The sequence below is a fragment of the Tenrec ecaudatus genome, chromosome 6 (assembly GCF_050624435.1).
Source record: "Tenrec ecaudatus isolate mTenEca1 chromosome 6, mTenEca1.hap1, whole genome shotgun sequence".
NCBI classification, from domain to species: Eukaryota; Metazoa; Chordata; class Mammalia; order Afrosoricida; family Tenrecidae; genus Tenrec; species Tenrec ecaudatus.
Genome location: NC_134535.1, coordinates 8,432,178 through 8,548,450, shown reverse-complemented (window position 1 = coordinate 8,548,450; position 116,273 = coordinate 8,432,178). Strand labels below are relative to the sequence as shown.

Genomic DNA, 116,273 nt, shown 5'->3' with positions numbered 1-116,273 from the left:
TTATTAGGAGCTAATCTAGACCTCACACCGTTCCGTAGTTCAAGCATATCAAGCAGTGTTGTACAATTGCCATCACAATTAATTTCAAAACATCCTCTTCCTTCTTGAACTCCTTGATATCAGCTCCCCCCTGACCTTCCCCACTTTCTCCAACATACACCCCCCCCCAGGAACCCTTATTCTAGTTATTGGTTCTATCGATTCACCTATCCTGGGTTTCATATACTGAAAAACATAGGAGAATACATAACCGAGACTCAAGAAGGCTACCAACAATGACAAAATACAACAAAGACAAACCCCAAAATGAAAGGAAAACACACAAAAAACTACAGAACATATTAAAAACCAGATCAAGCACAAATTATATCAAAAAGGAGGTGAAGTGACAAGGTTTTAACTGTTCAAGTCAGATTTAGCATTTGAATCCACGACAGTCATCTTTCCAACACTGTCTGATAAACAGGCCATTCCCATCCCTCACTTGTGGTCAGAGGGAAACCACTGGAGGTTTATTCCCTGTGTGGATCCTGCAAATACATTTTGAGCTACAGAACTCTTCTCAATGTTTAAAGGATGGAACTACGTGACACGTGAATTCTATGTCAATAAAACCATTACATAAATAAATGAGCGTTAAACATTAAGGGAGCTACTAGTAGCATCTACCAGAAAGAATTTTCTTCCAGAAAGAGTTCAAGTTCAGAATGGGTCATCTGACACTTGATAGACGAACACAACATGTGCTTCCTTCCATAGGGCTTTACGCAGAAAAGATATTCTCAGAATTAAGTGTTTCTCGAAATAAACAAGGAAATTCTACAGTCTCATCTTAGAGGAAAGTCCCTGTCTTTCCTGACCACAGGGTAGAGTCTAGGTTTGAATTCTGGGTCCACTTCTCAGGAGCTAAGGAGCCCTGGTGATGTAGTGGTTATGCATTAGGTTGGTAACCTCAACATCAGCAGTTCAAAAACCACTAGCTGCTCCAAGAGAGAAAGATGAGGCTTTGTATTCCCATCAAGAGTTAGTCGCAGAAACCCACAGGCGAAATTCTACCCTGTCCCACAGTAGCTGTGAGTCGATAATGACTCGCTCAGAGGTGCCTACCTCGCATATAAGTTGATTCTGACTCACAGGGATGCTATAGGGCTACTGCCGTGGGTTTCTGAGGCTGTAAATCTCTAGGAAGCAGACAGCTTCTTTCTTCTGAAGTAATTCTGTGCTGGCTAGTTCATTCCGTGGAAGTGCCCACTTGGTTTACCAGGCTGACCTAACAATAGGAGATTGTTAAGTGTCTCTCTCTGCTGGAGCTTTTGGGTGGGTTCGAACCACCGACTTGTTGGTTAGCAGCTGAACTTAACCACTGTGGACCTGCCTTGGAGGATCCAAATGACCCAAAGTCAGACCCACTGGTGCCAAATGGATTCTGACACATTGAGACCCGATAGAAAGGGTAAAGTGCTGCATAGGGCTTCCAAGACTGTAAATCTTTACAGGAGCAGCCAGCCTCCTTTGTCCCCAAGAGGCCAGTTGTTCTGAATAACTGAGTTTGCAGTCAGCAATCTAAGCACTTAACCCACTGCCTCACCAAGGCTCCTTCCGCTGTAGGGTTTCCGAGGCTGTAAACCTTTACGGGAGCAGAGTCTCATTTTTCTCCCGTAAGGTTGTCAGTGGGTTTGAACTGCCAGCCGTGTGGTTACTGAGCAGATCAAAACTCACTGTGTCACCGAGGGAATTTCAACTCCTAATGACCCTACTACAAGACAGATTAAGAACTTGCCCCTGTGGGTTTCAGAAGCTGGAAATCTTTTTTTTTTCAATTAAAAGATCATTCTATTGGGGGTTCTTACAACTCATAACCATCTATACATCAATTATATCAAGCATATTTGTACATACATTGCCATCATTTTCTTCTAGATATTTACTTTCTATTGAGCCCTTGGTATCAGCTCTTCTTCCCCCCCCCCATGACCCCTTAATAAATTATAAATTACTCTTAGTGTCATATCTTACACCATTGTGATAGGTCCTCCCTTCCAAAAGCTGGAAATCATAACAGGCGTAGACACACGCATCCCAGCAGGAGATCTTGAACCGCCAACCTTGGGGTTAACAGCTCAGTGCTTAAACCACTCCACCACTGAAGACAAAATAGCTGTGAGCAAATCACTTAATAAAGAGCTTAACAAACAGTGCTCGCTGCACGGCAAACCCTCACGAACCACGCTTATGTAAACAAATGCACTTGTAACGCTTTGGTGGGCTTACAAGTTTCAAAATCTTGAAAGGATTCCAAAGTTGTCCGAATCTGAGCCGTAAGGGAGGCACACAAGCATATGAACAAAAACCACAAAAAGGCAGCGGGACGGTAATGACAATTTGCTCTGATGCCTTCTACAAGGGAAGAGAGCGAGAGAAATTAAGCCCAGGGGAGACCGTGGAGTCCGAACACGATGCACTCCAGCAAGCGGAAAAAGCTGTGGTCACCCTCGTGCCACCAAGGGAGAGCAAGAGGTTAAGGTCTCGGCAGAGAACTGACACCCGACACCCGAGAGCCGAAGCGGGGCTTTAAGCTCCGCCTGAAATACGACCCGGGTGAGGCTGTGAGGGCGGCCGTGGGGAATTTACCTAGACACCGTCTCCCAATTAGGTGCTTTGAAATCACCTAGTGTTACATGATGGAGGTGGCGCTCATAAGCGCGAGACCGAAGTGCGACTCGATGAACAGAAAAGCAATGTCCTCTGTTACGCTTTCCTCCAAATCACGACCCCCCCAAATTAAGATGTGCTGTTTTTAGCTTCGTGACCTGCGGGGTAGATAAACACGAACTGCCCACAGAGGCACAGCGACGCCAGGTTCCTGAAAGAACTTCTGTGGCGGAAGGTCGGCCCAGAGCTCGGGGAGGCGGGGACTGGGCTTCACTGGGCGGTCCCGCGGCGGGGCGGGGCACGGGCGGGGGACGGAGCCGCGCCCGGGAGCAGCACCCCGGCGACACCTGCGGCTCCCGGCGGCCGGCTCCCGGGCGACCCGCTCGTTTCCGCACGCGCCTCGCCCGCCGGCCCCGGGCAGACGCGCGGCGGCTCGCGGCCCAGACGCCGGCGCCGCTGACGTCAAGCTGACGTCAGACGTGACGCGACGGCGGGGCGGGAGCGGGGCCGCGGCCGGAGGGCGTTTCCGGAGCACGCGCCCGGCGAGGGCCGCCGACGTCGGGCTCAGGTGCGCGCGCGCGCGCCCGCCCGCCCGCCCGCCCGCCCGCGCGCGCGGCCCAGGTGGCGGCCGGCAGCTCCAGGTGGCGGCGGCCAGTAGAGGTGAGGGGGCGGCCATGGGCCGTCGGTGAGGGGTCGTGGCGGCGTGGGGGGCCGGGCTGGGGCGCGGCAGGAGGGCGCCTCGCCGTGCACTCACGTGACGGGTGGGGAGCCGGGTGGGGGTGGCCAGCGGGGGGCCTGTCCCGCGAGCCCCGGGCGGAGGGCCCGGCCCCACCCCTCGCGGGCCTGCCCACCGCTGCGCGGGGACCGGAGCCGCCACGCCGCTTCCCTCCGGGGCCAGTTTCCCGGGGCTGACCCGACCGTCTCCTCCTAGGGCCGCGGTGCGAGGTGAGTCCCCGCTTTCCGACGGAGCTGCCCGGGCGAGATGGAGCGCTGCCCGCGAGGCCCGAGCGCCGCCCGCGACCCCGCGCTGGCCGGCCCTCGCTAACCGCTCGGGTCGGCCCGGGATCCCCCCCGCCGAGGCCTGTCGCCTAGGCCTGCGGTGTTGCTGGAAAGAAGTGGGAGACAAGGAGCGATGTGACGGATCCCGCGGGGTCCGCTGGCATTGAGGCCTGGTTGGCATTTGCAGAGAGGAAAACAGCGAGAGAATCGTGGGTTTTGGAGAAGAGGGCAGTGGGAAGGGAGAGTGAGAAAAGAGAAACAAGAGTTTTAGGCTTTCTGTTAAGTGTGTATGTGTGTGTGTGGTGTAGGGCGTAGGGTGTGGGGTGGGATTGGTAAACTGCATTTTGGCTCTGGGAGCCAAAGAAGCGAATCCCAGGGTTATTTTTCTATTGAGAAGAAAGAAGTGGATTATTACAACACCCCCCCCACCCCCGTTTGATTCCAACCTTTTTTCTCAGTGACAAAGCATAAGTCACGGACACCAGAGAATAAGGTGGACCCCAGGCACCCCCTTCTCCCCGAAAAGGCTGAGGAGATTCCATTCTTCCTGGGGAGGGGAGAGCGGGTGTTGTCGACCCTCTCTGGCACTGAGAGCTGCACACCATGAGTTGTGTGCCTTGGAAAGGAGACAAGGCGAAATGGGAGTCGGTGGAGCTGCCTCAGGCAGCGCCCCCCCAGATCTACCATGAGAAGCAGCGCCGAGAGCTGTGTGCCCTCCATGCCCTTAACAACGTCTTCCAGGACGGCGCCGCCTTCACCCGGGAAACGCTGCAGGAGATTTTCCAGAGGTAGGTGGCCAGAGGCTCTGCACCTTGGCGGAGCTTTAATACTTCAGATCTTGGCATTTCTGCCTGCGGGGGATAGGGTCGGGGGTGGGTGCAAATCAGCTCAGCTGCAAGGACCTGCAAACCACAGCTTATCATTAGGCAGAAGCCTTCAGCACTGGAGGGGGCACTGGGGAACACCGGCTAGAGGTGGCTAGGGATGCATCTCACATGATCCCTCAGGCTTGTACTTAACATTTTATTGATAAAGCCCAGCCTCAGAGAAGTAAGCAATCTGCCCAAGGGGATGTAGTGAGGAATGGGTGTGTGCGCATGTGTGTACGTGTGTGTGTATGTGTGTTTCTTTGGGTTTCTAGCTGAGCCATTGGCCACTGTGCTATGAGACTTCTGGCATGGCCCTGATATGCCCCCATAGGAGTTTACAGATGAGAAGAAAGACAAGGTGTGAATTCAGTCACCTTACCCAAAGGTGGGATGTGGTGGGTACCCCCAGCAAAGTGTGTGTACACTCAGTGATGGCCTGGGTGTCTGAGTGTATTTCTTTCCGTGCTTGGTGCAGCCCATCCCTGAATCCCCAGCACCAGCTCTAGTTTAGGTTCTGTAGGAACAGGCAGAAAGGTCTGCTCTGTTGGCCAAAGGGCTTTCAAGTAGCAAAGCCAGGATTTCTAGCCAGGCATCAGGCTTGCCTCCCTGGGCTTTGATTTTTCTCTGGAACTCTTTATCAAAGGGTTTGAGAATTAGCCCAAAGTTTCTCTTGGAGCCTGCTGGCACAGTGTGGGGCAGCACTGGCTGTGAGCCTGTCTGATCCTTCCAGGTCAAAGGGCTGGGCCTGCTCAGCCCTGTGGGCAGAGAAAGCTAGAGAGGACTTCCCTCCCACCCCCCAAACACCTTCCAGAAGCCTCTGTCCCGAGAGGCTTTTCACTGGGAGTTGAGCTGATGGCCCCCCATCGAGACCTGCTGGTCAGTGGGAAGCTACTTGAAGCGCTGGTGGCCATTACCCTACAGGATGTGAACAACGGGGTGCGGACAGAACAGTGCCAGTGGTGACCAGAATGATCGATTGCCCTCACGGGACCAGTGTGTCAGTGGCCACTGCCAGGCAGGAAACAGTGCACTCCTCTCTGGCGTCGGGCCCCTGAGAGTTAAGGGACTATGTCTCGTGTCATTGAAAAGGGTAGGAAGGAGGACCCAGGCCATCAGCAGGCTGCCATTTGCTCAGCCGCTATCCTCCTCCTATTCCTCACCGACTGTTGGCAAAGGATTTCCTAACCGCAGACAAGGGAGAAGACCGTGGGGCGCTTGGGCCTTGGTGCTGTAGTGCTGGCGCACAGCGGCTCCATCCCCACGGTGCTTCTATGGCAACGAGGGACTTGGTTTCTGGAGGTGTCCAGTTTGATTAGTAAAGAATCAAGAGTCGAGGTTCAGCTTGTCCAGATCTGTCCCATTGAAAAGTAGTCACATCCCCGAATCTGGCCCCTGCCCTGACAACGGGGCACAAAACTTGGCATTCACACGACTGTGGGCTTCTTGGCCGAGCACTGCCCTGAGTTCTTACCTGGTGCTCGTTCAAGCCTCACGCCGCTCTTGGCAGGTTTCTCCCGGTAGTGCCCATTTTCCAGATGAGAAAACGGGGGCACAAAGTGTCCACAGAGCTGTCATCGGCGTGACCTGGGCCTAAGCTTTGTGACTCCAGGAACCCTGGTGGCCTAGTGGGTTATGTGTTGGGCAGTTTAAACCACTAGATGAGGCTTTCCACCCCCAGGAAGAGTGACAGTCTCAGAACCCCACAGAGGCAGTTCTACCCTGTTCTGTAGAGTCACTGTGAGTCGGTATCGACTCGATGGCAGTGAGTTCCGTTTGGCTTTGGTTATGTGATGATTCCTGGGCCTGTCCCGCAAATGGTTCTGCAGCTCCCTGAGGATTCGGCAGAGCCAGTTGGCTGTGAGTCTCTGTTCCCCCTGCTCATCATAGTACATGGGGTGCAGGACTGAGGATCTGGGCTGTTTGTGGACAGTGACAGGACCCTGCCCACCACGTTTCCCTGCTTGAAAGAATGCTAACTGTTAGCTGGGCACTCCCATGGAGCCAGGGTTTCCAGTCCGGCTTCTAAAAGCTTGAGCTAAAAAAAGAAAGATTATGCTCAAGGTGAAAGTTTACAGGGCCAATCGGGTTCCATCTGATAGTTTATTCACAAAATTCCCCAAGACACCAGTGACATTCCCCACCATGTGTCAGGCTCTCCTGCCTTCCCGCTTTGCTCTGGGGGCAGCAGCAGCAGTGGTCCTTTGGATCTAGTCTAATTGATTGTGCTAAGAAGCACCTTTCTCTGGGGCCTCCTTTGCACATTGTCTTGTGTTTCTCAATTGCTGATCCACAAACTATAATATATCCTCCCCAACCCAACCCCCCCCCCACACACACACACCACAAGGACAAGCGAACAAATCTCTCAGAGATACACACTGCAACTCCAGAGGTGGGACTCTGTAGCCTGGATTCGATGGACAGCTAGGTGAGAAGAGTGGAGAGAAGGGAGCCAGGGGGAGGAGAGGTAGGGGGAGGCAATGGAATCTTTTAAACAAACATTTGCTAGCTGCCTGCAGTGTGCCAGGCACCATTGGTCTCTGCAGGGAAACCCGGCTGAACCAGCAGCCAGCCCCTGAGACGTACCTCGGGCTGGGCCCGGAGAATGGATTTCAGGGATGTTGGGACCACGGAATTTGGAGCAGTTTTTTAAATGCTAGGAACCACCTTCCGGATGATGGGTTGGCATCTGAAGAGAAAGCAGCGTGCCTTTGGCAGGTTTCACTAGGTAACTTGAGATCCTCAGAGCAAATATGTTGCATGGGTTTGTGAAGAGGAGACTGTTAACGTGCCGGGAAGGAGAGAAAGACATTGGTTTTTCTGCTATTGGTCGAGAGGAAGGTCATTTTGGCCACTGAATTTTGGCCAGATGAAAAGAATTTTTTTCTTTTTTATTGCCAGGAGAAATAACAAAAGCAGGGCGGAGTTCCAGTCCAGTCGTGGAAATAACGGTGACTGGAAGTGAGTCGTAACTTCGAAAGCAGCGCATGGGCTTGGCAGCAGCTCAGAGAGCACAGTCAGATGTGCCGGAGGCTTTGAAGCCGATGTCACATCACCAGTGACAGCCAAAAGGGCATTGGTTTGGGAGGGATCGATTTACAGCAGCGGTGAAATCGAAGAACGGAGCAGAGGACCTGGGTCCGTATTGGTTTGCGTGTGTACACTCGTTGCCAGTCAGTTCCAACTCACTGTAAGGTTCCCAGGGCTGTAGTCTTACAGACACAGCCTGCCTCATCTTTCTCCCGTGGGGCAGCAGAGGGGTTCGAACTTCGGTGTGTAGATGGGCTATTTGGTCTCATGCACTTTATCCTGTGAGCATGTGTCTTATCAAGGAGCCCTCGTGGTGCAGTGGGTATGCTCTAGACTGCCACCTGAAAGGGCAGCGGTTCGAACCCCTCAGCTGCTCCACGTGAGAAAGATGTACCAGTCTGCTTCTGGCAAGATCACAGCTGTGGGACCCTGTGGGTCGGTTCTCTCCCTTTGACAGGGTCCCTGGACAAAGGAATCTGCTTGACAGCCGTGGGTTGAGTAGGGTTCTCGGTCCAGCTTCTGCAAATGACCAGTCCTCAGAGGGCAGATTACCATGCCGTAGCAACTCTGTTGGGCTATGTCGGAGCTCCTCAGGCCCCAAACATTTTCACAACCGCACGCATCCCAAGTGCTCAGTGATCAAGTGTTCTCGCAGCCAAGGACGGGTTCCTCCCGCCAAAAAAAAAGACCCAAACCAAACTTTGCCGCCATCAAGCTGAATCCTCCTTATGGCCACCCTGTGGGACAGGGTGGAACTGCCCCCGTGGGTTTCTGAGACTGCCACTCTTTACAAGAGTAGAGAGTCCCGTCTTTCCCCCACGAGCCGTTGGTGGTTTTGAACTGCTGACCGTGTGGTTAGTGACTCACCCTGAAACCATGATGCCACTACTGCTCCTCTCCCAAATGAAACAGCTACTAGACTAATGAGAAGAAAATTAGCTTGATTTGGGGGTGGGGATCTAATTCGTGTGGGAAGGAACAGATGTACTGGATGCTTGGAAACAGCTAGCAGTCTGTCTATACTCCAGCCTATCCATTTAAAGGTCCTGGGCAGGTAGCTGGGCAGTGCCAACTCTGGGATAGAATTCTCACGGTCCAGGGGAGGGGTGAGTTGGAGTCCTGGAAATTGCACCCCATGCCCAGCCACCACCCCTACCCCTACCCGTTTGGGGAGCCCTGTGTGTGGCTATGGTGCTAAACAGGTTTCAGCAGAGCTTCTGGACTATGATAGACAAGGGGGGAAAGCCTGGCCATCTACCTCTGAAACTCATCCTGTCACCCCTGGGATCCCAACTGACTCATTGGCAACTCATCTTGGGGGTAGCGCAAGCGAGGCTGTGTTTCACGCCACTGCGTAGGGCCACAGTGATTCCGGCTGACAGGACAGCTCACAGCACAACAATGAGCCGGCAGAAGGGTCAGATAGAAAGGTGTAGTGGTTGTCAGCAGAGCTGGAGATGGGAGTGTTCTCAAGGGTAGTGGTGATAGAGAAGGTGACGGTGACGGAGCTGACCCACACTGACATCTTGTGAGCTCTGCTTTGTGTGGGTGGACCAGGGCTTCAAATTCATCCCGTCCAGGCCCCCTGCTGAGAATGCCTTTCTGGCCAAGATATTTGCAAATGACTCTAGTTTCACAAGCTTCCCAGGTGATTTGGGTGCATAGCTCATTGGGATCTTCTTAACTTGTGGATTCTGAGGCCCTATGTCTGGTGTAAAAAAGGCAGATTCTTAGCAGGAGCCTTGTCTTGGGGTGAGTTCTCTAGAGAATTAAAACAGATGAAATATACATCTATATGTATGTGTATATGTATACAAAGAGATTTATATATCATGAACATGGCTCCCACATTTCTGTATAGAAAGGCAGATTCTCAGCAGGGAGTTTGTGTTAGGCTGGGTTCTCGAGAGAAGTGAAACCAATGACATGTAGCTCTATGTGTATCTGTATGTGTCTGTATAGAGACAGAGAGCATGCTCATGCAGGGAGTGAGACATTCACACCAAGAAGATGGCGCGCACAGTTGTGGAAGTGAACAAGCAGGTTTCAAGTCCACGGATCAGGTGTTAAGCTGAAAACTTGTCCTAACTCATGCAGTTTTGGGGGGCTGATGAACCCAAGGTCCGCAGGTCAGATGGCAGGCCAGTGATGGCTCCAGTGTTGAGTGAGCCAGAATCAAAATCCAGACCCACCAAAACGCCAACACAAGCATTCCCCACAGCATTCACTTACATAGGAAAGAGACACCCCCATCCCAAGGAAGCGCCCTTGCATCCAGGCTGTGACCCGAGCATCCCTCCCTGGTCTTCCTGTACAGATTGGTGGCTGCAGCAGAGCCGTTTGGGGGTGGATGACATTGTAACTGTGAGGTCACATCGCAGGGGGGTGTGGTTGCTCTGGGGTGCCATCCAGTCCGTCCTGATCGGTCCCGACCACGTGCCCATGGAAGGACGGACGCGCTGCCCAGTCCACGCTGCGCCATCTCACAGTGGTTCCTGTGCTGGAGCCCGTGCTTGCAGCTGCTGTGTCGGTCTCCTGTTGAAGGCCCGCCTACTTTAGGTGTGGCATTGGGGGGTTAACAGGCCTGCACTGCCAATCCACTGAAGAACAGACCAGTTCAAAGCCCTGATCTTTTTTTTTTTCTTCAAAGTCCTGATCTTAACTCATTTTAAAACCCCTCCAGAAGATCTAAGGCATATTTCTATATATTTTTAATGTCATAGTTTCTTCAGGCCCAATAAAAGACGATGAAAATTAAGCGGGGGGAGGACCTTGATGAAATGTTTCCCCTTCTCTGTTTGCCTTGAAATCCCAAGCCATTGCCTTGGCCAGGAACAGTGGGAACCCCTGAGAGGACCCGGACCTGACTGAGGGATGAGGTTGTGGTATGAGTTGGGGGTGCCAGCCCCCCACCACTAATCTCGGGTTCAGTAAGCACAATTGTGCGGTTGAGATATATAAATATTATATTAAAGTCATCGAGAGCATGAGAGATAAAGAGATATTGCAGTAATGGAGTCAGACACATTTCATGGTAGCATGCTCACCTCAGCCCCGCTTGGTGGTCCACGTGGAGAAAGGGGGAAGGGAAGGAGGATAGGGAAAGTGGGGGGAGAGGGTACGGAGGAGAGAAGGGGGGAGAGACCAGCCAGAGACCTCTATTGCTAACCCAGACTTCTACCTTTGGGGACATGAAAGCCCATTAATCACAGGTAAAGACATACGCACAGGAAGGGGTTGCACTGTAGGTTACACAGCAGTGAGAGGGGGTGGTCTAGGGACATACATGCAATAGGAAGAGGGGGTTGGGGGTATGCATGTGACAAGAATCGTAAATTTAGGATGGCAGCTCAACTTTGACCTGTTCTCTGGATCTCCATAGGAACCACTACAGTATGGTGTAAACCCCACCTACAGGAACCAAATCAATGACTGCAGGCGTCCATTGTCCTTAACAGCAGGGAGTGGGCCTACTGTAGTGGAAACCAGTCGCCCTCAGGGAGGATGCCTGTGAGCATCTGACCTCCCCCCACACAAGGTAGCAGGGGAGTCTGACAGGGAACCTCGCTTTCCCTTTAAAGCCTTGTGGTTCTGAACTCTGGCTGTAAGGAGAGCAATAAAAGGCTCCTTCCCACAACCTGCCAACCCGCTGCCACCCTGTCAACAGCTGGCTCACAGTGACCCTGTAGGACAGGGTAGAACTGCCCCTGTGAGTTTCTGAGACTTAACATTTTCCGGGAGTAGAATCTTTCTCCCGTGAAACCCCCGATGGGCTTGAACTGCTGGCCCTTCAATTAGCATTGAATGTGTAGCCCACTTGGCCACCAGGGCTCCGTGAGCGGGTCCTTACAGCTCAGGTTTGGGGGAAAGGATAAAGGCAACCCAGAACAGGAGTTTGTCAAGGAGTCTCTGGAAAGCCTTCCATTTGGGTTCATTGGGATCCCATGAGACTCAGGGTACCCGTCAGAGTGTGGAAACCTCCAAGAAGCTGCCTGGTTTGGTCTCGCCTGCCGTGTGGCACACTTGCTGCCATTCCTTATTTACATGACGGGACGAGGAGCCGGGGCAAGACTGCTGGGAGGAGTAAGTGGTCAAGCCTAGAAGAGAAGCTCACCAATGGGTACCTGATACATATTTAAGTATCAGCAAGTTCTGGGGAGATGGGAGGGAGCCCTGGTGGTGTAGTTGGTGACATGTTGGGTTGGTAACTACAAAGTCAGCAGTTCGAAACCACCAGCAGGTTCATGGGAGAAAGATGGGACTTTCTATAATTTTAAACAGTTACAGTCTCAGAAACTCACGGGCAGTTCTACCCTGTCTTACAGGGTCACTATGAATTGTCATCAACTCAGTGGCAGTGTTTTTATTTTTGTTTTCGTCTGGAGTAGTGGGTGCACTGGATGGAATCCCCTGTGATTCAGTGATGGTTCAGCTTGCCTTCGATTGATCACAAAATGCCATGGGTTGGCCAAACCCAAACCAAACCAAATCTCTAGCTGTTCAGTCAATTCCAAACCCTCTATAGGGTTTCCCAGTCCAGAAATCTTTAGGGGAACAGATAGTCTCATCTTTCTCTCAGGGTACAGCTGGTGGGTTTGAACTTCTGACCTTGCAGTTAGGAGGCCAGAATGTTCCCCCCATCACCCCCTGGCTCCTTGAGTTTGACTGACAAGCGTTTATTGGGTTGGCAGTGCCTGGCTGTGAGGGTTCCAGTTAGAAGAGCCGTCCTTGTGCTTGGGGTTTTACTTTCTGGGTGGGCACATAAGTTACCGAGCCCCTCAATGGCCCTCAGGAGCCCTGGTGTGGCTTGGGCTGCCCAGTTCTCGCTGAGTCAGCAGTGACTCAATGACTGAGGATGGGAGCGTCCAGAGGCTCTGCCAGGGAGGACGCGTTCCTGTTTTCTAGCTGGGTAGCAGGCTCACAGTCAGTACTGGTGGTGCTTGGACTTGAATTCCGATCTGTGCAATGTCCAGTTCTCTTTCTTCCGGTATATAGAGAGGCTGGGCATGAGACCATGGGAGAACTAGTACAGGAGGCTGGGCTTGAAGAAGCTAACGGGGATGGCTTGGAATGGGACAGGGTATGAAAGGAGGAGAAAGGCTGGAATGCCAAGGGCCGGAGGTCTAGGGGTGACCCGCCAGGCAGCAGCTCCAGCATCAGTTCCCATATCTGACTGCCACCGAGTTGATGCTGACTCATAGTGACCCTGTAAGACCCTATAAACCTCAGTAAGGGTAGAACTACCCCTGTGGGTTTCCGAGACTGACTTTACAGGAGTAGAAAGCCCTGTATTTCTCCCAAGAAGCGGCTGGTGGTTTCGATCAGCTGACCTTGTGGTTAGCAGCCCAGCCATGTGTAACCACTACAGTGCCACCAGCGCTGTCCATCAGTTCCCGGGTAAGCATGTGAAATGATGCCTGGGTCTCTGCGGGAGATGAAGCCGGCTGACTTGGTGGAAGAAGAGTTTAGAAGCAAGGAGATCAGCTAAGGGCCTGTTTGAAAAGGCCAGGTGCCAGGTCAGGGACTCCGGGTTCAGGGAGAGGTGGCGTGGACAGAGAGGAAAGGGTTTGCATCTGAGATGGAAGGTGAGAGTTGGAAGAGAGATTTTGGCCTCAAACACCCAGACTCATGCCATCAAGTCGATTCCAACTCCTGGCCCTGGGTGGGGGATGGGGGGTGGGGTTCCTGAGACTGTCATTCTTCACAAGAGCACCTTGTCATTCTCCAGTGGAGTGGCTGGTGGTGGCCTTGAACCCCAGCCTAGCCCCCAGAGCTCCAGCAGGGCTCCTTTAGACCTGTAGGGCGTACCTCCAAACCACGTTACCTGGTCAGGAAGGTTTGAGGGCTGAAGCACAGACCGCACCCCCTCACCCCCACTTCCAGGGAATATTAGAAGATTAAGACTGGCCCGTTTTCTCGAGGGGAACGGGTTTACTCCCATGATGCATTGGTCAAGCGTGAGGGCTGCTCTGAGCTCTAGGTGGGGGGCGGGGACAGCTCACCTGGTGAAAGGGGTCCGCCTCCCTGTCCTCGCCGGAGCCTTCAGGCCCGTGCTGGTCAGAGGCAACGTTGATGGGGATGGGAAGCTGCCAGCCACTGAAGAGAGGTGACACTTGTTATATCTTGAAGTAGCCTTCGTATGCTTGTGCTGTCTCATTTAATTCAAGTAGCCAAGAGCTGACGGAGGGTCTTTTTCCTATGAAGTCACCTTTTTTAGGTTCAGGCCGCTGGGCCTCTGGTCATCAACCTGGCCCGCCGCACTCTGCCTTGTGGGTCCTCACTGCAGGCAGCAAGCACAGCTGGGCAAGGCTGAACTCTAGTGCTGAAGGCCACATGGTTTTAACATCTCAAAAACTTGAGTCAGTACCACCTCATCACGACCCCGTAGAACAGGCTAGACTTGCCCCCGTGGCTCCCCAAAGCCACATCTTTATGGGGTCACCATCCTCCCGTGGTGCAGGCTGTGGACCTTGTGATTTGGAACTCAGTGGGTAGCCCAGTAGGCCACCAGGGCTCCTTTGTTAACACCGCCGACCCTCAATTTCTACATCTATGAAATGGAAATCATTTCTACCCTCTTAGGTCTGCTAGGAGCAAATGAGATACCAGTATGTCAAAAACGCCTGCTTCCAGGTTGAGACCGTACACGCCTGAGTTCATTCCAAACAGAGCCTGTTTAGACACGTCTCTGCACTCCGTGAAGGGCTGCAGGCTCGTTCTCTCCGTCATACCCAGCATGTTCAGTGTGCCTCAGGGAGCCGTGACAAGTCAGGCTACTTTTTGTGCCGTGGACAAGAGCAATTACTCCAAGACTCGGTCCGTCAGTCTTTTGAGCCAGATGGAAGGTATGAAGGTCTGAGTCTTGGGCTTACCAGTTAGATCCCGAGAGCAAGGGCCAATCCACACCGGTTGCCCAGGGGCGCTCCCGGGCCAAGGCAGAGCGGCCAGCTCAGAAGAGTGTGGCAGTGGTTGAAGTTGGTTTGATTCTAAAGCAGTCGTCATCATAGGTTGTTTGGAAGGACATAGGACGACCATGGGGCGTATTATGAAGAAGCTTTTAGAAAATGAGAACTGTGGTGAGAAAGAACCTAGGAAAGTTGTGCCAAGGGTTTTTGGGTTTTTCCACCACAACAGATGTGCCTTCTCGTCCTTCAAGGGCGGCAAGATCTGTCCTAGGAGAGGGCCTTTGAGAGGCTGCAGCCCTGGTCCTGCCCCTTCGGTCTTTTCTTGTTCTCACATGTCGGGAGCCCTGTGGGGGTGCCGCCAGTACCGTCGTGCGGTGCTGATGGAAGCGCGGGATTCTCCAGGGAAGGGCCAGAGAGATGCAGACACCATGTTCAGGAGGATCTGTCAAGAGACAGTAGCTTCTTCACATTTTGATCTTTTGGTTTAATAAAACAGTACTTTTTTACTCACCCCCTCACCTGGGAAAACGTACCCCAGAGCACTTGGCACAGAGCTCCTCGATACGTGGGAGCTGTTGTGAGAGAGAGGCACCCTGGTGACTCTGCAGGTTAGAGAGAAGGTCAGCAGTTCAAACCCATGAACCGCTCTGAGGGAGAAGGTTGAGGCTCTCTGTTCCCGTACTACTGATGGACAGTCTTGGAACCCCATACAGGCTGGCTGGCTCTGAGTCGGAATGCACACGTTGGCAGTGGGCTCTTGATGATTCCAGTTTTCAAGTGGAGTGTCTCAGATCACCCCTTCTTGCTAACTCTGGACCAGTAACAGGAGGTTTCTTTCATTCTAAGAGTTGACTTTCATTGACCAACAAGGAAACGGGATGACAAACTAAACAGGAGGGGCATTTCCACAAGCATCCCCAGAGCACCTGTCACGTCCCATGCCCAGGTGACACAGCCTTACCAAGGCCAATAAAACCCCTGCTGCCATCGCTGTATGGGAAAGCGCCTGGCAAGACATGTCTGTCGGTGACGGGGTGTTATTAAAACAAGGTGACCCAAGAGGGAAGTCGCTGAGAAAGCCTTCAGGTTGGGTGGCCAGGGAAGACCAGGTGAGACTCAAAGCGAGGAAGAAGGAGGAGCAAACCAAGTGAAAATCTAGGGACCGAGGGCTGCTGATGGCGGGTCCTGCCTGCTACCGCGCAGTGTGGAGGTCAGAGATGAGGCCAGCCTGGAGACGCCGGTGCTTCTCTCTAAGTGCTTTGGTCACCGCCAGCCGCCAGTGGGTTAAGCAGTAGCAGGGGCACGCTTGGAGAAGAGTCAGGATGGTGGTTGTATGCAAAGTTTAAAAAAAACACCTTGATGCGATTTCCGACTTTCTTGACAAGCTGCTGTCCTAAGCCTGAAATCCATGTGCCCTCCACGTCCGTTCCTTGGGGAGCTCTGCACACCCCTTCGCTCCGGGCCCAGCCCCAGCCCCTTCTCCAGGAGGGCTTTTGCTCTGGGCCGGCCCCACACACCCAGGAAAGCAGAAAAGATTGGAAAGGCCGCCAGCACCAGAGAATTGGCAACCAATGGCTCCAAGTCAGGCAAACAAGACTGCCGTTGCCATGTGTTTGGCACAAGAATCTTTTTCTATTGATTTGTGTGTGTGTGTGTGTGTGTGTGTGCACACGTGCCCTTGCGAGAATGGTGTTGGGGCCTGTCTCACCCCTTCTGGTCTCACACGGGAAGGAAACGGAACCTCAGCCTCAGGCCGAGGAGGCTAGCCTGTGAGGCTGAGGGTATGCCCCTCTCCTCCCATTTCCAAGGCACTCAACTTCCCTTCCCACCTGGTCTCTGGCAGTTGCGGGTCTCTGCGGTTGCCACTTCTCCTGTGTCAGTGTGTCACATGGCTCTGTCTCCTGGATCTCGGGTCTGAAGGACACGCTCCACTCCTGGCTTGCTCTCGTTGGAAGTGAGACCCCTGATGTTCTACTTCTGAGATGGCTCAGATGGCAAAACTGAGCAGTCCCCGCATTAGCATGTCCTCCACCCCATTGGCATGGCTCCACTCAGCCCTGGGTAACTCCTGGGTAACTCCAGTGGGAGTTACCCAAGACTGAGGTTGAAAGAGCCTGGTGGAGTCCTTGGTGGCCCCACGGTTGGAGTGACGTTTGAAGACATTGCCCTGAAGCATGACACAGGCACACGCGCATGCATTTGGAATGCTTGTAGGTGGGGCGGCCACTGCCATTGACAAAGCCTCATCAGTCATGATTGTCTGACGCTGGCGCAAGGCGTCCGTTTATGACACCTGCCGACCTCGCAGCATTTATTAAGGATTACAAGTGCAAGCCTTAAGTGGAAAGCACTTAAAACTAGAAAACACCGGAGTATCCATGGGTCCCACCCAGGTGGATGAGATACCAAGTGCTCTTTCCAGTGTTGAAACAGGGCCTGGATCTCGGCGAGAAGGGGGAGAGACTCCAGAACAGGTGGGCTGGGGTTCTGCCAGGGTGTTGCTCAGGGGCCCACGAACTGCAATGTGGATCTGCCAAGCAGCCACAGGCAGTGCCCCCTCGATGCTGAGGGCCTTTGCAGCAAGAGGGAGGTTATTCCCGGGTCAGCTGGAGCCGATGATAGAATCCTGTGGGAGCAAGCGGTCTTGTAGCCCCTGGGCAAGGGGCCAAGGCATCCAGGCATTGGGGTGGTGCAGGGCCAGGGGCCAGGCAGACAACACACGTGCCCCTTCTTCCCTTTACATCTTCAGGTTGTCCCCAAACACCATGGTGACACCCCACAAGAAGAGCATGCTGGGAAACGGGAACTACGACGTGAACGTCATCATGGCGGCCCTGCAAACCAAAGGCTACGAGGCTGTGTGGTGGGATAAGCGCAGGTAACCCACACCGGCCTGGGCGCGAGGCTGGGGGCAGCGGGGACGGCCTCATGGCTGACGTGAAAGCCTTGGGTCCGGGAACTCAATTGAGGGCCCCCCCCCACTCCTCTGCTGCAGGGATGTCGGCGTCCTGGCTCTCACCAACGTCATGGGCTTCATCATGAATCTTCCCTCCAGCCTGTGCTGGGGTCCAGTGAAGCTGCCCCTCAAAAGGCAGCACTGGATCTGTGTGCGCGAGGTCGGTGGGGCCTACTACAACCTTGACTCCAAACTCAAGGTGCCCGAGTGGATCGGAGGCGAGAGTGAGCTCAGGTAGTCTCTGCATGCCTGGGTGCTGGGTGCTGGGCGAGGAGGCTCCACCAGCCTATGTTCTGGGGAAGTTGAGTGCATCTTTGGTTACCTGACAAAGGAGACACTCATGCCATCCCATTTCCTTGCCCTGCTGAGAATCGTAGCATCTCTGACTTTAACGACCTACTTCATTTGGGCCAGGAGCCCTGGTGCTGCAGTGGGTACTGGTTGGGCTGGTAACCATACACACAGCCGTCCAGAACACCCGCTGCTCCTCAGGAGAGATGGGCCTCTCTGCTCCCATCAAGTTAGTCTCAGAAACTCACATGGCAGTTCTGCCCTGTCCTCTAGGGTCGCTGTGGTGGGCACCGACTCTATAGCAGGCAGTTTGGTTTGGGGTTTAATCCGGGCCAGTGTATCAGGTTGATGATGAGATTCCTCGAGGCTGGGGCCTAGCATTCCCCACACTTCAATCATTGCACAGGGAGAGTTGCCAGTTTAGAGACTGGAAGACGCAGGCCAGAGAGGACAAAGTTGTCCTCTACCAAAGAAGAGGTTTCTAAGCAGAAGTCCTTCGCTTCAAGGATTTCAGGCTGTTCTCCCTCAAACTGGTGACCAGTGGCAACAACTCAGATTGGGAATCTAGTGGGAGGACAGGTTGAGAATGAGCAGGGAGGACAGGTTGAGAATGAGCAGTGAGGGCTTCTTGGGGTGGTTTGGGAGCCCAGGGTGAGTGAGGACGGCTCTGGAGCACGGAGCCAGCATTGCATGCTCTCTGCCATCTACCTTTTCCCCCCTTGTAGGAAATTTCTCAAACACCATTTGCGAGGAAAGAACTGTGAACTCCTGCTGGTGGTCCCTGAGGAGGTGGGGGCCCGTCAGAGTTGGAGGGCTGATGTGTAACCCAGCCCCACCCCGGCTTCCCTGAGCCCCAGCCCTGGAGTCGCCTTGATGGGCTGTAGCCCACACAGCGGCTCCCCAAACATCTTGTCAGGTTTGGCCACCCCTTCGACCTGACAGTGCAGTAGGACAGACGTGGGGACAGTTGGAAGAACCAGCAGTGTTGCTCGTTTCTGGGAAAGGCAGGGAGGAGCTCTTTGCACTTAGGGCAAGCCATTGAAGACCCTTGGTTTTAAGGGAGAGGTGGGGTGGTATCCCAGATTCTTCACTTTCCTGGGAGGACTTGATGCAGGTTCTGCTGGAGTGAGCGATCACGGTGGCTCGTCTCACCTGGAGATGCTGCCCCCGTCCTGGAAAGCCACTGGGTCTGAAGACGTGGTGCCCACAGCCCAAGACGGGCTCGGAGGACTGAGAGCTGTGGGGTCTCTCAGGCAACCAGATCTCAAGCCCTAGCAGCAGGACTGCGTGCTGCCTCCACCCTTTTTTTTAATCCCTGACGCTAAAAGGTGGTTTACGGCCATCCTTGAAGTTTTATATTGAAAAGTTCTCTAATAGTCCAAGCAGGTGCTTGAGTCCTGCAGTACTCTAGTGCGACAGGGGTGAGATTGACCTAAGAGGATATAGCCAAGCTCGACTAGGGCAGGCCCAGGGTGGCTCATCTCAGGAGCTCTCTCGTTCTGGTTTCGTTCCTACCATTTCACTACATGGCTTTAGAAGGCCCTGGGGCAGGAGACAGGCAAGGGGAACATGTTTTCCAGGTGACCATCTGTCAGACGCAGTCACCTGTCTGCCCGTGAGAGCACATTGCACTCTGTTGGGACAGTTGGTGGCAAGTATTGTGAAGATGAGCTGCTCAGGCTCGGGGTCACGGTCGTAACCAGCGGCAGAGCCGAGTCTGTGTTGTGTGCAGTGTGCTCTAGCCCCGGGCGTGGTCGTCTTCCTTCTGAGGTTTCCTTCACAACTCAATCGGCCTGCCTCTGGCCTCTTGAAATAGTTGTGGGTCCCTAGTCCTGTAACACTGGGGCACAGCTGAGGAGAGAGAAGTACCGTCCCGCCCCACAGTCTCTAGTGGTGTGGTGTCCTCAGACAGGGAGGCCCTGTCCAGTCCTCACACGTCAGCACTCTTGCCAGGGCTGGGAGCTGCCCCACTGGCCAGACTTCTCAGCAGAGCCAGCCAGGCTGGCACCACAGGACGAAGCCCAGGCTTCCTCCCCACTGTGACTGGAGTGCATGTTTACACCAGCACTTGTTCCACACACCTATCTCCAACCCAGCGAGGCTGGTTTTTTACGCCGAGTAACAGGAGCCACCAGGCAGCGGCTGCAGCATCTCCTGTGCTGTTTTCAACAGACCTGCTCCGGCACCACAGGGAGCTCTCCGCTGCTACCGCCTCTGTACAACTACATTCCAACCAGCATCAGCCGGAAATGACAGCCAACCTTGCTGTCACAGGCAGGACCCTGGGTCCACTGGCACTGGCCATGACAGTAAGCCATTTCTTGGGAAGAGGAGGAAGCTCCTCCCCACATCCCTGCTGAGCCCATTGGCCGCACTCCTAGGAGCCCTGTGCACTTGGGCCCACCAGCCAGCTGGGCTATGCAAAGACGCTGCAGCACTTCAGGGCGGTTTCTCTGTTCTATCAGATTCTGGTGCTTAGGAACAGGACCCATGCTGATGCCCACGGGCAAAGAGGGCTACCTCTTTCAAGGAAGGGGGCAGGCCCAACCCTGATGCCCAGGAAGGGGCAACCCTAGGCTTTTTGTTTTTCTTGCTTGTATTCCTTTTTGTCATTGGCCTTGTGCTGGGTTTGTTTACAAAAGATGTATTTTGTTTAACCAAACATTAAAACTGTAAAACTCCATACATAATTCTCCTTCCTTCCTTGTCGGCCTGAAGTTATGTAAAGAAATAAACATCGTGCTGCTCTAAAAGAACTCCCGACCCTCATCGGACATCTTCCACAGGCTTTTTGTGCTGGGATGAAAATCCAGAAGCAAACCTCTCATTTTGTTTGGTTCTAAAGAAACCCGACTGGCTTCCAATTCACTCTATTGACAGAAACAGCTGGGCATTCAAAGATCCAGCCCATCTATACAGGATGCCCCTTGCCCCCACCCCCACCAACAGGAAGGGGCGAGTGCATCCGAATGGAGGCTGGATTGTCTCTGACCAGCAGACTGCTATGGAGCAGGCCTTTGGATGGGCGATGCTATTAGGCAGCCTGGGAGATCCAGAGAGGTCAGGGGTCGCCTCCACTCTGCACATGGCACTAGATCAGGTCAAATCCAAGTTCTATGGCAGTTCCTCCCTGTCCCTAGGCTGGAAATTGGCACTACCCCCCATCATTCTCTACACACATCTAGAAGCGTACTGTCATCTTAGGGGTCTCCATTTAGTGACTGCCTTGTCCGAATTGAGGGTGAAGATTACTATGCAGAAGTTTTCTTCAAAGGTTTTCCTTTGGGAAATGTCACTAACAAAGGCCTTGGGGCCAATCCTGTTAGGCAGCGGTGCTACTTGGGTGATACGAAATGCTCAACAGCAGTCCCATCTCTACCCTTGTCAAATGCTCTCTGGCTAAAGTGGCGGGAGCTGGTTTATTAAGTAACACTGAGAGGTGTGGCGACACATTCAGTTGGAATCATTTTTAATATTTAAATACAAAAAGTGATTGCTGCCATTTTTTATACACACATTACAGGGTTATCGGCTAAAAGGCAGAGGAACCAGCTCTTCCCAATACATGGGCACACAGTGGGGGGGTTGAGCCATGTCACTGTAATGCACTGTGCTGTTGCACATCGTGTGTCCCTCTCCCACCTCTCCACTCTGAACCAGCTGAGCCTCCCACAGTCGGGGACATTCCTCCCAGGGTCTCAGAAGAGAGAGGGTAGTTGTTCAGGACAACTTGGGGGCCATTTAGCGAGGGGTGGGTGGGGGTAACCGTCTGCACTGCTGCACTCCGGTCTGCGTGCAGACAGAAGAGCAATCCTGGCGGAGTGGCGGGCACAGGTGTATCTGTAGGGCAGACTCCCACCTGCTACACACAGATCAATGTGCCAAAGTTTGACCAAAAAGAAAAGAAAACAAAAAAACTCCCCAAATCAGCAGTTCTAACAATTGAAATTCAGACTTCTCCCACTAAGCTCAATACAGGCTAAAGCTCTAGATCTTCCCAGGCAGTGACGGTAGAGGCCCTGGCATTCCTCCCGACAGTCCTGTGCTAGGCCCAAGGAGTATCTGTAAGAGAAAAAGAGGGCGGTCAGGGCTGTACCAGCTCGAGAAGCTCACGGTTCAGGTACACTGGTGACAATGGACTAAAGTGCCAGGCTACCCGGGCAGCTCCAAGGGAGAAGGATGAGGCTGGCTGTTTCCAAAGGATTTACCGTCCTCCGGCGGTCCAGTCCCACTATCCTGCAGGGCCACTATGAGGTTGGTGGCAAGGTACTGGGAAAGACCTCAGATCCACCAGAGACAAGGTCAGTGGCACAATGCTGGGAGCACAGTGCAGCACACCAAGGAGTGGCCATCCCTATCCACAGAACATGCAGGCAGCAGAAAGCTGCCACGGGTCTCCAGGGCTGGCAAAAAGCCAAGGATGGGGCTCACCTGCCGCTGCTGGAGCTGCTGCTGTTGCTCCATTTGCAACTTCTCCGTCTCGAAGACTACAGGGAGAACCAGAATCATAAAGGAAGTGGTCCCAATCCATAAGGCTGCCCTGGAAAACCTGCAGAGGGGTGCGTGGTAGGAAGTCACAAAAACCAGGAGCCCAAGCCTTCCCCACCCTACTTCAGCCTAAGCATTTTCCCCACCAAGCTCCGGCAGGAGCAATTCCCGGAGCTGCGCACTAGCTGCACGCGGCAGCAGTTTCGGTGTGCCCGTGTTCTTTTACTTAACAAAGCTGCTTATCTCTCACTTGGCTCAGTTAATCTGAAATCCTCACCGTGACCCTGGCCGACACCATCCCCACTCCAGCAGAGGAAACCCAGGTTCCGAAGGTTAAGATGCCCACCAGTCCAAGGTCACTTCAGTGATCGAGTGGCAGGCTGGATTCGAGCCCAGCTCTGTTTCCAAAGCCCGCGTTCTTAGGTCGCAGCCCCAGCCGCACCATGGCACTCCCTCCCGTCTTCACCCTCGTCCCTTACCTGTACATCTTTTGAGCCACAAAAAAGGAGAGGTCAAAAGTGGCTCCGGCCGCGGACCGGACTTTCTCCGGGAACATCTCCGTCAGACCCCAGAGTCTCTCCGACAGGGTCTCATCTGGCTGTGGGGGAGGAGACGCGGGTCTGGGCCTCCGCCCCAGGGGGCCCTGAAAGTCCCCCCCCCACCCCGCCTCCGGAGAGGCCGCCTCCGCTCCAACCTCTCCTGGCTCAGCGGCGCCCCTTCACCCCGATCCCGCAGCACGCGGAGCCCACACCCCCGGGCGCACCGGCTCCCGCCCGGCCCCTGGCTCCCCGCCTCGCAGCCCCGCGGGGCCCCAGTACCTCCTCGTCATCGTCCTCCTCTAGCTCCTCCTCAGTTTTCTCCGCGTCGCCTTTCGGGAGCAACTCGTCCGGGGACGCTGGCGCCCCAGGGCCAGCTGCAGCGGCGGCGGCGGCCATGGCTGTAGTGAACACCGGAAGCGGAAGAGAGGAGTCGAGCGTCGAGTGAAGTGCGGACAGACGTGCCCTTCCGGCCTCCACGAACCCGATGGAACTGAGGAGAAAGTAGCGCCCTCTAGCTGGGAGGTCTTCAAACTCCCGTTAGTCAACTGAGGCGGCGGCCAAAGCCCTTTAGCCTGTCCCAAGTTTTCCAGATTTCAGTAGGCCCGAAACATGCATACATACGACATGCATAAACTGCGCAGTAGAAAAAGAAGGAATTGATGTCTTTGAGTTAAGGTGTTGGCGAAGAATACCATGCACCGCCAGAAAAAGACACATTTGCTTCGGACGAAGTACAGTCAGGGTGCTCCTTCGAAGTAAGGCTGGTGAGACTTTGTCCCCAAAGTGCTGTGGCTATGTTGTCAGGAGAGACCAGTCCCTGGAAAACGAGAGGGACAGGGAAACAGAGGAAGACCCTCCAGGAGTGGCATGGATGGGCTCAACCATGGCCACTGTGAGGATGGCACAGGACCAGGCAGTGCCCCTTCTCCCTGCACAGGGGCGCTGTGCAGACTGCACGGTGGCCCTGAACAAGACAGACCTCTGGGAGGTGGATTCCACCCCAACAGCACCCAAGAAGAAGCCGATGCCCCACCTTGATGAATCCAATTTGGTGCACAGAAATCCGCTTTTATTAATCAGCCTTCCTGGGATCCCATTGGAGAAGCCCTGATCCGGTTTCCATTTCCTGAGAGGTGTGCGTTGTTTTTCTTTCTTTTGGGGAGTGGGTAAGAATGTTAGAAAACTGGAGATTTATTGGGCTTTTAAGGAGCCCTGGTGACCTCGTGGGCTACAGACGCAACCGCTTACCACAAGGTAAACGCAAAAACAAAGTACTTAGGAACCCGGCACTTAATGGCGCGCTTGCACACGCGTGCATATGATGCTTATTTAATACAAAGCCCACTGGATTGGGTTACTATTATCTCTGTTTTCCAGATGAGGAAATTGAGATGCAGAGCAGGGCTGCTCCAAATATTACTGGAGGACCGATTTCTCGATTTGCTGGCCCCAAAATGACATTTAAAGTTGTTGCTAGGTACTAGTCAATGGCTTCTACAGAACTGTAATAATATCTACTTTCAGAACAATGACAATGAATGAAAATATTTTTCCTAATCCCTCATCATTGAAGCCATATCTTCACCTCTGCCTATAGGATGGATAGAGGTGTTTCTTTTTAAGATTACCCCCAGCAAGGTGTTGACATCCACTGTGTGCTAGCTGACGCAGAGGCTCCGAGAATCTCAGGATGAGTCGTCTGAATGCTCACAGAGTCCCAGTGAGAAACCAAGAAATCTCTGTCATTTGTTCACACCTCTCTGGAGTCGACGGGAGGGGGTGGGGGGAGGAGCGCTGAGTGCACGTCACCGGAATAGTCCTGTTCATCTTTGGACCAGGCAGCTGATTCTAAGCTTCCATGATGCCTGCTTACATAACGTTTGAAGCAGAACAAGATCAAGCTATGGTACAAAGCCAGGATGGTGACTAGATCTGAGGAGGGAGAGGGATATTTGGATGAGACAGGAGAGTGGCTTTGGAGTGGTGGGTAAAAGTTCAGTTCCTTGGCTTGCATGGGGTTTACATGGCAGCGTTCATTTAAGGTAGTTCAGTAAGCTGAACATTTAGGATTTTTTTTGATGGTGCTTCATTTAAGGTTGTTTTGGGTTTTTTTTTTATGTCAGCTAGTTTACATAACATAAAAAAAACCCAACCCCCAAACACCATAAATATAACACAAGCTAAAAGGAGCAGCTTCCTTAAGTGTCAGCTTCCTGGATTATCTCAAATGATGTTTTATAGTTCTGTATAAGGACCCCTGGTGGCAGTTATGTGTTGGGCTGCAATCCCAAAGGTCCGCAGTTCAAAACCACCAGCAGCTCCATGAGAGAAAGAAGAGGTTTTCTACTCCCATAAAGAGTTACTAGTCTCAGAAACCCAGGGGCAGTTGCACCCTATCCTACAAGAACATCATGCCTGGTAAAGTGGGGGGCCATGAAAACAAGGCCGGCCCTCGGTGAGATGGATTGATGTTGTTCCGTGAGGGGCTCAAGCATGGGAGCAATCGGGAGGCTGGGGCATGGCTGTACAGTCATGTCATTCTGTTGTGCACAATAAGGTCTGTGTTGTAAGCAACTCAATGGCACCTAGCAGCAACAGAGTATCACTATGGATCAGAAGCGACTTAATGGTAGTGAATCTGCTTTGCTTTGTTTGTTTTCTGCTTTGGAACCCCACGGGGGTAGTTCTACCTGTCCGATAGTCACCAGGAGTTTGGGGCTAAAAACTTGTAGAACAACATCCATGAAGGCAGAGAAAGCAATCCTATGTGGAAAGGGCCGACGTCCTATCTCCAAGTGGGAAACGCATCTTGTTCGTGTGCACAAAGACTCTCTAGTGGTGCAGAGGTCGAGCGCACAGAGAAAAGGTTTGCGGTTCGAACCCACCAGCTGCCATGCAGGAGAAAGATGAGGCTGGCTGTTCCTTAAAGTTGCCCAGTCTCAGAAACCCAGAGCAGCAGTTCTACAGTTGCAAGGATTGGAACTGACTTGATGGCATTGGGTTTGTCGTGAAGGAGCCCTAGTGGTGCATCGGCTGAAGGGCGGTTGTTTGAGCCCAGCACCAGCACGCTCTGCAGGAGAGGTGGCAAGGTGCTTCCGTGAAGATGAGTCTTGGAGGCCCCCCTGTCCTGGAGGGTTGCTGTGATTTGATATCGACCTGACAGCAGTGGGCGTGGGGGTTTGGGTTGTTTGGGGATGGGGGGTCTGTAAACAAGTTGTAGGAAAACTGAACCGCTAAAGCTATCGATGCTCACATGGTTTAAAAGACAAAAAATGAACATCTATGTGTAAGGCTAAGAGCTCTTTGGATGGTTCTAAAGCTTCCAGCTCTAAGAACACACAGGGACAGCCCGGTGCCACTGAGTATGCCGGGTGGGGAGCAGAAGAGAGGAAGGACCCCGGAGAGGGAGGAGGACAGAGCAGTTCTACGCTGTCGCACGTCAAGGGTTGGAATCGAGCCGATGGCGGTGAGTGAGGAGGAGGTTGGTGAGATGGCCTGGGAAGGGCTTTCAGGAGAATGAGAAGCCAGTGTCTGGCCCAGGGCGCTTGCTCACTGGATGATGGCCGGCTGACCTCTCAGTACCCTCCTGGACCCCCTGCCATCCCTGATGGCTTCGGAATTCAGTGGTACTCCCCTGTTAGGAAGCAGGCCGGGGCATTGGGTTGCATTTCTTCAGCTCAGCCCAGGGGAACTCCCCCACCCTGAAAGGCCTCTCTGTTTGAGGCTTTCCCCCTTCCCCACCCCACCTCTGCTCCTCAACTTTGGGAGCTAACTCCCTTCTTACCTACTTTGTCCATTCTCCTCTTCTGCCAAGGAGGGCCATCTCACATGGACTCAGCCCAGGAACCCAGCCCCCACCCCAACCACTCTGTGCCCCCAGGCCCAGGCCAGTCCCAGCTTCCAGGAAGAAGGCAGGGGAGTCTGGGCAGAGAGCGCCTGGCTCTGCTCCTGAGCCTCTGCCTGGGCTCTGGGTGCTGGAATGTTCCACCAGGGTGATGTTCCCTCAGGACCCCGCCATGACCCACAGAGAGGGGAGCTTGGATTCCTGACTCCGTCGGCTTCTTCAAGATCTGCAACGTCATATTTTTTTTAACTCACTTGGGCAACAGGTTTATTTGATGTCATTTAATTAAAAGAAAGAAATTGTGTCACCAAGACGTTCGCAGAGTGCGGCATGGGAAGTTGGTACTTGCTGCCACACCAGGGCTGGGGGATGCGTTGGGGGTGGGGGGTGGGAGGTAAGTATTCTTTACCGCCTGGAAAGAGTGGCCTGAGGGAGACAGAGAACCAGGCCCCAGCCCACTCAGGACCTCCCCCTGCCACTCTCCCCAAGCTCCCGCCTGTGGGGTGGGGGTGAGGTGGTGAGCTCCAGCTGTTCGGCCAACAGGAGCTGTCCACAGAGCGCCCGAGGCGGAGCACCTGTCTGGGCTCCCTGACACCTGGCTTACGGGCTGGCATTGCAGCTCACACTTCTGGTTCTGGCCTGGTGTAGGGGCTTGGTTTCCTTTACAGTGTTGCCAGACCAAGGGTGCAGGGTCCTTGGGCCCTCTCACACTGAACTCTCTCCTCTGGAACCTTTTCCACTAGTTTGGCTTAAAAAAAATAATAACAAAAATTAACAGCTCCTCGGCCACACACTCCTCCTGATGAGTGGGCTCCCCCTGTCCTGACACATCTCTTTGGGGGTCTTCACTTCCTCCTCCGGCTGACAGTCTTCAGCTCAGTCAGTTCCTTCTCCATCAGGTGGGACTCGGCAGTGGTCTCTGAGAGCTGAAAGGCAGGCAAGCGACAGGCCGTGATGACGAGGGTGGGGCTGCCAGGTCCCTCTGGCATCTCTCTGGCACTGACAGCCTCCACGAAGGGGCTGCCCTTGGTAAGTGGGCAGGGAGGGCGTGGGCGACCACCTGATGGCCCCGGGGCCACAGGACTTGAGGAGCATCTTCAACCCACTGCTCTACCTTTCTGATCACTCACAAGTGTGCAGGAGGAGCCCTGGTGGAACTGCTGGTAAGCAGTGGTTGGTTGGTGGTTCAAACCCACCAGGTACTCCGAGGGAGAAAGATGAGGCTGTCTGTTCCTGTAAAGATGGACAGCCTCGGAGCCTCTGCACGGGGCTGCTCGGCGTCAGGATTGACTTGGTGGCAGGGTGGTTGGGGGTTTTTTGGCACTGCATTCAGGAACCCTCGAACCAAACTCCAAACTCACTGCCATCAAGTTGATGCCGACTCAGAGACCCGAAAGGCCAGAGCAGAACTTCTGAGACTATAAATCTCTACGGGAGAAGAGAGCCTCATCTTTTTCTCCGCAAGCGGCTAGTGGTTTCAAACTGCTGACCTTTCGGTTAGCAGCCCAACTCAGAACCCGCTACACATCACCAGGGCAGCAGATGAGAAAGACCGATGTTGGTGATTGTAGAGCGGAAGGATCGTGATCTACACTGTTTCTGGGCGGAAGCTCACACATGCGAGTCCAAACTCACTGCCATCAAGTGGATTCCAACTCCTAGCGACCCCGTGGGACAGAGTAAAACTGCCCCTGTGGGTTGCTCGAGGGGCCCTGGTGGCGTCGTGGTTATGCACTGGGCTGCGGTCTGCAGTCAGTGGGTGGAAACTGCCCGTCACTCGGCGGGAGACAGATGGGGCTGCCTACTCCCATACAAAGTCGCTGTCTCAGAAACCCACAGGGGCTGTTCTACCCTGTCCCATGGGGTCACAGTGGGTCAGCATGGACTCAGTGGTAGTGAGTGGGTTTTTAGGACTGGATATCTTTCATGGGGGCGGTTTCAAACTGCTGGCCTTGACCTTAGCAGCCCAATGCGTAACAAATCCACTGGTCTCTTTCCATTACGTGATTCGGGAAAGGAAATGCTTGAAAGGAGGTCACTTTCTCCTTGGGATCTTTCCGTTTCAGAAACCCGCGCAGGGCAGTTCGACACCGTCCTATAGGCTTGCTATGAGCCGGGATCGATGAGATGGCAGTGAGAATCACCCACGGAAGAGCTGGTGGCTTAGTGGGTTACACATTCGGCGGCTATCCGAAAGGTCAGCAGTTTGGAAACGCAGACACCCGCTGCCCCTGCTCCTCCCCCACACCCATGCTCACCATGTCCAGCAGGATGTCCACTTTCAGCCGCAAGAGATTGTTCTCTTCCTCCAGCTGCTGGTTCCGCCTGCGGAGGCGCTGGGCCTCCCTCCGGTCCACACCCGCGCTGATCCCCATGTCTGCAGGAAGTCGGGGAGCGGGAGAGTTACACAGGGGACTTCATTCCACTGTGGCCTGACACAAAGGCAGGACATGGAGCCCACCTGCTATCCACTGGCCATTCTCAAACTTGAGGTTCTGCCCCGCCAGGTTCATGGTGGGCGTCCCATAGTCGAGGCCCAGCTCAACCTCCCGGGTGGACCGGTCCAGCTGTGGGGAGACACTTGAGTCAGCCTTCGCGATCCCAGCGGGAGGAAGCCGAGGCAGGCTGCTCCCGGAAAGACTTAGGGAGCCGTTGCCCTTTGTCGCGTAGGGCCCTGTCACTGTGCGTTGGAATCAACCTGATGGCAGCTGCTTTGGTTTGGGATCCTTATTCCACCTCTGATTCCTGGTGCCTGCGGGTGAGCTCAGCACCCAGCAGATCCCCACGCGTGCCGGGAGTTGCTGCCTAAGGGAGCCCTCAGCGAGCAGAGGCCCAGGTGGGGGAGAATGACACTCGTGTGCTGGAGCCTAAGGTGTAGACGGCAAGGGCAGGGAGGAGCTGGAGCGAGGTCACGCTCAGGAGCCAGGGCCTTGTCCCGTCATGGTGGGGAGCTCATCAAATCCACGGCCAGAACACAAAGCCTTGTGGGGGTTCACTTCCCAACCTGTGGCGGGTGCCAACCAGAGGCTGCGCTCCTACTGTGTGGTCAGGCCATAGGATGTCCCCGAAGGGTCGTGTGGTATGATGAGCTGTGCAGCCTGGCCAGAGGGAGAGGCTTCCCCACCTTGACTGTGATTGGGGGCGATGGGCTCAAAGACCCAAAGGCCCGTGTGAACACATAAGAGCCCTGCGACCCATCTGCTCCCCTTCTGTGAAGGACTTGCTCTGGGGAGGCAGGCTACGTGCCTTGCTGGCTTTGACAGACAGGCAGCCTGGGTTTGTGAGCGCCCAGCGATAAGCAGATGGGATTCCACGAAGAAGCCAGTCAGTCGCACACGATGCTCCATGGAGCTGAGCAGAAGAGGCCCCTGTGGGAGTGCTGTGCCTGTGGGTACAGCCTCTCTCAACTGGGCACTCAAATGGATTTGCATGTGGCCCCACTTCCAACTTATCATTTTAAAACTCCATAGAGATTACTATTATTATTATTATTATAGATGGCGGGCCACTTAGGCAGGCTATCATTTATGCTAATGCTGTGGGCTTGGCTCCAGACAGAGCTGGAAAATCTCCTTTGAAACTGCCTTTGAACACGCGGCCTAGCTGTCTGAATGCCACTCCTGTCGGCAAATCACTGTCCTTTGAGAAAACAGCTGTTTGGGGAAAGTGTCTAGACTTCGTTCCTGGTCTCGGAATAAAGTGGAAGCCAAATTGGAGACTAGTGTTTGGGGTCGCAAATCTTATTAGGTCCTCAAACAATCGGCTCTGACTCAGACATACTTTGTCTTTTAGCTGAAGCAATGAGGCAAGTGAAATGGGTGCCTGCTGGGCCGACAGACACTCACAGCGTGAAGGTTGGAGAGAGAGGCCGACTTCCGGGGAGGTGTCTTCTTTGGGCTGAAGGTGTTCCCAAAGAGAGGCATCACTGGCTCGGTGACGGGAAGATCAATGGCTGCTCCCTTCTCCTAGGGCCAGAACAAGTCAGGGATGGGGAAATGGGATGCCCTGTCTTCAGTCATGGCGGCATAGGCTTTGCCACAGGCCCCGAGTATACACTCTTCACCCATCTGGCTAACAGCTCCTGGGTGTGGAGTGCCAGGGCCCCGAGTGTGCACTCTTACCCACCTTGCTCCAGGTGGCGTGCTAAGACCATCACGTGCAATGTCTCACTGCATTTTCACACACGCAATTAGCGCCTAGTAGAATCTCCTTTTGACAGGGGAGGAGCCCTGGGGGGGATCAAGGCGATGTGCTGGACTGCGGCCCACATGGTCGGCAGTTCGAAACCACCAGCAGCTCTCTGGGAGACAGATGGGGCTTTCTACTCCCGTGAACAGTTTTGGAAACCCACAGGGTGTCACTATGAGTCTGCATTGACTCGGTGGCAGTGAGTTGGGTTTTCACAGTATTTTCAATGGCCTCACATGCTTGTGAAAGTTGGACCTTTGAATCGGGAAGACTGAGGAAGAATTGATTACATTTTAACAACGGTGCTGGCGAAGAAGACTGAAAGTGCCACAGACTGCCATAAAGACCAATCCGTCTGTCTGGGAAGAAGCGCAGGCCGAACGCTCCTGAGAGGCAAAGATGGTGAGACTTTGTCTCACATACTTTGGTCACGCAGTCGGGAGAGACCAGTCCCTGGAGAAGGACATCGTGCTTGGTGAGGCAGAGGGGCAGCCCCAGAGAGGAAGGCCTTGATGTGATGGGTGGACACATGGCTGCTCCCGGGGGGGGGGGGGTTGGGGCTCAAGTAGAAAGAAAATGTTTTGAAAAAGACGAAGACAGCATATGTAGAGATGTGTTTGACACAATGGATATAGGTATAGATCTTGATAAGACCTGTAAGAGCCCCCAATAAAATAAAATAAAACTAGAAAACAACCATTCTCCCAACTGGACCAATAAGCAGCATCGTGTTCAACAGAGAGAAGACTGAAGTTGTCAAGGATCTCATTTTCCTTGGATTCATAATCAATGCCCATTGCAGGAGCCACGGAATTCAACAAAATATTGCGCCAGGCAAATCTGCTGCAAGGGATCTCTGGAAAAGTGTCCAAAGGCAAAGATGTCACTTTGAAGTCGAAGGTGCCCCGACCAAAGCCATACGTTTTCCATCTACTCATATACCAGGGGGCTCAGAGATAAATGGAATCGAAAGATTATGGAATTGTTCCATGAACGATTTGAAGCCCCCTCCTACATTGGAAAATCAGACAATAAATAAGGAAGACCTAAGAAGAATCGGCGCTTTTGAATTATGGCATCGGTGAGGAATATGAGCTGCCAAAAGCATGAACACATCTGTCTCCAAAGAAGTACAGCTGGTTATGTTCCTTAGGAACAAGGATGGCGCGGTGCTTTGGACTTGTTACCCAGGGGGACCGGTCCCCGAAGGCCATCGAAGGAGGAAGACGCTCAATGAGATGGATTGACACAGTGGCTGCCGCAGTGGACGCAGGAATAGCAAAGGCTGGGAGGATGGCCGGGGCCGGGCAGTTTCATTCTGTTGGACACAGGGTGGCTGAGTTGAAACAGACTTGCTTGCACCTAATGCCAAATTACTTTTCCCAAAGAAAGGTACTTCGAAGGTAATATTTTATAAGTGTGTTCTTGATCCAGAGTTGAGGTCCTGCCTAAACATTCTCAACTGTCCTTCTTTGTGGGCCGTTGACTAAGCCCAGTCCCCAACCACTCCCTTATCAAGATCTAACAAAGTTGCACTCTAGAAATAGGCGTCCAAATGCCAGAAGCCCACAGCCAGGCGTGGCCTTTTTTCCTGGAGCCCACAGAACTATTCAGAATCCCCGATCGAAAGAAATCCATGAGACCTGGCTAACCCCCTCAGTCGACCAGACAGAGCAGCTCCTGCAGTCCCACCTCACTGCTCTGCTGCCCCCAGGGGCAACTGCTGTGGGCCCTGCCTGGCAGCCTTCTCTCATACGTTACAAAGAGTTCTCCCTTTACGTTGTCTCGACGTTGTGCTGTGCCATCCATCCATCCAAACAAACACACCCTAACATCAAACCCTGTTATTAAGTCCTACGGAGTCTATTCCAAGCCAGAGCCACCTCGTGTGATAGGAAACTACCCTTTTGGAGTTTCTAGGCAACAGTCTCTTCTCTAGGGGACCTGAGGGGCCACGAGGTTGGTTTCAATGGCCAGCCTGTTGTTAGCAGGAGAGTATTAATTTTTGTACCACCAAGACTGCCCCTATCTCAGGAGGCTCAAGCCTAATGTTTTAGAAAAAAGATACACCCAAACTTCATGACTTTGCTAGGATAATATGTACACGTGTGTTGTTAGGTGCCACAAAGTGGGTTCTGACTCATAACGACCATGAGTTATCAAAACAAAACAAAATAGTTAAAAACAGCCCTTATCCCTTCCTGCATCTGGGGACATTTCCAAACCAACCCAACTCATTTCTGTCTCCTAGTGACCCTACGCAGACTTTCTGAGACTGTGCATCTCTACTGGAGCAGACAGCCTCCTCTTTCTCCCTTGGAGCAGATAGTGGGTTTGAACCGCTGACCTTGTGGTTAGCAGGCCAACACTTAACCCACATTCTAGCTCCTTTATGTGCTCGCGTGCTTAAGTGTTGATAAAAATCTGGGTCATTTGATCCCCACAACCATCAAGGGGTCAGGTAAGGGTATCTCGTCAACATTAGAAAATAGAAGCTTAGAAACTTTAGCTAACTTGCCCCAAATCACACCGGGAGACACTGACAGAATGAGGGTCAAGCTGGGTGTCTGCCTAAGATAAGAAGGGCTGGTGGCCAGTGGGTCACGGGTTGGGCACTAGTTATAAGATCAGCAGTGTGAACCCACAACGGCTGCAGGGCAGGACAAGGCTTTCCGCTCTGGTCCAGATGCACAGCCTTGGAAAGCCAGAGGCCAGCTCTCCTCCTAGGGTCCACAGCGTTGGAATTGACCCAACGGCAGTGGGACGGTCCCCCTGTCCTCTGATGATGCAAATCAGAAGTGACAGGGATGCTTGGCCGTTTGCAGAGGCCCACAAAACACTCCACCGTTATTTTAACTTTTACAGGCTGGGCAAGGAGAAATAGGATTTTCGTCAAACTCTCAAAGCTAGGACCAGCCAAGAACGCGCATCCCGGGGCGATCAGCCGCCCAAGAACGGGTGTAAACAATTGTGCCCAATCAATCGTCTTCACCGCAGATCCACAGGGAGAAATCAGCCTCCCGATTTACCTCCGAGGGGAAAGCGAGGTGCTGGGGCCCGGCTTCCACCCCCTCCTCGAGCGCCCCGGACGCTCCAGCTGGGTAGACGCCCTGGGTAAACTGAGGAACGGGCCTTCCACCCCCCTCGGGGAGAGGCCCCCTCGGGCCTCGCTGTCCCCCCAACGCCGAGCTCAGAGACGTACCTGGCGCGGTCCCCGAAGCCAAGGTCGAACCCCCGCCGAGGTCCCCGCAAGGACCCGCCCGGGTCCCCAGTCGCCGGTCCGGCCCGCGCGCATGCGCAGCGCCGCTCCACGCCGAACCACCGCGGACCGTGGGGGTACTCGGTGAGGCGGGGTCCCCCCCGCGCGCGCCCACGCGGGGCTCCGGAGGCTCTCGCAGGCGCCGCTCGGCACGTTCAACGGAGCCCCCCAAGAAATGTCCTCGCGGGTCACTTACGAGCCCCACGTCGCCAGGGGGCACCGGGGGCGCTCTCCGTGCTCCCCACAAATCCATTGGTCTCGTCTCGGTCCGCAGCTGGCGGCCCGTCTCCGTGGTAACGGCGTCCCGCCGGGGTCCCCGCGGTGTGCGCGGGCCGCCGCATTGTGGCAGCACCCTGGTCTTGGGGGTCCGCCCCGCGTTGCCAGGAGAACCCGGGACTCAACAGTGGCAGAATGGGCCTCTCCCCCACGCCTCTGCTCCCGCTTCTGTCCAGCCCCACAGCAAAGGACACGGGGCCCCTTTCCAGAAGTTGGCGGGGTCCCCTGAGGGACCTGGGCTGGAACTGGGCCCGTGGTCGGAATCCCCCATGACTTCAGGTAAGACTGTCGTTCTAGCGGGCGGGGGCCCCCTCCAGGCCCTGCTGGCTTCAAGGTGCTCGGTGGGAAAACAGCAGGGAACCCCTCGATCGACTCCCAGCTCCCCGAGGCCCCCGGGGTGTTCGATCCCTGCAGAAACGCAGCGTCCCGCACAAGGAGTAGACTCCAGTGTCCACTTGGTGCACGAGGACGTGGCCTGGGGTTTACACGCTGGACTGCTGACCACAAGGCCTCGGAAATGCTGGGTTCTCTAGGTGGACACAATAGATTTGATGTTACGGGGCGTGATTTTTTTTGGTGGGGGGGGGTGGGTGTACCAGGCCATCCTCCCAACTAGCCACAGAACCCGAGGGGCTCCTGGTGCCCGTGCCATTACAATCCCCGACTTTTCGAGGGGAGCTTCGCAACTTCCTAACCACAATCTGCCGCCCAGCCCCCACGAGCCATGGAAACATATAACACAAGCTACATGGAATTGACAGTGTTTTTGGTAGTCACATTTTAAAGAGCAAGTAAAAAGATGAAAAATTAATTTGAATATTATACTTCACTCAGTGTGCCAAAACAGTAGCATTTCAAACCGTCATCAATATTTTAAAGTTTACACTGCTGTGCTTTTTCAAGTTAAACTAATTAAAATGAAAAATTCGGTCACACCAAATCCCAAAGACTCATGTGCACTGTTGGAAGGCACAGGTCTAGCCTCTTCTTACCCCTCCAGCCTCACTCCCTTCCAGAGGTGCCTCTTCCCTTTGGTTAACTAAGGCTCTTTCTTTATTTCCTGTTGTTGATGTTAGCAGCTTCCAGCTCGGCCTGGAGGTCACGGTTACCCCATGGAATGAAACGCTGCTGGGTCCTATACCATTTTCATGGCTGATTATGGATCAGACCGTGATGACCCATTGGGTTTTCATTGGCCCTGTTCTGGGAAGTAGATCCTTAGACCTTTCTTCCTAGTCTGTCTTCGTCTGGAAGCTCCATTGAACTTTTTGAGCACCATAGCCAAGCCCAAGCTTCCACTGACAGGTCGTGGCCATCCAGGTGGGGCCATCGTCTGGGAATCATAACTGGAGGAGGAAATGGGAAGTCTGTCTGACCTTCCCCACTTGCTTCACTTCCAGGAAGGAGAATCAGATTCCACATCAGCCCGAGGCTGATTCCTATGAGGTCAGACATACATCCCCGCTCCAACTTTCTTGACTCTGTTCTGCTACCCAGAGCCCTTCCCACAGCACTCCCCTTTTCTGCAGAGGTCCGTGGTCTGTTGCTATGGTCACATGGACGTCACATCCAATACTCAAGAGTTTAGGGGTTGGGTAGGGAAGTTAGTAGGTTACAAGGCAGGATCAGAAATGTGAAGGAGGCAGTTCTTCTGTCTGCAGCAGAACTTCTGTCAGCTGTGCCCAGTAGGCATGTCCAGTATTGCGTGAACCTACTTTTTTATCTTTTTAAATATAATTTTATTGATACTATGGTTTACATATTATACACTTCCATAGTTCAGTCATATTTATGAGTTCTACAGTCAGTTCCCAAGCATGTTTTACCTTCTTGTGCTCATTGTTAGCTCCCCATCTCCCCACGCCCCCAGTCCCCTTCTCACTGTGCCTCCAATAAGCCCCTAATCCAGTTACTGTCTCTACAGCTTCACCCATCCCAATCTTCATATAACTGGAAAACACGACAACAAAAAAGAGAACAAAAATAAACCAGAGGGGAAAAAATCCCAATGGAGAGAAAAAGCTAGAACTTATTTAAAATGACTCAAAAGGGAGATCAAATGGTCAGATGTCACATGTTAACCTAATGACCTCTGCCATGACTGAGTTTGCGATATTCTCTGTCTGATAGCAAGTCTATTCACAGCCCTCGGCTGTGGACAAAGGGGATTCATCAGCGGCTTCATCCATGTAGAGAGGGACCCTGCAGTGGATTTGGGGTTCACACTCCCTGTCATCCGTTGCCTTCTGCAAACTGGGTGTTCACAATTTAAGCTCAACTACCATTTCCTCATTCGGGGGGGTGGTGGATTTTATTATTTATCATCTTTGGGTCACACAGGCTAGTGTGCTACTTCCATGTGGACTTAGTTGATGCCTCACTTGCTGACTGCTTGTTTGAAGACAAGCCTTTAAGACTCCAGACACTATTCTTTCTGATCGCTGGGCACCATCTGGTTTCTTCACCACACTTTGCTGTAGCACCCGTATCTTCAGTGATCTTCTCATGAGGGCCAGCATCAAGAAGTAGGTGAGCCTACTTCTTAAGGAATATTTTGCCAAGTGGACAAAGATGTAGTTAGTTTCCAATGAGTTAGCCCCTAGCTTATAACAACCCCCATGCACAAGAAAACTCACGCAGGGCTTGGTCTTGTGAGCAAGCTCTTATGAGCCACAGATTTTTCATTGGCTGGTATTTGGACATGTCGTTAGACGCTGTTGAATCAGTTCTGATGCATGGCATCCCTGTGTACAGCACAATGAAACACTGCCTGGTCCTGCTCCATCTTCCCAATTGCAGTTATCTTTGAGTCCCTTATTGCAGCGACTGTCCGTCCATCCTGCAGAGGGCCTTCCTCTTTCTTGATGCCCCTCTGCTTTAGCAAGCAGTCCTCCAGGGAGGACTGGTCTCTCCTGACAACATATCCAAAGTATGTGAGGCGAAGTCTTGCCATGTTTCCCTCTAAGGGGCATTCTGACTGTCCTTCTTCCAAGATGGATTTGTTTGTTTTTTAGGCAGTTCATGAAATATTCTTCAGAAGCACCATGATTCACAGGCATCGATTCTTCTTTGGTCTTCTTTATTCAGTGTCCAACTTTCACATGTAGAGGAGGCCATCGTGGCTTGGCTCAACCATACCTTAGTCTTCAGTGTGACATCCTGGCTTTTAAACACATTAAAGAAGTCCTGTACAGCAGCTTTCTCCAATGCAAGGTGGCTTTTGATCTTAACTCTGCTTTCATGAGCATCGATCGTGGATTCAAGCACGATGAAATCCTTGATAATATCAGTGTTTCCTCTGTTCATCATGATACTGCTACCTGTTGGTTCAATTGTAAGGATTTATTTTTTTACCTTGAGTTGTAATCCACACTGAAGGCTGCAATCCTTGATCTTCAACAGCAAGTGCTTCAAGTCCTTACTTTTAGCAAGCAAGGTTGTGTCATCTGCATAACCAACCAGCCAACCAACCAACCACTCACTACCATCAAGTCAATGTCGGTACCTAGAGGCCTCGTGTGGGTTTCTGAGATTCTAACTGTTTACTGGAGTAGAAAGCCCAATCTTTCTCCCCTGGAGTTGCTGGTGGTTTCAAACTGCTAACCATTGGGATCACAGCCCAACATGAAACCACCACACCTGCATCAACATGAGTTATTAATAAGTCTTTCTCTAATCCTGAAGCCGCATTCTTCTTTATATAATCCAGCTTCTCTTAATGATTTGCTCAGCCTACAGATTGACTAAATGTGATGAGAGGGTACAATCTTGATGCACACCTGTCCTACCTAATTTTAAGCCATACAGTATTCCCATGTTCTGGTCACATGAATGCCACTTGATCTATGTACAAATTCTGCGTGAGCACACGGAGTGTCCTGGAATTCCCATTCTTTTTAAAGCTATCCCTAGCTGTTGTGATCCATGCTCATGTCGTCAGCGAAACACAAGTAAGCATCTTTTTGGTGGTCTCTGCTTTCAGTCAAAGCCCATCCATTTCAGCAATAATAACCTTTGTTCCACGTCTTCTGAATCTAGTCTGGATTTCTGGAAATTTCCTGTCAATGTCCAGCTGCAACTGCTGTTGGACGATCTTCAGCAAAATTTTACTTGCATGTGACGTCAATGATATTGCTCTTTAATGTGAGAATGTATACCTCCGTCCTTGGCTCCACACAAGAAAGAATTCACGCAGAAGCCTGGTTTGTGATCCAAGTGAGTTTTATGAGCGTTAGAAGAAGTTTCAGGTTTACACAGGCACTGGCAGGGCCCCTCATCTTGTGCTGCCTCCCTAGAAGCTGCTCGGAAAGTCAGGAAGGGTGTGGACCCAAAGCTGCAATTCGCCCCTTTTGGAAGTAGCTAGAGATGTCGTCACCTAGTACCACAAAGATTTGGGTCTGTATCTCTTCAGGGGGGAAATGTTAGGTAGCTAACATAGGGACTGGGGCATCCACTGTGCATGCTCAGAGGTTCGAGCTTCTGGCCAGGAAGGGGTGGTACACCTAGGTGGGCGTTACACCTGGATTGGCCCATCTAAGCCAGGTGAATTTGATTCAGCCAATAGGGTCGACCAGTATTGTTGACCACGCCTCCTAACAGGGCCCCTGAAAAGTCAGAGGTTTTGCTCTGGGTTCTGCAGCTGGGCTGCAGTGCGGAGCGGACAGGCTGCAGTCTGTAACTGTGCCGCGTACTCTGTACTCACTTGGATCACAAACCAGGCTTCAGTGTGAATTCTTTCTCGCGGAGTCAAGGACCGAGGTCTGTCTCTCCCCCGAGATCTAACACTTCCAGTGCCTACCTATCAGCTTGTTGAAACATTTCAATTTCATTCCATCGATTCCTGGAGCCTTATTTTTGCCTAATGCCTTCCGTTGCAGTCTGGACGTCTTCCTTCAGTCCCATTGGTTCTTGCTCATGTTCCTGCTTGAAATGGTTTAAAGTCAACTTTTTTTTAAAGGAACTTTTGGTTCCTTCCTGAATCATTCAATATTTTGCTCACAGAATCTTTCGATATTGCAACTCAAAGCTTGAATTTCTTTTCTCCAGTTCTTTCCGTTTAGAATATGCTGAATGTGAAAAAAAAAAAAAGAATATGCTGAATGTCTTCTTCCTTTTTGTTTTTCTAACTCTGGCTTCTTGCCCATTTCATTGTAGGACTTGGCTTTGTCTTCTTGAGCTGGCCTTTGGAATGTTCTGTTCAGCTCTTTGACTCCATCATTTCTTCCATTTGTCGTAGCTGCTCTCTGACTCAGAGCAACTTTCAGAGTCTCTTCTGACACTTATTTTGCTTTTTTTTCCTTCTTTCTTGTCTCTTTAGTGACCTTTTGTCTTCCTCGGGTCTGATGTTCTTGGCGTCCTCCCACAGCTCATCAGGTCTCAGTCATTAGTGGTCAATGCACCAAATCTGTTCTTGAGGAGTTCTTGGAATTCAGGTAGGATATACTCAAGGCTGTATTTTGGTTCTGTGGACTTGTTTTGATTTTCTTCACCTTCCACCTGAGCTAACACATGAGCAATTGATGGTCTGCTCTGCAGTCAGCCCCTGGCCTGGTTTTAGCTCTGTCATCTCTTCCCACAGGTATAGTCACTTGATTTCAGTGTATTCCATCTAGAGAAGCCCATGTGTGTAGTCACCTTTTGTGTTGTAGAAAAAAAGGTATTTGCTATGAGCAGGTCATTGGTCTAGAAAAATGCTATCATGCAATCTCCAGTTTCTTATCTCACCACGGCCGTATTTTCCAACTGTGGTTTCTTCTTGCTTCCAACTTTTGCATTCCAATCGCCAATCATTATCAATGCAATCAATGTGGATTGCACGTTTGTTCAATTTCCAACTGCACTCTTTGGTAGAAACCTTCAATTTCTTCATAACTAACTTTAGTGGTTGGTGCATAAATTTGAGCAATAGTTGTATTGACTGGATTGTATGCAAAGAGATATTATCCTATCACAGAAAGCATTGTACTTCACAATAGATCTTAAACTTTTTTTCTTTTTATTTTAAGGGTTGAGGAGAAAGGGTGAGGTTATTGAAGGGGATACTTTGGGAAAGAAGTCCAAAGGGCTTTTAGGAGAGCTAGGTAGACCTTGAAAGGTCCTATTTGAGGATGAATGTGATACCACTCCTCTTGAATGTGCCCTTCCCAGCAGAGTAAACCATATGACTGTCTGGATCAAAATGGTCCATACCAGCCCATTTCAGCTCACCAGTGCCTAGGATATTAATATTGATGTGGTCCATTTTTGTTGTTTTCCGATTTTCCTAGATTCATACTTTGTACATTCCAAGTTCCAATGATTCAGGGGTGTTTGCTGCTTTTTCTTCTCCTCATTTTGAGCTGTGCCCCATTGACAATGAAGGTTGCAAAGCTTTCCGCCCCCAGGCTCTATCTGTGTCATCATGGCGGGCTCTCCTTTGGGGTGGCAGCTCTTCCTCAGTCGTATTTTGAGTGCCTTCCAACCTGTGGGGCTCTTCTGGAAGGATAGCTGACACCGTCCCGCTGCTCCTCCTGAAGTTCTCCGTATCTGGCAGAGTTCCACTGCTGTTCGTAAAGTTTTCAGTGGCTGATTCCTCCGAAGTGGACAGCAGCTTTCTTCACCACTGTCCGTTCTTGGTCTGGACACTCCGCCAAAACCCGTTCCCTTTGGGTGACCCTGCTGGTATTTGAAATACCAGTGACACAGCTTCCAGTATCACAGCAACACACAGGCCGCCACAGTACGACAAACTGACAGACAGGTGGTGGATATCCGGGCAGAGGAGCCAAGAGTCGCAATTGCGTGTTGTAAGCGCTGGGATGGAGAGATGAAAGAATCTTAGGCTTGTCCAGAGGGCGAGGGGGACCAATGGCTGGGAGAAATTCAACAGGACTTTTCAAAGACCTCTCACTGGGGCTGAGAGTTGACTAGAAGTGTCTGGGGGCGGTGGGGGGCGGGGGAGGTCGTGAAGCAGGGCAGTCAGCAGAAGGAACAATTGGCACAGAGGCACAGAGTGTGCAGAGCATGGCAGAATTAGGCACCAGGGAGAAGTTTAGTGGGGCAGGCGGGTGGGAGAAGAGGGGTAAATAGAGGGCACAAGCCAAAGAAGAGGAAAGGAAAGTGTTGAAAAGGCAGCTCGCTCGCTGCCCAGTTGTGCGCTCTCTGTCTCTCTGTCTCTCTCTCTCTCTCTCTCTCTCTCTCTCTCTCTCTCTCTCTCTCTCTCTCTCTCTCTCTCTCTCTCTCTCTCTCTCTCATTTATGAGCTTCTTAAGGGCAAGGCTTAAGTCTTACTGCTCTGTCACCAGGCCTGTGCCCCCGTCCTGGCTCTGGACATAGAGGGCCCACCAGTGGTGATGCCTCCCTTCCCCTCAGCAAGACCCCAGGAAGACTGTCGGAGCAGTGTGTTCTAAAACCAGGGAAGAAGAGGCCTGATGAGGCCTGTTTTCTGAAGACGAGCACACACTTCTGGTCCACCAGGAGCTCCAGGCTGAGGAATTGGACCCAGTCATAGGATCCTTGTCTCTAAGAAGCAAAAAGAGCCTTCTTGTGGTGGTTAGCTGCTAACGAGTCAGCCCTCGACTCCAGGGGACCCCTGGCACAACGCAAGGAAACACTGGCCAGGCATTCGAACTGGCGTGCTGCCCACGATCCCCTGGGGCTGGTTCTCAGAAGTAGGTTACCCGGCCTTTCTGCCTCATCCACCTTCGCCTGGAAGCTCCGCTGAAGCTTACCCAGCTTCACAGCCTCACACAAGCCTTTACGGGCAAGTGGTGGTGCCTGAACTTGAAGTGCGTTGGCCGGGAATTGAACTTGGAATCAGACGCCCACGGATCCACCCACTATCCGCCCTCCCCTCCCGAAAGGGGTATTGAGGTCCCTTAACCCAAATTTCTTAATTTACATTTGAAGCACAGAAAGGCAGGGCGATTTGATCTGATTTCTAGTTTGGAAACTGACTGACCAGGCTGTCTAGAGCCTGCCCCCTCTTCAGTCCTCTTGTCTCATTAAAGAAAAAAAACAAAACACCTTAAAATTGTATTTTAATGTAGACAGTCCATAAATGTTTCTACTTAAACCATTTTAAGTGCACAGTTCAATGATATTAATTATATCCATCATGTGTGCAGCCACCAGAGCTCTCTGTTTGCAGAACTTTTTCATCACTCCAGACAGAAACCCATGAACTCCTTGAGCAATCATCTGTTGTCCTCCCACGCCAGCCCCAGGGGACCACTCATCAACTTTGCTCTACGCATTTGCCTATTCTAGGTAGTACATATAAGTGGGCTCCTATAATCGTTGTCCTTTTGTGCCAGTCCTAGGGGAGTTTTCACCCCTCAGGGCATTGGCAAGGAGCTCTGGTGGTGTAGGGAATTAGTCGCTGGACTGCTAACCCCCAGGTCAGCAGTTTGAACCCACCATGCGCTCTGCAGGAGAAAGCTAAGTCGGCCTGCTCCCATCAAGATGTACAGCCTCCGAAACTGAACGGGCTCGTTCTGCCCTGCCCTACCAGGTCGCTGTGAGTCAGAGCTGACCAGTGGCAGTGAGCTTGGTTTCAGAGTCAGGCATTCGCAGGTTAGGAAGAGCCTTGAAAATACCTTAAATGTACAAAGTTCTACTTCCCCACCTAGCGCAGCATCTGCCTCGCTTGCCTTCAGCCCTACCCAGCAGGTGGCAGTGGTGGGGCTCTTGTGGCTCACGTTTCCCAAGAAGGTTCGATGTTATTTGTGATCCTTAGGAGGCCGACTGAGTGAACAGGGTGGGAGTGGGGAAGGAGGGGTCTTTCAAAGAGGACTCTCTTGTTTGACAGTTTACAAGAAGCTGGGCAGTGGCTGGCTTCAGGAGGATGGAGGCCATCAATATTGCTGCCTTTCCAATGATCCCATTGGAGGAGGACCTGGCTGTCTCTGAGGATGTGCGGGAAGCAATGAAGAATGCCATCAGGAAGGATTTGGAAGACAACCCACCCAGTATCCTTTTGGTGTTGCCCCCTGCCACTGAGACCAGTACTCTAAACCCGAGTCATGTCATAAAGGGCAGCCAAGCTTAAGCTCTCGTGTCCTTTCCCCTCAAGGCCCCTTCGACTCCGGTGTGGCAGAGTAGAACTGTGCTTCATGGGATTTTCTAGGGCTGGTTTGGGGAAGTAGATCACCGGGCCTTTCTTCCCAGAGGCCTCTGAGTGCACTTGAGCCTGCAGCCTTTCTGGTGGCCGCCGAGGGCATTCACCATCGGCATCTCCTATTGGCTGTGGCCCTGGTAGGATAGTGGTCATGAGTTGGGCTTCCATCTGAATGGTTGGCAGTTCCAAACTGCCAGCAGCTCCGTGAGAGAAAGACTAGGCTCTCCATTCCTGTGAACAGAAACCCACAGGAGGTCGCAGTGAGTCAGCATCGACTAGATGGCAGTGAGTGAGTGAGTGAATGAGTGAGTGAGTGAGTGAGTGAGCGAGTGAGGGAGTCAGTGAGTGAGTCAATGAGTGAGTGAGAGAGTGAGTGAGTCAGTGAGCGAATGAGTGAGTCAATGAGTGAGTGAGTGAGTCAGTGAGTGAGTGAGTGAGCGAGTGAGTGAGTCAGTGAGTGAGACAGTGAGTGAGACAGTGAGTCAGTGAATGAGTCAGTGAGTGAGTCAGTGAGTGAGTCAGTGAGTGAGTGGCCACATTAATGCACTAACCCATTCCGTATATGTCCATGAATGTGCTTTTGTCTCGTTTAAGCCCCCACCTGCCCTCCAAAAATGCCCTGAGAGTCTAGAAAGGTTTCACTTGAGTTTGCTTTACTGAAACAATCCGAGCCTCAAAGGAAGATGTGTTGAGAGTGTTTATCGAAAGAATAAGCCAAAGGGAAAGAAGCGCCTTTTCCTAATTGTCTCCTATTTGCTTACCTGCCAAAGGATTCTGTAGACAGCGAATAGAGAGGCACAACTGAGCCCCCAAGCTTCAGAAGAGATCGCTGCAGACCCAGCCCTTCTTGGTTGGTGTGACTTCAGCTGACCTTGTCTCTTCTCACCTTCCAGCCCCTCCTCCTGGGCCGAGAGTTTGCTCCTCTCTGCGTTGTCCAGGGTCTGCCACCTTCTTCCTGCCCTGCCTCCATTGAGCTGCATCGCATCTCTTACCCTCATTTGTATGCTCAGGACCCACGGCTTCATCTCCGAAGGACCTTAGAACCCATCCAACAGAGACTGGGCTCCCTTACGCCGTTCCCTCTCACCCAGAGCCCAGTGCTTGCCAATCCCAGCTGCCAGCCACCCGAGGTCACGACTGCGCGTCCTGCCATGTGTCTGGTCTCTCAGGAACCCTTCCCCAGACCCGCAAGTCGCGATCCCACCAGGGTTGGCTTCAGAGCTCCTTGCTGGGCCTTGCCCCAAGGTCCTCTCTTTGCGTCTTCATCCCACGTGCACCTCAGCCTGTCTGCTCCGCTTCACTTCCTATGACAGGCCACGCTTCCTCGTCTTCCATCTCTCAAGTAGCCTTTGGCTTGTAAGTAATGGCCGCGAGGCTGACGCACGCGTCATAGGAAAGGAAAGAGGATGTGCAGGCTTTTGCAGAGGATTCTCCCGCGGCCATTTGAGGCTCCGACAGAAAGAAAAGCAGCAGTCACCTGTTCTGTTCCGTTTTTGTTTGACCGACCTGCCTAAATTGTCTGTCTTTTTTTCAACCAACACCATCCGATGTATTGATCTATGGCCTTTGTGGGAGCAGGTCACTAGGCCTTTTCCCCAAGGAGCCGTGGGGGCGGGAGGGGGTGAACTTGGACATCACCCAGCGGAGTGCCTGTCGTGTGGCTAGATCTAATTGTTCCTTTGTAAAGTGACTTGTGTCCAAAGGGATCAAAGGACCGTGGATATCTGCCAAGGATGTGAGTGGGTAGTGAGAGGGTGCGGAAAGGGAGGGTGGTAGTGGCGGGTGGGGGAGGGCTCCTGGGAAGACGCCCCCCGCTGTGTAATCGCCATTCAGAGAGCCTCCTTAGCCAGCCCACCTCCCAGCCTGCATTATTGGCTCCATGGACCAGGTGGACCAAAGGATTACTGAAATTGAGCTGAGCCCCAACCCTCTGGCCAGCCTCCTGGTGAGCGCAGGGAGGGGGCTGACGTGAGGCATGCGGGAAGGGCCAGGAGTCTGTTGGTCCAACTGAGCGATGTTTTCTTCTCACCCTTGGGCTTGTCAAGGTGTGACAGTGCCCTGGGGACCCTCCAGTTAGGTAAACGCCCGTTCATACAATCGAGAGCTTCGAGTCACTTGTAGGAAACATAGCAAACAAAGCAAACACACCCCTCCAATCATTCACACACACACACACACACACACACACACACACACACACACACACATCCATCCACGTGTTATAGGGACAGGTGAACAGGTTAAGCCCCGAGCAGTTGCGTAGCAGAACTCCCACAAGGTGGACGATGGCAGGCCGGCAAGGAGCCCACAGAAGTGTCCTTTTGGCCACCTTGGAATTGGGCAACTGGCATGCATTTGCTTTTGCTTCTTAATTGCATTTAAGATACGTGAGGCATACGTTCAGAACACTCTAAAATACGTTCAAAACTGAGAGCCACAAAGCCATGCCATCCAGCCCATAAGCTACAACTGACGATCCCAGGCGTGGTAGGGCGAGCCCCACAGACGGTTCCCACAGGCAAGGACTTGCAAGCCCAGGGGGCTGGCTGTCGTCACTCCGGTGGCAGAATGTCCCACACGGTGACAGCTGTGTGCTCGATGGAGATCACAGGCCACTTCACTCCAGAACCTGCCTCCCTCGGTGGCCGACGGTGGCCAGTCTGGACAGACTGCCCATGGGTTCAGTGAGTTCTGTACCCAGTAGCCCAAGGAGCTGCATGCCATCATGGAATTCCATCAGCAGGGCCGCGCAGCAATGGCGGTCTTCATCAGAGCCTGAGCTCTGTCATTCGCCATGGCCTCAGCCTCTCCCGGCCGCCTAATGCGCCACTTGTTGCCGTAATGTCCCGCCAGCTTCACTGTCTCTTGTCACCAGACATCAGGAGAGGGACTCAAGACAAGATGAAAATAGGCTTTCGTGCCCCACCCACCAGGCCAAATGACCTGGCCCGCCACCCCGCCCCTCCTCCATCCAGGTTGGCCAGGGACCCCCTAATGCCCCGTTTCTTTTTGATTTTTGAAGGCATTTGAGACATTCGAAGTGGAGAAGAAGGCTTTAAGAGAGAGAAACCGTGGCGTCCGGGGAGACCGAGGCAAAAACCCTTTCTCATAGCTGGGTGGTGGTTTTGTGGGGTGCGGGTTTGTAAAACATTTTAGATCCCACAAGCAATTGAATAGGACTTTGAAAACAAAACATGGAGGGGTGAGGCGGGGTGGGTGTTGTTGTCTTAAGCCCGACTTGTTGACGTTGAGTGTGAAGGGGGCCGCTGCCTCATGAAATCTTCTTAATGCCCCTGGTGGAAGGTGCCACATGCACTGCTGGTGAGGGACCAGACGGGGTGGGCGGAGTCACACAGTTCAGCCGAGACCAGGCTCCACCCAGTTCGGAATCCCTGGCCCACGTGGTGGCTGCTTCCCTTGCTGTTCTCTGGGTCAAGCAGAGGGATGCAGGAGAAGGTGCCTCTGGCTAAGTCAGTGACACCAGTGGGCACTAGTAAAGCCAGTAGTCTCCGTGTGACTGATCAACAGTCCTAGCGGGGCCCTGGTGGCCTAGTGGGTACGGACTGGGCTGTGATCCGAAACCACCAGCCATTCCGTGGGAGAAAGACTCACCTTTTCAGAAACACACAGGGCAGTTCTACCCTGCCCTATAAGGTTGTTAGGAGCCAGCATTGATGCGTGGCAGTGAATTTTGGTTTTTTAATATTTTTAAATCATTTTATTAGGGGCTCATACAACTCTTATCGCAATCCATACATATACATACATCAATTGTGTCAAGCACATTTGTACATTCATTGCTCTCATCATTCTCAAAACATGTGCTCTCCACTTAAGCCCCTGGCATCAGCTCCTCATTTTTCCCCCTCCTTCCCCACTCCCCCTGGTTTTTTAAATTTTTTAAAACATATTTTATTAGGAGCTCTTACAGGAATTACTACAGTCCATAGTACCGCTAGCTCCAGCATAGTTGTACAATTGCTGCCATTAGCCTCTTCTTTCTTTCTTTTTTTATTTAAATAATTTCAGGGGGGCTCCTACAGCTCTTATACAATCCATCCGTTGTGTCAAGCACATTTGTACCTCTGTTTCCATTAGCACTTCAGTACCCGGCCTTTCTTCTTGAACTCCTTGAAGTGGGTGGGGGGGGGCCCTTTCCTCCCTCTCCCACCCTACAGCCCTTTAAGGTTTTTAGTCCTCCTAATGAACATTAGTCAGGCCTAATGAACAATTCTCATTGTAATCACCACCCAGTGAAGGAGCCCCAGGCTTCCTCTTACTTTATTTCTCTTTCTTCCGCAGACAAGGACCTCAAGCCTCAAGTCACACCCTGTGGGCAGGAACACAAGAATGCCAAATCTTCCCTTTTAAAGAGAGTAAGGGGCCTTTTCCATGTCTGTCTCTGGTTTCTGCTGGGCCTGAAAGCCATTTTACCCCACCCCCACCCCCACCCCCCACCCCCGGGGATGGAATACTTGGCGGGAGATCCGGCAGGTGGCATGGCAGCGTTAGTTCTCTTTTGAAAGGCTCTTTGAGGAGTTCCTGAAACTTTAGGATTTCCCACAGCATCCCCAGAGGGCTGACCCAGCTGCGGGATGAGGTTGCTCCCGCCGTCAGCTGCTTGCGGATGTTGAGAGCTGAGAAACAGTGTCTTTAGCATCAGCTCGAGCAGAATTCACCGCGGCTCGAGCAGTGTTCCCGGGGCCACCTCACACACTACTTCCCTACGCAGCTGCTCTGAGTCACAACCTTGTGGCATTGACCATGGAGTCACCTCAGCAAGCTGGGAGTCAGGAGCAGTCCTCTGCGGGTGTCATGTAACTTGATGGTAGCAGGGCCTGACTTCCTGCCTGAGTCCTCAGCCGACTGGCCCGACCTCCCAGCTGCCCAGTTAAGATTCTCCACAGCTTTCAAGGGAAAATAAGCGTGTCTTCCAACCTCTAAATGCTAGGGAATCTGGAACAATAGGCAACTGTTCTTGTCTCCGCCATTCAAGCGAGTGTTTGCGAGTCTGTCCCGCAAAGGCCCCACGTACGCACTGAGGATGGCAGAGGACATTTTACTGTACCGCCCCAAGGTGGCGCAGCCAATAAGTGGTGGAGCTGACATCTGAATCTGGGTAACCCAGTTAGCAGTTCGGTATTTAAAACTGTTTCCTGGGGCCACCTTTGGGTGATAGTAATTGATTTCCTCCTCCCACTTTTCTGCCTTTTTACATTTTTTTCCTTTTTACATTTTTAAAGTCATATTTTAAAAATAATATTTTTTTTAGATCAACGAATTTTCTTTTTTATGTGTGTGGTCAGAAGTATAGCACCGTGTGTACCCCCATCCAGCAGGTCCCACCTCAGCAATTCAGTGACACTTAAGTTGTACAGCTCTTCTCACCCTCCTTTTCCAAATCCTTCTTCCACTTTTGATATGAACTCACCACCCCCGCCCCCCAACTCCAGGTTTCTCATCCAACCTTTTGAGTTGCCCGTGTCGATTTTGATTTCCTGGAGCTGGTTCCTGAAAGCAGGAGAAAGGCAGGGTTTTCTACTCCTGTAAAGAGTTACAGTCTTGGATAATCCAAAGGAGCAGCTCTACCCTGTTGGCTCGGCATCGACTTGATGGTAGTGAGTTTTTGAGTTAAGTTCTTTAAAAGAGCACAATGCGCAAGGCAGAAACTCTTTACTCCTTGAGCTAAATTGTTTGGTTTTTAAGGAACTCTGTTTGCAAGGCTGGCAGTTCAAACCCACCTTCCTCTCCTCTTCTCTGGAGAGAGATGAGACTTGCTGCTCCCATAAAGATTTACCCCCTGAGAAACCCTGTAGAGCAGTGGTTCTCAACCTTCCTTATGCTGCGACCCTTTCATACAGTTCCTCATGTGGTGGTGACCCCCAACCATAACATTATTTTCATTGCTACTTCATCACTGTCATTTTGCTACTGCTATGAATCAGGCGACCCCTGGGAAAGGGTCGTTTGACTCCCCAAAGGGGTCGAGACCAGGCCCAAAATCTACTTGATGGCAGTGGGTTTGGTTAGTTTTTTTTGTTTGTTTGTTTCTTTGATTATTGTTTGTTTTAAAGTAGTAGAGTCATATTTTTTATTCTAAAAGCAATTTAATGGCATGCATCAAGAACATAAAGATGATTATAAGTCTTGGATCCAGTCATAATACCATTTTGAGGATTCTTATTAAACAAACAATCTTTTTTTAAAAGACAACACTATGTTCCACATTGCTAATGACAATGATATCAGTTGGGAAAGTCTTCCCTCACGTTATCAGTAACCAGTAGTTAATTAGATTTTAAATCACCTTCTCAACAGGGTATTATATAATTTTAAAATGATCATTTTGAAGGCAGTGTAGCTACATGAAACATCTAAAGTTAAGGGGATGCCTGCTTAGCGATTCTTAATGGAAATTCAAGTCCAGGGGTACTGGCCAGGGTGGGGTGGGGTATGTCTGTCTTGGCAAAGATGATTTCACTCCTGTTGGTGGGTAAACCAGGTGGGGCAACATGCCATTGAGAAAAGCGCTTAGCGTTACCTACGTAGACTGCCAATTGGAGAGTGCACCTGGTCTGGATATTCCTAATTGGGCACGTTGGATCTAGTTTTCACCCAGCCCTTGGTAATCCAGGCCTAGTGCTACAGGCAGTCAGGGCTGGAACTAGACTTGACTTTAAACACACCTGTAACAGATGAAAGGTGCTGAACCACTCCCTTGGACTTAGGGTGAACCCCTTGAGTGTGAGAACATGTGACTACTCTCCCAAGGTTATGGATTTGGAAGTCCTTCAGAGCTCTTGTTTTGAGAGTGCCCAATAAATGGGCAATTCAAGACTACCGTAGAGTTGCTCTTTTAATACTTGATTTGCTCTTTCCTGACATGTCTTAGTCCAGCAGGCATCGTTATGCTTTTGTGAATGAGAGTGACTGACTGAACGTTTTGTCTCATCGACAGCCCTCATCATTTGTGGCCACAGTATCCAGTCACTTAATCTGTATAGGCCAGCAATCCATGTATTGTATTTTAGTCTAAAATATAATCCATATATTTTAGTCCATGCAGCAGTATTTTAAACTCTATCCCATTGGCAAAATTAACAATACCACTCATAGAACTGCCATGTGCCCCATGCAAATGATTTGTAATGTTCTCCAATCACGATAACGGCATCTCCAAAGTGAACCAGGGACATAGATAGACCATACGTATCTATGAATGGATTTTGAGCTCACATTTAACGATATCCCGAATCTAAGGACAATTAGTTCTTATGATGTGGCCTTACTCAATAGTCTCCCTCATGACGAACTCACTGAAGATAAGGCGCCACAGCAAAAAGTGGTGAAGCAATCAGATGGGACCCGAGTCAGAAAGAATAGCATCTGGGACCATAAAGGCTTGTCTTAACACAGCAGCCATCTAGGTGCGGTGTCAGCTAAGTCCACACGGAAGCACCCCAGCCTGTGTGATCCAAGGATTATAAATAATAAAATCTGAGACTGGAGGAGGCAACTGTCTTAGAGCTTAATTTCTGAGCACCGGTTTGCAGAAAGCTATGAACGACCGTGAAAGCCCCAAACCCATTTGCAGGTCCTCACATGGTCAACTTCCCTCCGGCCATTGACCGGGGATGTGAATAGGCTTGCTATAAGACAGTGTACTGAAAAGTAGAGTAAAACAGATAGAGTTCAGCTAAAATGTAACACCTTTTTAAAAAAAAACATTTTATTAGGGGCTCATACAACTCTTATCACAATCCATACATATACATACATCAATTGTATAAAGCACATCCGTACATTCTTTGCCCTAATCATTTTCAAAGCATTTGCTCTCCACTTAAGCCCTTTGCATCAGGTCCTCTTTTTTTCCCCCTCCCTCCCCGCTCCCCCCTCCTTCATGAGCCATTGATAATTTATAGATTATTATTTTGTCTTATCTTGCCCTATCCAGCGTCTCCCCTTACCCCCTTTTCTGTTGTCTGTCCCCCAGGGAGGAGGTCACATGTAGATCCTTGTAATCGGTTCCCCTTTTCCAACCCACTCACCTTCCACTCTCCCAGCATCGCCCCTCACACCCCTGGTCCTGAAGGTATCATCCGCCCTGGATTCCCTGTGCCTCCAGCTCCCATATGCACCAGTGTACAACCTCTGCCCTATCCAGCCCTGCAAGGTAGAATTTGGATCATGGATGGTAGTTGGGGGGGGGACGACACCTTTTTATATGCTCTCCCTATTGACCCATTTAGAATTTGTTTTCATTTGTAATGGTTTCGGCTTTCTTCTTGATTGAGGTTTTTCTCTATTTTATTTTGTTATTGTTGATTTTTTTTGGGGGGGATACATTTTTCAATTTAAATTCGTATAGAGACAGTAACTGGATTAATAGTTCCTTAGAGTTATGGTAGGGGGCCGGGATTGGGGTCGGGGAAAATGAGGTAATAATAATTCTTACAAGAAAGAAGAAAATGTTCTAAAACGGATGATGCTGATGAATGCACAACTTTTAAATATGATTAAACCATTGCATGGTGTTATATGTGATTACAAAATAAAGGGAAGGGGACCAAGCAAAACATGAGCGTGCACATATTGATTGACGGTATGTGTGTGAGTTCGTCTATATTTGCTGAAAGACTGAAAGGGAAATTACAGTCTACTGTATTTTCTGTGGAACCCAGAACCTGTAAGGCAGGGAGGAAAACTCACATCTCTTCCACAATAGAAACAGACGAGTGGTAAGAATGCGCGCTGTTAAAGGCACCCATCACTTCTGAGACCAGGACAAACACGGCAGTGCTCTCGAGTCCCGGCTCGCTCCGTTTCATTATGGCAATTATATAACTAGGCCTTTGGTCAAGGGACCATGGCTGCTCCTTCAGGTTGTGAAACTTCTGTGTGGTTGGTAGTGGATTCTGACTTAGGGGGTGGATTCTGACTTAGGGGGTGGATTCTGACTTAGGGAGTGGATTCTGACTTAGGGGGTGGATTCTGACTTAGGGAGTGGATTCTGACTTAGGGGGTGGATTCTGACTTAGGGAGTGGATTCTGACTTAGGGGGTGGATTCTGACTTAGGGAGTGGATTCTGACTTAGGGGGTGGATTCTGACTTAGGGAGTGGATTCTGACTTAGGGAGTGGATTCTGACTTAGGGAGTGGATTCTGACTTAGGGAGTGGATTGTGACTTAGGGAGTGGATTCTGACTTAGGGAATGGATTCTGACTTAGGGAATGGATTCTGACTTAGGGAGTGGATTGTGACTTAGGGAGTGGATTCTGACTTAGGGAGTGGATTCTGACTTAGGGAATGGATTCTGACTTAGGGAATGGATTCTGACTTAGGGAGTGGATTGTGACTTAGGGAGTGGATTCTGACTTAGGGAGTGGATTCTGACTTAGGGAGTGGATTCTGACTTAGGGGGTGGATTCTGACTTAGGGAGTGGATTCTGACTTAGGGAATGGATTCTGACTTAGGGAGTGGATTCTGACTTAGGGAATGGATTCTGACTTAGGGGGTGGATTCTGACTTAGGGAGTAGATTCTGACTTAGGGAGTGGATTCTGACTTAGGGGGTGGATTCTGACTTAGGGAGTGGATTCTGACTTAGGGAATGGATTCTGACTTAGGGAATGGATTCTGACTTAGGGAGTGGATTCTGACTTAGGGAGTGGATTCTGACTTAGGGAGTGGATTCTGACTTAGGGGGTGGATTCTGACTTAGGGAGTGGATTCTGACTTAGGGAATGGATTCTGACTTAGGGAGTGGATTCTGACTTAGGGAGTGGATTGTGACTTAGGGGGTGGATTCTGACTTAGGGGGTGGATTCTGACTTAGGGAGTGGATTCTGACTTTGGGAGTGGATTCTGACTTAGGGAGTGGATTCTGACTTAGGGAGATGCCATGTGGATTCTGACTTAGGGAGTGGATTCTGACTTAGGGGGTGGATTCTGACTTAGGGAGTGGATTGTGACTTAGGGGGTGGATTCTGACTTAGGGGGTGGATTCTGACTTAGGGAGTGGATTCTGACTTAGGGAGATGCCATGTGGATTCTGACTTAGGGAGTGGATTCTGACTTAGGGAGTGGATTCTGACTTAGGGAGTGGATTCTGACTTAGGGGGTGGATTCTGACTTAGGGAGTGGATTGTGACTTAGGGAGATGCCATGTGGATTCTGACTTAGGGAGTGGATTCTGACTTAGGGAGTGGATTGTGACTTAGGGAGTGGATTCTGACTTAGGGAGTAGATTCTGACTTAAGGAGATGCTGTGTGGATTCTGACTTAGGGAGATACCGTGTAACAGAGATGAAGTCTTGTAGGCTGTATTCTTTGCAGAGATTGCTTGGTAGAATTTTGCAAGTCCAGCAACTTATTCATTGGGAATACCTTTTTGAACAAGCAAAATAGTGATTATGCACAAGAACTTATCCAGACAGCCTCCAGAAGAATCAAATAAACTATTTCTATGGACAGAGGTGACAGAGAAGGTCAGTGTGTGTCATGGTTCAGAACAAGACCATCACATGCAAGCTCATGTTGAAGCTGCAAATGTTAAGCCCAAACAGGTTGTTGTAACAGAACAGAACACTGCCCCGTCCTGAGCCATCCTCAACCGCACAATTGTTCCTCAGTCCAAAGCCAAAGCATAGCCTTGAGTATGTCCCCCCGGAATTTAAAGACCACCGCAAGGACAGACGTGATGACTGAATACCAATGACCAGAGAGCACATGAGCTGTGGCTTGACCTCGAGAACCTCCTACAAGAAGACCGCCACGGGTCATTAAGAAGACAGCAGCGTGGATGGGAGATGAGACTGAAACTTGCTGTTGAATTTAGAGTAGCTACCGTGACGGAAGAAATGAGGAAGCAAAAGAGCCCCACAGAAGATTGCAAGGGCGGTTCACGAAGACGAAGTACTGTAGTGAAACGTGCAAAGAGCTAGACTTAGAAAACCAACAGGGAAGACCGTACTTGGCATTTCTCAAGCGGAAAGAACTGACGAAGAGACAAAGCGATGCTGATGAATTCGAGGGGCCAAAGACAGAGCCCGGGTGGTGCAGTAGTAGTTAAGCATTGGTTTGCTAACCACAAGGTTGGCAGTTCAGATCCACCAGCTGCTCTGAAGGAAAAGGATGTACTTGTCTGCTCCGGGAAAGAGTTAGCCTTAGAAGCCCTAAAGAACCATTCTGCTCTGTTCTATGGGCTGCTCTCAGTTGGAATTGACTCAGTGGGTGCGGTTTTTATGAGCAAAACACTGAATAACGGAAGAAGCATTGGTCAATCTTTCGCCAATCCAGGAGGTAGGCTCTGATCAAGAACAGATGGTATTGAAGGAAGAAGTCCAAGCTGAACTGAAGGTAGAGGTGAAATCCAGACTCCAGAAATGGATGGAATGGCAATTAAAATATTCCAGTAAATTGCTGCACCTCTGGAAGCACTCCTTCATCCACAAGGAAAAAAAGAAAAGGAAGACAGCTAGCTGCCTGGCCAACCAACTGATCTACATCTGTGCCATTCTAATGAAAGGTGATCCAATAGAACACAGAGCAGTACCATTAATATCAGATGGTTAAAATGTAGGAGCAGGTCCGTAAAAGAATGGATGCAGCAGTATATTGACAGGGAGCTTTCAGAAATTCAAGCCGGTGTCAGAAGAGGACATGGAAAAAGGGATAGCATTGCTGATGTCAGATGGAGGTTGGCTGAAAGCAGATGATAACCAGAAAGTTGCTTGCCTGTGCTTTATTGGCTCCGTGGATCATACAAAATGATGGCGGACACTGTGACGGACAGGCATCCCAGAACACACTGTGCGCAAGTAGAACCTGCACACAGACTAGAAGGCGAATGCTGGAACCCTGCAGCCTGGACTATCAGGAAAACCGTGTCGGGGACGTGAGGAGGATGCTACCCCCGCTGAGCAAGTCATCCGAGAAGCTGGTCTATCTGAAGAAGAGCGAGGCGGCGGACGGGAAGGAAGACTCATAACAGCCTCTGGTAGGCAGCCCGAACACAGAGAGGATTCCCAGCGCCTCCTGCTGGAGATCAAAGACGGGGGCCTCCAGCATGGGTTACAGCTCCACGTTGACCCCATCTCCTCACAGCTGGATCACAAAGGAACACTATGCACCACAAAGAAAAGGGGGGGAGTTTCCAGCGTTTCCTTTTTACTTGGATTCATACCCAGTGTCCAGGGGAGCAGCAGCCAAGGTGCCACGGCATTGGGCAAATTTGCTGCAAGATATCTCTTTAAAGGGTTAAAACACACAAAAAATTTTACTTTGAGGACCAAGATGCACCTGATCATGATATGGTCTGTGGCCTCATCTGCATATAATGAGTAAAGAAGATGGAAGAAGAATTGATGCCTTTGGAGAAGACTGTTGAATACACCATGAGCTTCCAGGAGAATAGGAACCATGGCAGTGGGTTATGCATTGGACTGCCAACTGCGAGGTTAATTGGACTGCCAACTGCAAAGTTAGCAGTTTGAAACCACCAGCAGCTCCGAGGGAGAAAGATGAGTCTGTCTCTTCCCATAGAGTTACAGTCTCAGAAACGCTCAAGGACTGCCCTACCTGATCTTACAGAGTCACTGTGAGTTGGAATCTATTCAGTGGCAGTGAGTTGCTTGCTTTGGTTCCCAGAAGAGTGAACACAGCTGTGTTGGGAATGCTCCTTAGAAGAGTAGGTGGTTGAGCACGTTATAGGAGGGACCAGTCCTTGCAGAAGGACATCTCGCTCGGCAAAGTCAAGGATGACTGAAAAGGAGGACGACTCTCAACGAGCAGTAATGCAGACTGCAACCGTGGGCTTGCCCAGAACAGTTGCAGTTGGCGCAGGACCAGGCAGTGGTTCATGGTACTGCAGCGGTCACTGGGAGTCAGAACCACCCAAACAAGGACTCTCTTTAGCGGGCAGATCGCCAGGTCTTTCTCCCGCGGGACCTTTGGGTGGGTTTGAACCGGCAACCTTGTGAGGTCACCCTATTGTTTTTGTTTAAAAAAAATGGTGGTGGTGGTGTGATACTGTACTGTTTGACGCTGTCCAAATGCCGGGGCCCACGCTCAGACTCTTCTCCCCTGCTTCCTTTGTAGAAAACGGCAGATAAGAATTTGCTGGTGGAGTTGTACCAGTATCCTGACTTTAACCCGTCTGGGCCGAACGAGCTTCCGAATGGGGTGGACTTCTGTGACATGGTGGGCAACGTCATCCGGTCCGAGAGGAACCCCAGCAGTGGCAAGGTGAGGAGAGAGACAGGGGCGCGCTCGTGGGCCAGGCTCTGGCTCAGCTTTACAGGGCCCTGGGGCGCGCACCCCTTCTCCACAGGAGAAAAGGAGACCCAGCCTTTGACGCGTTGACCTGGGGCGAACCAGGTGGCAGGGGACAGAGTGGGGTTCCCTTTAAAGCCTCGTTGCTTCCTACCAGACGGTCTGCAGGCTGTTTGAACTGAGCACCCTCTCGGTGGGTGCCCTTGAACCATCTCCGACTCCTGACGACCTTGTGTCGCGGAGCCTCCCGCCAGCCTCGCAGTCGTTAGGACATCTGAGTCCATTGCTACAGCCATCTCATCCCCCGCTACCAAGCATCTCTGATATCCGTGAGTGTGGAGAGCTGACGAAGGTGGAGAAGCCTTCACCCCACCCTCCCCATTCCGGTCAACTTGACAAGGAGACGGCAGCTTGCTCCAGGTCATAATCTGAGCGCCTTCCAACCTGAGGCCCACGTCTTCCGGGACTAGACCAGGTCCTACCCCGTGGTGATCCAGGCAGTTCCCGTGGACCGATTTTCAAAAGCCGATTACCATAGCTTCTCCCTAGTCTGTCATCGGCTGAAGGAGCCTCTGAAACTTGTCCACCACAGGCGGCCCTTCTGGTACAGGAGAACCTGGTGTTGTAGCTTCCAGCCTCATAGCCATATGCAAGACAGCACCCAGTGACTGCCATCGAGTCGAGTTCAGCTCCCTCTGGTCCTGCAGGGCACAAGTGCCACAGAGTCTCTGAGGCGGTAAATCTTTCTGGGCGCCGACACCCTCCTCTCTCAACAGCAGGGCAGATGGTGCATTTGAACAACCCGGCACTGACCCTGCTGCGGCACTCGGGCCCCCGCAGAGCACCCCAGTAAGACTGAGTATCAAGTTCATGTCCTAAGTCACATGCTGAGCGTCTGCCGATTGAAGAGAGCGGTGAGGGTCTTGTGGAAAGGAAGCAGGGGGACTAAACACTCCATGAGGAGCACAGCTTCCTGAGGGCTTCCTGCTTGCCAGACCCTGTTCTGAGCACCCTGCACGCGTCACTCACACAGTCCCTGAAGAAGGAACTGTTTCCAGCAGGCTTTCCGTTTGCTGCGTGAGGACGCTGAGCACAGAGGGGCATTACCTGGCCCCAGGGACACGCACTTCACTCTCTTTGCTTGACGTCCCACAGTTCACAAGGGAGAGAGCTGGGTTTGAAGCCGGGATGGCGAGACTGCATCTCCTGTGCTGTGGACACGTGATTCGGAGATGGTAGCTGGCCTGGCCCAGGTCTGGTACAGCGGGGGTGTAGCTATGGCTCCCGTGTTGCTCCTGCCACTTGCCACTTGCTGGCTGTACACCCTGGAGCAGCGACGTCACCTCTGTGGTCCTCTGAATTCTCAGCTGAGAGAGAGAGATTGCACTGCATGCTTCCTGCAAGTGTTTGGCAGGGGGATAAGTGAGTTTAGAGAAAAGGCTCGGCAGTGTGTGTGTGTGTATGTGTGTGTGTGTGTGTGTGTGTGTGTGTGTGAACGTGTGTTGCACAGTCAGTTCACGCTAAAGATGACTAGCAAGAAGATGGTGTAATTAAACAAGCCGTGGGACCCGGAGAGACTGGTTCTGAGTGCAGACGATTGTAAGGTTGCGGGACCCCCAGATGCCCTTCAAACGATACTAACGACGACACGCATTGTGTTTCCTTGCAAGTTTTTCTGTGAGAAAAAGCAAGTCCAGAAGTTCCTGTCTTCTCCTTGCCAGCGCGCCATCCTGCTGGATAGCTTCTGGTGGATTTTTCACGAAAGGTACCAGGTAAAACAATCGGATTTTTCTCGCCATCATCTTAAGCTGTGTTTCTACAGGACAAATTCAAGCTGATCCCGTGGACCACCCCCCAACCTCACCTCTTCACTCACTCCTCCCCACCCGTGCCTCACCCATGCACCCGTGCTTTAGCTAGGACCCAGTTTTTAAAACACACACACAACTTGTCAAACCTCCCACTGGCTTGCCCTGTCTCCCCACTTTTCCCCATCTCCTTCTTATTGGATATTGGCTTCCCTTCACCTGCCTTAACACCTGCCCACCCTGTAGCCTATGATTTCCAATTCCATCCCTCCCCCTCCTGCTCCCACCCCTGGGAAGCATCGGAGTCTGTTTCTTTTTGGGATGAAAACCTTTTACCTGATTTAAAAAAACAAACCAAACTGGTCCCATACACTATCTGTCCATTTGTGATTGACCGGCTTCACTCAGTACAATGGCCTCCACGTCGACCGTGGGACACGGCGTTCACAGGTGCATCACTGTTCATTCACGTGGCCGAGCATCCCCGTGTGCATGGACCGCAGTTTATCAATCGTTCTGCCACCAATGGGCACAGAGACGCCTGCCAGAATGTTGCCGTTGTGAACAATGCTGCCACCACCGTGGAGGTGCATTTGTCTGCTGTGTGCTTCTTTAGGTTATCGACTCAGCAGGGGGTGCCGGGTCACATGGTGCTTCTGTTCCCAGTTGTTTGAGAAAGTGCCAAACTGCTTTCCATGGTGGCTGTGCTTTTTTTACAGGCCCCCGCCCACCCCGCCCCATGCCCAGCCCATCACACAGCCTCCCACCTCTTCTCAAGTCTGGCTCTCTCCAGGCTTCTACACTGCTGCACACACGCTCCCCTTTACCTGGAACATTCTCTCAGCTCCACCCCTAGGAGCCCATGGGGCAGTTCCACTCTATCCTGTGAGTCAGAATCGACTCAACCACTACAGCCCGAAGGGACACCAGTGACGGGAGAGGTCTGAGAGTGTTCCAAACCTGAAGCGCCCGTGTCCCCAGGGACACACGACTTTTCTGAGAACAGACGTCTTGGCCAATCAGGAAGCTCTCCACCGGGAGATTCATCTGCGCATGGACCCTAACGCTCAGCGTCGGTGGGCGCAGACATGAGAACAATCGTGAGGCTGGCACAGGGCCCGGCAGTGTTTCCTTCTGCTCCACACGGGCTCGCTACGAGCTGGAACCGACTCGCGTGTCAATGATTGATAGCACCCGGGGGGTGTCTCCCCTCCTCATTGGCTTCAGCTCACCCGCCTCTCAGGAATCTAGAACAAAGGCCAAGTTGCTTTTGTACTGCACCTCCCAGCGTGAGAATCCACTGGATGTGTTTTCCAAACAGTGATATAATCTAGTTAATATTTTAAGGGGACTCTGACAGATTGGGGCACCAGGAAAGGCAGAGAGAAGGGTTAGGAATGGACTGGCATGGTCCATTACACATACATAAGTATTACTAGTGTGTATAAACTCACTGCCATTGGGCCAGCGCTGACTCATAGTGAACCTTCCTGTGGGTTCTGAGACAGGATGTTTATGGGAGTAGAAAGCCTAGTCTTTCTCCCATGGAGCCGCTGGTGGTTTTGAACTGCCGACCCCTTGGATCTCAGCTCAATACTTAACCACTACACCTCCAGGGCTCCAATCCATTCAATAATTCAGTGTACCACCAACCTCACAAAGTGCCAGGTTCCAAATCCCTGCTGGTCCACCACCACCTCCTCCACGTCTTGGTCCTCCTCTTCCTCTTCTTCTTCAACATCAGATTGGGGATAGAGTCCGTAGGACTGTTGACCCCTGGACTGTGGGAGTGAGAAAGTAGGGGTGCCATAGGTTTTGTTCTGAGCACCCCACTTCTTTGTGGGGAACCCCGGGGAGTGGTTTATATCACCTGGCTCGTCAAAGGCAAGAGTTGAGAACCCAGGTCCCCTGACCCGGAGTCAGAGCTTGTTCTTCAACCCCATCCTGCCTCCATGCACAAGTTTGATAAACTCTGAGGGAGAAAAACCCGAGTTCACTCGTTCATAAAGTATATGATACTCAGGTATCTTGAGACTAAGATCCCTGAAAACGAGAAATGCCCTTGGCTGTTTCAGCACGAGACTCTACTCATTATTTTTCCATTTCTTTTTCCCGTAGCCCAACAAGGACTTCCAGAAGAAGCTATTTGATCGGATATCCAGAAACTACGCCCATCTTTTATTTCTTCAACCCCGGTCCTACTATGAAGAGGCTCTCTTAAAAGTAAGCATCAGCCCCTGTCGAGCTAACGGACTGCCTGACACATCTACCCCATCCTGGCACCAATCGATGCTTGTCAAAGAATGGCCCCAACAGGAACCCGTCAACAACACAGAGCAGGAAGTTGTGATGCATCCGTCTGCTGACACGCAAGGCTGTCGTCACCCAAACCTTAGGTCCGTACGCACCAGGGGGCTTCAGAAAGTTCCGGAAGAAGCCCTTTATCTTCCTTCTTCCCCCGCTAAACCTGTTGTTTTTTTTAAGAAACAGAAACATTTCCTTGTGAATCGGGTGAAGGTGTACAGAGCAGATGAGTTCTCCATTCCATAATCCAAACACATTTCGTTTCTCGTCATTGATGGCGAGCCCCACAGTGTACACCATTGATCTCACTTCCTCCCACGTCTCCGTTCTTCCTTCTTTCCCAACACTTCGGAACTCTGTCCCTTATCTTGTCATCCCATTCCCCCCCCCCCACGAACTTTCTGAAGCCCTCTTTCCTATACTGATTGGGAAAGATAGGAGTGATTTGACTTGAATCAGAAAAGCCAATTTACCCACCATCCTGCTTTGGAAGGGGGAAAATTTTTAAAAAGCATCTATCAGGGTGATGTACCTGTCAGAACAAATCTGGGTGGGGAGGAAGCCACAGTCCCCCCTGGGGAGATGGCTGGTTCTTAGGAGGAAATCACTTGCCTTCTGACTAAGCAGCAGCCTCGGGCAGAGTGTTTCAGATACAAACCCCAAGTGCACCTACTCTGTTCAAGCCACAGAGCAGGGCTCGAGACCTGAGAGAAGACCAACCTGAACCCTGGAAGGTGGGGCCGTAACTATTCAGGGGTTTCCATGTTCGTCACAAGGTTTTCACTGGCCCGTCTTTCTGAAGGCCTTTGTCACGTGCTTTGGCCCAGCTGGCCCTCTCTGGAAGCAGTACGTTAGCAGGGAGCTACCAGGAGTTCAAGCCGGATGCAGAGGCGATCGTGGAACGAGGGATTTCATGGCTGACGTTAGATGGTCTGTGGCCGAAAGCTGAGAATTTGTTCGAGATGTTTGTTTGTGTTTCGTTGACTATGCAAAGGCATTTCACGGTATGGATTTCACGATATGGATCACAGCAGACTATGGATCGCCCCCTAAGAAAGGGAGTTCCAGAATGCTTAACTGTGTTCATTTGGAAACAGAACAGGCGGATACTGTGTGCTTTCCAATCAGGAAAGAGGTATCAGACTTGTAGCCTTAGGTGTGAGGAGCCTTGTAGTTACCCTGCTCACCACAAGGTCCGCAGTTCAAAACCACCAGACAGCTCCAAGGGAGAAAGATGGGGCTTTGCCCTCCCAGAAAGAGTCCCAGAGACTCATAGAGTCAGCTCGACCCTGCCCTGTGGGGGTAGTTGTGAGCCAGAGTTGACTCGATGGCACTGAGTGGGCGAGTGATTCAATGTGCATTCTGAGCAAATCATACAAGAAGCTGACCTTTATAAAGAAGAACACGGCACCCGGATTGGAGGGAGACTCGCGAACAAGCTGTGACACGCAGTTTGCACAACCGTGCTCGCCGAAAGCGAAGAAGGCCCGAAGCACTTACTGATGAAGCGCAAAGACCTCAGCCCTCAGGACGACTTACCCTTTAGCACGAAGAAGACGGATCACGAAGCAGCGTTACGAGACATGGAGAAATGATGGGAGCTGACGAGGATTTCCTTTTGCTGGGATCCAAAATCGGTGTCCATGGAAACAGCAGTCAAGAGATCCAATGACGCGTTACAGATCTGCCGCCAAAGACTTGAAGAGTTCACAGTGTCGAAAGTGTGGACAAGCAAAGAGGTCCCTCTGAGGACTAAGGTGCGCCTGACCTAAGCCGTGGTAGCCTCAGTCGCCGCCGCGTATGCCTGTGGAAGTTGAACGCTGAATGCAGGAGACCGATGAAGAATCGATGCATCTGAGGTGTGGGGTTGGAGAGCCTATTGAAAGTGCTGCGGACTGCTACAAGGACCGACCGATCTGCCCACGAGGGAGTCCATCCAGAGAGTTCTGAGCAGGACGGAGGGCCAAACTTCATCTCACATACCTTGGGCATGTGGTCAGGAGAGACCCGTCCCTGGAGAAGGACGTCGTGTTTGGTAAAGGAGGGAGGGCCTCCAGGAGATGGACTGAAAGCCGCAGCCAAAGCACAGGAGCAACTGTGAGGATGGCGCAGGGCCGGGCAGGGTTTCGTTGTGTCCCGATGGGTCAGACGGACCCGATGGCACCTAACAACAATGACAACAGCAGCGACAACCACACGGGCGTGTGAAAGCGGGACAAGGGGGAAGGGAAACCTCCAAATCGCCGAGTTGCTGAAACGACGTAGATGACACCACAGACTGGCAAAAAATAAAACCACACAAAAGTTGCGTTGAAAGAAGTTCAGACAGAGGACACCTTAGAAGTGAAATGGTGAGACTTTGTCTCACACCCTGTGGACCTGGTTTCAGGAGGGTCCAGTCCCTGGAGAAGGACATCATACTTGGTAAATGAGTAGCAGGTCGGTGGTAAATGAGTAGCAGGTCGGTGGGAAAGAGGACAGTCCTCAGTGAGACGGGTTGACAGTGGCCACAACACCGGGCACAATCACAACAGCCATTGGGAGGATGGCACAGGATGGCCAGGTCAGAACTTGCCTGACAGCCCCCTAGTACAACACACTAGTACATGACATAATACTTGTAAGGGCCTAGCACATAGTAGGGGTGTTAGTCCGGGCTGACTAGAGAAACAAATTCATAGACACGTATATGTGTATAAAAAAGAGCTCTATATAAACGAGCAATTGTATATTAAGAAAACATCCCAGGCTACTCCAGATCAAGTTCATAAGTCCGATATTAGCCCATATGTTCGATACTAGTCCATAAGTTCCTCTTTAGACTCAAGCAGCCATACAATGATGCCCAATGCAGGGAGGTCACAGGCCAGTGGGTGAGACTCGTGTCGATCCAGTGGCAGTGGGAGCATCTCAGCAGTGTGTGGGTCTCCACGTGGCTCCTCCAGCTCCAGGGCTCAGGCTGCATCAGTGACAAGTGTAGCTTGTCAACAGGAATGTGAAGCAGAGAGCGTGTCTCACCTCCCGGGAGAAAGACAGGAGTCCCCGAAACCACAGGAGCTGGCCACGCCCACACAGAGGCCTCATTGGCTGTGACCTGATTGACAGGCTAGACTCCACCCCTTCACTCAAGTGGACCGGAGATGATGTCACTGCTACAGTAGGCTTCCAGTAATTAGTGGGAGTGGCCCTTTGGTTGGCCGTTTATAAGAGAGCAGAACTTCCGCACAGATCCTTTCCAGGGTCAAGGGTTCTTTGCCTGGCTGTAGAATACGGGCAACCTTGACCAGTCTCTCTTTGCCTCCCCAGAGGTTTCCCAACCTCCTGAGTAAAGGCGTCTACACCTGCTTCTGCTCCTGCTTCCCGCAGTCCTGGTTCAACACACACGAGTTCAAGACCGCAGTCTGTAACACAATCAGCCTGTGGCTTTCCGGTGAGCACTGGCTTATTTCTACCGGGGGAAGCAATTCTGGGAGAACATTTTCTGACTGGGCCTGGGAATGTGATTGCCTTCTTCAAGGCAGGTTTCCTATCCTTTTCTTCTTACCAGAATGAGGGGAAAATGTACCTGTGAACAACTTAAGCAGTGCAAAGCTCTAAAATTCCTCAAAAGGACAACAAAGATGGGTATGATGCTAGGCAACTCCAGCCCTTTCCAAATATTCAGTAAGATCCGCAGGACACAGTCATCTTTTAAGCAGCAACCCTCAAATTTCCACATGACCCAGTGTCTTTTATTTTTAAGTAAGCAGGTCGAGAATGAGCTATAGTTTTATTCTTAAGACTGTGACGAGTGACGGACGGCAGTCACAGGAAGTGTTACTAACAAAAGTGCTTCTAGGTTTAAGCAAAAACATTGTCGCAGAGATAGACTATCGATAGGCCATCACCAAACGCCATGGTCCGTATTTCATTAATATTCCTAGATTTTCTATTGCAGGCCTTGAAGACATGACCTACCTTCCCCAAGTTCTCCCTGTTCTTAGCCTGCTATCTTCAGCTCTATGGGGATCATTTTTCCCCCCAGAGATGCCATCGATGAAGAGGCCACAGACACTACACATAAATATAGTTAAGAGTAGAAAAAGGCCTCTTGATGACAATGAAGAGGACAGCGGGTTCAGAATAACAGAATATTTACAGAGTGGTAAGAAATGATCCATCTGCCCCTGTAGTGAGGCCTCTTCGGGCTCCCCAAGCCTTTGCTTTCTTCTCCTGTCGCTCTTGCTTGTGTTTCTTCTGTTGCTTGTCCCTGGTCTGGAGATGAGGTTGCTTGTAAGTTTTAATTATTTTATTTTGTGTTTATTAATTATGTTATTGGGGACTCTTACAAATCTTATAACAGTCCATCATTCGATTGTATTAAGCTCAGTTGTACATATGTTGCCGTCAGCATTTCCAAAACATTTTCTTTCTACTTGAGTCCTTGGTATCAGCGCCTCTTTTGACCCCTCCCTCCCTCCCTCCCCTCCCCTCCCTCGTAAATCCTTGATCGATTATCTGTTATCATTGTTATTTCGTGTCTTACACTGTCTGTTGTCTCCCTTCACCCACACATTTCTGTTATTCGTCCTCCTGGGAGATGGGCATATCTCCAACCTTGTGACGAGTCTCCCCTCCCCCCAACCATCCCCCTACCCTCCTGATATCGCTACTCCAACTACTGTTCCTGAGGGATTTATCTGTCCTGAATTCCATGTGTTGAGAGCTTATCTGTACCAATATGTGTACTCTGGTCTAGCTGTATTTATAAGGCAGAACTGGATCATGGTAGTGGAGGGGAGGAAGCATTCAGGAACTAGAGGAATGTTGTGTGTCTTGTCCCTTCCTTGTAACCCTTCTGTGTGGGGGGGTGGGGGGGAGGGATGTCCAATTGTCTACAGATGGCCTTTGGGTCCCCACTCCTATCCCCCACTTTCACATCGATATAATTGTTTTGGATCCTTTGATGCCTGATACCTGATTCTGTTGATGTCTCATGATCACACAGGCTGGTAGACTTCTTCCATGTGGGCTTATTTGCTCCCCTGCTAGATGGCCGCTTCACTTCAATCCTTTAAGACCCCAAACACTATATCTTTTGATAGCCAGGCACCATCTGCTTTCTTCACCACATTTGCTTATGCACCCATTTTGTCTTCAGCAATCGTGTCAGAAAGGTGAGTATTACAGAGTGCCAGGTTATTAGAACAAACTGTTCTTGTGTTTAGGGAAGAGGTACAAAGTCCGTCTGCTGTCTTAATACTTGACATATAAATACATGTACATTGGCCTCTATCCCTTTTGTTATAAGTGAATGTTTACATCTATACACGCCTATGGCTGTATCTCTATAAATAGCTTCTGCCTCCTACTTCTTTCCTCTATTTCCTTTCACCTTCCTCCTGTTCCACTATCATGCTCACCCTCCATTCGGCTCTCAGCAATCCCTCCCGGATACACTGCTCTTGATCAAACCCCACCAGGCATTCTGTGCCCTCCTCGCCATCAGTTTTAGATCTCTTGTTGTTCCCTTATCCCTGAGTTTGTTGCCTTTCCCGCCCCCCTCCTCTCCCATGAGCCCCCAGGAGTAAGTTTTCGTACAGAAGCTCAGTCTTCTGACAGGTTCATTCAGAGAAGAGTTTTCTTTAGCTTGTCCCCGCGGCTTCAGCTTCCCTTTGCGTGGCTCGTCGGGTAGCGCAGGAGACAGACTGGAGACGGAGTGTGCCCTGCCGCTGCTGCCAGCTTGTAGGGGAATCACAGCAGCAGGATCAGCCTCGGGGTCTTCAACTCGTGTGTCCCCAGCACAGCGGGCCTTTGGGGGAACCCCCTGAAGTGGTCACATGTGGAGACTTTCTGGCTGGAGTCTTGGCCCGCGAGCGTTTACGCTCATTGTCTTCAGTAGCAGCTGAAAAACCCGACGTTCGCTTTGGTTGCCGAGAGCGTGGAGGACCTGACGATGGCTTTGCACACAAGATGCTCCGGCTCGCCGTGCCCTGACACTGGCAATGCGAGCCACCTCGCTGGCTGGGGACAGCCACCGAGGGCCGCCTTCGGAGCACGGCCGCTCCCTTGTGAACAGCCTCCTGCTTCTTCGGTTCATTAAGTGAACTAATATGCTCTTCAAAATGTGTCCTTTTTCTTTCAACGATACTGACCAATGGGCTCCACTTCCTTACAATGGGCCCCAGGAAGCGTCTCAACATTTGGAGTCGCGCTTCCGGTGTTTCTTCCCAGCTTTTGAGACAGCATCTGTGCAGAGAGCCTTTATTCTTTCGGAGGGTACCTCTGACTCTTGATTACCGGACCTTCGCCCTTTTCCGTGGGAGCTGCACACTCTCCACCTGCTCCCGGGCTCTCCTTGGGTGGGGGAGGAATTCTGCAAGAGTTTGGAGATCCTGGTTTTCCTGCTCCTGGTTCTGGAATTCAGTGGGATCCCTTGTTTCCGATGCTGAACGACCCTGCTGGGAGCCCGGGGCTCCTTTGAGTGCCCACCTGCCGCCTTCTCTGTGTGGGGGCGCCACAGCCCTGGGTGCTTTCCCGATCTGTCAGCCGTACCTCACTGCCATCACAAGAGGATGTCGGAGGTGACCCTCATCCTGGTCTTCCTGCTCTTTTCTTGCTTCCCGTTGACTTTGAGTTTCCGAGGCTTTTAAAACAATTTGTCTGCCTTCAGGTTCGCCCTGAGGCCCAGGCCCTCGGCCAAGTTCTGCAGGTCTGTTGTGGGAGTCCAGTTCCTCCCGGAGCGGAGAGTCGTCTCGATCAGCAACCCAGGGTGTGACACAGAGCTCAGTCCACCACGTTCGAACGCCCTTCAAACCTCGGGCCGCAGTCTTCCTCCTCTTCTCTGTGACATGTGTGGTGGGGCCCCAAAGGACTCTGGACTTTCCCGCTTCCTCCAAGAATCCTGCCAAGTCCCCATCTGTGCCTGGGCAGGGTCCTTCCTCCCAAGATCCCGACGTGTCGGCTCAGCCGCCTCAGCTAACCATCCGATGGGGTGGATGGAACCCGAGCTCAAGACCCCAGGAACAGAGTGCTGGGTGGATAGCCCCAACCCTCCACCTCCGTGTGACCCCAAGTCCCCAACTGTACGCGCTCCCCTCTCCAACGAGCGCCAGCTGGATACTTCCTTGTACTGTGACTTTTTCCCTAAAGCATTGAATTTAACTACTGTCTACAGTCGACACCTGGAAAAACCCATTACTCAACCCCTTCCCTGTGGCCTTCATTACGTATTTCCATCCAGTCGCTCCCTCACACCTGGCATTATGATTATCGATCTTCGACGATCTAGTGCTCCTACATCAGAAGTGCAAGCGAATGGCTTCCCCAGACAGAACTGTATTCTCTCATGGTTTCTCACTGCTCTGGGGCGGACCCAGACTCCCAAGTCCTCTAGAACACGGTGGAACTGCCCCGGGGAGTCTCCTTACGCCGAGGGGCCATAGCCTGCTTGCGTAAGAGGCCCTGGCTCTAGGGGAAGCCTTTTTGTCTCTCAGCTCCAGGAGAAGGTCCTGGCCATCTATCTTCCCCTGGGTCTTGGAGGTCCTCAGCCCAGGGCCTTCCAATCCGAAGGACATGCGGTGCCCCTGCTCTTCCTGCTTGGTGGAGGTAGAAGGTCCTTTCGTTTCTGCTCACTGGATTAATCTCTTTCACACTTGAAAAACAATGAACTCAAGATACAAGCAAGTCTCGTAGGTTGTTTTCTGCCTCATTAGCATCATTGAGGTTAGGATTTACGGTACCTCGGATCATTATTACGTGTCACATAGTGGAGGGTGGCTGCGTAACAGCACGGGATGTAGATCTAGTGGGAGAAAGATAGGGCTTTCTACTCCCGTGAAGAGTGGCAGGCTCGGACCCCCACAGGGGCAGCTCTGGCCTGTCCTCAGGGGGCGTGCACACGATGACAGTGAGTAGTATGAAATTAGCCACTGGCCTGGCCATGCTGACACTCTTCAGTCCACTGCACTGGTCTATATAGTGTATGCTTACTTATAGCCATTAGTTGTGTAACAGTGTAGGTGCTCACAATTACTTTTTATAAAAGAAATGGGATTCCATGTTTATCACCCCATAATTGCGGACTTCTAATGACACACAGCAGAACGAAGAGCCCCCTGGCACTTTGCTAGCCTTACAGTTGCTAGTTTATGTCTGAGTCCATCGTTGTGGCCACTGTGTCAGTCCATCTGGTCAAGGGCCTTCTTTTATTCGCTGCCCCTTGGTTTCACCAAGCTCAATGCCCTTCTCCAGACACTGATCTCGCCCGACTACCTGTCCACAGTACAGGACAGGCTCTTGCCAACATTGCCTCTAGGGCAGCGGTTCTCAACCTGTGGGTTGCGACCTCTTTGGGGGCAAAATGAACCTTTCACAGGGGTCACCTAAGACCACTGGAAAACACATAAATCGTTCACAAGATAGAATTACATATTTTTTTTGTGATGAATCAGTATGCTTTAATGATGTTCATTTTGTAGCAATAAAAATACTTCCTGCGTATCCGATGTTTATATTACGACTCATCACAGCAGCAAAATGACAGCGATGAAGTAGCCATGAAAATCATTTCATGGTTGGGGGGGTCACCACCCCACGAGGAGCTGCATGAAAGGTCGCGGCCTGAGGAAGGCTGGGAACCGCTGGTCTAAGGAGCACTCTGGCTGTGCTCCTCCCAAGACAGATGCTTGTTCCTTTGCGAACGGAACCCACAGGCACTGATTCCCTACTCAGTGTCCAGCTTTCACCTGGGGCTCTTACACCTCTTAGCACAACCCATACATCCATTGTGTCACAGCGACGTCAATCAGATGCCACAGATTGTCCAGTGGCGAGGAGTTTGGTTGTCATTACATTGCCATGTAACCCACACTGAGGGCTTCGAGTCCTCACTCTCAGCGAGCGAGGCTGTGTCATCTGCATGTCAGTAAGCCTTCCGCCAGTCCTGATGCTGCATTCTTTGTCATATAATCCCGCTTCTGACACACTTCTTTCCTGATTTTAAACCACGTACCAGTCCCTGGATCTGTTTGCCTCTTGATCCATGTATAAATAAATCCCACATGAGCTCAATAAAGTGTTCTGGAAGCCCCAGTCTACTCAAGGCTATTATAAGGTTTATTTGGACGCGAAAACAGAATCAAAGACCCAATTAACGGAGTTTAAGAAGCAGACTTTATTGAGAAGCTTGTGGGCGGGTTCAGCAACTCAGGGTATTGAGCTATTGAAGCCGTGCCGGGAAAAAAATCCTGGCAGCGTTTTTATGCCCACCGCTGGCAGGCACAGCTGGGGAGGATCTGCACACACAGGGGCTTCAGAAGGGAGAAGGTCGTTAATCTTATCTATATATCAGGGACCGTGGAGTGACCATATCTTCAGAAAACATCCCGGGACGAGCTGGTTCCAGGGATTTGGGGCAGAGCAGGGGAGGGGAGGTCGGTTAGGGGTCAGTCTTGAGAGCTAAGATGGAGGTGCAGGACTCAAAATGGAGTCTGTTGTGCCAAGACCGGACAGCTATCCAGAGTTTGATAGGCTAATCTAAGATCAGCAGTTCAGTCTCACAGGCGCTTCTCGGGAGAAAGGTGAGGCTGTCTACTGGAAACCCGAGGAGAAAACTCTATTCTATCCTATAGACTTGCTTTGAATCAGAATCCACTCTGTGGCAGCGGGTTTGGGTTTGGGTTTTTACACTGAGCGGGAATCCACATCAGAAGCTGTGGTCTGTGGTCTTCGGGAAGAAAGGCTCTGCTAGCTTCCTATCTCAGGCTGTTAATGAGCCTTCTGCCAATCCCGATGCAGGCTTCAGCAGACAGATTGAATAAGTCTATTGAAAGTATACAAGCTTGATGCATCTCTTGCTTAATTAATAATCATGCAGCCTCTCCGGGTTCAGTTTGAAATGACTTGGTCTTTGTGCCTGAGCACTGTGAGGTGTTTTTAGAATTCCCCTTCTTCCCAGTGTTACCCATCATTTGTTATGGTCCACACGGTCCAATGCCTTTTTATAGCCAATAAAGCACAGGTAGACCATTTTCTTGTATTCCCTGCTTTCAACTGAGAACTCGCTGATATCAGCAATGTTATCTCCCATTCCATGTCCCTTTCTGAATTTGGCTGGAATTCTGGCATCTTCCCGTCACTGTGCTGTTAAAATGCTTTTGAATGATCTTTAGCAAAATTGTACTTACATGTGATATTCATAGTATTGTTTGATAATTTTCACATTTTGCCTCGCCACCTTGTCAGGGGAAGCCAGCCCCTAACACATCATTACGGGTCCGGTAGGTGCAATTGTACAGCAATAATAAGTAAAGATCATAGTAAAGTTATAGAGAGCATGAGAGATAGAAGTGAAGTCCTGAAATAAATGGAGTCAGACACAATTCATGGTAGCATGCTCACCTCAGCCCCGCTTGATGGTCCACGTGAAGGGAGAGAGAGATTCAATGCTAGCCCAGGCTTTTATATTCTCTGGGGACATGCAAGCCCCCTAATTACAGGTAAGGACATACATCACAGGAAGGGGTTGTGCTATAGGTAATACAGTAATGAGAGGGGGTGGTCTAGGGACATACACGCAGTAGGAAGAGGAGAGATTAGGAGTATACATGTGACAAGATGGACAGACCCTAGATTCATGATGGTGCCCTAACCTCGGTCATCCTTGGGTGCGCTTGACCTCTCTGGGGTCTCCTACAAGGAAACAGACAGCTACTCTCCTTATCAGAAGGGAGTGGGCCCTACTTGTTGTGGGATAAACAGTGGTGTCTGCTTGCTCTAGATGGCTGATAGCTCTTAGGGAGAATAACCCCTGATCTACTCCTGATGACCTCCAAGTGTCTAGACATTTGCAAGCAGCTAAGTTTGGCATATATTTGGGGGAGGCAGCTTGGGAGAAATCCTTCTGTTTCCCACACCACCTTTCATTGGAAGGGGCACAAATATGGGTTTCTTCCAGTCGCTTGGGCAGGTAGCTGCCTTTCAAATTTTGGGGCATCGATGAGCAAGTGCTTTTGGTACAGCATCAGCTTGTTGAAACATTTCAATTAGTATTCCATCAGCTCCTGGAGGCCTGCTACTGATCATGTCTTCAGTGTAGCTGGGGCTTCTTTCAGTACAACCGGTATCTCTTGAATGGTTGATGTCAGCCTTTATTTCTGGGGACAGTGACCGTGTCTTTTCATCATCTTCTATTGATTTTTGGATCATTTAATATTTTGCCCACAAAAGCCCACCCAGTGTTGTTGGTAATTGTGAGAGGCCAGGGAAAGTCTTCCTTTGTGGGAAAATCCCTGTTTGTGTCTCTGAGTTACTGTCACTCAGATCTCTAGCTTGCACATGGACTCGGATAGCTGAATGTAAGGGTGGTGACAAACGGAGCAACAGTAACAGTGTCTGAACATGTAACGACCACTAATTAAAATTTAAAAGCACAATGAATCCGAGGTGTTTCTGACAGTGCCCATTGTGAAAATTTCTCAGTTGAAAAGGGGTCAGGAGTGGAAAACATTTCTTCTTGTTGTTGTTTGGAAAAAGTTGGGGTTTTTTTTCTTTCATAAAATAAGGTTTATTTTCTTTCTTTTTTTTTAAGGTTTCTACTTTGTCAATGCTCATAGAGAATTATACTTTAGTATTTTGGGGTTTTTCTCCCCTAGTTTTCTTGCTTTATCATCTTTGAGAGTTTAACACTTCAATTTCTAGGCAAGTTTTGTCTTAAAGTTATAGGATTTATCTATAGACTAATTACTTTGAAAAATCATTTTATTGGGGGCTCGTACAATTCTTATCACAATCCATGCATACATCTACTGTGTCAAGCACATTTGTACATTTGTTGCCATCATCATTCTCAAAACATTTGCTTTCTACTCGAGTCCTTAATATTAGCTCCCCATTTTTTGGAAAAAGTTTTAAGAAGCCCTGTGAGGGGCCGTGGAGAATGGAAGCCATCATGCTTGCCTGCCCAGGTGTGCTGTGCGCATGTGAAGGAAGGCCTTGAAGGCTGTCTTTTCCTGTCCTCCTCTCGTCTGGAGGGACTGTGAGCTCACGACAGGCAGGCATTGAGTCTCATTCATCCTAGCTCTCGGGCCTGGTGTTGAACCTGGCGCACAGTCAAGAAATGCTTAGTAAATGTTCATTCACCGAATTATCTCATTTAGCTAAGTGCCTGAAAGGAGTCCTGCCTGAACATACATACAGGCATCTGTGTTCATATATGTATGCACACACACATCTATGCATACACATCTATACGTGCGTACATACACATATATGAAATGCACACATACATACGTGAAACTTAAAATTTTTATTTTATTAAATAATTTTATTTGGGGCTCTTAAAGCTCTTATAACAATCCATACATTAATTGTATCAAACTCATTTGTACATATGTCGCCATCATCATTTTCAAAACATTTTTTTTCTGCTTGAGCCCTTGGCATCAGCCCTTCTCTTTTCCCTCCTCCCCCACCCTCCTACTCTCATGGAACCCTAATAAATTATAAATGATTGTTATTTTCATGTCTTACACCGTCCACTGTCTCCCTTCACCCACATTTCTGTTGTTTGTCCCCCTGGGGGGGTGGGTTATACGTCGATCGTTATAGACAGTTCCTCATTTCTCTCTCTTCTCCCCCATCATCCCCCCACCCATATGTTATATGTGAAACTTTTATGGTGCCTTCGGTGAAAGTCTGAAGAGCAGATTGGTTTTTCCATTCAACAGTTCATCTGCATCTTGTTTTATGGCGTTGGCCGCAGTCCTATGGGGTAGCAGCGCTCTGCGTTTCCTGTCCATCTGATATTAAACTGATACAGATACGGCACTGGATCTTGGCCCAAAGGTCAAGGTCAAGAAGTGACCCCCCCTCCCTTAATAAATTGGATGGTACTAATATCTTCTTTTAAAGAAACTGAGTGTTTAGAACCCTCCAAAAGCAAACTCCAACTCACTGCTACAGAGTCGATGCCAACTCAAAGCGCCCCTATAGGACAGGGTTGAACATCTCCTGAGGATTTCCGCGACCGTCACTCTTCCTGGGGGTAGAAGCCCCATGGTTCTCTCTTGGAGAGCTGGTGGTTTCAAACTGCTGACCTTGTGGTTAGTAACCCAGCGTGCAACCACTGTGCCACCAGGGTTCCCGTGGGAGTCCCAGCTGCTTGGACTTTGGACTCAAGGTTCGCCACTCTCTGCCTCAGTGATTTTATTTTGAGAGGAGAAGACCGAGGCTTTCCGAGACGTGTGGGCTGCTGGGTACAGCTGCCAGCTCCCCTCGGATGAAGTCAGCGGATGGGAGGTGTCCCACTGTTTGCTACTGGGGTCCTTTGTGCTTTCCCCTCCCTGCAGGGCAGGCGGGGTGTGAGCATTAAGCGGGTGTGCAGGGAAGAGTTACCATAGTGGGGCCGGAGGCTGCCTGCCCTGTCCAACCACACCTTGTGGGAACCTGGAATCAGGGTGTGTGGTAGACTGAGGATGCTTACATAGTCTAGACCAGGGGTCCTCAAACTTTTTAAACAGGGGCCAAGTCACTGTCCCTCAGACCCATTGGAGGGCCGGACTATAGGTTTTTAAAAAAACTATGAACAAATTCCTATGCACACTGCACATATCTTATTTTGAAGCAAAAGAACAAATGGAGCAAAAACACCCGGCAGGCCGGATAAATGTCCTCAGCCGGCCGCATGTGGCCCGCGGGCCGTAGTTTGAGGACCCTGGTCTAAACCCTCTGCCATGGAGTCAATTCCGACTCGAATCTGAAAGAACAGAGTAGAACTGTCCGACTACTTGCCAAGACTAAATCTCTGTGGGAGCAGAACGCCTCCTCTTTCTTCGGTGGAGCAGCTGCTGGGTGTGAACTGTTCACCTTGTGATTAGCAGCCCAAGGCCTCATCTACGATGCCACCAGGGCTCCTGGCTGAGGTGGTCCTCCAGCTTTGAGGCTCCTCGTGGGACAGGGAGTGCACAGGATTCCTCCGGACCCCACCTGCCTTCCTTCCTCCCTTACGAGGCAGTGTGTGACCTTAGGGCATGACAGTCACAGGCTTAGCCACAAGAACAACTCTGAAAAACCCAAACCAAACCCACTACCATCGAGTCGATGCCAACTTCCATCGGCCCCGTAGAACTGCCCCTGTGACACCGCCACTGTTTATAGGAGTCGAAAGCCCTGTCTTTCTCCCGAGGAGTGGCTGGTGGTTTTGAACTGCTGACCTTGCAGATCACAGCCCAACTCATAACCACTGTGCCACCATACGTTCGGAATGCCTCCCCAGGCTCTCTCCTGAGTTTCTGCCTCCTCTCTCTCTCTCAGCTTTTTTATTGTGGATTGAGTCAGTGTCCTTCATTCTCTCTTGCTCAAGTTGTCACTACCGTTCTTGACCCCTCTTAGGTATCTACCCGTGCCCACAAAGCTACAACAACTGGGATAGTTCAGAGCTGGACCCCGAGAGATTCCGCAGAGAAGAATTAATGCTACAGAGAAAAAAGCTCATAAAAGGTAAGATACCAATGGGGGCTCCTGGCTCCTTTGCCCCCTTTGCCACACCTAGCCACCAACCTTCCAGCTCAGGTAGGAAGGACCTTCTGGAAAGTTCTCAGGACAGGTTCTCTCTCAAACTCCACACTGGCCGCCAGGGCTCGTTTTTCTAAGAGTAGGTGCCAGGTCCTGGGGGTCTGCTCTGTGATAGTCCTGTGCTGGGCTCCCCCGTCTTTTGATTTAAACCTCAGCGCCACCGGCCGAAGCACACATGCTCCTTGTGCCTGTTTGCAGGTAGGAAACTGGAGTTCAAAGCAGGTAAGCAGCTTGCCCAAGGTGACTTGTCTGTCTGTTCCACTCCGCAAGCCCTCGGGGAGCGTGCGCCTCAGGCACTGAGCTCAACAGCAGGGAGACGCTGGGCAGCATGATGACTAGACAGTGCCTTGGGCCCTGTGATGGGACACGGGGTGCCGAGGCAGTCCAGGGCGGGGCGCCAGTCCAGCTTGAGAAGGTTGGGAAGGTGACGTCTCAGCTGAGACTGGAAGACCACCTATTGGCGGCCTGTGAGGTGGGTCACCATCCCACCACAGGGGGAGCTAAGGCTCAGACTCATGATTGAAACCCAGAAAGACACACACGTGGGCAAGGCGAGCATTTTCACCAGATGGGGGGAGTCTGTCTGTCTTCATGGAGAGCACCCTGGGTGCAGCAAAGCTTTTCTGGCCAGGAATCCAGGACCCCGGGAGCAGACTGCTGTTGTGAGGTGCCACCAGGTTGGTTCCGACCCATAGCCATCCGGGCCCACCAGAGTGAAGCATGATCTGGTCCTGCACCGTCCTCACAACTGTGCCTGTGCCACTGAGTCAGTCCACCTCCTGCTGGGCCTTCCTCCTGGTCCTCCGACAACATCTGGGTCATGAAACCCCCTAGTGGCGTGAGGGCACTCTGGAGTGTGGGTGTGGGTGTGGGTGGGGGTAGGGGTATGGGTGTGGGTGGGGTGGGGCAAGGGTGAAGAGATGGTATCCCCACCTTAAATATAGTGTAAATAGATCATAGTTTCAGACAACGTGTCTGAACCCACAGCTGTCATCTGATGAACAACCAAAAAAAGGTGTTTATAGATCTTGATTGGTTTTTTCCAGAGCCCTTGAGCTGGGGTGACCCCCTATCTTGCAGACGAGGAATTGAGGAGCAGGGAGTTTAAATGCCTGCCCTGATTGAGAAGTCATGATCTAGCACGGTCCAGGGAATAACCTCATGCCTTTGGCCGTCTGCAGCCTCTCTGGCCGCGCTTCACCCCGAATCGAAAATTCCAGGGTGTGGACAAGGCCGTCCTAAGAGGCAGAGCAATCTCATGCTGGAGGGGGGTCTCCCTTCTGCAAGGGACCCCGGCAGAGCTGCCAGACTGCTGCCCAGAGGCCCTGCGGGGTGGGGAAGGTGGTTGGGTGCCCCCTCAGGGCCCTCTGCAGCATAGGAGGTCCGTAACCGAGGGGTGGGGAATGGTGACGATGGCCTATGAGGCCACAAGGGAAGTGGCAGCTCATGGAGATCTGAGCACAGAGGCAGCGAAGGTCGGGGCCGAAGGAAACCCCAGGTGGGGTGCGTCCCAAAGTTCATGCCGCTCTATGTAGCAGCCAGCATTTGCAGCCCCCCAGCTTAGACCGGGGAGGTCCAGGAGGCACACTTCTGTGGGGGAGGCCACATTTAAGATGGGGATACGACAGCGCGGTGGAAACATCCAGCTGGTGGGGGATGGGGGGGGGGGCGACGGCTAGGAATCTCAGGTGGGCACCTTGTAATGCTCTGCAGAGGAGTGTCCAAGGAGGATCTTCTATGGGTAGGAGGTGGGAGAAGGGGGTCAGAGGTGCCAGAGGAGCCCAGCGGGAATCAGCCATGGCCAAGGGAAGCTTTAACGGGGGATGACCAGCAAGGCCAGCTCCCACCTAGAGGGCCTCAGCAGCAAGGACACACACACCATTGTACGAAGACACAGTCCACATGTGTACAATTCACCCTTTAACCGTGCACGAGTTCGTGCTAAGTGCAGTAGTCTTACGAGGTGATTTGAAGTCCCAGAGTGGCACAAACAGCTCGACTGCTAGCTCACACTTGGCACTTACACACCTCACCAGAGAAGGCAGACAGGCTGGGTGATGGGCCTCTGATCAGTTCGACTCTGCACCCACGGGTTCTCACCATGAGGCCCCGAACCGACTCAACAACAAGTCAGGATAAGAACAAAGCTGCGTGGCCATCTCCCCGTCATTCCAAAACGTCTCCCTTGTTCCTTCAGTCTAAAAAAAGTGAAGGAGGAAATAAATGCACGTGGACCAAGCCCCCGTTAATCCCCTCTGAACATCCACCATAAGCAACCCGGCCTCCATTTTCCAAGGCTCTGGTTTTTGGTTTGTTGTTGTTGTTGTTGTTTTCCTTTTTAAACAAACATTCTTTCTTCCCCCTCATATGGCTGAGCTGTTGCCTTCCACGGGACCCTGCTTCCAAAATGGGCTTTTATGGGCTCGTCAGCCCTGCAAGGGTCTCAGCCCCAGCCCCTAACGAGACCGGGAGGCTGGATCCTGGCAGCCAGGGAGCTTGCCCAAGGTCAGCAGCAGGAGGCGTGCAGGGGGAGGCCCTGGTGTCTCCCTGTAAGTCTTGCTCCAGGAAGGGCCCAGGTCTGATGTTTGCCCACCCCGACCGGGTATGAAGGACTGAGAACCGCCCTTCCTCTTGCCAGGCAGGGCTTTCTCTCTGTACATGCGCAAGAGATTTTCCTCCCAGAAGTCGACGAGCAGCAAGAAATCCAACCACATTGTGGTAAGTGAGGGGACCCAAAGCCCGAGCCTGGGGTGGGGGTGGCGGCCAGGAACTCCAGAAATCCTACTGGGCTCCAGACCATCAGGGACTTCCAGGGCAGCTCTGGGCGGTGGGTGAGGCCGCACTGAAGGACTGTGGGAGGACAGAGGGAGGAGCTGGTGTGAAGGGCAGCCCAGGGCACTTCTGGACTTGGCTCAGATTCAGGGGAAACCAGCCGAGGTGTGCACCCACTGCGTTGTTGCTGCCCAGCCGCTTTGCACCCACTCTGCCCAGCCTCAGCTCACAGGCCTCCCTTTTGCCCTGGGGGTACACTGCGCAAAGGTCCCATGTGCCCACCCTGGCTCTTGCTGTTGCCCAGGGCCTGCTCCCCCCAGAGCCCGCTTTGCCCTTCAGATCTCTGTTTCCCAGCCGTCCCCACTTTCCATCCAGCCACCCAAGTTCATTCTCACCAAACTCCCTGCCATTGAGTCGATGTGGACACAGAGGGACCCCGCAGGACAGGGCAGAACTGCCCCGGTGGGTTTCCGAGACTCACTCTCGATGGGACCCTCAGCCGGTGGTTTCAAACTGCTGGCACTGCGGTTTGCATCCCCCCTCCCCCCACACACACCCCATGCAACCCGCTTCCTGTAGCGCTGTGAGCATCAGGTTCCCTCCGCAGCCAAGAGAAAAAGGTTGGCGGTTGGAGTCCACGCAGAAGCGCCGCTAAAGCAAGGCCTGGCTGTTCCCTTCCAAAACTGTCCACACAGCCTCCCTTGGACACGCACGGGGCTTCCAGGGGCTGGGGCACCCACCACAGCAACTGGTTTAGTGCTGCTGCTCCTGTGGGACTACAGTAGGGGGAATGCAGACTGGGCGCTAACTGGGCTCCCTGTAGCATCTCCTGTTCCTTTTCCGTGGCTCGATCTGCAGCCCCTAGAAGAGAGGCAGCCAGCACCGAGTAAGCCAAAAACACACTCACTACCATCAATTAGTCCATGCTGACTCGTAGCAACCGCACAGGACGGGGTGGAACTGCCCGCTGGCAGCTTCGAGCCTGTAGCTCTTTACAGACATAGAAAGCCCATCTTTCTCCCGGGGAGCGGCGGATGGTTCCCGGCCATGGACCTTGCTGATCACAGCCCAACGTGTAACCACGATGCCACCAGGGCCCCTGCACGTGGAAGGCACCCGTATTTCTCCCTCCAGCGTTTCCTGTGAATTGGGAGAAGATCGGCACAGCAGGCCCGGCTTCCCTTCAACCCGTCATCATGTTCTTTCTCACACGGCTGGCTGCACTACCCGCCGGGCAACCTTGGCAATCCCACTTCCTCTGTGTTGCCTGTGGTCCCTTCCGATTCTCAGCCAGCACCGCGCTTCAACTACATCGATTCCTCTTCGGTCTTCTTTACTCGTTACCCAGCTTCCGCAAGCCGATCAGCGAGTGGAAATACTTCAGTCCTCATAATGACACCGCGGCTTGTGAGCAGTTTATGAGCGGTCTGGTGCTGCAGATTTGCCCATTGTAACCCTTCCTTTGATCTCCTGACCTCTGGTTCCACCCACGAGATCCATGACAGCTTCAATCTTCTCTCCCTTTATCACCTGCTGCTGATTGGTCCAGTGGTGAGGATTCCGGCAGCCCCCGTCGAGGGGTAATCCATGCTGAAGGCTGCCGTCCTTGATCATCAGTAAGGGCTTTACGTCTTCTTCACTTTCTCCAAGCAGAGTTGTGTTATCTGCACATTGCCGGCTGTTCATGAGCCTCCCTGCCTCCAATCCCGATGCCTCGTTCTTCGTGTGGTCCAGCTTCTGGGATGATCTGCTCTGCATACAGAAGGAATCGATCGGATGATAGGCTACAACCCAGACGCACACCCTCCCTACTATAAAGCGTAGCCTCCCCCAAGCACTGGCAAAGCTGTCACGGCAGAGGGACAGCTGTCACTCAGAGACGCAGATCAAAATATTATTCCATGTGTTTGCACTGCCTGTCACAACTGCCTGGCACAAATGTGTTTCCTTTCTGCTGAAACACATAACATCTTCTGACAGTTATTTCAGCGACCCTGGTAAGTGCCCTTTTCTATCTCACCAATAGAGAGGATCCTAAACTCCGGAACCTGAAAAGTGACTGAGGTTTTCATGGGCCAACAGGACCGGAGGAGGCACAGGAATGTGCAGGGCATGGGGCGGGGGAGGGGAGGAGGCGGCGGCGCATCATTGGTAGCAGACACACTCGCTGTCTTGAGACGGGCTTTCTCAACGGCACCTGTAGTGCATGGACCTGTCTGTCTGCCCTTCTCTTGCTTAGCTGCTTGGGATTTGTACAGTCAGCATGAAAAAAGGTATCTAATAGTTTAATCAGGCTTCTGCTGTGAGACGTGGATATTAAAGATTGGGTTCTTCAGTCCTCTAAATTGGGTTGTTTCGTCATTTATTGACTCCCACTAAAGATGGCCATCAAAGTCTAAGAAATCTCCTCCAAAGAGGACACATCCTCAGAGTCCTTAGTTGCAAACTACAGAATCCACGGTAGCTGACTTCAGTCCCAAGAAACATTCCGGAAGATAACGGCGGTGCGTAGGCCCCCTGGAGGGGCCGGTTCATTCGTTTCAGAGGCGACTTAGCCAGGGATGATGCCCAGACCACAGTACCCTGGCAAAGGGACACTACTGTGTACCGATGGCAGGGGCCCTGCATGCTCAGAACACCGCCCTGCTCTTCTTGAAGAACCAGTCGCTATTCCAGAGGGCAGAGACTTCAGGCTCAAGATGCTCTGGTGATTCATAATTCACAAGCATTCGCGCACGCGAGCACCTTCTCACTTGAGCGAGATTCCTGCTGATGCACTCCAGGTTTACTCGTGGTCTCCGCACCCAAGCAGCCCTCTCCGGGGGGAGAGGACAGTGTTTTCCTGGAGGGAAGGAATTTCTCAACAATACCAGGAAGGCAAGGCACACAATGGACACATACTCATCCCCGACGATGCCGTTTGAGCCGAGGAAAAAGAATGAGGAGTCAGTCGTTGGAATAAAAGAGCCTCTGGGATGAAGGAACGGCTTGTGCAAAAGCCGGCAGGACAACAAAAAATTAAGAGTGAGAGAGAGACCCTGGCATAATCAGGGAACAGAGTGAAGACCAGTGACACTGGGGCCTAGAGAGCCAGGGGGAAGGAAAGACGTTGAGGCCGGGGAAGGAGGCAGGGGCTGGATCCTGCAGAGTTGTGAGGGCCCTAGTAAGAAGTGTGGATATAATTTAAGTGCTCTGGGAGCCCTTTAGAACAGAGAGCTGACGCGATCACCCTGGATGTACTGGAGACTCTTGGAAGACCAGTTAGGAAGCTCGGTCTTAGAGACAGTGCTGGCAGGCGGTGAGAAGCAGACGGGCCTATCACATAGTCTGCAGCTGGCTCTTTCGATGTTGGCCGGTGGGGCGGGGGAGCTTCGGGAGTGCGGAGGAGCCATGTGGAGGTAAAGGAAGGCCTCAGAGATGTGTGGCTTCAGGGCTGGATGGCACCATTCACGGCGCTAGAAGGCATAGAGTTTGGGGGGTGGGAAGGCTACCAAGGGTTCAGCCCTGAGCTGGTTGGCGTTCAGGTGCCGGTGAGATGTCCACATTGAGAGGTCAAGCCGTTCGTTAGGTCCACAAGCCTAGCCTCTGGCGGAGGGCTGCAGGACAGCAAGAGGAGCAGTTGCTACAGAGCTTTAAAGACGAGAGCGGAGAACGACTGGCCACCATGGAGCCATAAGCACAGGCAGAAGCCACAAGCCTCGCAGCCAGGGACCTACCTTTCCATCTCTGCGCTGCCACCTATCCCGTGGGTTAGACAGGAGCAAATCTGAGCCCTTGTGCTCTTGTCTGTCAAATAGCCGCCACCGTTGGGATTCATTCTTGTCACGCGTGTCCCATAACTGGCTGTTCAGTCGTGTCCTGTCATCATGCCTAATCACTCTAACCAGAAGTTTCCCCAAACTCCAGCACAGGGGTACAGTAAGGGTTACTAACTATAGTGACGGGCTCTTCCAACAAACACCCGCACCTGCTAAGAACACATCTGCAAAGCTCATCCACCTTCCAGGCGGTCCTGGACACCCCACGATTGCGCAGACAGAGGGATACCTCCCTCCGATGTGCTCAGGAAGGAGTTTCCTCTCCTGTGTTTCCCTCTTGAACTCGGCGCATGGCGCGCGGAGCAGCAGCGTGCATGGATGGGTGGGGTGGCATCTTCTCCGCTTCAGTGGGTCACGGTGGTCGGTTTCCGGGGTGGTTTACCTCGGCTCTCGCTTCTCAACGCTCAAACAATCCACGCGGCAGAAGCGCTTTTGCCCATCTAAGCAGCTCTTAGGCGGGAACGGGAAGTGTCAGGGCTCACGGTCTCAGACGGCGCACACCGTCTCTGGAAAGTGTGCCAGGCCGCGTGGCGGGGGCCCTGGGAAAGTGCGAGACCGAAAATGGCCACCTGGAAAACGGCCAGAAAGTGACGTCCACAGACCCAAAAGAGGAGCCTTGACCAAAAAGGAAGAGAGTGAGTGAGAGACCGGAGAGGGCATGCGCACACGGGAGAGATCATTCCCCCGCCCCCCCTGCAAGAGAGTGTCCCGAGAGAGGGGGCTTGCCCTCATCTGCTACTTATCCCCACTGGCTGGGGGGGGGGCGGGGGCGTGGAGGAGGGTATGGGCCCATCTTAGTGGCTGAGTTCAGGCGCAAGTATGACGTCGTATTGCTGGTGCTTAGCGTTGTGTGCCCAGGATGACCTCCACCTGGGCCTAAGTGACCTTGGTCTGCGCATGCCCCAGCTTTGGGCCATCCCCAGAGGTGGCTAATGTGGGCCTGACATCTTTGCAACTCTTCCTTGTGGCATGGCCAGCTAATTTTGGTTCGGCGTAGGCGTTTGGTGGAGACAACCCCCTTCACCCTGAATCTTTCTACCTTTCAGGGGTCCGTAGTCAGCCTTGCCTCACATACCCGTAAGGGTGGTGGCTGGTCACAAGGCGAATGGGACCAAACTCCCTGTCGTTGGACTGATTCTGACTCATAGTTGACCCTATAGGACAGGGTAGGGCCACCCCTGTGACTTTCTGAGACTGTAGCTCTTGACAGAAGTAGAAAGCCCTGTCTTTCTCCTGAGGACCAGCTGGTGGTTTAGAAGAGCTGATTTTGTGAGCTTCAGCCCAATGTGTAACTCTATGCCACCAAGGTGTGGGACAGGACTCGGTCAATTAAAGCGCATGCTCTCTGTGGAAGGCCCACCATGTCTAGGCCATGCTGGTCTTCTTTGCATATCTCCTCCCTAGTCCTTGCAAAGGCACCTCAGCTGCTAACGGAAAGATTGGAGGTTCAAGGCCTCTGCCTGCTCCATTGGAGAAAGATCTGACCGTCTGCCTTGGGGAAAGTTTACAGCCTGGGGAACCCTGTCGTGCCGGTTTGCTCTGACCCATAGGGCTGCCGTAGCCAGAACTGACTGGGTGGCAACAGATAGTCCTGAGGACCTCCTTGCAAGCTCAGAAATGATCTATTTGAGCTGTCAGCCCAGGCTCTTTCTGCACCGTCACGCTGCCTCTCCAGCTAATAGGAGGGCTTGTTAGTAAACCCAAGCCAATCGCTGTGCATTTATTCTCCACTCTACTACAGATGCCCCCGAGGCCTGTTCAGGAGGAGCACTGAGGCTCCATGGAGCCCCAGGAGCGTTGGCTTTCCTACAAACCCCTTCTCACACTTGGCATCAGTAGTCTTTGGACATGCTAGCTGTATGCTGGATGGGAAGCCCTTCCTGTGCTCTCCTGTTCTGCACGAGTGAAGCAGTTGCTGTTGAGCCTAGTGGGCTGCTTGTCTGTCACTCGGGGGGCCATCTGTTTAGCATCGCCAAACTCCTACTCATCCTTAAAGACAGAACCAAAGCGGCTTCTCCCTTGGAAGCTCTCTAGCTCTCCCGAGGGCAGATTCAAGCACTCTCCTCTCTGCCTCCCCGTGATGTTCTGCGTCCACCATTGGTGTGGCTGCGTCTGCTGCCTGCGGCCACCAAGTGGACTTTAGACTCACCACAGCCCCACGGGGCAGAGGAGACCTGCGGGTGGCCGGGCATTGGCTGCTCCTCACTATCTATCCCCCCTTCGTCAATACAAAGAGCAACTCTGCCAAGGACAGGTATCCATGGTCGGATAGAGACTGGTGGGACACCCCTCCCACCCCCGCCAAGATCATGGCCCTTCCGCTTCCAGTCTGGAATAGAACTCAACTCACCTTTGCATGCGATTCATCAACAGCTTACAATGTCTCAACATCCTCACTGCCACTGAATCCGTTCCGACTCACAGTGACCTTACAGGACAGGGTAAAGCTGCCTCTGCCTGTTTCTGGAACTTAAAGTCTCATCTTTCTCCCTTAGAGCGGCTGGGGGCTTCCACCCGCTGGCCTTTCGGTCAGTGGCCCGGTGCAGAACGACTATGGTGCCAGGGAAGGATTTTCCTAAAGACAAAGTGCAGAGGCGGAGGAAAGAGGAGGGATGGGCACAGGCAGCGGGGAGGCCGCGAGAGAAGCAGGGGACATGGAGAGGCTGCAATGGCTGTGTTGGGTCCAAATATGTATTATTTTGTAGACCAGTCAGCTGTTCTGTAAACCATCACCAAATTCAAATGAAAAGTTAAATGTTTATATATTTTAAAAGAATAATGATACAAGTAGAAAGAAATGTCCTTTGATGACCACCATGCATGCATGGGACTGAGGGCCAGCAACCACTTGCTGGTTCGTAGACACTTGTTTACAGTGAAGGGAGAGGCAGTGCACAGGAGGGGGGAACCAGCACAACTTAGCCCAAATAGATGAAGACACTGAGCGGTCTGCCGGCAGAAAGGACAATTGTGATGCACGCTGTAACACAGGCAGCTCTGCAACGCCAGCAACAACAAACCAAAGAATGTGTAAGGTTACGCAGGGAGGTGCATACACTACAGGTGGATCCAGGCCCAAGCCAGCTTCGTGCTGTTGAGTCCATCCCAGTTCCCAGGGACCCTGTAGGACAGCGGTTCTCCACCTTCCTCATGCCGCGGCATGTGCCACGTGGCAGTTTCTGGGAACCTTCCTTCAAAGTTAGCTAGTGGGAGCCCTTCGTTTCTTTGTCCTTTCTTCCATTCTGCTGCCTGGACCGTGAGTGTGATGAGTGGGCCAGGCGATGAACCTGGACCGCCTAGCTTCAGGTTGTTTGGTAGGAGAGAATTGTGTCCTACTGTGAGCCAATGTCAAGTCTGTTCCATCAAACTTACTCCTGGTGTTGAGAAGGTAACAACAGATGAGTAACATGGGATGCTTTCCACAAGTACTATGGTAGTCCCTGGGTGGCGAAAGTGGCCAAGGGCCTGACTGCTAGCTGGAGGGTCGGCAGTTGGAACCGAATGCTGCCACGGCGCCCATGTGGGGTCGCCATCGGTGGTCAGAATCCACTTGATGGCAACTACAGTCAGTGCACGGCGATCCCCCTGCTGGGCTGGGAGCTCCTCAGGGCAGGGACTGGCCCTCAGGGCAGGGACTGGTCCTCAGGGCCCTCTTCGGTGCATTCATAGTGGCTCAAGGAAGTGTTTACCGATGGAGGCCTGGTGAGCAATTGCACGCCCGTGGCCCATCACGTTCCTGGAGGACTTACCGTGACGTGAGCAGCTACCTTCTCTGTGCTTCTCACGCATGCGCAGACTTCAGCCTCACCTGGCGCGGAAGAGGCTCGGCGATTTGCCCCCCCCCCCCCCCCATCCTCACAGTAACCAACCTGGAACTTCAACCCCAGCCTGCCATAGTCTGACCCGGTCTTTTCCACCCGGGGCCCCTCCTCTCTGCTGTGGTCCCAGATGAAGAGGCGCTACCAAGCTCCCCCTGGACAGTCTTTTTCTGGGTGTACCTTTGCCTGGAGCAGGGAGAAACTATCTTAAGAAATCGTGTATTCTTTTTTTTTTTTTTCATTCCTCTCACTCTCTCACTAATAGGCTCACTGACTTCTGTTTTTCTCCCCTTGAGCCTAATATGAGTGCCATGGCCTTTTTGTCGAAGAAGAATCTGCATCAACCAGAAGGAAGCACCGCCATACCAAAGACTCTCAAAGGTACTCCAGGTGACCCCCAGAACGGGACATGTGGGCTTCCGCTGTGCTTATTGCCTCGCCAGCCATGGTCTCCGGGGTGTGCTTGAACATGCAATCCCCACGCTGGTTTCCACCTGTGCTTCTACTCTGGGCCTTGGGCTGAAGGGATCAGGCGTTGTCCTTGTCCTCTCAGCTCAGTCAGCACCGATGCAGTAAGCTCTTCTTTTGGGGTGACGAGTTCAACACAGTACACCCTTTTCTCGACATCTTCTCCTCAAGACCCCAAGACCCCTTAGTCTCACAAGCGTCATAAAATTTCAGAAGTCCCTTTGTTCTTACATTTTGGAAAATGCCCCTGCCCCCCCCCAACCCCCATTAAGCATTTAGTTCAGTGGTGATTGTTGTGGAGAATGCACACAGCAAACATTCACCACGTCACCAGTTTCTACTTGCATCATTCAGTGACACCAGGACATTCTTCCAGCTGCCTAACCCTTCCTTTTGGAACCGTTCCTCCTCGCTAACATACACCCACTGCCTCCAACATTTCCTGTCTCTACTGTGTCCTGTAGAGAATGGGGTCATCACCCGGAGTCAGTGCTACACTGACTGAGATGTGTCGCTCTCTCTCACGCGGCTGTGAGTGCCCTGCGGGTAGGTACTCTCTGCTACCCCTGGAGGCTGGTCCATGTTAAGTCAGTGGTGGTGGATGGGTGGATGGATAGACAGGTGGACAGAAAGACAAGTCCACCGGCAAACGTGGGGTCTGAGGTATGTATCTGGCTGTGCAAACGACATTCAAGGTATGTATCACATGCAAAGGATAGAGTGTGGATTCTGCCGTTCCCTCTAGCCTCTCTTAATGAGCTGAACATTTTGTAATGAGAAGAGTGCTTTTCCACCACTGGATCCCCAAGGCCCTATGGGGATCACAGGAAAGCCCCAATGAGCTTTTCATTAATAGATGCTTGCTACTCTTCTAGTGGCAGAGCAGCCCTATGAAACACTGATGTTGAGGAGAGTTGCAAGTCAAGTCAAGGGAGTATCCGGAATAAGACCACGTGAGGCTCTGCTACATAAACAGGTGAGGCATCGTTGGAAACAATAGTAGCGATGATTTCAAAGGGGGCAGGGGACCGGGCTAGAATAGCTAGCCCTGTGAAAATGCCAAGGTATGAATTGGGGTAGTAGATGCAAACCGAATCAGAAATACCCTGAGTCACCCACCCCTGCCCAAGGGAGGTACAAGGTAAGAGAGCATTTTGTTTGAATGTCTTCAGGAGTTTCAATTACCTGCTTGAAATACGAAAGCCCAGGTGTGACGGAGAGAGAGAGAAATCCCATTTTCTGTTGCTCAAGTTACTCCATTCCTAGTCTATAAAATGGGAACAACCATTCATTATTTGTAAGACATAGTGATAATGATTCATGTGTAATGGGTACTTACTACAAGACAAGCGTTTTACTAAACCCTATATGTCCAGCTATATCAGGACAGGCCATGGGCTTTGGGTCCAGTACAATGAGGATTGTAGAAGATTGCTTCAATCTTTGATATTTCTCCTTCCTTATCATTGTTGTTAATTACTGAGGCGTCTATTCTGACTCAGTGGTGGCCTTATGTGTTACCAAGTAGAAGTGCTCAGTAGAGATTTCTTGATTGTGATCTTTACAGAATCGGTGGCACAACTGGGTGGACTGGTACGGCCAGCCCTGAGGTCAGCAGTCAAGTGCACAAGTCGGGCCATACTTGCTTCCTTGCCATGTTTAGCAGTTCAGGGTTTGAGGAGGAGGGAGGCCTGGTGGGAAAGGTAGACCCACATGGATTCAAGTTTTGATTTTACCTCTCACAAGCCATCTTTCTCGAGCAAGTCGACTTTCCTGACTTCCTTCTCTAAAATGGGGAAACTGGAGGCCCAACGTGGATGGTCCTTGATGCTGAAAGGGCTGGGAGATTTTCTCTGGAGATAGAGAGAAAGGAGGTGGACCACTGAGCACCACTCTATGAGACCCAGCTATTGCATGGAAGGTGCTATGCAAATGGAAGACTATTCCATATTCGTGGATAGGAAGACTTACTGTTGTAAAGATATCATTGTGCTTCATATGGAGAGCGGAGAAACCAGGATAAGCAAAGAGTTTCTCAAGAAGAATACAGAAGGAGGCCTACCACCTACTGACTTCAAAACCTATTACACGGGATTAAAACAACCTGGTACTGATACATCAAGAGATACAGAGACTAAGACAAATAGAACAAAATAGAAAACCTAGATGTAAGTTCATCAGCCTACAGGCAACTGATCTTTGACAAAAGGCCAGAGAACATTAAATGGTAAATAGACAGTCTCTTAGACAAATGGTGCTGGCAAATTGGATTTCCCTCTGTAGAAGAATGAAACAGGACCTATACTTAGCCCCATGTTAAAAAAAAAAAAAAAGGAATTCAAGATGGATCAAAGACTTAAATGTAAAACATCAGAGCTATAAAGATCACCAGTGAGAAAATAGGGACACATTTTATAGCCCTATTGCAGTGCATAGACAGACTGACAAATATAATAAAGGAAATAGATGCACTAGAGGACAAACTAGATGATTGGGACCTACCAGATGCACTACTACTTATGTGCATCAACAGAGTAAAAAGAGAACACATGGAGAGGGAAAGGATTTTCCTATCTTGATTTTTAAATTTATCTGTTTTGTCTGAAATACTTTTTAAGTTGTCAGTTCTCTGTGTACATCAGGCAAGAGTTGCCTGATTGCTATGAGAAGACATATGATTGGTTTCAGTTCCTTGGGCATTTAGGTCTCTGTCAACTCCTGGTAGAGAGCATTTTCTCTGCAGTAAACAGCGTAGCACCTTTATGGTAAGCCATCTTCATAAGATAGCATCCTAACACTGGAGTTACGAGATTACCGGTTGAGAGTGTCTTGTTGTTTCTTAATAAACAGCCAATATCTGCTATCAATAACGGTTGTTCAGCACGAAGCGTGTAATCAATGGCACTGAATTACACATTAGGAGGTGTCGAATTGGAGGATGTTTTGTTGGGTATATTTTTGCCACAATTATAGAAAATAAGTACATGAATGATAGAAAATAAGTACATGAATGATAAGTACATGAATTATAGAAAATAAGTACATGAATAACAAGGAATACAGGGAAGAAGAAAATGTTCTAGAATTGATTGTGGTGATGACTGTACAACTCTTGATGTGACTGAATTATTGAATTGTATCACATGTGGATGGAGTGACAATAAACTGCTTTTAAAAATCCCACCATCTGCTTATCCCATTTCCCACAAACATTTTGAAGCCCCCTTGTACTTGCTATTAAAAACGGCAGCCTCCTTGATTTCTTTCCGCTGTTTTTTTTCTCTCCCCAGTCTCACCCAGCCTGCAAGAGCCCCGAGGTGGTCGAGAACTACTTCAACATTTATGGGAAGAGCCCCTTGATTGTGTACTTCCTCCATAACTACGCCATCCTGCGGCACCACGGCAAGGACGTGCTGATAGTCAGGCGGGAGAAGACCAGGAGCATCCCATATCCTTGTCACCTCCGAGAGGGGCCTGTGCTCCTCCAGGCCTCTGCCTCCCCTCCCCAGAAACAGGACCAGGAAGAGGGATTCAACCCTCAATATAGCACCTGGCACATAGTGGGTGTCCCACAGGGCGGTGTGTTAGCATGGGCCGACTAGAGAAACAAATTCATAGACACTCATATGTGTAGAAGAAAGAGGTTTGGATCAAAGAGTAATTGTACTTTAGGAAAATCTCCCAGCCCAGTCAAGTCCATAAGTCTGATATTAGCCCATATGTCCCATACCAGTCTATAAATTCCTCTTCACACTCACACAACTCATGCAATGACGTTGAATGCAAGAAGATCACAGGCCAGTGGGTGGAAGGTCTTGTGGGCCCAGTGGCAGTGAAAGCATCTCAGCGCTGGTGTGGGCCTCCACGTCGCTCCTTCAGCTCCATGGCTCTGGGTCCATCAGTGTCGCTCCATGTGGCTTGTCCACAGGAAAGTCTCACAGGGAGACAAAGTAGAGAGTGGATAGGTCTGCCCTCCAGCAAGCTATTTATCTCCGTAGTGCCTCCGAATGAGGTCATCAAGCGATGACATGATTGACAGGCTAAACTCCACTCCGTCACTCTTAATAGTCTTAATTTGACACCAGATTATGTAACTGCCACAGATGGCCACCAATAAGGTTAAAATCTGGCTCCTTTTATATCAAAATCTACCTTATTAACTGGCTGCGGGACTCCGGGCAAGTCAAATTTCCCTATTGCAAACTCATGTTTTCTCTCCCATCCTGTAGAATGAATGGGCTAGATACACTCTAGCATCGTTTGAAATGAAATAATGCTTCCTAGAGGCTCCAAATGACCCCGGAGTGTGTTTATCAGGAAACGCTGGTGTCTGTATCTCACGTGACGCCATCTGCTTGCTTACCCTCCTGGGTGTTACTGTGCGTGCAGTTTGAGGCCACTCTGACTCACAACACCTGCTGGGACAGAGTAGAAAAGCCACCAGAGGCCTTCCACGACTAATTAAACAAAAATCCAACCATTTCTCAGTGTACAGATCAGTGGCAGTGGCTACATTCATTGAGCTATGCAGATGTTTTCGCCTCCTTTTCTGAGCTGCCCCTCCCTCCCGGGTCCCTAGAGTTCCTATCTAAGCTTTCAGTTCGCTCTTGTCAATTAGATCCCATACCAACAGTTCTTCAAAGCGCACCATGCCAAGGCAGACTGCGTTTACTGGGCAAGGGAGGTTACTTTTTGGCCCTAAGAAGGCTTCAGGGAATGCTTTTAGTTTCAGGTTTAGAGAAGATTTCAGGACAGTAGCTTTGGGGTTCATCCAGTATGCAGGGCTCCAGAAAGTCTGGATTCTGAGGGAATTTTACACTCTGTTCTGCATCGCCCCCCTTTTGACCAGGATTCTTCTATAGAATCTCTGATCAAGATGCTCAGGAACAGTATAGACTGTCATCTCTATGGTACCAGCGTGCCAGGTCCTTTTCCTGTGCAACCACCAATGGGTTCGAACTTCTGATCTTCGGGTTAGCAACGGAACATTTGACCACTGTGCTCCAGACCCTTCCTTCGTCCCTGTCAGCAGATGCCTGGCCCCGATGGCCTTTATGCCGAGAATTTAGAAGGAAAAAGAAGCTCATGTCTTATGAAAACAAGTGTGACGTGTGTGGGTGTCTGGAGTCTTGGACAAAACCAAAGGAACCGTAGGACAGAGGCGGGTTACCAGAGGAGGCGCCAGCATGGGTTTGGAATCAGACAGACCTGGATTTGGGAACCGCTTGCCAGTGGAGTGATCTTAGGCATATTTCATCTTCTCTCGCGGTCTCATTTTTTTCCCATCTGGATATGGGAATAAGAGAGCCCTCTTCTTGAGGCAGGTCACAGAGACCAGAGAGGCAAAGGCCTGGCAGACACTGGGTGCTAGTTAGCTCCCTTTCAGGAGGGGCGTCCCAGTAGATGTGGTGGGACTTTGTTTCTCCTGCCCTACAGAGCTCTATCCCCACAAGCTTTAAATGCCTTTATAACCAGAGAATGCTAGCAGCTGACATTTCTTATGAGAACCCGTGGTGCAGGGGTTATGCACTGGGCGGCTAAGTGCAAGGTCAGCAGCTGGAAACCACCAGCCTCTGCAGGAGTAAGACCGGGCTTTCTACTCCCAGAAAGAGTGACAGTCTTGGAAACACAGGGGGACAGTTCTGCCCTGTCCTATGGGGTCATTATGAGTTGCCCTTGACTGGGTGGCAAGAGGCGAGGCTTGGGCATTTCTTTGCACCTTATGGTCTGCAGAATGCTTTCCTGCACCTCAACCTCCTCTTCTCTCAGACGGTGTATGTCACTAACGAAGCCGGGTGGGGGAACAGACGGGGCTGGGTTTGAATCCCACGTCAGCAACCTTCTGGCCTCGTGACCCAATGCCGTGGGTTAACCCGGACCCCCTAGCTATATCGACTCGTCCTGAAAGGAAGGATGGAGTCCTGGTGGCACAGTGTGTTAAGCATCAGATCGCTGTCCGTGAGGCCAGCAGTTTGGACTCAGCATCCTGCCCACACTCCGAAGCACTCTTGTGAAGAGGTACAGTTCGGGAAACCCTAGGGCCATTAAGTTCTATAGGGCTGTTAATGAGTCGGAACCGACTCAGCCTCAGCAGCAGTGTGAAGGGGTTTTCCTAAGTAAGGATCGTTATGCTAAACTCATAATGAGGTGACGAGAGCTTAGGGGTTCTAAAGCGTGTGCCAGCTCACAGCTGGTATCACTAGAAGCCCTGGTGATGTCGTTGTTCTGTGTTGGGCTGCTTACCACAAGGCGAGCAGTTCAAAACCACCCGCTGCTCTGAGGGAAACAGACGAGGCTCTCTGCTCCCGTAAAGAGCGACAGTCTCAGAAACCCACAGGGGCAGCTCTACCCTGTCCTATGAGGTCCCTGTGAGTCGGCATCGACTCGATGGCAGTTCGTTTGGTTTTTTTAAGTTTGGTACAAAAAATTTTTTTAAATCAGTTTTATTAACATTATACTCCAAACTCAAACCCGATCTACTTCCATCAAGTCCATTCTGACTCAGAGTGACCATGTAGGACAGTGTAGAACTGCTCCTTAGGATTCCTAAGACTGTCCGTCCTCATGGGAGCAGAACGCCTCCGCTTTCTCCCATAGAACAGCTGGTGAGCGCACCTCCCGACCTTGGGGTCAGCAGCGGAGTGCTTTAACCACCAGGGCTCCTTAAAACACCAGATAAGCTCCATGTTCCCATCCCTATTTATAGACGAGGATGACATCAGCCTTGTCAGAGTTCCTCACTCCTGACCAGTCTGCGATCCTAGCGGAAGTCAGAGAGCCTTGGGAGGTGGGAGGGAGACTCTGCTGACATATAACACAGGAAAGGCCTTGAACCTGAAGGAGAAGTCCCAGCGCCCTCCTGCCCACCCCTGTGGTCACAGAGAAATGCAGATGACAGTCAAACGTATTGCCAAGCCCTTTCCCCCAAGGAGCCACGGCCGCAGATACCGTTAAGCCTGTGGTTGCTAACGGGAAAGTTGGTAGTTCGAATCCAGCCAGCCACTTGGTGCCAGAAAGACCTGCGGACCTGACCCGCCTAGGAAACCTGTGGGGCAGCTCTCCTTTAGGAGATGGAGAGCAGACTTTGTGCAATGGCGGGGAAGCGCCTTCCTTTCCCAAGCAGCAGGCGGCATTTCCCGTCAGATTTCCATCGTTCCCCCAGAAGCACGGGGCAGTTCCCGATGCCCCATGCCTCTCCTCACGCCCGCAGCACCCGAGCACGCTCTGTCCACAATGCACAGGGGCGGCACTGTCAGCGAGCTTTCCCTTGACTGCGAGGTGCACGGATCTCACCCCGACGTATGCTGACGTCATGGCCCAGGCCCGGAAGAACATGAAGAAGCGAAAGGACAACCTTACCAAGCTGAACTGGCTCCACGGGAAGGAATGGAACTTCTTCGACCAGTACCTGAAGGCGCAGCGAAGCCACTACTTAAGGTGGGTACGGGGCTCCGAGGCAGCGTGATGGTTTCGGCGTTGCCTGGCCGACATCAGAGCCCTTTCCAGTCGGGCACCTCGCCCTGCAACTCTTTGCAGCGCAAGCAGCCAGCCATCTTCTGGTCAAGATGTAAACGCCACAATACAGAGATCGGGTCATTTAAAAAACCAAACCAAGCTCCAAACAACCCTAGCAATAATAATTGTTTAAAATCTCATCCTCCCCCCTCCCTCCCCCACTATCATGACCCTGTGCTGCCTCTCACTTTAGACTAGACTGGAGCATGTGCACAGGTACAGATAAGAGATAAGGGCTCACGACACAGGGAATCCAGGAACAGGAATGGGAATAGGGATACCAGAAGAGGGGGAAAGGAGGGGAGGAAGGGGGAGACGATCATGATGATCATCCAGGGGGTTGAGCAGAAACCATGGGGGAAGGGAGACAGCGGCGAGTGTAAGATAGGAAAATAATTTACCAGGGGGTCACCAGGGGAGTAGAAGAGTTGCTGATACCAAGGGCTCAATAGAAAGTAAATGTCTAGAAAAGAATGTCGACAACATATGTACAAATATGCTTGACACAATTGATGTATGGATTGTTATGAGTTGTAAGGGCCCCAATAAAATGATCATTTAATTAAAAAGAAAACACTCCCCTAAATGTTACATGGGCAACAAAAACAAAAAAATTGGAAATGAACAGAGAAGCAACTAGAGATGTTTTGAAAAGCAAACTCACTGCCCTCAAGTTGATTCCCACTTGCACAGGGACCCTCCTCTGAGTTCCCCAGGCTGTAAATCATTACCGGAGCACACAGCCCCTCTCCTGCAACTAGAGATTTTTTTCTTATACTATTCTTACTTTATTCTATTTTCTTTCTTTCTTTTTATAAATCATTTTATTGGGGGCCCGTACAACTCTTATCACAGTCCATACTTACATCCATTGTGTCAAGCACATTTGTACATTTGTTGTCATCATCATTCTCAAAACATTTTCTTCCTACTTGAGCCCTTGGTATCAGCTCCTCGTTTTCTTCCCCTCCCTCCCTCACGAATCCTTAATAATTTATAAATTAATATTATTTACCATGTCTCATACTGTCCTGTGTCTCCCTTCACCGGCTTTTCTGTTGTCCGTCCCCCAGGGAAGGGGTTATATGTAGAACATTGTGAATGGTTCTCTCTTTCTCCCCCACCTTCTCCTTACCCTCCTGGTATCTCCACTCTCATTATTGGTCCTGAGGGGTTTATCTGTCCTGGATTCCCAGTGTTTCCAGCTCTTATTTTTACCCATGTACATCCTCTGGTCTATCCGGGTTTGTAAGGTAGAATTGGGATCATGATAGTGGGGGTGGGGGTAGCATTAAAGAACTAGAGGAAAGTTATATATTTCATCATTGCTACACTGCAGCCTGACTGGCTCATCGCCTCCCTTTGGCCCTTCTGTAAGGGGATGTCCAGTTGCCTACAGATGGGCTTTGGGTCTCCACTGCGCACTCCCACTCATTCACAATGATATAGTTTTTTTGTTCTTTGATGCCTGATACCTGATCCCTTGAACACATGATTACACAGGCTGGTGTGCTTTTTCCATGTGGGCTTTGTTGCTTCTCAGCTAGATGGCCGCTTGTTTATCTTTCAGCCTTTAAGACCCCAGATGTTATATCTTTTGATAGCTGGGCACCATCAGCTTTCTTCACCACATTTGCTTATATGCCCATTTTGTCTTCAGCAATCATATTGGGAAGGTGAGCATCATAGAATGCCAGTTTAATAGAACAAAGTGTTCTTGTATTGGGGGAGTACTTGAGTAGAAAGAAGCCCAATGTCCATCTGCTACCTTAATACTAAACCTATAAATATATGCACATAGATCTATTTCCCCATGGTCATATAAAATATATTTACATATGTACATGCCTGTATTTAGACCTCTATAAAGGTCCTTTGCCTCCTAGTTCTTTGCTCCTTTTACTTTCCTCTTGTCCCACTATCATGTTCAGCCTTCATTTGGGTTTCAGTAATTCCTCTCGGTTTCATTGACCTTGATCAAGCCTTACCAGGTCTCCTATACCCTCCTCGTCATTGATTCTAGGTCACTTGTTGTTCCATTGTCCCTGGGGTTGTTAACATCCACTTTCTTTCCCCTGCCTCCTCCTTTGCCATGCCCTCCACCCAGAACTGTGCTCACATTGTTTTCTCCAGAATGCTTATCCCGCCTATCTTATCTAGATAGACCTGCAGAGATCATAAAAAGCACACAAAATGAGACAGAGCAAAACAAAGTAACAAAAGAAAACAACAACAACAAACCAAGGACAAAAAAAGAGAAAAGCCTGTAAATAGTTCAAGGTCTGTCTGTTGAGTGTTTTCTGGTCAAGTCTGATGGGGTGCCACACCCTGGCCCCAAAGTCTATTTTTGGTGGTCCCTGGGGACTTCGTTGCTGTTCCCCTTGCTGTTCTGTTGCATGCCCTTAGCATTCTGAAAATTTCTTTCTGTGGCAGATCAGTGTCTGCTTCCTTTATGCACGTTGTTAGGTTCAGGACATCTTCTGCCATTGCCTTTTGTCTCTCTTGTTTTTTTATTGAGGTTGTTGGGGCTGGTTGCTGTTTGTGCTGCATTGTTTTAGAGGAGCCAGGTGCCATTTTCCAAGGAGTCCAAGCGCACTGGGCTCTTTATGGGAGACTCGCAGGAATGCTTCTTCAAACTGCCTGCAGCTAACTGCACTATGGGACTGGCCGACCGCTTTATCCTCCTGTGGCTTCGCTCTTTTCCTAGTGAACCAGGATTCTGTTATTTGGAGGGCAAGTTGGATGGTCGTCGCAGGGGATGCTGGTTGGGTGGTTGTGGACCGGGGAGGATGGTGTTGTACTGGGTGATCTCACATGAAGCCATGATGGTGTGGCCCAAGGCAGCTTGGAGCACCGCAGAGGGCGTGCAGGGGTGCCTGCTGCAATGGGAGTGCCACAGAAGGTAGGATGAAGGTGGGCATGTTAAGCACTCCAGAGGGTTGTTAAGTCAGCAGTTCAAAGCCACCAGCTGCTCTGTGGGAGAAACGGGGTTTCCTACTCCTGTAAAGAGTTACAGGCTTGGAAACTCGCAGGGCTGGTTCTCCCCCCTCCTGGAGGGTCAGGTTGCCGGGAGTCGGCACTGATGCCATGGCAGGGAATGTTCCACTTTACCAAGCATGGCCTTCTTTGCCGTGATGTTCTGGTCTCTTCTGATAACATGTCCAAAGTACAGGAAACGGAGTGTTACCATCCCTGATTCTAAGGAGCATTCCGGCTGTACTTCTTCCAAGACAGATCTGCGTGTTCTTTGGGCCATCGTGGTACTTTCACATAATTTACATATGCATCTATTCTTCAGCGGGGAAGAAGACTTGAAAAAGCCATAGCAGCAGAGGAGAATATTGCATCCGTGCATTTTTTCCTTTGCACTGGGAAAGGATACCCCTTGGAGGCATGACCATGGGTTTAAGCCACGTCCGTGCTGGTGTTCAAACACCAGTCTCCTTTTGGCAGTGGCTGAGAGGTGTCTGATGGAAGGATGTGCTAGCATCTCGAGCTACTTGCACACATGCTCATTGCTCTTCTGAATGCTTGCCGCCTGCCTCGTCTTGAAGGACGCACCCGAAGCCAGCTGGCATATTTCCTCTTCCGGAGGTCTTTCCTTGACCCCCAGCTCTGCATTCCCATGGAGTCTCCAGACTGTCTGTGAACACACTCCACTGAAACCTCTTTCTCTCATAGCAGCGGCAGTTGACATTTACTGAACATCTACTATATACCAGGCACCGTTCTGTGTCCATAAGCTGTGGTAACTCAGCCCTCACCCCAACCCTAGGCTCTCTGAGCTAAATAACTGCCCAAGGCCACCCAGCAAATGGAAGTATTGAACTTGAATTCAGCTCACATTTGAAGCTCGCGCTTCAGCTTTCCCCCAGAACGCGGAATCCCTCAACTCGCCCCCTACTTCAAGTGTGCGGGCATTCCCTGGAGTATGAATGATGAGAGCCATTCCTAACAGCATCTTTTAGAGCTTATAAATTGGTCAGAACAAGAGCACACAGTCCTTAGTTAGCCTTACTTTTGTGCAAGAAAAAGCTTGAAGCCATTTCCAGGATTTTGAAGCTGCAGGGGCAGCAAGCAGAGGCGAGGGGGATGCAGCATTGGCTGTGAGTCGCGGTTGGTCCAGCCCTTCAAAGGGAGGGCACATCTACACAGCACGAAAGGGCGAGGAGGGGCTGTCCGTGTGCCTGACACTCGTGGGCTGGGCGCAGCCTGCACAGCTCTTGAATTCAGGAACTCTGTCTGACTCCTTTCTGTGTGCCGAGGCCGGTGGGACACCTGGCAGGTGCTCAGCAGGGCCCAGTGACTGCGCCACTGCTGTGCATTCATTCAGCTCTCTGCGTCGGCTGATTGCTTTTGACAGCTGTCATGAAGGAATTTGTAAATATTTGCCTCCCTGGAGCTATGAAGGGGGGCCCTGGGTGGCACTGACTGTTCAGGGCTTGACTGCTAGTGGGAAGATTGGCAGTTCAAAGCTACCCAGAGGTGCCTTAGAAGAAAGGCCTGGAAATCTGTTTCCAACAGGTCACAGCCTTGAGCCAGAGCAGTTCTGCTATGCACACATAGGGGGCGCCAGGAGGCAGGTAACAACAGCATGGAAAGATGTGGCGAGGGGAGCCCACCTGAGATCACACTGATTTGTCTCATCTTTTCTCTGTGTGTGTGTGTGTGTGTGTGTGTGTATGTGTGTGCGGTTTCTCTCCTCAGAGAGGTAGAGAAGATCAATCAGAAGGCCACAGAGCAAAAGAAAATAAGCCACAGATACGTGCCCCCATCGACTTTCACGGATGAATACGTTGACTGGAAAGGCAAAGGAAGCCCCTGCAGAGCCAGAATGTCTGTTAAGGTGTGTTCAAGGTCAAAGACGGGGCGGGGTGGGGGGGGGCAACTCCACCTGGGGACAGCTTACAAATTCCCAATACAGAAACCGAGGACGGTTCATGTAAAGCCCAGATGAGAACTGGGCAGAGACCCACTCTTAGAGGTCAAGAAGCCTCTAGGTCAAGGTGTGAGAGCAGGTGTCTGCGCTCGGCCGGCCTGAGGGTGACTACAGGAGCAGATACCTAGGCTTTATCTTGGATGTCAGCTAGCTATAGTATAAAAGTCCTTAATTGCCAAGGGGCACTGAGTCTTTTTTTTTTCCTGAAAAAGGGGCGGTAGGCCATGTAAGTTTGGGGATCTATGGTCTAGAACAGTGGTTCTCCACCTTCTTAATCCCATGACCCTTTAATACAGTTCCTCACATTGTGGTTACCACCCCCCATGATAAAATTATTTTCGTTGCTACTTCATCACTGTCATTTTGCTACTGTTATGAATCGGGCCACCCCTGTGAAAGGGTCATTCGACCCCCAAAGGGGTCACGACCCACCGGTTGAGAACCACTGGTCTAGAGAGCTGTCCACATGAAGAGAACATTTGATCGGGTTTCACAGGCCATGAGTTAGAACGCGAAGAAGAAAAGAAAACAAGCCAGTCGCTGTTGAATAGACCCCGGCTCGTGGCCAGGCAGCGTGTGCCTGTACAGCCGTGGTCCAGAGAGTTCCAGTTGTTGATTTTTCAGAAGTCGACCACCAGGCATTTCTTCCAAGGCCCCCTCAGGGTGGGCTCAAGCCTCCACCTATTTCCCCTTCCGAACGGAACAAAATGGGAAATGGTCTTTTTGTCTGGTAGGCAAGGTGGCGAGTCCTAGCCAGGGTTATTGGTGGGTTTGTAAAACCTCTCCTTCCCTGTACCTTTCAGGAGTCCAGTGACAGGCTGAAAACATTCCTGAATTTTTGAACCCATCTTGGACCCTGTCTTCGCTAAAAAAATTTTTTTTTCTAAATCCCTACAGGTGCAAAAGGAATGGATAAGAAATCAACCTAGATTGTACAGTCCCTTCCTTCATCCTTTAAAGCCTTGAGAAGAATCAGAAGATGTCTACAGAAATTCCTGCGGGAGGTAAGGACGGAAGGATGGCAACACTGTTTTGCTGTTGTGTGGTCAGAAGGCACCTGCCCCTGGGCCAGCCTCACGAGTGTTCTTAGGCTTGAGCCGTCGTTGCAGCCACCGTGTCCATTCATCGAGCCAGGGCCTTCCTTTTTTCCTCACTGCCCTTTGCCAAGCACGATGTCCCGCTCCAGGGATGGGTCTCTCCCGACACGTCCAAAGTAACGTGAGACAGCGTCTCACCATCTTTCCCTCTCAGGAGCACTCTGACTGTCCTTCGTCCAGGACAGACTTGTTAGTTCTTTTGGCAGCCCATGGTCCTTGGACGGCTCTGCGCCAGCACTAGACTCCAAGTGCACCGAATGACAACAGCGGAAAAGGAACAGGGCGGCCCATGGCCGGCCACGACACACTGTCTGTTCCCAGAGTTGGGAAGGGACTGCACTGTGGTTTTTCCCAGGCGGAGGGAAAAGCAAGCATGAGGGGGAGCCTTGTCCTTGGGTCCCCACGTTTCTGGATACCTCGACTCACTCACTGACTCACTGACTCACTGACTCACTGACTCACTCACTCACTCACTCACTCACTCACTCACTCACTGATTAACTCACTCACTCAGTCAGTCACTCACTCACTCAGTCACTCACTGATTAACTCACTCACTCAGTCACTCACTCACTGACTGACTGACTCACTCACTCACTCAGTCACTCACTCACACTCACTCACTGACTCACTCACTCACTGATTAACTCAGTCAGTCACTCACTGATTAACTCACTCACTCAGTCACTCACACTCACTCACTGACTCACTCACTCACTGACTCACTCACTCACACTCACTCACACTCACTCACTGACTCACTCACTGACTCACTCTCTCACTGACTCACTCACTCACTGACTCACTCACTGACTCACTCACTCACTGATTAACTCAGTCACTCACTCACTCACTGATTAACTCACTCACTCAGTCACTCACTCACACACACTCACTGACTCACTCACTCACTCACACTCACTCACTGACTCACTCACTCACTTACTCACTCACTCACTCAATCAATCACTGATTAACTCACTCACTCACTCACTCACTCACTGATTAACTCACTCACTCAGTCACTCACTCACTCACTGACTGATTCACTCACTCACTCACTCACTGACTCACTCACTCACTGACTCACTCACTCACTCACTCACTCACTCAGTCACTCACTCACACTCACTCACTCACTGATTAACTCACTCAGTCACTCACTCACTAACTTACTCACTGACTCACTCACTCAGTCACTCACACTCACTCACTGACTTACTGACTCACTCACTCACACTCACTCACTGACTCACTCACTGACTTACTCACTGACTCACTCACTGACTCACTCTCTCACTGTCTCACTCACTCACTCACTGACTTACTCACTGACTTACTCACTGACTCACTCACTGATTCACTCACTCACTGACTCACTCACTGACTCACTCTCTCACTGACTCACTCACTCACTCACTGACTCACTCACTGACTCACTTTCTCACTCACTCACTCACTCACTGACTCACTCAATGGACTTAAAATATGACCCAGAGTCATCCCGGTCTCGAATAGGACAACAGTGCCCACCGCTTATTGACTCTCCGTCCTGAGCTGAGCACGAGGGAAGCGCGTTACAAAGAGGACCTGGTGGGGCTTTCGGCCAGCTCAACCAGGGGGGCTGATGCTGACTCGTGTGACCACCCGTGTGGCCAAGAACCCCATAGGTTTTGTGAGTTTTGTTTTATTTTTTTAATGTGAAAACCTCTATCTTGATTTTTTAAAAATCATTTTATTGATGTTGATTTTTTTTTTTAAGAGCAGTGGGTTCATAAGCATCTGTCCCTTTGTGATTGACTGACTTCACTCAGCAATTGTGGTTAGGTGCCATTGAGCTGGTTCCGACCCATAGCAACCCTGAGCACAGCAGAAGGGTCCTGTGCTATGCTCACCACTGGTCCCATGTTCGAGCCTGGTTCTGACTGTGTTTTGATGCCTCTTCAGCCCCTGGACCCCCAGAGAGGAGACGGCCACCAAGAAGTCAAAAAGCCATCCTCTTGGGCCTCTCGTCTTCAAGCATACCTGAAGGAAACCTGGCCCAGAACAGGAGAAGGCTTCTAGAGGAGGCCTGTGCGCGGTGTCGACTGCCATCTCGGGGAGAAAAGCATGGCGAAACGAGAAGGGCACATTGCAAAGAGAGGCCCCTTTAACCATTCCCAGGCCAGAAGACACAGCCTGGGAAAGGTCACTCTTGCCCTGGGCCAAAGGCTGGCCTACAAACAGGAATGAAGACCCTTCATTCACGCACTCACTGGTTCTTCCGTTCGGTTGGCTGTTAGCGATAACCCGGTGGAGCACACGGCACTGTCCTGCACTGCTGCCGAGTCCACGCTGTCTCTCCGTGACCCCGTAGGGCAGAGTAGAAGTGCTCCATGGGGTGCACAAGACTAAATCTTGATGATAGCACACAGCTTTCTCTCCCTCCGATGGAGTGGCTGCTGGGCTTGAACCACTGACCTTGCGGTTAGCAGTCCAATGCCTAGCTCACTGTGCCACAAGGGTTCTTGACAACATTATGGGACAACCTAACAGTAGTCGTCATAAGCGATGCCATTTATGGGGGGGCTTATTCTTGGTTTGCGTTTGCTATGTGCTGGGTATTCTGGGAGAGTCTCCTTAGATGTAATCTCACCTAACCCTCCTGTCCACCCCACTCTCCACCTGAGTGGGCATTCCTGCCTCTCACTGGAAGGACGTGGGCCTTACAGAAGGCGGGCCAGCCTTCCGGGCCACCCCTCTTCAACACCTGTGGTTCCAGAGGTGAGTAAAGACTTGGCCCCAGACTCTAAAGCGAGAGAAGAATGTGTGCACCAATGAACATATTGGCACTTGGATGGAAAGCTGGGTGGAATCTGAGCAAAACGGAAGGAGGTGAAGGCAGTCTTCCCGGGTGCCCTCGGCAAGAAAGAGACCTTACACCAGAAAGATGTTGACTTGCGTCTCATTGAGTGTGGGAAGCATTTCACTGAGCAGACTGTGGATCACGTTGCAGAAAACGGGAATTCAGGAAGAGCCCGCTGTGCTCACGTGGAACGGCACGTAGGCCTAGAAGCACTTGTTCGAACACTTGTGTCTCTTCACCCTACTCCTTCAGTCTGTGTGCTGAGCAAGTAACCCAAGAAACTAGGCTTTACGAAGACGCACGTGGCGTCGGGACCGAGTTAGTTTCACCAACAACCTGCGATACGCAATGTCACCACCTCGCGTGCTGAACGTGAGGAGGACCTGAGGCACTTGCTGGTGAAGATCAAGGGCTGCCGCCTTCAGTGTGGATGACAGCTCAAGATGAAGAAACCAAGACTGTACGCTGTCGTGATACAGGGAAAAAATAGCGCCGCGGACAGGATTTCCTTTTATTGGGACCCGTCATCCGCACTCAGGGAAGCAGCCGTCAAGAAAACAAACAGCGTGTCACACTGGGCAAGTCTGCCGCCACTGTGTCACTTTGTGGACACAGGCGCCCCTGGCCCAAGCCAACGTCGCCTCGCATGCCCGGGAGAACTGGATAATGCGTCAGGAAGACTGGAGAACGGATGCTTTCGTAGCACGGTATTAGCAAAGAATGTGGACAACGGCACGGACTGCCAGGACGCCCAACAAGTCTCTTGGCGGAAGCGCAGCCAGGAATGCACCTCCAAAGTGAGGCTGTGGAGACGCTTTCTCGTATCCTGGAAACCGTCTGGAAAGGCCTCCCTGCTTGGTAAAGTAGAGGGGCCGTGGAAAGAGGAAGGCCCTCCCCGAGACGGATGGGCACAGGGCCTGCAATGATGGGCTCAAACGCAGCAACGTGGTGAAGGCGGCACGGGGCTGAGCGGTGTTTAGGATTGGTGTCCTGGGGCCCTTAGGCACCAGAATTGCCTTGTTGGCCCCTGACCACACAATCTGGCCGAGCCAAGAGGGGGGACATGTCAAATGTCGGTGGTACTTGAACACCTGGACCACCCATCGAGTAGGTGCCTCCCACGGATACGCAAGGACAACCCGAGGTGACTCGTTGGGAAAGAGAGCGAGGTCACAGGGAAGGAGCTCCTGTTTGGGTGCCGTGCTGCCCTGAGCTTTGCATCCCTGCCCTGCCCAGCACACGCAGGACCATGCCCTGGCCTTGCGGAACGCAGTTTCTAGAGCATGGAGATGGAACGCCTGCCTAGGCGGGCTCTCCGGGTGGTCGTGCGAGATGATTCGCACAAAGGTCCTGGCGCAGTGCATTTCGCCCAGCGCTGTGGTTAGAAACTGTAACCTTCTCCTCTTGGGTACCGACCACCCGCACAACACCGTATGGTATGTTCTCTCTCCTAGTTCAGCTGAGTGATGGTTTCTAGCATGGCAACAAGGGTCTTACGAAGACTTCGGGGCTACCTCTAAGGCTCCTGGCTGACATTTTGAGTGGCTGCCGGCACTTGGATCCCACAGCCACGGTTCTTCAAAGAGCACAGTACCCAGAGCTCGAGCTTTACTGGTTATCAGATCGTAACAATGGTTTTCAGAAGACTTCAGGAGGTATTTTTGGTTTAAGCCTTAAAGATGATCTCAGGGCGATTGTTTTGGGGTTCGGTCAGCCTCGGCATCTCCAGAAAGCGTGGGTTCCATGAGAATTTGAGATCTTGCTCTGTGCTTGCCCCCTTTGGATCAGGTTCTGGTATAGGGATAAAAGTGTTCAGTGGTGGTTGGCGGGCACCATCCAGGTCTTCCGGTCTCATGGCAATGGCGCTTGTTCATTCACATGGGCGCTTCTCAGAGCTCTCACTGCCGTCCAGTCAATCAGCTCCCAATCACTCCCAGTGTCACTCATGCCTGCACCACTGCCTAGGTTGGCCCATCTGCCCCTCCCGAATGCTCCCCAGGCATATCATCATCTCATGCACCCCCGTTGTGGAAGCAATTATCCTAAAGCAGTTGCCACTGAGTCAGTGCTGACTCATAGCTAGCCCACGTGTGTCAGAGGAGAACTATGGGTGTTCAGTGGCTTTTTATTTTCATTTTTTAAGTAGACCACCAGGCCTTTTTCCTGGTGGAAAAAGGCCACTTTGAGTGGACACAAATCTCCAACTTTTCAGGTAACAGCCAAGTGCATTAACCTTTGGCATCTCCCAGGGGCTCCTAGTGAGAGTGGATTTTTACTGTCTGTTGGCTCATTGGTCTTCACTGCTACCCCACACCCAGAAAAAAGGGCCTCCTCGTTTCCGGGGTCCAGAACTGACCCCCGTTGCTGTCTGCCAGGACATCCTTTGCATAGCTTGTGTCTGGACAGACCCTTTCCGGAAATTACTAAGAACTCATAACCACAGGCCTCTTAGGAAGTTAAAGCTGAGAAGATCTGTCTACCCTCTGCAAATTACAGAAGGGAAAATTATGGGGAAGAATTATTTGCCCTTTACAAGGGGGAGGGTTCAGACCACGGATGGGAACTAACATTTAAAAAGCATTTACTTGTAATGTGGGATAAAGCAAATGAGTAATTGCATGATATTCTAATTTTGTCATTCCCAGTATTGCTAAGACCTAGTATTAGCATGGAAGAAAGGAAATTCAGATGTTCAGCTTGAAGAGATTAAATTAAAATCCCATGGCCCTGATTGTTATTATTGTGGCAAAATGCCTATAACATAACATTTACCACTGTAACTATTTTACAAGGTGCGCCTTGCTGTTACAAAGTATATCCACAATGTCTCGCCCCTTACTTTCCTAGGGCTGTTACAAAGTACCACGACAGGAAGAGCCGGGAAGAACAGAAATGTGCACTTGGGGAAGTGGTGTCCAAGGCAGCATATAGGTCATGTTCATTGCTCTGAGATCGCGCATGCTGGTCTCCTGGTTTCTGGTGGCTGCCTGACACCCTGGGCATGCCTTCACTGGCGACATCTGCCCTCCATAGTCACATGACCACTCTTCTCCCTCCCTCCCTCCCCTGTCTTCCTCTTTGTGGACTCCACTCAGATGGGATTAAACCCCCAAACCAAACCCATTGCCTTCAAACTGATGTCAACTCATCGCGATCCGAGTTGTCCAGCGGGGTTTCCGAGGCTGCTATCTTGGCAGAAGCTTACTGCCGCCTCTTTCTCCCGCAGATCAGGCAGTGGGTTTGAACAGCCCACCTTGTAGTCAGTTTGCAGTTGAGCACTTTAATCACTGAGCCACCAGGGAACCTTCAGAGGGGATTAGGACCCACCTATTACCAAGCAAAGTCACAGGCCCCGTATCTTTTCAAAGAATGCAATTCTATCCATGTCAGCAACTCTCACCTCGGTCTAGTTCTCGTCATCAATCCCCACTAAGCAGTCACCCCTACCTTCCCCCAGTCCCTGAAAACCATGGATCTGTTTTCTCTTTCTATGCATTTTCCTGTTCTGGGTTAGACAGGGTTCTCTAGAAAGACAAAACCAGATTGCTAATAATGATATATTTATATTTATAAAGCTAGATAGATGTATAACACAGGAAATGAACAGTTAATTTATAAAGCAGTACAAATGGCTCAGTGCAACTCACTCCCAAGAGAGAGTTGTGAGACACTGGCAGTCCTTCAAGTCCTCTGTAGAGAGATTTAGGCTATCCTGGCACAGGCAGCAAACAGCAAGGCAGGTTACCAACCGTCAGCCAGGTCACCAACAGTCAATCCCCAACTCCAGAGATGTACATTCCAATTCTCTAGCGAGGCGGGTCTTAAAGGAACCTCAAATTACAGTGACACAGCCCATAGGTTAGGTGTTCCACAGGTAGCGTAGCTTGCAAATTGAGGCACAGAACAAGCAAGACAGCCACACACTGGTCCGATGATCAAAGAGCGAGAGACAAGAAAGGTGAGGCTCGCTGAGCCATTTATCTCTTCGCCTTCAACTAATCCCACTTGTGTTTATCGGCCAGGCTGGCACAATAAACTAACTATCTCATGTTCTATACCAACAGATGGTCTTTTGTGTCTGGCTTCCTCTACTTAGCATATTTTCAAGGCTCATCCATGTTGTAGCATGTATCATGTCTTTATTATTTTTCATGAATAATAACCTTCTGTACCAATATATCACATGTTGTTTATCCATTCATCAGATGATGGACACTGGGTTTGTTCTTATTTTTAGGTCATAAACAATATTGCTATGAATATTTGTGTACCAGTTTGTGTGTGTGACCATGCGTTGTTATTGTGGTTGTTAAATGTTTCATTGGCCTAGAATTTTATATACCAATTGGCATATAAATTTCAATTGGTATATAATAAAAATGGCAATAACAGTTTCATTGGCATATAATTCACATATCATACAATTCAAGAGGTCAATGACATCAAATAAGAGTTGTACTATCCAGACAGCAGAGAAGGGGGTGAAGGGAGACGCCGGATAGGGCAAGATATGACAAAATAACAATCTATAAATTCAAGGGCTCATGAGGGAGGAGGGAGGGGGGAACCGGGAAGGGAGGGGAAAAAAAAGAGAACCTGATGCAAAGGGCTTAAGTGGAGATCAAATGCTTTGAAAATGATGAGGGCAAAGAATGTACAGATGTGCCTTATATAATTGATGTATGTATATGTATGGACTGTGATAAGAGTTGTATGAGATGAGCCCCTAATAAAATGTTAAAAAATAAAAAAGAGTTGTACTATCATCACCACAATCAATTTTAGAACATTTTCTTCATTCTCAGACTCATCTGTAGGATATCTTCCCATTTCCTCCTCAACCTCCCAGTCATACTCCCAAAGGACCATTAATTCAGTGAGTGTCTCTATAGATTTACCTATCCTGGATCATATATATATCCCAAAAAACTAACAGCTATAACTCAGCAAAACAGATAAAAATCTCAATGGAAAAGAAAGCAGAAAAATATTAAAAACTAGAACAAGTTTAAAATGTTCCAAAAGGGAAATCGAATGATAGTGTTAATTTTTAGCCTTATCGCGTCTTCAGTAATCACTTCCCAATGTATTCTACATGATAAGACAGCCACACCGTTCACGTTCTTAGTCTATGATCACAGGGGATTCACCAGAGGCTTAACCCATCCATGTGTATTTCTCCTTCACTTTGTTTTAAGCTGAAACAACTTTAAAGTGGGTCAAAAGGGAGATCAAACGATAAGATAGTGCGCCTTACCCTAGCTTCATCTACCGCAATCACCTGTACAAAGCTCTTTGATAACGAGGCTATCCACATGCCTCACCTACGAACACCGGCGCTGGAATCCGTGTGTGACCCTGACAATGGATTGTGGGCGCCCGCGGTCATCCACAGCCGTCTGTAAATCAGGTGTTCACTGTAGGATACCAGCCCCACAATCGAATGGGTCCAAGGGGCGGTTGTGTAATTGAGGGGTAAAATTCAAGAGACATCAGACAGGATAAAGCATGCAACTGCTCACCTCCAGGACGGCCATGACCTCAGGAGCCAGGGCCGTGCAGAGAGAGAATTGATTTCCAACCAAAGTTTATATACACCTGGCGGGAGTGGTGGTGGTGGTGGTGGGTGTGCAATTCCCGCTAATTACAGGTAACACCAAATGAGCTACCTTAATCCTAAAAATCTCCGAGTACATCGGAGGAGCAGGTAAGGGGGAGTGGCTGTCTTCAGAGCCAGAGGGCAATAGCATCTATCTGCCTCTATAGTTAAAGCTGCCGGGTGTAGCAATCAGCCAACTACTTGCAAGAGGTAACTTTAAGGTAGCAGTTATATGGGAGGATATAGATGGGGACAATATTAATTATGAGACTGTGATTGGGACTCATCTTCAATTCACAAGGGTCAAGGCCTCCCTCCACTCCAGAAACCCAGCCTGCCGGGCTTCTTAATATAGAGAAGAAAGGATTCATCCGTATACACTCTCTTCCCATTCTCTGCACCCCACAGCTCACAATTTAACTTGTGATACCGTTTCTTCCTTGAGATTTGGATTTTATTATTTACAATCCTCGGATCACAATCTGAGCTTCCCACAGTCGGTGCACCATTTTACATTCTCACCTGCAAGGCCTAAAGGTTCCACTTTCTCTACACCACTGTCAACACTTCTCATACCTCTTTGTTTACATTATGAACATCCTGTGGATATGAAGCTCTATCTCCTTGTGACTATGGTCTTGACTTTGGATCAGATGTAGCAATATCAACTCAAGATGTACTTTACTTTCTCTTGAAAAACAAGCAGGTTTGAATTGTACAGTCTCATATACTATCAGATGGTGGGTGGTCCAACGATGACTTGCTGGATTCTTAGGAGAGTAGCATTTCATACTGGTGGGAAGGTCTCAGCGGGGAGCAAAGCTGGAAGACTCGAACTTCCCTGGGCCACGTGGAGAAACATGGACGCCAGGTCCTATTGTCCCTGGAGAGTGCCAGGCCCTAGAGTGTTCTTCCAGGCCCCTAGGTATTATCTGCCATCAGTGAGTGTCTTACAGGCTCCTGAGGTGTTTCTCAGCCCCTAGAATAGTAAGAGCACAAAGGAGGAACGCCAGGAAAACTTGCTGAATTATTATTGTTACTAGAATTACTCACACCCAGATGGAACCCACTGTAAGATAGAGGAGAGTACATGAGGGGCTTCAAGAAGTTTGTGCAGAAATGGGATGAAAAGATAATGGATTTTCCGTGGACATATTTGACACTCCCTTTATTCTGCAATAAGATTAACACCTTTTTGAGCCCCAAATGAGGTACCCAAAATGAGTTGAGATTTACATGACAGAGACTAAAAAGGGGAAAAATTTGTTAGGAGAGAGATGATCTGAGAATAGGTGAACTAGGATATTTTCACGAGACCCCTTTTCCCCATGAAATAGTTAACTTCTAAAATGATTCCATGTCAGGCTACGGGGAAGGGAGTGGAAGCGGATCACATTTGGTAAGCATTTAAAATTTTAGCACATTTTTAATATAGTAAAAGATAATGGAATTTTCCTGTGAAGTTTTTGATAAAATATATGTGTATATATTACTTATATACATATATAAGTAATATATATGTATATAATATATGTATATATATTACTTAAACTCACTGCCGTCACATAAATTTTGACTCAAAGTAACCCTATAGAATAGAGTAGACTGCCCATTGTGATTCCCAGTTTATAAATCTTTATGGGAGCAAAAAGCCTCATTTTCCTCCTGTGGATTGGCTGCTGGGCTCACACTGCTGACCTCATGGTTAGTAGCTTAACACCAGCGTGACTCATATATTCACACACACACACACACACACACACACACACACACCTCCACAAACAATTGCCTCCTTTGACATAAGAAAAGCTGGATGGTGCCTGACTAAAGACATGTTTGTTTTTGTTTTTTCCCTTTCCCCCACTTTTCTTCCCTATCTTAAATCATTCCATTGGGGGCTCGTACAACCACCACCACAATCCGGACATACATCCACCGTATCAAGCACACCTGCCCTCCACTTGAGCCCCTGGCACCAGACCCCCCACCAACTTCCCTCCCTCGCTCCCCCAACCCCACAAACCTCCCACAATCTACAAACCATTATTATTCTGTCATATCCTACACTGTCCGACGCCTCCCCCCGCCATCCGTTCCCCAGAGAGGTCACACGCAGATCCCTGTAATCGGTTCTCACACTTCACCCCACCCCGGCATCGCCACTCCCACCACTGGTCCTGAGGAGCTCATCTGTCCTGGATTCCCTGTGCTTCCAACTCCCACCTGCACCAGTGTACATCCTCGTGTCCAGCCGGGCCCGTAAGGTAGAACTGGGATCACCATGGCCCATCTCCTCCCTGAGACGCCCCTAAAGAAAGATTTTAATCAGTGTCTAAAGAAAAACTTTGATCCAAAGGAGAGAAGTACATTTTTCAATTTCCATGGAATCTAGATTCTCTGCAATCACAGGCTAAATGAACCCCAAGACTGTCTTCTGCATGGGCTTCAAGTATGCATGGTCTTGGACAGCTGCTTGCTAATCAAGCCTTGAAGACGCCAGGCGTGACAGCTATAAGGAGCTAGCCAGGCACTGTTCCGTGTCATCAGCATGTGATGGCTTTAGGCTCTTGCTTTTCTGGATTTTAACGTGAGGGTTGGTGTACAGCATGATCGTATAACTTGGCTTCTGAAAAAGACCTGCACAAGGTGAGCTGGAGCCCATGTGAAATGTGAGTGCAGTACTTTCCCTGAACTTCATTCTTTTCATAGGCATCAGAATCTCGGGAGAAGGCCATGCCCACACAGAGGCCTCATTGGCTATGACCTGATTGACAGGCTAGACTCCGCCTCTTCGCTAGTTGACAGATTCCGAGGTATTAAATCAGGGATGCTTAGAATTATCTACAGAGATGATAAATGGCTTGAAGCCAGTTAGGAATAACATCTGTATTTCTCTTCAACATGGTTGTTTCAAGTTAAGAGAATCTGTCAAACTTTGAGGGTCTAACAGATTGGTTAAACTATGTGGCTTATTAATTTATTTTATTTTTCATACTCTTCAGTATAGAAATTTGCTGGGATTTACTTTTGGGTCTAGTATAGGCCCAATTTTACTAAATATTAAGTATACATAACTTTTGAAAAGGTCAATTCAGTAACTGAGGAAGGCATTCTGCATGTGTAAATAAGGCAAGTTTTCAATGACATCATTGTTCAAATCTTCTTGGTTGGGTGTCATTGAGTTGATTCTGACTCATGATGCCCCCATATGACAAGGTCAAACTGCTTCATTGAGGTTTTATGGCTGTAATTTCTCTATTGCTTTAATTTGGGTTTGGGCGAAAGGTTACCGAGCATATTAGTTTTTTATTGTACGCACTTTGTTTTGAAATGTCACTTAGAATTCCTTCTATGTAATGCTCCCTCTCCACTTCCTTCCTGAACCCCCTGTATCCATTCTCCTTTTCTGCCCCTTCTTGCCCTTTGAACTTTGCTTTAGGGTGAATGCTGCCTTTCTGGTCTCATCTGGTTAATTGTTCTGAGGAATATGCTCCTTAGGAGTGCTATAGACTTGTCTGTTACCTGGCTGGAAGATGATCCTTGGAGGCGATGGGTTCAGTTCCAAGTCTGAAGTGTGTCTAAGAGTCACAGCCTTTGGGGTTCCACCAGTATCTATTAGTTTGATCTGTTGGGTGGTTTTGAATTTTGTTATACATTTTTCTCCCCTGCTCTCCAGGCCCTTCATGGCCTCTCAATCAGAGCGGTCAGTAGTGGTAGCCAAGCACCATCGAGTTCTTCTTAGATAGTTTCAGTTGCAAGGTATGAGACTTTTACAAAGTTGCATTTAATTTACGAAATCCCAACATTACTTCCAGTGACTTCTGACATCAGCTACCCAGAATTAGGCCAGACTTCGCAGTTAAGGGCACAGTCCTTGCAGTGCAGTGAATTATTTAATGTGGCTCTTGGTAAGGTGACCAGACGTCCCGGTTTTGGTGGGACAGTCCCAATTTTTAACAATTTTCCCGTGTCCTGCAGCATTTTAAATAAGTCTTGATTTTTTAAAAGAACGCATAACAAGCTAGGGTATATGGTTTTTGGCTGCCATGTGGCTATTTCACCAGGATCTGAGTTTTATCAATGGTGTCCCGCTGGTGTCCCACTTTACCAATGTTAAAATCTGGTCACCTTACTCTTGTGGCCATTGTGCTCTGTAACTCCCACAAATGACCTTTTTCTAAGGGTCCGGGTAAGAGAACGTGGGAGAAAACACTGATAGGATTCACTTGTGAGAGTTCCTTGGCATTGCCATCCTTCTGCGTACAAAATGAGCTATCTCAGAAGCAGGAAGGCAATTTTATTATCAGCAAGAGAGAAGAGTCAGGAGAGATTCACATCCTTTGGACCTCCAAATCCCTGCACATGGATCCAAACAATAGCTTTTGACACCGAAGGAGCAGCAGCGGTCCCAGTATCAAGAGCCAGAGCAGGAGACAGGTCGGAGAAGTTCCTAGCCCACAGTGCAAGAAAAGCTAAGTGCCTTTGGCAGGAGACTGGCTTGTTGGAGTAGGGCACCTCCAGGCCCTTAATTGGGGGGAGCTAGGTTTGCTTTCCCATGGAGCTAGAGCTGAGGATCTTCAGGCTGAGGCTTATGGTAGAGTAGCATGCCCTTTGGGAATTTATTGGCAGCACTAAAAAAGGAGCTTTGTAACATTGCACCAGCAGGGCAGGAGCCAACAAGCCAGATGGCTGAAAGACCAAAGACCCGAGAGAAGTCTGGCTACAGGCACAGTTAAGAAGAGGCTGTCCTGTCAGCATGTGTAACTGTGAACTTCCTTCATCAGCACCATGACTGTGATCATTGTCTGTGAGTCCTGTCATGCCAGGCACCATCTACAAGCTTGGGCAACCTCAAGTACCTTTCACTTCGGGTCAGCTGATGACAAATTCAAACATTCCCACTACTCCCTCTGATTTGATAACTTGGTAGAATAACTCACAGAACTCAGAAAGTGTCTTGCTTACAATACTACAGTTTTATTACCATGAAAGAATCCAAGTTAGAAACAGCCTAAGAGAGAGAAGCATACATAGGACAGAGTCTGGAAGTTCCATATGTGCACTTTCTGTTGTGCTCTTCCCATGGAATTAAGACTCTATGTCCTGGCACATAAATGTGTGACCATACAGTATGCAGAATACTTCCAGCCAAGGAAGCTCATCCAAGCCTTCTGTCCAGAGTTTTTATTGGGGTTTCCTTACTAACGTATGATTTATTGAATCAGTGTGATTGAACTCAATCTCCAAGCTGGCAGCCCATGATTCAAAGTTCCCGCCCTCTGATCACATTGATCCAAAACCAGAACCCAACTCGCTGTCATCAAATCAATCCCGTCTTGCAGCGGTCCTATAGGACAGGGTAGAACCGCCCCTGTGGGTTTCTCAAGACTGTAACTCTTCACGGGAGTAGAAAATCTCATCTTTCTCCTGTGGATCAGCTGGTGGTTTCGAACGTCTGATCTTGTGTGTTAGTCAAGTGCTGGAAATGTGACAAGGTTTGAGATCCGGTCAGTTTAAGACTTGGTTTCTAGACAAACTGAAATGTAGCATTGCCCCTCAACCCCAGCAGCACCCCTTGCAGTAAAAATTCCCCTTTAAAAATGAAAGAAGAAGCACACCAGCCTGTGTGATCATGGGGTGTCGAAGGGATCTGGTATCAAACATCAAAGAACAAAAACTAAAATCCTGTGAATGTGGGGCAGTCCAGATCTGTAGGCAACTGGACATCCCCTTACAGAAGGGCCTCAGGGAGCAGATGAGCCAGTCAGGGTGGTGTGTAGCAACGATGAAACATACAGCTGCTTCCTCCCAGCCCTCTATCATGATCCCAATTCTACCGTACAAATCTGGCTGGACCAGAGGATGTACACTGGTACAGATAGGAACTGGAAACACAGGGAATCCAGGACGGATGATCCATTCAGGACCAGTGGTGAGAGTGGCGATACCGGGAAGGTGGAGGGGGTGGGGTGGAAAGGGGGAACCGATGACAAGGATCTACATATAACCTCCTCCCTGGGGATGGACAACAGAAAAGTGGGTGAGGGGAGACTTCAGACAGTGTAAGATATAACTAAATGATGGTGATTTATAAATTATCAAGGGTTCATGAGGGAGGGGGGAGTGAGGAGGGAGGGGGAAAAGTGATGGAACTGATACCAAGGGCTCAAGCAGAAAGCAAATGTTTTGAGAATGATGATGGCAGCAAATGTACAAATGTGCTTGACACCATGGATGGATGCATGGATTGTGATAAGAGTTGTACGAGTCCCCAATAAAATGATTAATAAAAAAAGAAATCAAAGACCACCATCAATATTTTTTTAAATACGGTGTATATTTTATTAAAATAAAAACAATTAAAGCTACCTACTAATTTTTAAAAAGATTCCCCTTTAGACTTAAGAATGTTCTAATTCAGCAAGTTTGGGCAAGAAAGCCATCTGGGGCAGCAAGGCCATTGAGCGAAGCACCAGAGCCCGCGACCTTGAGAGAGAGAGTGACAGATGCTTCCCATTTCTGCGAACCATGCCTCCTTGACCCTCTGCTGAAGTCCTCTGTCCATTGTAACAACCCTGCCAAACATTCTCTCCACTTGCCCTGTAGTTTAAGGCACAGAACTTGCATGCTCTTCACTGAATTGTTAAAGCCATTTTGGAAGATTTCAACCCCACTGTTGCCTTCTGTCAAGTACTCACAGAAATAGTTAGAATTTGTGACATCAACTCGATCTCTATCTTTGGCTAAACAGCGAGGGGTATACTGGACCTTGTCAGCCAACATTGACATGGTTGTTTTTTCTGAAACTCTTATCCTGAGTTTTCTCAGCAAAATCAGTTGTGGTCTGAGAGGTCCACCGGGAATAGCCAAGACGCACCAGTCAAGGCCTTAAAGGTTCTCTCTCTCTCAGGAAACAGGGATAAAAGCCAGTGAGATTCTTTATTAAATATCACTATGAATGTTGAATTTGTTAGTGTTTAATGGAAGAGCTTCAGTACTTTGAAAGGTTTGCTGGTCAGACAAGCAATAGAACCCATTTGCATAGCTTTATTAAAACTTAACCAAGACCCCTTATGAAATACTACTGTTTCCATTGTTTGATGGAATTTAAATGGTTTTAAGTGGGAGCATTTGTTTAAGGGAGTTGAATCTGCTGCATATGATTTAATGAAACACTCATTATAGTTCCCCTTGAAAGTTATTATTCAAATGTATTTGATTTATAAATAAAACATTGTTATTGAAGGCTTGAAAGTACATTTTTAATGTGTTGTTACTCTGTTAAATTGAACTTTAATTTTAAAAAGCTTTCTAGGACACAGTTATTTTCCTTTATTTACAAGGTTTCAATAGAATCTGGTGCACCTTTCCACTTTGAGTAACAGTGGGGAGACTAAAGGATCGTGGAAAGAAGGGGACTCTATCTGTCAAAAAGGGGCTGCGCGTCTTCCTGGAAGACTATGTGTACGATGCCAGACAACAGTGACAGGAGAACCAATGTATTCCTAGTGACCTAGCTAGGAACTCTGGAGATGGGTAACCAATGTGAAGAAGCTACTTTCCGGTCAACAACTCAGAAAAAATATAAACGTTTTTACTTTTCCAAAATTATGGTAGAAGTTAATTCTTGACAGTGTACGTGCGTGTAATAACCCACTATTGTCAATTCCAATTCACAGCAACCTTGTCAGGACAGAACAGAACTCCCCCATTGGGTATTCTTAGGCTGTAACTCCTACGGAAGCAGGCTGCCATGCTTTCATGCAAAGCAGCAGATGGGTTTGAACCACTGACCTTATGGTTCACATCCAAGCATTTTAGCCACTGCACCACCAGAATCCCTTAGGGTTGGCACCCCAACCGAAAACAAACCCGTCACTGAATCAATTCCAACCCACAGCAACCCTAAATAGGGTTTCCTAGACTGCCGATCTTTAGAGGAGCCTCATCTTCTTCCATGGAGCTGAGCCTACTCCACAGCACCAGTGACTGAGAAATGAACGTTATATGTTTAAGGGAAGGTGTGCCCAGTGGAATTCTTTCTGTGACGACTCGTTTTTAAAACAGTT

General features: G+C 50.6%; 4 protein-coding genes across 6 annotated transcripts; 2 read left to right on the top strand and 2 right to left on the bottom strand.

Moving 5' to 3' along the window:
- The first annotated feature begins 3,470 nt into the window (after nt 1-3,470).
- JOSD1 (Josephin domain containing 1) lies at nt 3,471-20,392 on the top strand. Of its 3 annotated transcripts, none has more exons than XM_075553572.1 (5): nt 3,471-3,597; nt 4,110-4,439; nt 17,205-17,333; nt 17,451-17,645; nt 18,428-20,392. In XM_075553572.1, exons 2-5 carry the CDS (start codon nt 4,255-4,257, stop codon nt 18,525-18,527), a joined length of 609 nt encoding a protein of 202 aa, XP_075409687.1. In that variant the 5' UTR covers nt 3,471-3,597; nt 4,110-4,254; the 3' UTR covers nt 18,528-20,392. The 3 variants fall into 3 exon arrangements, with proteins under 3 accessions (XP_075409687.1, XP_075409685.1, XP_075409684.1); XM_075553570.1 differs by lacking the exon at nt 3,471-3,597 and adding an exon at nt 3,611-3,860; XM_075553569.1 differs by lacking the exon at nt 3,471-3,597 and having other exon boundaries at nt 3,611-4,439.
- A 1,018-nt stretch (nt 20,393-21,410) lies between these two features.
- On the bottom strand, nt 21,411-23,164 carry TOMM22 (translocase of outer mitochondrial membrane 22). Its single transcript, XM_075553568.1, has 4 exons — nt 23,009-23,164; nt 22,670-22,788; nt 22,134-22,251; nt 21,411-21,764 (listed from the first exon to the last, which is right to left on the bottom strand). The coding sequence occupies exons 1-4, from the start codon at nt 23,123-23,125 to the stop codon at nt 21,690-21,692; spliced, it is 429 nt and encodes a 142-aa protein (XP_075409683.1). The 5' UTR covers nt 23,126-23,164; the 3' UTR covers nt 21,411-21,689.
- A 3,675-nt stretch (nt 23,165-26,839) lies between these two features.
- Nucleotides 26,840-34,060, bottom strand: CBY1 (chibby 1, beta catenin antagonist). The gene is made up of 5 exons (XM_075553567.1): nt 33,964-34,060; nt 30,419-30,538; nt 29,035-29,140; nt 28,832-28,950; nt 26,840-27,499 (listed from the first exon to the last, which is right to left on the bottom strand). Exons 1-5 carry the CDS (start codon nt 34,054-34,056, stop codon nt 27,419-27,421), a joined length of 519 nt encoding a protein of 172 aa, XP_075409682.1. The 5' UTR covers nt 34,057-34,060; the 3' UTR covers nt 26,840-27,418.
- A 9,030-nt stretch (nt 34,061-43,090) lies between these two features.
- Nucleotides 43,091-107,138, top strand: FAM227A (family with sequence similarity 227 member A). Its single transcript, XM_075553566.1, has 17 exons — nt 43,091-43,243; nt 45,255-45,337; nt 46,415-46,466; nt 54,239-54,327; nt 56,495-56,641; nt 58,339-58,440; nt 60,595-60,699; nt 64,087-64,210; nt 75,151-75,258; nt 77,972-78,051; nt 86,038-86,122; nt 87,085-87,185; nt 89,500-89,657; nt 93,494-93,646; nt 98,432-98,570; nt 99,561-99,667; nt 101,708-107,138. The coding sequence occupies exons 1-16, from the start codon at nt 43,120-43,122 to the stop codon at nt 99,627-99,629; spliced, it is 1,719 nt and encodes a 572-aa protein (XP_075409681.1). The 5' UTR covers nt 43,091-43,119; the 3' UTR covers nt 99,630-99,667; nt 101,708-107,138.
- Nucleotides 107,139-116,273: the final 9,135 nt, after the last annotated feature.

Excerpts from the sequence above, each read along its gene's own strand:
- JOSD1 (XM_075553572.1), top strand. The coding sequence starts at position 4,255 with ATGAGTTGTGTGCCTTGGAAAGGAGACAAGGCGAAATGGGAGTCGGTG. Across the intron at positions 4,440-17,204 it reads CTGCAGGAGATTTTCCAGAG|GTTGTCCCCAAACACCATGG; the intron begins GTAGGTGGCCAG and ends TTACATCTTCAG. Across the intron at positions 17,646-18,427 it reads GGAGGCGAGAGTGAGCTCAG|GAAATTTCTCAAACACCATT; the intron begins GTAGTCTCTGCA and ends CCCCCCTTGTAG.
- TOMM22 (XM_075553568.1), bottom strand. The coding sequence starts at position 23,125 with ATGGCCGCCGCCGCCGCTGCAGCTGGCCCTGGGGCGCCAGCGTCCCCG. Across the intron at positions 22,252-22,669 it reads GTGGCTCAAAAGATGTACAG|GTTTTCCAGGGCAGCCTTAT; the intron begins GTAAGGGACGAG and ends ACCCCTCTGCAG. Across the intron at positions 21,765-22,133 it reads AGCAGCTCCAGCAGCGGCAG|ATACTCCTTGGGCCTAGCAC; the intron begins GTGAGCCCCATC and ends TTTCTCTTACAG.
- CBY1 (XM_075553567.1), bottom strand. The coding sequence starts at position 34,056 with ATGCGCGCGGGCCGGACCGGCGACTGGGGACCCGGGCGGGTCCTTGCG. Across the intron at positions 29,141-30,418 it reads CTCTCTCCAACCTTCACGCT|CTGGACCGGTCCACCCGGGA; the intron begins GTGAGTGTCTGT and ends GTCTCCCCACAG. Across the intron at positions 27,500-28,831 it reads TGGACATCCTGCTGGACATG|CTCTCAGAGACCACTGCCGA; the intron begins GTGAGCATGGGT and ends CCTGCCTTTCAG.
- FAM227A (XM_075553566.1), top strand. The coding sequence starts at position 43,120 with ATGGAGGCCATCAATATTGCTGCCTTTCCAATGATCCCATTGGAGGAG. Across the intron at positions 87,186-89,499 it reads AGGCTCTGCTACATAAACAG|TCTCACCCAGCCTGCAAGAG; the intron begins GTGAGGCATCGT and ends TTCTCTCCCCAG. Across the intron at positions 98,571-99,560 it reads GAGCCAGAATGTCTGTTAAG|GTGCAAAAGGAATGGATAAG; the intron begins GTGTGTTCAAGG and ends AAATCCCTACAG.